The 129,003-nt window shown below is 36.2% G+C and overlaps 1 protein-coding gene and 1 pseudogene across 5 annotated transcripts; both read right to left on the bottom strand.

Annotated features, from left to right (window-relative positions):
• Positions 1-7,554: 7,554 nt before the first annotated feature.
• STAG2 (stromal antigen 2) lies at positions 7,555-123,954 on the bottom strand. 5 transcript variants are annotated; one of them, XM_029240288.1, is made up of 34 exons: positions 123,690-123,954; positions 82,835-82,978; positions 79,359-79,437; positions 76,004-76,168; positions 70,473-70,569; positions 66,116-66,192; positions 63,251-63,455; positions 61,138-61,289; positions 58,630-58,703; positions 57,375-57,498; positions 56,484-56,582; positions 56,308-56,387; positions 51,613-51,720; positions 50,540-50,651; positions 46,011-46,128; positions 45,476-45,579; positions 44,336-44,428; positions 44,100-44,189; positions 43,306-43,509; positions 41,696-41,766; positions 41,280-41,367; positions 41,107-41,187; positions 38,897-38,989; positions 35,448-35,622; positions 31,310-31,449; positions 29,748-29,849; positions 27,594-27,742; positions 25,845-25,973; positions 21,933-22,156; positions 18,793-18,982; positions 18,592-18,702; positions 15,001-15,127; positions 13,939-14,016; positions 7,555-9,482 (listed from the first exon to the last, which is right to left on the bottom strand). In XM_029240288.1, exons 2-34 carry the CDS (start codon positions 82,876-82,878, stop codon positions 9,459-9,461), a joined length of 3,807 nt encoding a protein of 1,268 aa, XP_029096121.1. In that variant the 5' UTR covers positions 82,879-82,978; positions 123,690-123,954; the 3' UTR covers positions 7,555-9,458. The 5 variants fall into 5 exon arrangements, with proteins under 5 accessions (XP_029096121.1, XP_029096123.1, XP_029096122.1 ...); XM_029240290.1 differs by lacking the exon at positions 123,690-123,954 and adding an exon at positions 123,126-123,683 and having other exon boundaries at positions 9,339-9,482; XM_029240289.1 differs by lacking the exon at positions 123,690-123,954 and adding an exon at positions 122,707-123,013 and having other exon boundaries at positions 9,339-9,482.
• LOC114906701 lies at positions 58,892-58,992 on the bottom strand (annotated as a pseudogene).
• Positions 123,955-129,003: the final 5,049 nt, after the last annotated feature.

The raw sequence follows: 129,003 nt of genomic DNA, 5'->3' as shown, positions 1-129,003 counted from the left end.
ATGGAGTGCGGGGCGAGCCTGAGGCGGCAGAGGCCGGTGCGACGCTGCACCAGCCTGAGGCGCGCCGTGCGCTCCCGCAGGGGAGTTGTCCCTGGATCCTGGGACCCTGGCAGTGGCGGGCTGCACAGGCTCCCCGGAAGGGGGCTGTGGATAGTGACCTGTGCTCGCACACAGGCCTCTCGGTGGCGGCAGCAGCAGCCCTAGCGTCTCATGCCCGTCTCTGGGGTCCGCGCTTTTAGCCGCGGCTCGCGCCCGTCTCTGGAGCTCCTTTAAGCAGTGCTCGTAATCCCCTCTCCTCGCGCACCAGGAAACAAAGAGGGAAGAAAAAGTCTCTTGCCTGTTCGGCAGCTCCAGACCTCTTCCCGGACTCCCTCCCGGCTAGCCGTGGCGCACTAACCCCCTGCAGGCTGTGTTCACGCCGCCAACCCCAGTCCTCTCCCTGCGCTCCGACCGAAGCCCGAGCCTCAGCTCCCAGCCCCCGCCCGCGCCGGCGGGTGAGCAGACAAGCCTCTCGGGCTGGTGAGTGCCGGTCGGCCCTGATCCTCTGTGCGGGAATCTCTCCGCTTTGCCCTCCGCACCCCTGTTGCTGTGCTCTCCTCCGCTGCTCCGAAGCTTCCCCCTCCGCCACCCACAGTCCCCGCCCTCGAAGGGGCTTCCTAGTGTGTGGGAACTTTTCCTCCTTCACAGCTCCCTCCCACTGGTGCAGGCCCCGTCCCTATCCTTTTGTCTCTGTTTATTCTTTTTTCTTTTGCCCTACCCAGGTACGTGGGGGGGTTTCTTGCCTTTTGGGCGGTCTGAGGTCTTCTGCCAGCGTTCAGTAGGTGTTCTGTAGGAGTTGTTCCACGTGTAGATGTATTTCTGGTATATCTGTAGGGAGGAAGGTGATCTCCCCGTCTTACTCTTCCGCCATCTTCCCGGAAGCCGTCAGGAGTTTTTTTTTTTTTAATATATCCTGGATATCAGTCCTCTTAAAGACATATGTTTTGTATTTTCTCCCACTCTATAGCTCGACTATATATTTTCTTAATGGTGTCATTTCAGTAGCACAATTTTTAAATTTTGATGCAGTCTATTTTATCAATTTTTTCTTTGGTAAATATTGTTATCTATGTCCTAAGAAACCTTTGCCTACCACCAAATAACAAAGATATTCCCCTCTGTTTTTATTTTTAAGATACTGATGATGTATTTTCTTTTCTTTAAAATAAATTTTATTTATTTATTTTTGGCTGCGGTGGGTCTTCGTTGCTGCGTGCAGGCTTTCTCTAGTTGTGGCAAGCGGCGGTTACTCTTTGTTGTGGTGAGTGGGCTTCTCACTGCGGTGGCTTCTCTTGTTGTGGAGCACGGACTCTAGGCACACAGGCTTCAGTAGCTGTGGCTCGCGGGCTCTAGAGCGCAAGCTCAGCAGTTGTGGTGCATGGGCTTATTTGCTCCACAGCATGTGGGATCTTCCCGGACCAGGGATTGAACCTGTGTCCCCTGCATTGGCAGGCGGATTCTTAACCACTGTGCCACGAGGGAAGTCCCTCCCCACTGTCTTCTTTTAGAAGCTTTAGATCTATATTCCATATCAGATTGATTTTGTGCATAGTGTGAGATGAGGGTTGAGGTTAACCAGTTATTCCAGCACCATTTTATCCAGTAAGATAGCAGAATATAAAATTAAGATACAGAAATGAATAGCCTTCATATACACAAGCAATAATAGGGGAGATAATGGTAGAGGAAAACCCCATTCAACTTGCAATAATGAAGATAAAATACTTAGAAATAAACTTAACAAGAAATGTGCAAAACCTATGTGAGGAAAACTTTAAAACGGTCCTGAAAGATACAAAGCAGACTTGAACAAATGGAAAGATACCGCTTGTTCTTGAATAGAACAGCTTAACACCATAAAGATATCAGTTTTCCTCGTGTTAATTTTTAAATTTAACGCAGTAAAATACTAAAAAGTAGTTGCAAAAAATGACAGAACTTCTCACTGTCAGCCTGGATAACCACATAGGAGTGACATCCTAACCTAGAACAGCTACCCTGGATTATAGAAGAGCAGAAAAAAACCCTCTTATGTAAGCCACTGTATGTAAGCCATCGTTGGAGCTTAACAGCAGGGTATCCTGCACCTAGTACAGATCAGGTACCTTAAAGCAGCATGCTGCCAAACAAAATAAAGTATTTGGCATTGCCCAGTTCAGAGGTGGCCATGGAGAATAAAGAACAAGGAAAAACTTCCAGAAGGAGGATAAGGAAGACAAAGGATAAGGAAATCCCATCCAGAGAGCAGAACGAGAATCTGACCAAAGGACTTCCTCCACTGCCATCCTTCTTTCTTCTGAATGTGGGTCATTGTGGTTATTCTGTCCATGCTGCACTATTCTATATTGGGTGTTAGAGGATATCAATCTGTATCTGGACCTGATGGAGAAGACTGAGCATAAGGCAGAGAAACTAAATTTTGAGTTGCATGTAGTAACTGGATAGGACTTTGGATTGTTTCCCTTGGGGAATGGGGCAAGCACTCCTAAGAATGGCAAGAGAGATATACACGGATGGCCAGAGGGGAAAGTCTGAGGCAGAGAATGTCAGTGGTCAGCCAAAATCCATTCCTCCCTTCTTCCTGGGCATATGGCTAGGCTACATTTTCCAGCCCCCTTGCAAGTTAGGTGTGGCCATATAACAAAGTTCTCTCCAATGAAATGTGAACAGAAGCGATGTGTGCGATTTTCAGGCGCACATCCATGATCTTTCCCCACCTCCTGTGGGCTATTCTGGCGATGACCAAACAACCTGGGAAACCATATATTAAAGATGTCAGAGTTGCCTGCCATGAGCCTGTGTCTTTCAACAACCACATAGAGAAAAGGCACCTGCCAATTTGGAAGAGCTGTCCTGAATTACTACCAGCGGGAGAAAATTTATGTATTAAACCACTGAATCGCTATTGAGTCTCTCCTTGCAACAGCTTAGCCTTCTGAAGTTAATACAGAGGCCACTGGGGCTCTCAGAGCAGACAATTCTTAACAAAAGGCTTTTGAAGGTGCTAAAATCCTAAGAAATGCCAGCTAAACCTTTAAATGCTATGGAAGGGCCAGTTAAATGTGTCTACACTTATACTGAAACTTGGTACAAAGGACACTGGTCCCGAGATTTAGAATCAGAAAATGAATCTGACCCAAACAGGTTTTGGCAGGCGTGAAATCGAGTGCCACGCTCTGCTCCAAGCTTAATCTTAACACCCCATCCAAACCTCTCTCAACTCACTACCAAAGCCATTTGCAAAGGAGGAGATGATGAAATTGGTTGCTTCACTAACAAGGAAATCACTGGCAAGTTTCCATGTGGCATAAGCCAGACCCTGACAGCTATGGAGGTTGGGGGCTTCATATAACAGTTAGAAGTTCAGGCTATGGGAAAGCCACATGGGAACACCCTTCTGTCGGTTCCCTGAGAGATGGCCGCCAAAGAAAGGCATCCTCAGAACTCCACCAAAAGGGTGCGATTCTCAACCTGCCATCAATGAGTTAGCTTGGGGTACAGAGCGAGAAACTGTGATTTGGAGGAGGAAACAAAGCTCTGTAGATAGGTTAGAGAGAATATTGGTAAGGAAATCCAGCAAAACGAAGGTCACTAGGACTGGCACATGGAAGAGTTTCATTGGAGTGGTAGGAAGGAAGGCCTGATTGGAGAGCTTTCAAGAGAGAATCGGAGAAGAGGAAGTTCAGACAGCAAAAGGAGAAAAACAGGGCAGTGGCTAAAGGGAGATGTTTAATCCAGGGAATGCTTTTTTCCCTAGTTTTGAAGATGGAAGGTTTGCATGTTGTTAGGAATGATCGAGTTGAGGGGAAAACTGATAATGCAGGGAGGGGAGAGAGGGAAATCCAGTGTCTTTGATACAGGGACAGTTTCTCCACTGTAACAAAAGGAAATGCAGTGTATACAAATAGAGGCAAGTAGCTGGGTACATTTAGTATCACAAAGATGAAGAGAGGTGGTTTAAGAGCATGCGTGCACCGTGGAGTCAGACGACGGGTTCAATCTAAATTCCATCACTTTTGAGTTACGTGCCCTTAGGCAAGTTGATTTAACCTGTGCATCATTTCCTTATCTGTAAAATGTGGATAATATCAACTAGAAATCTGAGGCAAGAATTAACTACCAGTGAAGCGCTTTGACTAGTTTGGCATACAGTAAACATCCAACAAATATTGGCTGTTATTTCCTCAAAATTAGTTATAATTTTGCTATAAGTACCGTAAAATTATTTAAAAGCTAACTTGCCAAAGATTCACTAAACTCCTCCCACCTATCCTGAACTTAAGATGGAAGAGGTAAAATAAAAAGCAAGTAAACTTACTGTAGCTGACCCTCCATTTTAAGTTTGCACGATCAGCCCCAAACTGACTTCTACTGAGGAACCTACTTCTCAGGAATTTAATACTACACAACTGAAACTGTAGGGAATGTATTATTTTTCTCAATGGTAGAATAAGGCCTAATGTGACTAATCCATCATATTAGTATACAAATCAATTTATTACAGCTCATTTAAAGGCACACTACTACTATTATCTTGGATACTTGCCAATTCTGAGAACACTGCATTTAACAATGAAGTGACCAAAGGTACAGCTGTGAATGCCCTTTTTCTTTTTTAAAGCTGTTGTGAGGTAGTGGGTGGCCAACTATCTTCCAGTTTTGCCCTACCCACCCCTAAGTGGCTACTAAATAGTTCTTACACCCATGATGGCCACTTTTTAAAAAATTGAAGTACAGGTGACTTACAGTGTTGTCCATGATGGTCATTTATGCTGTCCCCTTTGCCTGGAATTCTCGGCCTTGGTCACCCTGCCCCCATTTCACCTAGCCCACCTTTCAGCTTTTAAAATTCAACTCAAGTAGCAGCTTTATTCATAATAGTCAAAAAGTGGAAACAACCCAGATGTCCATTAGCTATTGAACAAATAAACTATTGATACACACAGTATGGATAAATCTCAAAAACAGGCTGAGTGAAAGAAACCTGGCACAAAAGGATATTGTATGATTCCATTCATATCTAGTTCTAGAACAGCCAAATTTTATCTATGGTGGAAAGATAAACAAGAGTTGTTGCAGAGGGGATGAAAGCAGAGATTGATTGGTAAGGAGTACAAACGAACTTTCTGGATTGATGGTAATGTTCAATATCTTTGATAGGGGTTTGGGTTAAACAGCTGTAAGCATTTGTTACAACTCAGCAAATATATACTTACAGTTTGTGTATTTCATCATATATGAGTTTTATACCAAAAGGAAAACATGGTAAATATTAAACTCCTAATGATAAATGCTGGAATATTTAGGGGATAGTGTACCCATGTTTGCAATTTACTTTTAAATTACATGAAAAAGACATATTGATAGATGGATATATGGTAAAGCAAGAATGTAAAATGTGTTCACTGTAAAATTCAGCGTTGCTGCGTGAAATTTTTCATAGTAAAACGCTGAGGGAAAAACTCAAGTGTCAGCCTTATAGGAAGCCTCCCAGAGCATACCCACCATAAGTGCCCCTCCTCTGGGCTCTCCTAACACCCAGTAAAAACACTGAACTTACCCCATTTTATTAGTTCTGCATCTGCACCCCAACGAACTGTAATTAACTTGAAAACAAAGTCTGTCTTGGTCTCAGCAGCTAGCACAAGGCCAGGCACACAGCAGACAGTAAGATTTGTTGACCTGAAGTGATGCTTAGTGAACTCATCTCCTAGTTTCCTTATAATCAAAGACCTTGGCTCATTTTCTTTTGCTGAATCATTACAGCTCCCAGAATAATCTATCTGACCGGGAATTAATCCATGTGAATCCTTATAAGTTCCCTTTTTGGCAAGATTTTGAAGACATCGCTTCTGGTTAATCCTACTCCTCTTCCCCAGTCTCTCAACTTTAAAAACTATTAACTAGTAACTATCAATGTGCTCAGGGCTCAGATTTAATTTATACTCTTTACAGAAGCCAGCTGGGTAGCATATCAAGGACTATGTTGATTCATACTACTCAATTCTATAGCCACCTGGACTCCTTAAAGATGTTCCATTTCCTCACCATGGCATAATGAATATGTGCCATTTTATCTTTATGCAATTATCTATGTAATCCTTATGTATCAAATAGTTTCAACACTGCCAGGACTTAATGCAGCCAGACTGTCTGGGCTTGAGTGCCAACCGCATCACCTACTAGCCATATAACCTTGCCCAAGGTGTTTTAACATTTTTGTGCTTCATTTTCCTCACGGCCTCCTGATTTAAAAAAAAAAAGTCGAGGGACAGGGGTGGTGTAGGGGAGGGGGGGGGATGATAATAACATGTTTCACCTGTTGTCATGAGCCTTATTAGTAAGTTACTGCATGTAAACCAAACAGTGCCCAGCTTTTAGCTGTCATTTATTATGTTCAGTTCCACATCACGAATGGCAGAAGACTGGGCTTATAATATCTACAAAGTAGCCTAAACGACCAGTGTGCCAGTGTTACATTGATATAAATCATTTTTTAAGAGTACAATGAAGGGTGGTGACTATAGTTAATAATACTGTATTGTATATGTGAATGTTGCTAAGAGAGTAGATCTTAAATGTTCTCACCATATACACAAAAAATGGTAATTATATGAGGTGGTAGATGTGTTAACTAATCTTTGTGGTAATAATTTCACAATATATGCATGTATCAAATATTCATGTTGTACACTTTAAACTTACACAATGTTATATGTTAATTACATTTCAATAAAGCTAGGGGAAAAAAAAGGGTACAATGCAGGGAACTCCTTGGCGGTCCAGTGGTTAGGACTCGGTGCTTTCACTGCCATGGCCTGGGTTCAATCCCTGGCCAGGGAACTAAGACCCCACAAGCTGCGTGGCACAGCCAAAAATTTTTTTAAAAATTAAAAAAATTAAAGAGTACAATGCAAATCTTAACACGTTGAAGACTAAGAGTTTTCAATAAGAATTCAGTTAGTAAATTCTTTTTCAATTATGGGCTTTCACTCACCTCCAAGCATCAGTCCCTTATCGAAGGGAGGTTTTACACACACACAAACTCTTTCTCTCTCTCACTCTCTAGCTCAGCACACCCTGCTGGTTTCCTTCCTAGCACTTATTACAAGTTTAATTATTTTATTTGATTCTTTCCTTATTTGTTTGCCACACTAGATCTACGAGGGAGGGACCCTGTCTATCTTGTTCACTGCTAGATCTCTAACACATGCCTTAGCACATAGCGGGCACTCAAATGTATCCTGGATGAACAATGCAGATATTTTCAAGAGCGTTTAACTCATACCAGATAAAAATTAAAGTAATAATGGTCACAGGTTTCTATTTTAAAGTAATAACCCAATTAGGGATTTAGTCTCATTTTAAAAAAGTATGATTTATTAAAAATATAAAATGGCAATGTTTTCTATAAATTATTCCCACCCAAACATGTTAAAAGATATAACAGGTACACTTTCTAAACCATTTATAGCCACCCTCCTCCTTCAATTACAAAAGATAAAACATACAACATACTGTAGGTTTATTTTTATTCAAAAAGTTACTGTCTCAAGACATAAATACAAATCAGAAAACAGTACAATTAGGACAATAGAATGTGGAGGACAACAGGTTAGAGTAATATATAAAACATTTTTAGCTGGTTGAAAACAAAGCTGTAAGAACTGCTTTCACAAAGAAGTACTCCTTTCAAGAGTGAGAAAAAAAATCAACTTAGGTTTAAAATCATATATACAGTCCTCTCAGCAGTTCTAGTAAATGCAGTGGTGTGAAAAACAACATAGGCAATACTTTTTTGCACATAACAATATTTGTTGATGGAAAATCTGTTAGACAAGTCTGACTTAATTTGTTATTAACCATGATTTAATAAAATAATTGAATTTTATCATGATCTTTAGCTAACCTATGGTTTTTGGCTACCACAGCCCAATGCTTGTTGATTTCTGACTCTAAGAACTGGAAGCCTTTTGGTATTCACCCATCTGAAGATATTCTTGTATTGCAAGCATATTAAGGCATGGAATGATTAAAATAATATACCTCAAGAACTGAGAGACGACTGACAAAAGATAGATACACATGTAATATAAGTTAATATTTTGTTTTAAACGATGTCTAGCTGCCTAAGCCTCGCAAAATGAGTTGATGTCAAAATGGCAAGTAGCCACTTTCTGTTTTAAACTAATTTGTGAAAGGACATAAAATGAAGTTTAAAGCTTAGCTTTCAAAGAATATTATGGGTTATGAATTCTATTATCCCATCTAATTTACATACAGAGGAAATGTACTGTAACCTGTTAGAAGTATCTTTAACCTGAAGACTGCTTGCAAAGACAGATAGATAAAACAATATAAAATACAAATTTAAAAATCATTTTAAAGCATGAACACTCATGCTTTTCTATTTTTAAACATTGTTAAACTTTCAATATATTTCTGAAACCTCATAATTTTAAGTTGGAATTTAAAAGTAAGAAAAAACTAAACAAACTGCGCAATTATAAAATCAGCACCAATTTATATATATATATAATTTTATTTAAAATTTAGATCCCTATTCCCACACTCTAATAAGCTGTATAATTTTTGTTTAGAATTTTTTCTGCAAACATACTACAATAAGCTTCTTTTATTTGGAGACAAAATACAGTGGCACTACTGGAAGGAATATCACAACATTACATTTTTATCTTAAAGGACAAGCAAACTTTCAGGGTTGATAATGGGATAAGCATGTTTGAGACTGGTTACCTTCTGGCAGTTCACTGCATCTGGGTATTTCTGAAAAGTATAGAGAAGCTCTTGGATTTTAAAAATATCTTAAAATACATTTTAGATGAAAAAATTGTAAAAGTTCTGCTTATAAGTTTACTTTTCTCCACAATTACAGTATTTTAAAAGAAAGCTTTGTTGATTGATGTTTCAAGCATTTAAATTTAGAATGCTAAAAACAATTCTATCCTATAATTTCAGGGTAGGGGAATAAATCCATCCTTAACTTTGTTTCTTGGATGTAAACAGAAATCCAGCAGAGGTCATCATTACTTAGTACACCCAGTAAATAAATGTGAGAGGATTCATGTCTGTACCAAATGCCTCTTCAGATTGTTATATTTTCTTTAAAAAAAAGCATGAAATAATTGATTCAAAAGCCAACTAACAGCGCATAAATAAAATATTTACTTTCTAAGAAAAACTGTAGCTTATCATCAAATTGTTTACTTGTCCTTTACTTTTTTTCAGGCAAACAAAACTGCCCCTCAAATGCACTTGATCTTGGTAAGTATAAGCACGTCATATTCTCCTTAGAGAAAAATCTGTACAGAATTTCACTGTATCTACCACACTTTATTTTAAAATTTCCTCTTCCACTTAGAAAATGACTTCACCACAGATTTAATTGTGTACTGGTATTAAAACATTGACACCCCAAGAACCTAATGAGAGAGAGGAAAAAAAATCTTGTTAAAATTGTCATTCATTTCTTTGTAAAATATATTACATTGATACTTGGTAATATTAAGTTTAATAACATGCTAAAAACCACTTTGAAAAATTCCCTTCTCAGATATATAATTCTAAAATTATAATTACCATTAACATATAATGAAATAACATCAGGCCTAATCACAATGCTACTTACCTCACAAATATAACTAAAAGCAAAGATCATGTCTCATTTATATGTTTATACACACCCCTAATGCCTAGATAATGCCCTGAACATAGGCACCCGACATTTGTTGAATGAACAAATGAATGTGCTTCTTGACATACACTTCTGGCACAAGATGTATGGCAAACTCGGTCATTTGCACTGTGAAGTGGGTATAGTTTTTAAAAAGGCATTTGAACATGCAGACCAAAAACATCCAAAAACAATATAAATATGTAGAAAATAGGAAGCTTTCTGGGTGAATGAACAGGACTACAAATTTTAAGAAATCAAATAAGTAAGGTAAAATCTGAGCAAACAAAGTTATATCGATGCTTTTCATTACATTTCAGTTGGGAAAAGAATGTTAAGTAAAATCTAATAATTACTTGTCACTAACTTAAAAAAGTAAAAGCAGGTAATAAATGGAGCAACTCCCTCTCGTTCATTAAATAAGAATAAGATATAACCTTCAGTTGTATATACTAAAAGTTAGGCTCTTCAATTAAAATTCCAGCACTTACTATGACAATTAAGTAATATTTTAAAATACTATAATAAACTAGTAAAAAACTGATATTAAAGTCAGAGGTAATGAGCTAAGACTGAGTTTACAAAGGGCTCTTGTAAATTATTAAACCTCACTTTAACAAAAGTCATAGAACTCACAAATTGTTCTGATCTGAATTGAAGGAATTGTGTATTTTCAGACCAGAAAACAAATATCTATCTCATTGCAGGCTCATTGTAGTAAATTATCAAGTAAAGTGTTTGGAATCCCCAGTAATGAAAGCAATAGAGAATTAATGTACCCCATTTCTTACCTGTCATCCACCAAAACCACCACCACTACTCACCCCTTGCCCGCCCCCACCCAAGTTTCAGGGTTCTCCTTTTTTGGTTAGAGTCAGAGTTTGGGTGATTAGAATGTTTCCACCAAAGAGGCCTAGGTGATACGTGATGTTTAAAGATCCCTTCTAGCCATAACACTCTGTGACTCTGGGTAAAGGAAGATCTAATGGTGAATGAAAGGATAAAATCTTAATTAGCAATTTTAGTGTAGAGTGTGGCATGAAGATGAACTCAAGTTCTTTCCAAACCAAGTGCCTACCTAGAAATGGCCTGAACAGGTTTTTTTTCTTTTCTCCTGTGTTTGTACAGTCTAGGTTATAAGTAGATTCTTCTATTAGAACAGTTAAATTAGCTCAATTATACCAAACCCTTCTTTTACCAATTTTATACTACAGATAATTCTAATAAGAGTCTCAACACAGAAGAATGATATTAGTGATACTTATTCTCTTTCTGTGCTAACATAAGCTACACCTGTTTCTGGTGTTAACATTAATAACCACTTAAGCATATACTTTAAAAGTACCAATAGCAAGCTTTGGTGTGTTGAGACAATACTGGCCCACTAGTAGCAGAAAGCAACCACTGGCACAATGGGATAAACCAATGTTGACACTGTTTCCAAATATGAAACTAAATAAATCATAAATCTAGAATGTTGTATATATGCAACCCAAAACTGATCTGCTCAGAGTTTTCCTATTACCACTTCTGAATTACATGGATAACATGTTACGAAAAACACATTTAGGATTTATTTAGTATCTATACTAGGATGCTAGTATCTATAGTAGGATGCTTTGGGTTACTTCACTTAAAATTAGAGAATCTTAGAACTGAGTATAAAAGGATTTAAAGTCCCAATTTTACTATTGTTTTGATGACTCATTTATCACAGGCTTGAATAAAAACAGATGTAAGCTATTGCAGAAAAGCAAATGCAGATTTTTACATTTAAAAATTTCTATTATTCCACTTCTTAAATTATTGTTGAGATAATGAGGTAAAGTTTAATGTATATTTTAAAACAAACTAGTATTAACTTAAATATATATACATGGTTAAAGATGTCTAAAGATACCTGAACTTTTAAAGATATTGAGCACTCAGTTATGTGACTGCTGCCATCATGTGGTAATACTATAAAACTACAGGTACAGACGCATGTGCTCATTTTCCCAATTTTAGAAGCAGCAGAACTATCCCCTTAGTTATAACATATTCAATAAACACAAGAATGCCAAAATTTTTCTATAAATAACAAATAATTATTAGGTCCCTATCTCTGGCCTCACTCAGATTATAGTTTTCCCTAAATGTTAAATGTCAAAAATATACACACATTTACATTGCTGTTCAACTACTGTAGTAACCTGAAGTGAAGGGCACCTTTTTGCAAATCTAGTAAGAGACTAAGGAAACAAATGCCTACAGTTTTCCTGACTTTAGATGAACACATGAAAAAATAAGGAGATCTTTGCCCACATCAATTTTGACTACAGTTAATCATTCCAATTTCTAAAATATTTTTCTTGGTATTTCTTCCACAGTAGAGGCAGCATGAGATTTTTAAATCAAAAGGAACTCAGGTCAAATTACTACTCTGACACTAAAGTTGTATAACTCTGAGCAAGTCACTGAACCACCTCTTCAGTCCAAGTTTGCTTGAGTGTAAAAGTGGGATCCCACCACCTTTCTTACAAGGTTGCTGATAGATCAAACTAAATCGTGCCTAGCATAGTGTCAGGCACACAAGTTTTCAAATACCAGCTTCCATCCCTTTTCACCTCAAAGTGATAGTATAGTTGGACTAGAATACAAACCCTTTGAGAGCAGGGGGAGCATCTTATTCATTTTAGTACCAATTTCCAACTTGATAAACTGCAGAATTAATGCATTTCATTATATCTGCTTGAAAAGATTCTCTTTTATTCCTCATCACAATCACTACCTAAATGTTTTATTTAACGAACTGGAAGATACATACTCCTAGATTATCAGGGAAACCACATACTTCAATAGGCACTTAAACTACAGACTTAAGGGTAGGCCTAGGTCACCTATGTTACTCAAATTACGGTCTTGTTAGAGATGCAGAATGTCAGGCCACACTTCGGACCTACTAAAGCAGAACCTACATTTTAGTAAGATCTCCAGATGATTCATATGCACCTGAGAGATTGAGAAACACTGGTTTAAAGGATCCCAAGGCTTGTCCAAAGATTTCTATACCCGCTGATCTATGAAATATTTGTCTTTTAGCTCAAGTAGCTGGCCTTATTAATATAAACATGTTAGCATGAGTTAGTTTGTCAAAATTCTTCCAAGAGCTATCTGAAAGCAGATTATGAGGCAAGAAGAGGGCAAGGAGAGAATGGCAGAGATAGGGGCACAGAAGGCAGGCCTCAGAGGATGATACAACAGTCACCTGAGGCAGGAGGTTTTAGAAAGAAGGAGCATAAATGGGTAGACACCTAAAAGTGAGATAGAAGGGCACTTAACCGATTTATTAATTTGACAAATAAAACTAAATACCTACTAAGCTAGGCAAAACTCAAAATGAATAAAATCATCACTGCCTGGAGTTCAGTCTATTGAGTGGAATGTAATATCTTATTTCACTACACCAATCTGGTAGTTATCAAAATAGAAGTATATACAAAGTGTTATGGGAACTGAGAATAAAGTATCTATCTAAAAAGGTTAGGAAAAACTCCACAGGTAATGTCCAAACTGACTACTGAAGAAAGAATTCAATACGAGGAAAAGGAAAGGGGCAATTCTGACAGAAAGAAAAGCTTTTACAAGGTCATGGAGTCATGAAAGAGCATGGTGTGTCTGAGAGAAACTATAAGATTTGAACCAAGGCATTCTCAGGGAGAACATGGTAACAGGGACTGATAGAAGAAACACAATTGACACTACCTAACAATAACCAATTATCTCAATCCCCTTATCTTTATTACCAAAGCCTCTGTTCAAGTTCTATTTTTCACCATGCCTTCATATTATGATTATGACTATTATGATTATTTTTCTTCTCTTTCATCCTATCCAAGGAAATCTTTCTGAAACACAATTCTGATCATGCCGCTCCCTCATTCAAAATCCTTCAATATGTAACTCAAGCGTACAGGAAAAGTCCAAATTCCTTAACATATCATGTCCCAGTTGGCCAGGGATTCAAAGGCACTCTGAATCTGTTACCACCACTGCATAACCCCTCCCCAACCCTACCCCAAAATCCCTCCTGCCTGCCTCTTTTCCTCCTGTCCAGTTGTTTTTATCCATTCTCAATGTATTGTCCCAGCTCTTCAACCTCAGGCTTAGGGACTGCCAATTACTTTTGATTTTATAATCTTGAGGCATATTTAAATTAAACCTACTGATTCATCCATAATTGAAGCTGGATCAAAGAAATCAGGCTTCAGTTCTGTTCTCTCTCGTCTGTTCTTTGATGGTGGCTAAGGGAGAAAAAAGGAAGTTAGTTGACAATTGTCATACCTATAATAAGCCAAATAGTAACTGAAAATATTGAAATTATCATTAAGTGTTCACATGGTCCATGTAATTGCAATTGTACCCTACAATATTTCAAATGCTATATATTCAAACTACAGACTGTTTAAACATGCAAAACCAACTCGTTCGTGGAAAATTATTCTTAAAGATGAAAACTGGAAAACCAATTTTTTTGTTTTACTTTAAAAATGTCTCTCTCAACTTTCCTTTCAAGATACCGAATTACGCTATTCTGAAGAGAAGCCATATTTAATTATTTCTTCCCTTTAAGGAGAATATACCAAGGTATACTGAGAAACAGAATCAGAAGACCTGGCTTATAATGAATCTCAGCTTTACTGCTTACTAGTTTTGTCTCCTTGGATAGGCTGTCTAAGCTTCAATATCCTCAAGCCTTTCAACCTACCTCACAAAGTTGAATAAGCTGTGTGGCAAAATGAAATACGTACAAGCATTTTGTATACAATAAAGCCCTAACTGTATATATGATATAATTATCAAAGAATATACCCTCATATATATTAAATTTCCAAGTTTAAGTATTTTACTTTATTATCTGATACGGCAGTTGATCTCAATAACAGGGTAAATCATGTTAACAATGTATTATTTTGATAATGGTAAAAAGATGGCAAATTATAAGGTGATATTATACTTAGTATACTATTAAGCAAAATAAATCCTTTAAATCTATATATTCCTAAATTAATCTGAAAGTTCATCATCTTAAATTAGGACCTAACACCCCCACCAACTTCACCCTCTTCCTCAATCCCTTCTCATGTATCTAAACTCCTGGCAACTATTTTATTTAAGAATTTTGCAAAACTTACTTTTCATAGCAAGTATTTCTCTCCTCTAGTAAATATCCAACTTAATTTCCAAAAAATCTAAATAGAAAATCCTACAGAATCATTGTATCTTACCAAGTCTATATCCATGGTGTCGAAATCCATCCCCTCATTAAGATCTTCAATCCTCCCTTCTGAGGACATCATAACATCTTCAACAATTGGCTCTTCATCATCTTCCATTAGGCTTGTACCACGCCGACTAGAGAAATACAAAACAAGGTCAAGATCTGAACCAAAGTTGTGACTATTAATATATTGGCAGCAACTATGTGGCTCTGTCTATTCAAGTGTAATGGAAAATGATGGAATTAAAGGTCAGGGAAAATGATTGATTAGGCATTGATCATGTCATCAATGATGTCAAAACCCCAATGTCTAAAAATGCTAAGGAGTTATGTTTATTCGATATTACTTCAATACATTTAGCTTGATAGTTCTGATATCCCATTTAGAAGTTCAATGAGAATTTCCCACATGGGACCAGACAAGATACCTCAAATCCTTTTTGAAAGTAGGCAGGGTATAAATTAATAAACAAGTATAAAACAGAGACCAAAGAAATGACATTTTCAGAATACATGTATTTTCATGAACATATAATATTAATTTTACCCATCACTCACTCAGTACCTAAAATGTACCAGGCACTCACTCACTCATTCATTCACACAGTGCCTACTATGTGACAGGCTTCTACTATGTCCTATGGATGCAAAATAAAAGATGAATAAGACATGGTTCCTGCCCTCAAGGAGCTCACAGTCTACTCTGGGAAACAGAGCTAATTAATTATGACAAAGTGTGATAAATATTTCAAGAGAAATATGCCTTTAGTGATATAAAGATATACTGAAAGAAGAGATTAATTCTCCTTCAGGAAGAAATGAGCAACATCTATGCTGAAACTTGCATTCTGTATCCTATAAAACTCAAAACTGAGACATATATAGAAAAGTAAAATAAAAATTAAGAACAAAAATTCTGTTATCACATTATTATAAGGAAAAAACTCAAATTTCAAGTTCACAAATTAGCCCAGATCAGCATAAAAGAGTCAACATAATAGTGAAATTGAGGGTGACTTCTTATTCCCCAGTTTGGCTAACATTTCCTTCTTTTCTCACTCATTTAAAGATTCCACCTCAAAAATCAATTATTTATTGAATGCTTGCTTACAATTTACACAATACCATGTTGAGTCTTAAAAGATAAAGATAGCAAGACGTGATGTCTAGTCCAGACTACCTGGACAAATATGCTGACAATGGTCCCTATTTCCCAAGAGTTCTGGATAGTAAATGACAATTTTACTATATTTGGTGGAGGCAACTGTGAAGGGGATATGTGTGCTCTGGGGACCATATATTATAGAAAAACAGAAATTCATTCTGCACTTCATTTGAAGTATAAGAAAGATATATGTGATACAAACTATGAGAGAGAGAGAGAGAGAGCGCGAGAGGGGAGAGAGAGAGAGAGAGAGAGAGAGAGAGAGAGAGGAGAATTTGGAAGTATTTTCAGTTATAGGGCAGATACCATTACAGAACCAGTGTTGTAAAACAAAAATATTTTAAAGTCTCAAGCAATAGAACACTTACGGTACAACACCCAAAAGGATCTTCTAGTAATAATTATTTAACTGGGATAATTTCTTAGTCACCTGAGGAAGTTTATCTCTAAGAAGAATTAAAACTAACTACAAACATTGTATCTATATGAGACGATGGATGTTCACTAAACTTGTAGTAATCATTTCAGGATGTATGTAAGTCACATCATTAAGCTGAACATCTTAAACTTATACAGTGCTGTATGTCAATTTTATCTCTATAAAACTTGAAGAAAAAAAGTTAATCAATCAATCTACAAACAAAAGAATAATGATAAATGGTACTGAGTAATGAGATGCTGTGGAAGATCTTGGGCACCGGTGGGAAAGTTTTCAGGGGAGACATTAAGGACCAAATGATTGCATAGCAGAATTCTGAAGTGTTTGGACTGGTGACTGGTCAGAAGCTAAGAAATCACTTGTTGAATTCAGCGTGAAATAAGAACATATATTAAAGGGAATGTGGCTATAGAAACAGAATAGGGGACAGAATCAAGAGATAGTATAGAGAATGAACATATTAGACATACTCAGATCAGAATCTATAGATGTGATAAAGTATACCTTGTCTGTAGAGGTTCTTAACAGCACTACAGATAACTAAAGTGAATTTAAGTAGACTACCACTCATGTGGTAAATGATCATTTCTTAAGAAATATAGGTAAAATTCTCATCATTCAAAAACCAATAAAATGAAACAAAATATAAATTTAAAAAAGGTAACAATTATTATCTACCAGCATTAAAACATATACCACATTATGTTACAAATACAAAGCTTTCAAACTAAAAAACTTAATCAGAATCATCAGATCTTCCCCCTTTGTACCAGTCATCTAAAGACTACTTATATGCCATTTCTTTTGGAGCCAAAGCTAATAAAGATTTATAAAACTCTCATACAGATTCCAGTAAAAACAAAGTATTTGAAAATTAAACTACAATTTTTTTTTAGCATTGGACATTTATTCATTAATGAACATTTACTTAGTACTTTTTTTTATACTTAGTACTTTTTAATGTGCTGAGCACTAACAGGAAATGAAAGTAGTCCCTATTAAATGGTACAAACTATTATGTATAAAATAAGCTACAAGGATATATTGTACAACACAGGGAAATGCCAATATTTTATAATAACTATAAATGGAGTATAACCTTAAAACCTGTGAATCACTAAATTGTACACCTGTAACTTATATAATATTGTACATCAAGTATACTTCAATTAAAAAAAGAGAAAGAAAGAAAGAGGTCCCTGCCCTTAAGGAGCTCACAGTCTAGAGAAAGGGACAAATTCATAAACAAATTACAATACAATGTGTAGGTGCTATAAGAAATAGGAGTATACACAGTGTTGTGGGAGCGTAGATGACATCACAGCTTCACATAAGGAGACACCTGAGCTTGTTCTTTTATGATGATTTTACCAGTTGCCAGGGAGTAGGATATGATACTAAAATGTAGGCAGGGGCCATATTTAGAAAGATCTTGCATGCCATGAGCTAAGGAGTTTGAACTGTATCTTGCAGGCAATGGGGATCCATGGAAAGGTTTTAAGGAAAAGAGTTACATTATCAGATTTTTATTCTAGAACAGCAATTCTTGATGGCAGTGTGAATGATGGAGTGGTGGTGAGGGGAGTGAGGGAAGGGGTTGGTGAGAGGATAAATGTGAGATTTGAGGGAAGAAAACGAGTTAGAAAGCTAATATAATAGTTCAGGTGAGAGATGAGGGCCTGAACTAAGGTAGGGATCAATTAAGATGTAACAAAACTGAATTTTTAGCTATAGTTCTGTGTACCAAAATAAACAAGGATTCATATTTAAACTTTTCCAACAGATCAACCTATGATCAGTCCTTTAGCTAACTAGTTAATATTTAACTTTAAGTTTTTATTTTCTGTTGGAAAGACCAATTTTTAGTTCCTTGATTATTTCAGCTTAGTTACTCTAGAGAGTTTGCTGAAATCTTTAGATAAGGCACACATTAAAATATGTTAAAATGAATTAGTGAACTTCCTGTACTCAGACAATAAGGCACTCTCACTTACATGGCATGCTGAAGATTAGTTCGCAGTTTAACATAGCTCATTGCTGCTCTCTCCTGCTGTTGCCTTGCTTCCTCTTGTTGTCTTTGAGCTAACATCCATGTTACCTGCGTGCTTCAAGGAGAATTTTATTCTTCTTTTAACTTAACTTTTTTCTATGTAATTAATAAAGTTATAGTACAGAAAATGATCAAATGTACTTACTTATAATCAAGAGGAGTTTGATGATGTTCAGTCTGCATTGGATAGACACTCATGAAACTGTCCTCAGGTCGTAATCTTTTAGGCTCTCTCATAATTGTTGAGGTGAGTTGTGGTGTCTGCATCATAACTGGGGTGTGCAGTGTTTGTTCTCTGCTTAGCCACATACTGTCACTACTACTGCTTTCTTCAGCTGAGAAAGAAAATTAACAGCAATGAAGTTCAGTCACTAATTTTGATTAACCAAGTGTCTGATACAATGTGTTCAGGTCAAAAATCATCTGTTTGCTCTCCACATGCTAGAGCTTGGAACAGAAGGATACAAAGGTATGTAAGGTGCAGTCCCTGCCATGCCCTTACAGCCTAGTTGTGGAAAAAGAAAACACAGGCAATTATAACACAGTGTGGTAAGTGCTAAAAGAGACAGAAGCACAGGTAGAATGAGAACAATGAGAGGGATCAGAGCCAGCTACTCAGAAGTTACTTCTGACTAGAGTAGATACTGTGTGGACTGTGAAGTCTCCCAGGCAGGGGGGAGGACATAAGCAAAAGCACCGAGGCATGAAACAATGACTGAACCATACTAATTTACTGATATTCAGCAATTTTTGACCTGCAAAAATAGTAATTTCATATGGTTCAAACTAAGAGTTTAGTACTCCTGGAGTAGACGGCAAAAGGTAAGGCTGAATAAAGAGGCAGGTATCAATTTATGCAAAGTCTTATAAGCTGTGCTAAGGTGACAGGGAAGCAATGTGGTAGTTACATGTTTTAGACAAAGTATGTAGTGGTAGTGTAGAGGGTGGACTTAAGAATATGAAGACTAGTCAGAATGGCCATCATCAAAAAATCTAGAAACAATAAATGCTGGAGAGGGTGTGGAGAAAAGGGAACACTCTTGCACTGCTGGTGGGAAAGTGAATTGGTTCAGCCACTATGGAGAACAGTATGGAGGTTCCTTAAAAAACTACAAATAGAACTACCATATGACCCAGCAATCCCACTACTGGGCATATACCCTGAGAAAACCAAAATTCAAAAAGAGTCATGTACCAAAATCTTCATTGCAGCTCTATTTACAATAGCCCGGAGATGGAAACAACCTAAGTGCCCATCATCGGATGAATGGATAAAGAAGATGTGGCACATATATACAATGGAATATTACTCAGCCATAAAAAGAAATGAAATTGAGCTATTTGTAATGAGGTGGATAGACCTAGAGTCTGTCATACAGAGTGAAGTAAGTCAGAAAGAGAAAGACAAATACCGTATGCTAACACATACATATGGAATTTAAGAAGAAAAAAAAATGTCATGAAGAACCTAGGGGTAAGACAGGAATAAAGACACAGACCTACTGGAGAACGGACTTGAGGATACGGGGAGGGGGAAGGATGAGCTGTGACAGGGCGAGAGAGAGTCATGGACATATACACACTAACAAACGTAAGGTAGATAGCTAGTGGGAAGCAGCCGCATGGCACAGGGATATCGGCTCGGTGCTTTGTGACCGCCTGGAGGGGTGGGATAGGGAGGGTGGGAGGGAGGGAGACGCAAGAGGGAAGAGATATGGGAACATATGTATATGTATAACTGATTCACTTTGTTATAAAGCAGAAACTAACACACCATTGTAAAGCAATTATACCCCAATAAAGATGTTAAAAAAAAAAAAGAATATGAAGACTAGTAAGCCAACAGGCCACTTAGGAGGTTAACGGTGTAGACCAGGTGAGTTAGAGGTTCAGAACGCTTTAAAATTTATAGTGGCATGCAGGGAATACATCTTTTAATTTGATAACTTTTCTATTTAAAAAAAGGAAATTTTATTTTAACTTGCTATCAAGCCCTAACTCTTTTAACTGGTCAGGGACACTGTAAGAGAGATTTCTCCACAGACTGGGATGTTGGGACTATATGACCAATCAAGTCCAAATCTAAGTTACAAGTTTAAGTTATGAGTTTATGCATTTATATTATTGGACAAAAAGTACTAAAACCATTAATCCATGTGGCAATTTAACAATATGGCCTCTAAAAATAAAATTAAATTAAAATATGGCCCCCAAATCTTTGACACTCCTCACATTAACAGGTGGGGGATGATGTCCCATTCCTTTGAACCTGTGCCCTGTGATTGCTTGGTCCATAGAATATGATGGAAATTATGCTATGCCAATTCCTGGCCTTAAGAAAATGGCAGCTTCCAGAGTTCTTGTCTCTTGAGACACTTGCTCTTGGAGCCCAGTCACATGCTGTGAGAAAGCCAAATAGCCACATGGAAAGGACATGTGTAAGGTGGTCCTGGCAGACAATCCCACTGAGGTCCTAGCTGACAGCCAGTATCAGATACATCTGTAAGTGAAGATGCCTCCGTATGATTCCAGTCACTAGCCTTTGAGTATTCCTAGCGGAAGCACCAGACATCATGTCCCTGCTATGTCGTAAGTTTTGGGGGTAGTTTATTACTCAGGAATAATAGCTGCAGCAAATTTTGGCAACTATGCTAATTTGTTTAAAGTTTCCTAAGGAGAGGAAAAAAGTCCCCAGACCCATTTTGAACCAACCCTGGAGTACTAAGAGTCCAAGAGATTCAAGTGTCATAATGTATTCTTAACCCTAAGATTATAGACAGCAACTTGTATTTCTATCAAGTTCTTTATGATTAATACTCTTCTTCATAGAAATTCAAAAGTTGGGACCTTTCTGAATCTGTTGTACCACTTAAACTAGATGATTTGATCTCTTAGGTAATGATTAGCTCTAAAATATTGAGTCCATATCCCTATACATAGAATATAGTGCAGTGATTTAAAAGCAGGTCCTCTAGAGTGAGACTGCCTGGCTCTGCTACTTAATATATTGGTGTGACCTTAGGTAAAAGTTACTTAACTTCTCTGTACCAGCTTTCACATTTGAAAAATGAGTATGTACCTAAAGAGTTGTAAGAACTGAATTTATGTATCTAAAATGCTTAGAACAGTACATTTACACATAATTGGAGGACACATTGTTCAAGATATTATTTAACAACACATACCTCAAATTTAAAAATAAGGTGACCCTTAATGACAATTCAGTCATTAAGGTTTACGGTAAACATAAAGGACAAATATAAAGAGAATAAACTATATTCTTACTGAGTGCGAGCTGCATGCCTTCAACCACTTTCCGTTTTCCCGTAGATGGCTTTGATTTTTTACTCCGCACGGTTGACCCCCGACTGCTGATTCCACTAATGACTGACATGGTGTCATCATCACCACCAGCTAGCAAAGAATTTCGGTATGACATCAGTGGAAGCCACACATCTTCTCTTCGGAGTGACATCTGAAAGGTCATGAACTTTTCCAAGTAAACATACCTTGAAAAGGAGTAGAAACCATTAGCTTTGATACATTAAATTGACATAGCTTTTTTTTTTTTTTTGCTTTTTGCTTATTCCTATAGGCTCACACACTATAACGGAACATACAATGATTTAATGAGTTAAATAAAAAGTAAATTAGAATGAAAATAGCGGTTGATGGGTCTACATTTCCTCAAAGCATACAGTAACAACCGAAGGATTACTAGCGTTCTTTCTCGAGAAGTCTCTGTTTTATCCTAACATTTACAAGTCCTCTGTTAGAAGAACAAACCTGAGTCATATTCCCGGAAAGAGGATCGGATTTAAAAATTACACAACTTGGGTTCTAGTCCCAGTTCTACCAACCCGTAGCTGTGTGAGCATACGCATATTACTTCACTACTCAATCTAAGCCTCATCAGTACACTAATGAACAATTTTGTCTCTATCAAGATTCTCACATTAAATGAAATAATTCATAGCATTTGTTGAGCATCTATGTCCCAGGCAATGGGGATAGATATTTGTTGAGCATCTATGTCCCAGGCAATTATTATTTGTTGAGCATCTATGTCCCAGGCAATGGGGATAGATACAAAGGTCAATCAGATATGGTCTCTACCTGCACAATATTTTCAGCCTGATGGAAGTCATACATCTACCCTTGGATTCAAGTATCACAAGGATTTTATGACATATATAATATAGCAATCAAAAATCAACTAACATCTGTGTGACTACTGTGTGCTACGCATTTTCCTCTTGGGGTCTTTAACTTTACTCTTACAGTCTTGTGAGGGAGACATTCTCCCCATTTGACAGATAAGGAGAGAAAGGATAAGAAAAGTTAAGTAATATAACCATGGTCATAAAAATGAGAAAGCAGTATAACCATGATTCAAATCCCAGGCTTCTGACACTAAGAGTTCAGTGTTTTATTGTGTAAATTATGCTTCACACAAGTTTCATCAACTAACTGTAAAGTGCAAACCAAATTTTGCTGTCATAATAATGGTTAATTTGAGTCAGTTCAGAACTACCAGTTTTGAACACCATAAGAGAAAGGGCAGGAGATGAGTTACAAACATACTGCTTAGTGTTAGTTGTATATACTGTAAATATATTTCAGCTACACACAGTAGTACAGTACTCATCAAAGTGTGGTCTGGAAGTTGGCTATTAGTCTGAGAACTTACCAGCCTGACACAAGATGTGCAGTCTGAGACACAATATACTCACTAGTTGAGAGATTTACAACTATGTATCTACCACAAAGCTTAACAGAACATTCCAGATAAGTAGCCCTCCCTGATGCTAGTTCCCTTTGTCCTCTTTCCAGCCACAGAGGTTGCCATTAACCTGAACTTGCTATTTTTTGTCCCCATTTGTAATGTTTTAATACCTATTTGTCTGTAAACATCATAGCACAATTTTGTACTTAGCTTTTTGCACTCAACATTATAATTTTAAAATCTAACCATTTTGGAAGAGTGACGTCAGCTAACACTATGGTGGCAATCATTTTCCAATAATGTAAGTGTATCAAATCAACATGTTGTACATCTCAAACTTACACAGTATTATATGTCAACTATATCTCAATGAAGTCAGAAAAAAAATTTTTTTAAGATGAACGAGATCTGAGGGTCTAATGTATAACATGGTGGCTACAGTTGATGATACTGTGTACTTAAATAATACCATATAATTGAAATTTGCTAAAAGAGTAGAGCTTAAGTGTTCTTATCAAAAAAATGGTAAATATGTGAGGTGATAAATACGTTAATTAACTTGATTATGGGAATCCTTCCACAATGTATATGAAATCATCATGTTGTACACTTTAAATATATTACAATTTTATGTGTCAATTATAGCTCAATAAACTTGAAAAAATTTAAGATTTTAAAAGCAGATCAATTGGATTGTGTGAATCTTATTTCAATCCCAGTTCAATCAAATAAAAGTCATTGATGACATCTGATACTAGAAATTTGAACAATTAAATGGGTTTTTAATAAAATTAAGGAATTGTGTTTACTTTTAAAAAATCTAACCATTTTGACCACTGTATAGTATTCCATTGTATATTAATCAATTGATACCATTTTCTAGCTGATAGATGTTTAGTCAGTTTTGAGTTTTTCCCTATTCAAACAATGCAACAGTCAAGTACTTTAATAGTTATCCTTCTACACATGTGTAAGAGTTCCCCTAGGGTATCTACCTATGAATAGAAATACTGGATCATGAGGTAGGGAGAATCTTAAACTTTACTAGACATTGCCAAATGTCTCCAAAGTGGTCTTGTACCAATTTACTCTGCCACCAGCAATATATAAAAGCCTCTATTGCTCTATTGGCAATACTTGGCGCTATCCAATGTCTTAAGTTTTGCTAATATGCTAAGTGAGAAATGTTTTTTTTATTGTTTTAATTTTTATTTCTCTAATTAATAGTGTCAATGCAATTTGGGGGGGGGGGGTGGGGGGGCGCACCACACAGCTTGTGGAACCTTAGTCCCCAGACCAGGGATTGAACCCGGACCCTTGGCACTGAAAGCGCGGCATCCTAACCACTGGACCACCAGGTAATTCCTCAATGCAATTTTGAACTGGGATAAATTTATATATAATAAAATGCACAGAAATTAACAGTAAAGTTGGATCAGTTTTGCAAACGAATGCAGCCATGTAACCCATACACCTATCAAGATATGGGACATTCCTATGACCCTACAGAGTACCCTGTATCCCTTTTCCCATTCAGTCTCCCCAACCCCAAGAAGTAACCACTATTGTGATTTCTATCACCGTTTTGTCTGCTTTAGAATTTCATATAATATCTATACAATGATGTTTTTTAAAGACTTTTTTGATGTGGACCATTTTTAAAGTCTTTATGGAACTTGTTACAATACTGCTTCTTTTTTATGTTTTGGTTTTTTGGCCGCGAGGCATGTGGGATCTTAGCTCCCCGACCAGGGACTGAACCCGCACCCCCAGCAGTGGAAGGTGAAGTCTTAACCACTGGACCACCAGGGAAGTCCCCAAGATCTATACAATCTTTAAAAGCAAAATACTGGTGGGCTTTCAGAAGACATTACCTATGAGTTATTCATATTCTTCTGTCTTTTTATACCTCAAAGCCCGGGGTTGGGGGGTGGGGGTGGAAGAGATGAAAGAAGATTTTGAGACTTTAATTCCATTTGTTAGCTCTCTTAGAACGTAAGTCACAATTTTAGAAGACCAAACCATAAAAGTATCCTGTTTAAATGGCCTGTTGAGAACAGGACTTGTAGTTAAAGTACAAAGATAAAAGAGGGGGACTTCTACTTTCCAGTGTAGTCACGGCTCAGGACACAGACTAAGGTGCTCCTGATGGATCAGCGATATCATTATCTGTTAAATGCTCCTTCATTAGTTAGGCTGAGCCAAGAACTCAAATAGGAATACACAAAGCATTCCAGTTACACCTCTAAAGCCACAACTACACTGTAAGGGGAACTCACAGAATTAAAATGGAGTATTATGCATAAAACAGTTATAATCCTTAAATTATAAAATTTCTGAAGTATAAAGTTTTTTGTGCATTAATGCAATCCTACAAATCTAATCTAATCTGAGAGGGAAACCAAGTATAACAATTAATCTTTAAGAATTCCAAAACAAAATTAAATAGAGTATTTCTAACAAATACATACACTGTTCTTTTGTCTTGTCGAAGTAGTTTAGAAGAAAATTCACTGAGAATATCAAGAAATGCCAAATTTAAAGGTGGATGGCTCTCTCCTTGTGGATTAGGCTCCTTAAAAGCAAATTCTATGCCATCTCTGCAACAAAAACAACAACAAAAAAAGACAAATATTTAAAGGACTACAATACAAAATTGAATAACTTAGGGAATTTCTCTATACTTCATCCCACTACTAAGATGTTTCCTTTGTCATGCATTTAAGCTGAGGAATAGAGAGAATAAGGAGGCTACAGTGCGAGAATGAGCAAATATATTTACATTTTATGCCACTTTTACTTTGTTTTGGTTTTTATTTTTATTTTTTGGCGGGGGGGGGGGGGGGGGGGGGGGGCGCCCATGCTGCGCCACGTAGCTTGCAGGATCTTAGTTCCCTGACCAGGGACTGAACCCTTGCCCCAGCAGTGAAAGCGCCAAGTCCTAACCACTGGACCGCCAGGGAACTCCCAACTGTTACTTTCTTTAAAACAAAACAGACACATACATACACACACCAGCTGGTCTTTATTTAAAATGTGGTTTGGTATATCTACATTCTCTCCTCAGTTCTCTTTTCCATAGAAAATAACCCAAATCCTTTCACATAATGATCAGTACATTTTCTGTATTTTTCAAGACACAAAGGAGATCAACTATAACACATAGGATCAACTTAAAAATAAATGATTCAAGACTATCTGTAATGACCCACTTAAGAGTAAAGTTTAAAAATTAAACTCCACTCAAGGCCCAGTTTATATTTATTTAACAATAAATACCTCTATTAATCAAGACAACTACCCAACATTATATATATATATATGAAGTAAATAATATATTACTTCTCAAAATAATTACATGTGTGGTCCTTAAATATTACCTAAAATTCTCATCCATAGTATTAAAAGGCATAAAAAGAAATTTGAGACTTTTAGAGCAAAGTGAAAAGGAGAGAGTAAATTAAAGTTGAGGAAGGTATAGGACTAACAAAGAGCAGAACAATTTCTGAAGGGAGACATTTAACACTTCATAATTAAGTAAGCAACAGGAATTTTAAAAAGACACAAAACAGAGAGCTTTCAATGAAACAGAGCCCAAGCCTCTTGATTTTTCCAAAGGCAAGGCTCTTTATCCACAATAAAGACATAAAGGATATTAATAACCACATGTTGGTTATGTTAGAGCTCTAAAATATACTTAAAAGTATAATTGATCACTAAATTACATGCCTAAAATAAAATCAGTTGATTTCCAATTTTGATAAGGCAAAGAAAACATGCAGACAAAATAAAGATTGTGGCTCAAAACAAGAGAAAAGGTCACTGCAAAATAGAGAACAGAACCAGAAACAAAAAAACTTGAAACAAAGAAATCAAATCTCAAAACATTATCTACCCAGCAAGAGAGATTATGACAAAAACTGTTAAAAGAGATTCTATAATACCTGATGAATATATGTTGCTTTTCTTCACGTAATTTATAAAGATTTTGTATGGTTTTAATTAAAGCAAAGACTTTTCTATAAAAGGTGTTTTAGTCCCAATTCATGTGTTAACAGAGATAGCACTGTAACTGGTTCTTAAGAAAGGAGACATGCCACAGATTTGTAAACAAGTAATAAAGCATCAATTGAACTTGGTTATTCTAAACAAAAGAGCAAGGTACAAAAAAACTTCATGATTAACAAACAGAAGAGCTGAATAAAATATTTGGAAATTACTTGTGTAGCATAGCAATGGCCTCTCTCGTTTTCAATTGATCGAGTCCAAAAGTTAAAGCAAAACGTCGAGCAAGTTCTTTTATGCCGCTGAATGTTGAGGATGACCTATCAAAATTATAGCCATTTTCCTGTATCATTTCATTAAAAAGCTGTTTGGAAAGAAAGAAAGCATGTTAAAGTTTTTTAATAACTATGGATTATTAACATCTAATTTTAAAATACTACATTTTATATTTAAAATATACTTGATGTTCTATAAATAAGGCATTGTACTTCATTCTATAACATGGATTTTTAAAAACATGATACAAATGACCAAAATTGTAGCACTTCATATATTCAGACTAGAGGTAGTTATTGACATTAGAAACTCCTTAGATTAGTTACGACAGAATTCTTTTCTGTCGGTATTAATTGGATATTAAAATAGCATATAAAAATATAAAGAAAAAGGAAACCAACTAACAACTATGTTCTTATTGACATTTAAATGATGGATCTTCACATCAAGAACTTTCATAATAAAGTTAGCAAAACAAAATACAATCTTTCAATTATCAAGCTGCCAAGATTTTAAACAGATAATGGCTGCTACTTAAGAATACAGTGCAATGGGCACTGATCTGCTGGGAACATAAACTGAGAAAACCTTTCTACAGAGCAATCTGGCAATGTGTAGTGAAAGCTTTAGAATTTTCATGCCCTTTGAGTAAGCAATTGTTATTATCAGACTTTATCCAAAAGGAATGATAACAGTAATATCTGTATACAATACATAAGTACAAAAATGTTTGTCTTAGTGCTATTTATAATGGCAAGAATTGTAAAAAACCTCAACATCAAACGAGAAGAGATCTTGGTTAAATTATAGTCCCTCTATAAAATGGAATACTACACAGTCATTAAAAATGCAGAGGAAAGTATTTAACGGCACGAAAGTGTTCAGGATTTATTAATATGAAAAATTCAGCATTTCAAGACAATGTGCAATATGATTTTTTATTTTTGTAAAATAAGATTTCACATAGGCATAAAAAAGATTAGGAAGTTAAAAATTAAAACACTGTTAAGTGAAAAAAATTAAAGATAAGTTGTATTTTTTCTAGTTTTCCTATAATATTTTCTAAACTTTCTACAGCAAACAGCTATTATTTTACACCAAAAGTTATTTAAATGCTGCCTTTAAAACCTTTTAAATTCTATTAATTTTAATAAAGAATATCAAAATATGCAAATGAAGAACTTTCATACCTAGATCTCTAAAAAGCAAGAAAGTTTATCAAAGTGAAATGGGTTGGGTTATGTTCTGCATGCATTTGGTCTCTACAGACAAAAGTATACTAAGCAAATGATTTTTGCCTAATTAAACCTGCCTTGACACTGCCAAAATGAAAATGACTGGTACATTTTGATTATACGGTTGATAAATGCTCATTAAAATACATGTACAAATGTACAAAGAATAAAGTAAAATTCACCTGGAACCTACCAAAGCAAGTTAACCACAGCTAACATTTTGGTGATTATTTTTTCCAAATAGGTACACAGAGATGTGCACAATTTTATAGAGATGCTATACTGCAATCTTTTTTTATTCTCAAACTATGTATTGTAGAGATCTTTACAAATTAATGAATACAGACCTACACCAATTTTAAGTGCTACACAGCCACTGCAGAGATATACTACACAATATATTCATCTAATATCCTATTGACAGGCATTTATATTTTCTAATTTCTTGCTATTATAAATAACTTTGCAATGTATAATCTTCTACACTCATTTTTGCAAAGTTATCCTATTACCACTGTGGACGAACTTCCAGAAGTAGAACTGCTGCCTCAAATGGCATACACATTATAAATTTTGACATATATTGCCAAACTACCTGCCAGGAAGGTTGAACCAATATACCTTGCTGTCAGAACCTGTTTCTCCCATACCTTAGGTGGCTATAGGTTTTGCCACTCTTGCCAGTCTCAAAGCAAAAAATGATCTCACTTGTACAATGTCTACTAGTGAGATTGAGTATTTTTCATTTCCACTTTTATGAACTATCTATTGCATCCTTTTCCCAGTTTTCAACTGTTAACTTGAAAACTATTAAGTGCTTATTTTGCTAGCCTAAACCTGGTACTCTTCATGTCTTACCTGTTGCAAACTGAGAATAAGGGTCTTTGCACACTGAATTTTGTCTATCTGCCTTGTTTTACTCATTGTTTCTTTGATGATATCGCCATAGTCATTATAATACTAGAAAAGAAATTTGTACAAATTAGGCCTTTGTCTCTTAAAACTATTGGACAATAAGACTAATTTTAGGTTAGTCACATAAGCATATCACAAGAATGTTATCTGGCTAGAATTATGCCTTCAAAGACACGAAAGAATGTTACTAAAACGTCATTATAATCTTTAAACACATAATCCCTAACATCAGTAAATTCAGAAATATCAGACAGTTAAGATCTAATCACATTAAGCTCCACAGTTGGTTTTAAGGAGGTATATTGTTTAACAATAATTAAGTTATACAGATTTTCAGAAATAAAACAAAGGACAGAAACAAAGTTCTGTGCTCTTTGTGACCTATTAAGACAATGAATGTAATCAGTTACTTTCATAACTTATTCATTGCTAATGGCATGTAGTTCATGAGCAGTTTCCAAATTTATTGATTTGGCTTATAGAAACTAACAGCCTGTTAACAACATTTAAAAGAAAACTTACTGTATGTGGCATTTACATTACACACTGCACAGGAATTTTTTTTCTAATTTAAGATCTTGTTTCAAAATGCATACATTAACTACCAGAGATAACAGGGTAACCATGCTCCTATATGACTAACAAAATTGACTTTAATTTAGAATATCTAAGGCTAAAAGTTTAAAATTTGCAAAATGACTTCAAAAACAACGTTAGTTAAAAAAAAAAATCTAACAAGTATCAGGCCAAATAACTTAAGTTCCAAAGTACTTTATTAATGGTTCTATCATATAGGAAAGTATTCTGAAGAGAATTAATTAGGTTTTGATAAATGTATTACATGTTTTATCCTGTAAAAGCAAAAGCTTAAAAAAAGTTTACATTTATAATTAGATTTTACTTGAAAAAGGATTACAGAAAAATCATCACACCGTATTTAGTCACATTCTGTTAGTACAATCAACAATATCCTTTCTACTACTACTTACAAGTTAAAGAATCTCACACGTATTTATGACAATTTGTGAATAACCCACTGTGACTCAAATCAGATTTTCAGAGCTTAAAGAACCTTAGCTATCACAGTGGAACAGATGAAGAAACGCAGGACACAAAAGGTACTGAATTACTCAAGGTCACAAGCTGCATAGTAACCAAGCCAAAACTGTATTATCTAGTTCTCTGACTCCTAAACACTTTTTTATGTTACATCAAGCAGGGGAGGGACACCATCCTGTTGTTTTAAACTAAATCACAAAAGCAATTTCTATTAGTGACAGTTAACCTAAGACAAGCTGTTTGCAATATTCCAAACACAAATGAACTCAATAAACCCAAAATGTCCATTAATGGAGGATCGGAGGTATGAGAAAATTTACTGAAAATGTTAAATATTTTAAGAGATTTCTTTTACACTAGAAAAGTAATTTACTATTAAAAAATTCAATGGCAACCAAACATAAAAGCGACATAAAAATATCTCGCTATCCATTTTTCAACTTTACCTTCATATACTGCTTAAAGATATCTGCAGCTGTATTCATCTCCACCACAGTATATACAATTAGCTTACAAAACGCTGCAAGTAAATTTCTCCTTTTGTGCAGAGCTTCAATTTTACTGGCTTCATCTTCCTGCTGACCATCTGGGGAAAAAGGTTTCCAACATTAAGCCAACTTCAGCCGTGCGTGTGTGTGTGTGCGTGCGCACGCGTGCATGTGTATGTGCATGCGTGTGTGTCTGTGTGTGTGTATCAAATTCAATATAAAACATCTTTATTTTGGAGAATTTGAAAAATAAGGGAAAAAACATTTAAATAAAATAAAAATTATAATCACTCAATATCTTCATGAATGACCAGCCCATTTATTCCAATACACAAAATTTTTGTGAAATCAAATCAGAAGGCTGTTTAGTGAACATGGAACAGGAACAAGTGGAGTGAGTGAAAGGAACTGATGTTTAGTGAAATCAGGCTAAGCTTGCCTAACACATTAATCTACTTCCCTAGCAGGACAGTTTGCCGATGAGACCTGCATATTCAGTATCTGTTGGGTAAGGCTCTTTCTTCCCTAGGGGCAGACAACCTCAGAAATTCTGTTATCCCTTCTAAAGATGACCCCACCCAACCTCAAACCCAACTTTTATTGACAGATACTTTCTTTATACATATTACAGATATTCAGTTAGACTGGCCTAGAAACCATTCTGTTTTTTTAAGGTAACTTCACATATATCTGCTCTGATCCATTATGTGAGATCTTGATATTCAGTTATCAAAGGGACAAAATTATTTCCAAATTCATAGCTGAGAAAGCCGGATTACAGCCTCCAAGTACTGCCAAAGGATTTTCAAATTATTTGATACTGTGCATAAAATTGTAACGAAGCCTTTCACATAAAAACCTATGCAAAGAATTTTCCTCTTGACAAATTTTACAAATGAAATTACTTACATAAAAAATACTGTGTATAAAATAAGAACTCTTTTAAAACAAGTATTTATTTTACCCTGTCTCTGATAATCCTTGATAACTGCTAGTAAATAAAAACCAAATTTTAAGAATAGGAGTTTGTTTAAGACAGACCATCCGAAAAGTTTCTGTTATCAAAAGTGCCTATTCCAGAATGCCAAAGTCATTTGCTTAGAAACCTAAAACGTACTGTTCATTCTTTTAAAAGAGTACACTGAACATACAAGCTAACTTTTTCTTAATGACTCTGTGATTATAATGGATTTCTATACAATATTGTTTCCAATCATTGTTTGGTACTGTTCTCAGGAACTAGAGGGGTACAGACTTATTCCCCCTACAGACTAAGTTACCCAGATATTAAGAGTTTTTTGAGCCCTGATTTTTAGGTTTCTTCACTTCTTACTTATCAAAAATTAGCCACCTTTTTCTCTTGTGGGGATTAAAGAATGTTAGAGAAGTGTCTAACACACTGAGCCTTTAATAAATGTCAGTTGCCACTATTATTATGTGTTGCCAGTGCCTCTAGAAGCATTCCCTATTTTATTCTCCCCTTCTAGTCTGATGTGGGCTAACAAATCAAATAACCATGGGTCTACAATACCAGGGGTTAGATGAGTATGAAAACCAATGGAAACTATCATATGTTGCTGGTGGGAGGATAAAAGAATAAAACGACTTTGGAGAATAATCTGGCAACTTGTGGTCAAGTTTAAGATGCACATAGACTACATAATCTAGCAATGCCACTCTTAGGTATACAGGCACACCTCGGAGATATTGCAGGTTTGATTAGACCACCGCAATAAAGGGAATACTACAATGAGTCACATGAATTTTTTGGTTTCCCAGTTCATATAAAAGTTATGTTTACACTATACTGTAGTCTTACTAAGTGTGCAATAGCATTATGTCTAAAAACATGTACATACGTTAATTAAACATTTCATTGCTAAAAAATGCTAATCATCTAAACTTTCATGCGAGTTGTAGTAGTAACATCAAAGATCACAGATCACCATGACAAATATTATAATAATGGAAAAGTTTGAAATGTTGCAAGAATTACCCAAAAAAAGACACAGAAACATGAAGAGAACAAATGCTGTTGGAAAAATGGCACCCATAGACATGTGTGATGAAGGGTTGTCACAAACCTTCAATTTATTAAAATACACAGTATCTATGAAGTGCAATAAAAGGAGGTATGCCTGTACAATAGAAAAGCATTTGCACATGTGCTCAAGGAGATAAGTATAAGAACATTTTTGTAACACTATTTATAATAGGAGAAAAGATGGAAACAACCTAAATGTTCGTCAATATGAAAATGGATAAAGTGTGGTTAATTCATATCACATAGTATTCAGCAGTCAGGATGAATAAGCTATAATCACATGTCAATACTGACAAATTTCACAAATAATGTTAACTCAAAAAAGCAAGATGAAAAATAAAATGTTCAACATGATACCATTTATGTGGAAGCTAGCAACAGAAAATAAACTATATATTGTTAAAAGATACATAAATTCCTAGTAAAATAAAATTAAAATGCAAAGGCATGATAAACAGCAAATTCAGGATAGCAGTTATCTCTAGGGAAAAAGAATAATGGGATGGGGAGGGATACAAACAAGGGCTTCTTTTGTATCTATTCCTTTAAAAAACAAATATGAAACAAACAGCAGAATTTGACAAATGCTGGTGTTTGGTATATACAAGTGTGTTACATTTTATTCTTTTCCATAGAACTGGAATACATTTCATTTTTAAAGTGGAAATAGAAAAACACGAAGTCCAAGGAGGTAAGACAAAGTGTAATTCCAGGAAGCTCCCAGAAAATTTAGGAGTATTGGCAAGCTTATTCTCATTCCTATTTCCTATGATCTAAATGAAGTTGAGGTAGTCCCCAACTAACAAAAGGGTTATAGACCAAAACCAATTTTGTATCAGTGTTGGGAATATAACTATGTTTTCCTATAGAAGTTTTAAAAACTCCTACTCATCTTTTAGGATCCATTTCTGATGTTAGCTTATTTCAGTGGTGTTCTGACTCCTACAGAACAGTTAGAACTTCCTCTACATGCCCACAACACTTTGTACCTACCTCTATTACTTGTCAAATTACATTATAATTACTTGTTTTTAGATATGTCTTTTCCACTTGAATTGAATTCTTAAAGGAAAAGACCATGTCTCATTTTTTTGATATTCATAGCATCTAGTATACTGCCTGCTGCCCAATAAATGTCAAATGAATGTTAAAAATAAAGTGTAACTAAACCAATAGCTGAAAGTGAATGGTGGAAAATTCTAAGTATATAAACTTTAGTACATGGATTTTGATATCTGTTTTGGCTACTTAGGTTTCTCAATTCTGTTCTGGTTAAGTTTTTAATACTTGAGAACAAAGCTCTCTATTGATAAAAAATAAGCTACAAGCCATGTCTAGAATTATATATAGTTAAAAGCTTTGCAGTGATGTGTCAGTTTATGTATGGACATACACATACTGATGTTATATATCCTTCAAGTTTAACTTCAAATTGGAAAAAAAAAAACCCAGAAGAAGTCATCAAATACTGTCTGTTTTTCCACGATTTCTTGTTCAAGTAAGGCATCTGTGTATGCAATTAGGGTGCGAAGAGTAACTTAACACTAGGCAACGTTGGTTTGATTATTTACCTGTAACATTCTGTACTGCCCCAGACCTTTACAGAAAAATTATGCTATGAAAGTATACAACAAAAAGGTCATTTAAAGAAACACTTTATTTTGCTCTAATTACTTGAATATTGGTATTACCAATGATTAAGGGGAAAGAGAAGTAAATTTTGTTGAGTACCTACCTACTACATGCCCAGGCACTATACTAGTCACTTTGCTCAATTTAATTAACTTGTACAGTTCTGTAAGGTAGCTACAAATTAGAAAAACAAGCTCACAACTAGTGAGAAACAAAGATTTGATTCCAAAGCCTATGCTCTGTGATACCACATTGTCTTTACAATGTTACAGGCAATGAACACAAATTGCACTGGAAAATGTACCTGTGTTTCATGTTTTAAGAATAAAATATCAAACAGTAGTGTAACACTTTACATTGCTGTTAAATTTGATTTATAGTAGATACACAGATTTAACAAAAAGATGGCAATAAAATTACCTGCACTGTTATTGTCATCATCCTGTTCAATGAAGACATGATCCAGAATAAAGCTGAGCAACTCAGACTGCAATGAAGAATCAGGGGTGTAAACTAATGGCTCTAACATGTCACGCCCTCCTGACATAATCTGATGGCTGAAGATCATCAAAATATCACATAGAATAGTGAAGGCCTAGTATAAAAAAAAAAAAAAAAAAAAAAAAGGGATAGCATGCCATAAACCAAAGTTTCTCACGAACTGCCACAAGTAACTTACATATTTAATGTGGAAATAAAATCCAACTTTCTATATTTGAAACTCATAAGAAAAAGCAATGTCTACTATTTTCCTAAGATTTTAAAAGTGAAGAGTGTAATTTTTTCAACAATAACTACTGATATTTGCATTGTGATTTACTAACTGCAAGATAATTTCACAAATATTCTTTTTAATTTTCAGCAATTTTCTTTTAATTTTTTAAGTGATTTGTACAATATGTTAACATCATCAAAACACGCAATCAAGACTCAATCTCAGGTTTTCTGACTCCAAACCCCACCCTTTACACTATATATACCACAATGTCTCATGGTATACATTCTCAAATATCAAATAATGTATAAACTTGGTACCATTCTTTTCTTCTATGGAAGAAAAACACTTATACCAAGAAGATGAATATCTCCTAGAAGATCTCTTAGAAGAGAGATCACAAAATCTATAGGACTTCTTAAGCACTCTCATTGTCAGTATATGTGATGATTAAGTAAAAAAAACATAACCAAGTGCGGGTCTGCTTACTAATCATCAGGCAAACCTGACAGTATAATAAACATAAGGTTGAAGTGGGACTTCCCTGGGGGTCCAGTGGCTAAGACTCCACGCTCCCAATGCAGGGGGTCTGGGTTCGATCCCTGGTCAGGGAACTAGATCCCACATGTCGCAACTAAGAGTTCATATGCCACAACTAAAGATCCCACATGCCACAACTAATACCTGGCACAGCTAAATAAATAAATAAATAAACAAATAAATAAAGCAATAAAGCTGAAGTGTTTTATATATATATATTTTTTGGATGAAGTTATATCTTGAGGAGCTTTATAAAAACTCTGCCATCCAAAAATGGGCAGAAGACCTAAATAGACATTTCTCCAAAGAAGATATAGACTGCCAACAAACACATGAAAGAATGCTCAACATCATTAATCATTAGAGAAATGCAAATCAAAACTACAATGAGATATCATCTCACACCAGTCAGAATGGCCATCATCAAAAAATCTAGAAACAATAAGTGCTGGAGAGGGTGTGGAGAAAAGGGAACACTCTTGCACTGCTGGTGGGAAAGTGAATTGGTTCAGCCACTATGGAGAACAGTATGGAGGTTCCTTAAAAAACTACAAATAGAACTACCATATGACCCAGCAATCCCACTACTGGGCATATACCCTGAGAAAACCAAAATTCAAAAAGAGTCATGTACCAAAATCTTCATTGCAGCTCTATTTACAATAGCCCGGAGATGGAAACAACCTAAGTGCCCATCATCGGATGAATGGATAAAGAAGATGTGGCACATATATACAATGGAATATTACTCAGCCATAAAAAGAAATGAAATTGAGCTATTTGTAATGAGGTGGATAGACCTGGAGTCTGTCATACAGAGTGAAGTAAGTCAGAAAGAGAAAGACAAGTACCGTATGCTAACACATATATATGGAATTTAAGAAGAAAAAAAAATGTCATGAAGAACCTAGGGGTAAGACAGGAATAAAGACACAGACCTACTGGAGAACGGACTTGAGGATACGGGGAGGGGGAAGGATGAGCTGTGACAGGGTGAGAGAGAGTCATGGACATATACACACTAACAAACGTAAGGTAGATAGCTAGTGGGAAGCAGCCGCATGGCACAGGGATATCGCCTCGGTGCTTTGTGACCGCCTGGAGGGGTGGGATAGGGAGGGTGGGAGGGAGGGAGACGCAAGAGGGAAGAGATATGGGAACATATGTATATGTATAACTGATTCACTTTGTTATAAAGCAGAAACTAACACACCATTGTAAAGCAATTATACCCCAATAAAGATGTTAAAAAAAAACTGTGCCAGGAGTTTTAAATAGAGTCAAACACTGGTAAAAGTAGTCAGAAGGTAACTGGAAAAAATTTAGTTATTTGTTGGGAAGGGATAAGGAAAATAAAATTTTGTGATCACAAAGTCAACAGAAAATTACATTTAATGGAAGACTACTACTAGAAGGACAGATTATAATATAGACCTCAAAGCAGATTTTAATAATAACTTTGCCTTTTTGGAACTAACCACATTTATATTTTTCTCTATGCTTTTACCTCTTCTTTTGGTCTCTTCCTCTCATTTTACTACTATAGTAATAATTTATACCTATCAAGATATTTGAGTTTACAAAAGCTTTTGCAACATACACAGTAAGGATACACAGTGATAAGCGTGGTGACATTTACTAATTAGGTGAACTGACAGGTCTTGTGAGCTAACCAGGACATATTCCTGGAAGCTGTTAGGAAGACTAGTACACAGGCTATTTAATGACCAAATAATTAATCTCCAAGGCCTGAACAACAGATTATATATAAAGGAGATTACACACAATAACCCATAAGGAATTACTTGCTAACACTGTAAGAAATACGGAATATTAAGCTGAGTATCTTGGTGGCCTATGAAAATATATCAAGTAATACTTCATGTATTAAGTTTGGATCAGTGTATACTTCACTGAAATCCTATTCTAAGACATTAACTATAAACTCATTTTACTACCTTCTGAAATTTTGTCCCTCTTATCTGAATTGTAGAGAAGAAAATGTCCCAAGTCCTTTATTGTTACAGTTCAAACTAAATAGGCTCTTGGTCCCAGGATCAGAAGTTATTTTACAGATGGGAAAACTACCCATGGCACCAAGTAACAATGTATTTCCAGACTGAGAAGCTTGGCAGCAATGGAATCAAGAGGGCATATGGGGTGGGAAGGTAACACTCTGAAGACGGAAGTGATTAAAATTTTTATTTCAAAGACCACATAAGAAAAAATAACTCACACAATCAGGAATGGGCAGGAATGCCAACATCTGATAATACTCTGAGATAACAAAACCAGATGGACCTTTCCTCCCTGAGGCATATCTGTTATACTTGTTGCTTTCAGGAATAATTTATGTAACTGCATACACCTACTTTGTATATATGGGTCTGTTTAACATGTGTGGCATAAAGAAACAATAACACAGAATAACTGCAATATGCAGGTAATCTATAATGCTCCACATGGAATTAATGTTAATCTATTTTTTGAGCATAGTATATATACAAGATATTTCTACTTTGCCCAATTTCAGTATTTCTTAAATTTTCTATATTAGTTCAGATATTTATTCAGGGTTGCTTACAAAAGACTGCTATCTATAGTAATTACTAACCTGTTCTTTAACGGTGGTATTCACGTTGGTCAGGTAATGTTGACATATCTGACAGAATACCCTCATCTGTTTCTTTAAACGCAGCAAGTCCTCCTTGAAAAAATTTAACATGAGCATTTTAAAATACTGTATTAAAAACTCATTCAATATTTAAGATATTTTATATTACATACAACATCACCATATATTTAACTATGTTAACTCTGCTTGTATATTAGATTTTAAATCTTTATTATTTATCAAAAAGGAAAACAAAAACCACTTTTAAAATCTCAACAAATTGCAGGCTTAAAAACACCAGGTATATTCATGATAATTAGATGACATCTAAAAATATTGTTTATATCATCTTTAACTCAGCCTTTTTCAATTTCCATTTCTCTGTTCATTCTGTAATACACTTAATTTACTATGTACTTAATATTGTAGGCCTAGTACTTAAAATCCTCAGACTATTAGTACATGCATATCATTAATGAATATATAAATACTGGTGGTGTAGTAAATATATGTTTTCACAAAGCTGAGTGTTAGAATATTCACTCAAAGCCAAATATCATCATATAGAAAAAGCATCTGTATATAAGAATAAAATTTTATCAAAAAAAATACCAGGTATATTAACGGATAATATCCTACGTGATCTGGGTCCTTTAGAATGAGAAAACTTATATGACTATATACGGCTATCCATATAAATCCACTACCTCAGAATGCTTAACAAGTAAAGATTTATGTTCCATCCTCACTTTGTAATTTGATGGGTGGCCGACTGATGAATGGAATAAAATAAATGATAAAAAAGGGACAGCATGTTTCATTTTTCATTTGTAGGATAGTGGTTGTGCTTTTTAAAAACAGAGAGGGACCAAAGAAAAATTAGTTTTGTGGTATTACTCCACTTAAGAAAAAAAAATTTTAACCTACACTAAAAGGATGAATCTTTTTTTTCTTTTTCTAAATATTTACATCAGTTAATTTAAAATAGAAAACTACTTTATAAAGATCAGCCACACTAATTTATTTAAGGCATAACCTCTGGCCTGTCTCCTGATACTGGATGCCAAACGATAGAGTATCAGTACATATTTGGTATATGTAATAGACAAGTTAAATAAAAACAGGTTTAACTTAGAGATTGATTTGGTGAAGAAAACTCAACCAAGCTTCAGTAGAAATAATTTTTGCATTTAATAACCTTCATTTTTACCCTGTTTCCTCTACTAAAAGTATTACCTTTTTCCCCATGTTAATTTGTAACTCAATGCTTTTGATTTAGGTGAGCAATCATATTTGCTAATACAGTCACTGTTCCTACTGCAAGCTTGATATTGAATTAAACTTTTTGGGTGTCTAACAAAAAGTACACTAGTTTAACAACAGTACTACATTGTCTTTTCAAGGTGGAAAATATCCATTTGTAGATATAATTGCATCTTGTGCTTAAAAACCTCAAAAAAATTCTAAAATTATTCTGTGAATTATGCAAAACAAACTGATTATCAAGAGGATTCCTTTTTGAGGAAAATAACTATGAACAGCTAATTCTATAGCTTACAGAAATTACTTAATATTTATAAAAATGTGCCCAAATAATATTTAAGGCAACATCTACTACTACAAGTACGAAGTTTAAGTTTCTAATTTACAAGTGAAAAAGGCAGTACTCTTTAGTTCAATTACTAAACACATCAAGGATTACCACTACGGATAAAAATTTGAAACTTCTATGACCTAGTAGCTGGCACATTACACTCAACCAGAAAGTGATTTATCATGAATTTGGGACATCAGTACAGAGATCCTGAGTATGAATAAGGAGATCCCAAAACAATACAAGGCATAAGATCTAGGGACAGGTGGTTTGTAATAATTAATTTATATAACCCAACAGCTGTATCTGTATGTTTCAAAGGCTCTTGGTCATGATTTACAAAATCTGTAGTTCTTTATGTACCCAGTACTTTTGAGAATGATATGGAAATCCATAAATTATGCCACATATAAATGTGATTTTTTTAAATTTAGTCATACCCTAAACATATTAATGTTCTTTCACTGAATATACAACTACAAATAACTGTTTTTAAAAGTAAACATGCCTAAATAGATTAGAAATAAGCAAGATTTTATTGATATGTCTTATGTTTAAGTTTGCTGAAAAGTTAATGCTATTTAATAAAAAAAGACGCCACTGAACCACCACAAACCTTTGTAGAGCTGCTTTCAGTTATCTTTGCAAGCTGCCAAAGGATTACATAGTGAGTGCATTGCAGTGCGTGAATAACAATCTATAAAAGAACAAAGAGAATACAGTTAAATTTTATAAGTCACAAGTTTTCTTTCTCAAAGTTAAATATGTAACTTGTAAATAAATAAAAACCTGTTCAGGCATGTCTCCATTTTCAATTCCGGTTTTCAATAGTTTGTAATTACAAGCAAACAAATCCCACTTTGAAAGATCATGGGCACTGTAAAAAAGAATTAAGTTATATTAAAAAGTTAAGCTTAATCACATTTGTTCTGGACTTGAGTGTTAACAGAATACTATTAAAGTAAAATGTAGTAAACTTTCTAACATGCGCCCACAAGAACAACAAAAAAAATGTGTATTTTTAAAAAGTATATTAGTTGATAATTTGTTGTTCCCCAATTCACAACATGACTCTATCAAGTACTTTTTTCCCAAAAAGCACAAGAAATCCAGCAAAAAATTTGACACTATAATCCCCAAACATGCAATTTGGTTCTGATTTTGCTACAGTTTTAAGAAATCAGAAACTTTAAGATTCAACTTACTTATGAAAAGCAGTGATTCTCTTCAATGTTGACAATACCTGATATGCATCATCTTCATCAGGTTCTTCGCCCTATGAATGTTAATTATATCATATTAAACATTAATAACCACAAAAGTGAAAAATCTTAGGCTATCACATTGGTGATTTCCACACCTTGAAAATAAAGAATAACCTAATTAAAAACCACAAAATAACTTTGTCATTCAATACTTAGACCTGGCCAAATTTAAAGCAATGTGGCCAGAATAATGGGTCAACATAGAGTTGTTATAACAGATACATTATACCCAAGAGAGAAAAACTGAATGACATTCTCCTTTTTTCCTTTAAGTGATCTTGACACAAAACAATGAAGACATCTACTCTTTCACAGTAATAAATGCATTGGGACAATAAAGAGAAATATATTAGAGGACAAGCAAGAGATCATAAAAGATAATACCTAAAGGACAAAATCTACTAAGTAAATGAAACATAGCGCTCAAGAAAGATATATCAGACCAATTAAAATTAATTTGGAAAAAATCCTCTGCATAAGGACTAGATATACTAATCCTTTTTCTGGGTATCAACTTTCCAATTTAGAGTAACTTAAGTTTTTGACAATTTTATGAGTCTCACTATAAGAAACTTACAAATTTTTAAAAATACTATCGAACTTACTGTATTAAACCCCAGGTCTCTCAAAAAAATGCTTGTTTTTCACCATCAATTTTTATACAAGGTAAGTAATTAAACTTAATTAACAAACCATAGTTTAATTTTAAATTAACTTGTCCTAATCAGAATCATATCCAGCCAATAGTAGAGCCATTACAATTTTTAAGAATGTGATCATTTGTACATCAACATATTTGCACAAACCTCCAATTAAGCAAAACATAGTAAGCATGAAATGTTATACACAGAAATAAGAAAGTTAAAGAAGTAACTGCTAAACAAAGTAACTGGAAATTACAAAAGTCCACATCATTTTTGCAGCATTAATGACAAAAGTGATGTGGAAAAGGCTAAATGCATTAATTTGAGAATCACAACTTTTTACTTTATGCAAATCAATTAAACTGTTAAGTGTACCTTTCCAGAAAAGATAAAAATCACAATAAAAATACAAGTGTATTTGAGCACCACACTTAAGCCTCTTTGGAAATACAACAGAACAACAAAACAACAAAATCGACAGTGGCTATAATTTATCAAGGCTTTATAATATCAAAGACCATAAAGAAACTTCTAAAATGTTAAGAAATACCCCAATTTTTGAGGTTACGTGGCCAGTCTAGCTCAACTTTTCTGTTCTGTTAACACCCTGTTCCCTAACAGCCTCTTGTTCAACTAAACCCTGGAAACTTCCCAGATCATTTCTTTAAATTAAAAAAAGGGGAAAGATGTTAGCTTTGCTTTCACCCTCTCTTAGTCGCAGATTCTTGCCACCTTCCTATTTTGGTGGATGAATAATAGTATCACGATGAATCATAGAATAAAAAGTCTGAATGACTTTTCAACATACTGCTAGGGATTATCACCAAGACTGGTGACTAATTTGGTTCTGGGGGGTGGGGGGGGTGCGCAATGGGGCACAGCTGACAAAATACTTGTAATATATACCTCTTGCAGAAAATCTTCAAGAAGCCGGTTAAATTTATCGGCCAACTCGTCTATCAGTTGACTTCTTGAAATATCTACTCTGTTGAAAATTGTGAACTCTTCATTACAGAGTGCGTGATAAGTTTTAGAACATGCTTCTAAAACATCTGTATCTGTGTGCTTCTCTACAATATTCCGGATCTGTCGTAATAAGGCATCCAAATGCTGCAAAATCAAAGTTTTCTTCATTAAAACTAAGGTATATATGATAGGCATAAAATGACTACACAACTGGGATGAAAAGCTTCAAACACAGTAACTTTACAACCAGTAGGGCATACTTTAAGTTCTTCTAGTCATAATAAATAAATGCACTGACCCACCCAAACTTATTTCCCCAACTTCAACAGGAATAATATTACCTATCTCACAGGGCCTTGGTGAGATGTTAATACATACAAATACATATGTTCCTGGAACACAGTAAATGTATTTAATGGATATTAGCTGCTTTCATTTTGCAATTGTTATTATCTAGTTACCCACCCCTAATCTCCATAAATGATCAGTGATACAGTCACATAATGGCTAGCAATGATGGTACGGATATGGGCATGAATCAAAGGGAAACCTCATTAGTGCCATTCTCTAATAAATCCACCTTATCTAAAATATGTATGGCATACAAGATACAGGTTTCCTTTTACATTAAAAGTTACAAAAACATATTTCAAAAAATATAAATAAACAATATGATGGGATGAACTAAGTTAACGATTTTTCTTCAAGGTTTTTTATACACAGAAACACCATACCTTTTCTAATCGTCCAGTGGTATATATTTCCAAATCAAAGTATTGTGGCAATTGCAACAAATTAGTCACCTTTTCAGCATCTACAGAGTACTTTGAAATAAAAAAAAAAGAAAATCATGTCAAAAACATCACAATAATGGTAAGTAAATATTATGATAAGTGCAAAATACTGTGTGGCACTTCCAAACAAAACTTGTAATTTCTTAGTAACACTCCTGATACTGACACAAACTTACTTTAGCTAATAACTGAGGAAGGGCCACAGCAAAGAGTTCAGTGATTTTTGTCCTGTCATCCAACTGGGTCTTCTTCTCCTTTGCTGTTAGCACCTAAGGTAACACAACAAAGTTTCTAAGTATTTATTAATAAGCCCACTGACACTGTTAGGTGCTCAACTTTAAGTTAAGATATCCAAAATAAGTAATGATGGATACAAGAATTTCTACTATAAAACTTGAAACCCAAAAGTAACAAAGAGAATAGCTTGCACATTATATTTTTTAAAAATAGCAACACTTTGAATAGGTCTAGAGGCAAAATCAATACCCAGTTAGATTAACTAACTCTACCTTTGGATGAAAGGAGAAGCAGTTAGGAAATGTAGTTCAGGAGTTTAGGAGTTTATATAATAATAGGACTGAGTAGGATTTCAGTCTACTATAAGTTGTGCCATGATCCATGAGTTATGAAATCAACATAAGTAACAACCAGCAATTAGAAAAACAAGAAAAAAAACACGAAAAGAAAACAAAGGAAAATAGAATGCATCACCTAAGTTGCAGTATTGTTTGATGAAATTCTGTTTCAGTTATACACAAACACATATAAATAGATGTGTACTAGGTCACAATATAAAAATGTATTTTTGTGCTTCACAAAGTTTGAAAGCCTGTGCAACTCTGGTCTACAATACAAATATATGTGAACTTTGAAATAATGCATTAAAATCAAATCCCAGGAAATAGGAATTTCCCCCATATTGATGAATGATTATCCTGTCTTTATTTCAAACTTTTATTAAAAGAAAAAGAAAGCAAATCTATAAATAAACCAAAACAGACAAATACACCATTCTAAAATGTTGCACAACATGCGGTCTTAAAGGCAGGGACTGTCAATCACTGTATCTCCTGTAGTTACTGTCAACCACTGCATCTCCTGTAGTTAACTCACAAAGTATCTTATGGAAGGAACGTGGATTTCGCAAATTGCTAATGCTTTAAAATTTACTTCTAGCACATATTTATAAGCAAAGATCGCCTGAAAAATAAAATTTAAGATTCAAAAATTTGATTATATGGTTACAAATAAGAACTTTAAAAAAGATACTGAAAAAGAGACATATAATTTAGAATACTGAAAATATGTTGGCCTACCCTTTTTCCTGTCCCTCTCCCCACAGGAGGATGACATTCAGCAGCTTGTCTAATGGTACAAAGCATTATTTCAATCAGAGCACTCTCTTGTCTGTCCGTTAGCGCTGAAAGAAAAAAAATCAGAAAGTTAACCTATTTCTTTTCTTTATATGCCATTTATAATATTACATAACAGTTCCTTCTGCCTGTGACAGAATCTGACCTAATGTACTAAAGAAAATCCCATTACTATATCACAAAAAGGTTCAGAACAAGTTAAACCCTCCTAAGCATTACAAATCTGTAAAACACTGCTCCACAATTTGAGAAATGAAAATATGAACAGATACAAAAAAATATATATAATAAAACAAAATAAAGAATATTGACAGCAATTACATCCTTCTACATAGCATAATATTCATGTGTATGAAAACAAAATTATTCAAAGACTTTGAATCATTATTTTAATGCTAAAAGATAAAGAAATGGAATAAGTAAACTCTATTTTCAAAATTATCTAGACAACAAAAATACCATAATTAAACATCCTTACCTTCCTCTCCACTAAGTGGCTCCTCCAGCAACAAGCTATTCATACATTCCCAGTCTTTCAGCAGCTCAGTAGCACAGTCCCACATGCTATCCACAAGGTACGCTGCGTGCTCATGTAACTAAAATTTAAGAAGAGCAATGTGCTCTTAGACAAATATCATACTAGCTTTAATCAAAAGAATGGAAGCTTTGCTGGCACCATGTGCAAACTCAAACAATTTGTTTTTTGAGGTCAAATGGAAGAAAGGACAGAGAAGAACTGCCTTAGCTTGCTATGTATAAGTAAACCCTGCTAGGTAGTAACATTTCTCACAATAATCATTAAATCATTCACATGAAAATTATTTTTGAAGAGACTATATGCATGCATATTTAGTACCTGACTCAATACAGTCATTCTTCTATATCTAAGGAGGATTGGTTCCAGGACCCCCCGTCAGATTTTCCAAGGATGCTCAAGTTCCTTATATAAAATGGTGTAGTATCTGCACATAACCTATGCTCATCCTTCCATATACTTTAAATCATCTCTAGATTACTTATAGTACCCAATACAATGTAAATACTATGTAAATAGTTGCCAGTATATGGCAAATTCAACTTTTGCTTCTTGGAACTTTCCGGAATTTTTCAAAAAATATTTTCAATCCACTATTGGTTGAATCCCCTGTTGGCTGAATCCACAGATGCAGAACCCACAGATATGGGGGGCCAACTGTATTACACGGGTGAACTACTCTCAGTTATAAAATATACTACAAATTTATTGTAACTTAATGGGAGTTGTAACGATTACTTAAAATGCAAAATACATGATTACTTATCAATTCAATATATAACTAAATCATTTCTCTTCATTCTGTGAAGCTTAAAAAGGCCCTACAGCTTCCCAACTCATTTTAGGGGACAAGCATATTACCATGATACCAAAACCCATCAAAGACGTTACAATTAAATATATATATATATATATATATATATACCAACACCCTGCATGAACATGAAGGGAATGTTCTCAAAAAATTTGCAAACTAAAACCAGCAATATATAAAAAGGATAACAGATCAAGACCAAGTAGGGGTTTATCCTAGGAATGCAAGGTTGATTCAACATTCAAAACAACAATCAACATAGTTTATCATATTAATGTAATGAAAGATAAAATAATCATCTCAAGGGATGAAGAAAAAAGCATTGCACAGAATTCAACATCCATTCATGATAAAATGTCTCAGCACCCACACACCTATGGATAATTAATCTTTGACAAAGGAGACAAGAATATACAATGGGGAAGAGGCAGTCTCTTCAGCAAGTGGTGCTGGGAAAGCTGGACAGCCACATGTAAATCAATGAAGCTAGAATACACCCTCACACCATACACAAAAATAAACTCAAAATGGCTTAAAGACTTAAATATAAGACAAGACACCATAAAACTCCTAGAAGAGAAAGACAGGCAAAACATTCTGACATAAATCGCACCAATGTTTCCTTAGGTCAGCCTGCTAAGGCAACAGGAATAAAAGTAAAAATAAACAATGGGACCTAATCAAACTTATAAGCTTTTGCAAGCAAAGGAACCCATAAACAAAACAAAAAGACATCCTACAGACTGGGAGAAAATATTTGCAAATAATGTGACTGAAAAGGGCTTCATTTCCAAAATATACGTAACAGTTCATACAACTCAATATCAAACAAACAACCCAATCAAAAAATGGGTGGAAGACCTAAATAGACATTTCTCCAAAGAAGACATACAGATGGCCAATAGGCACATGAAAAGATGCTCATTGGGCTTCCCTGGTGGCGCAGTGGTTGAGAGTCTGCCTGTCGATGCAGGGGACACCGGTTCGTGCCCCAGTCCAGGAAGATCCCACATGCTGCGGAGTGGCTGGGCCCGTGAGCCATGGCCGCTGAGCCTGCGCGTCCGGAGCCTGTGCTCCGCAACGGGAGAGGCCACAACCATGAGAGGCCCGTGTACGGCAAAAGAAAAAAAAAAAGATGCTTATCATCGCTAATTATTAGAGAAATGCAAATCAAAACTACAATGAGGTATCCCCTCACATCAGTAAGAATGGCCATCATTAAAAAGTCTACAAATAATAAATGCTGGAGAGGGTGGGGAGAAAAGGGATCCCACTTAACACTGTTGGTGGGAATGTAAACTGATGCAGCCACTACGGAAAACAGTATGGAGGTTCCTCAAAAGACTAAAAATAGAGTTGCCGTATGATCCAGCAATTCCACTCCTGGGCATATACCCAGACAAAGCTATAATTTGAAAAGATACATGCACCCCTATGTTCACAGCAGCACTATTTACAATAGCAAAGACATGGAAACAACCTAAATGTCCATTGACAGATGAATGGATAAAGAAGATGTGGTACTGAGAGATGAATGGATAAAGATGTGGCACATATATACAATGGAATATTACTCAGACATAAAAAGAAACGAAATTGAGTTATTTGTAGTGAGGTGGATGGACCTAGAGTCTGTCATACAGAGTGAAGTAAGTCAGAAAGAGAAAAACAAATACCGTATGCTAACACATATATACAGAATCTAAACAAAACAAAACAAAACAAAAAAAGGTCATGAAGAACCTAGGGGCAGGATGGGAATAAAGACACAGACCTACTAGAGAATGGACTTGAGGACACGAGGACGGTTAAGGGTAAGCTGGGACGAAGTGAGAGAGTGGCATGGACATATATACACTACCAAATGTAAAACCAATAGCTAGTGGGAAGCAGCCACATAGCACAGGGAGATCAGCTCGGTGCTTTGTGACCACGTAGAGGGGGTGTGATAGGGAGGGTGAGAGGGAGAGAGATGCAAGAGGGAAGAGATATGGGGATACATGTATAGCTGATTCACTTTGTTATAAAGCAGAAACTAACACACTATTGAAGCAATTATACTCCAATAAAGATGCTAAAAAAAAAAAAAAGACTCCATGCTTCCACTGCAGCGGGCATGGGTTCGATCCCTGGTCAGGAAACTAAGATCCTGCATGCCCTGCGGGGTGGCCCCCCGCCCCCAAAAAAGAAAGAAAGATATGTGTGTGTTTGTGTGTGTATATACACACACACATACATACAATGGAATATTACTCAGTCACAAAAAAGAATGACATAATGCCATTTGCAGCAACATGGTTGGACCTAGAAATTATCATCCTAAGTGAAGTAAGTCAGAGAAACAAATACCATATGATATCACTTATATGTGGAATCTAAAATATGACACAAATGAACATATCTATGAAACAAAAACAGACTTACAGATATAAAGAACAGGCTTGTGGTTACCAAGGGGGTGGAGAGGTGGGGGAGGGAAGGACTGGGAGTCTGGGATATTAGCAGGTGCAAACTATTATGTATAAAATGGATAAACAACAAGGTCCTACTACAGCAAGGGAACTATATTCAGTATCCTGTGATAAACCATAACAAAAAATATGAAAAAGAATATATATATGTATAACTGAGTCCCTTTGCTGCAGAGCAGAAATTAAACACAACACTGTAAATCAACTATATTTCAATAAAATTTAAAAAAACTTCTCAGCAAAAAAAGGTATAGGAGGAAACATCCTCAATATAATAAATAGCTACGCAACACCTATAACTAAAAACGTAATTAATGTTGAAATATTGGATGCTTTTCCCCTAAGATCAGGAACAATCCAAAGCTATCCACTCTCACCACTTCTATTCAACATTCTACTGGATGCCCTAGCCAGTACAATAAGGCTGGGGAAAAAAATGGCATAAATGTAGGAAAGGAAGAAGTAAAATCATCATTATTTGCAAATGACTTGATTGTATATTATAGAAAATACTAAGAATTTTATTAAAAACTTACTTTAAAAAGTGAATTTAGCAAAACTGCAGATAAGAGGTCAATATGCAAAAACCAACTGTATTTCTCTATATAGAAACAATTAGAAAATCTAATTAAAAGGCCCTAACACTGATTAAATAATACACATATACTAAAAATGTATGTTGGGCCCTCTCAAATTCTGGTGAACAGGTAGGTTTTCAACCTAAGGGAGACCTAAAAGAGCTGATGTTAAATGTAAATCTGTATCTGCAACAACAATAATAATCACAGGTACCAAATATTGAGAACTAACAAAATGCTAGGTCTGTGCTAATAGCTTTACATGGATTATCTCAGCGTTATCTAAGAAATTATTATCCACATTTTTACAAGGAAAATGGGCTTAGAAAGATTAAGTAACTGAATCAAGGTTATACAAATAATAAGTAGGGAAGCCCAATCGGTAATCAGGTCTTTCTGGTTCCAAAATTCATGCTCTTAGCACTACATATAAATATACTATTTGAGTATCTTACTAACACAGAAAAAAATTTTTTTTGGTGTGGAATTGGTAGAACTCTATTTTATCCAACACTCACTGTGATATTTGGAAGATTTTAAGATTTACATCATTTGAACCCCACCTCCAAATTGTTTTGAACGTAAGTATTAACATGAACATCAACTAACCTCACTTTCCAGAAAGAAAAAAACCAATGTCTTAACAAGGTTGGCATTTGGACCTTGTCGTCCCCTTCTTTTCATCATTCCATCCTCCTCTGGATCTCGACGACTGAAGAGCCTATGATAATATATACAAAATACTTACTTTTAAAATGAAAATTTCCTAATTTAAAAAAAACTGTCTGAATTCCATATTTAAGCATTTAACAAAGGAGTACATGGGAGCTGGGTAGGTACAGTATTTTCCAACTTTATACTAAGTAATTGCTATAAACCTTTTTCATTTCACACTTGGTGGTACTTCTAAATCCTTTTAAATTAACTTCTCAAGTTAGTTGCATTGTGAATTATTTCTTTTTAAAACCCTTACTGCATTTTAAGCAAGCATTTCTTTTTATAAAAGTATCACAATGACTAACCTATACCATTTATGCACATAAATCTATGATAAACATTCTTCTCTTTAAAAATGACATGTCTTTTCCTTCTATCCTGCTTGCACAATTTATCCCAAAGTCTGAACTTAGTGGCCTCTTTCTACGGGTATCATGATCACTCTTTCTTATAAACAACAAGTTATCACTGGATAACAATGAATAGAAAACTGTAGTGTAAATGTTTTACATCATGTACTCTTTCTAATAAATGCTTCACCCCAAATGAGCATTTTAATAAAATCTTTAAGATTTTACAATCTAAAATCTTACAATTTAGTCCAAGTGGTTCAAATTGTTCTCTTTAAAAGCCATTACATAACATTTGCTAAATATTTTCGGTGATTAGATATTCACACTGCTATCTATACTACCTAATCTGAGGCGTTAAACAGCAACATAAAAGAAAAGAGACTAAAGGATTCCTGTGGTTCTTATATCAAACCGTTATCAAAGTACTCGAAGTAAAACCTTTTATTATTTTGAAAAATATTTTTTTGTAACGCAAAAATAGGCTTAAGACCGGTACTGAATAATTTTTAATAAGTTATATATATATATATTTTTTAATATGAATGATAACACAATAAATTACTTCCATTAAAGTATACTTTAGACAAATGAACAACAGAAATACAGATTTACTTTTTGTAGAGAAATTCTCCAGCTGCTACTGCTACTGGCCGATGAGCTGAATAAACTAGATGATAGACATTTTCACAATCTTCTGCAGTAAGAACTTCTTCACTACTCCTAAGAAGAAATAAGCAATAGCAGTTTTCAAAGTAATGTTGTAATTTTAAGCATACTGATTACAAAAATTCATATTCACACATTACAAAATAGTACACTTCCACTTTTAAACTTGTGTTTAAAAAAAAAAAAACCTTCATTAAGAACTTCTGTTGAAAGAAGAAATCAACCTTATTTGATTATCGTCTATCAGTAAAAGCATCCCCTGACAAAACAGCTGAGTATTTTGTTAACACCTAAGATCAATGGGAGGTAAAATTAGAGTGAATACCGAGTATAATGAAACATATACTAAGAGAAATAACAATGTGACAAATATGCTAAAGGGAAATGAAGACAAAATAATATAAACTAACGTAGGAAAAAAAGTGGTGGTATGCTAAGAGCTTAGAGTTAATAATCACAAAGAACATTTTGCATGTATTTCATAGTAATATTAAGGCAAGAGACAATATTGCAACATTAAAATATACTAACACCCCAGTTATCTCACAATGAAGAATAATACTTCATTCACCATGTATTAAACACCATATAAGGCAATGCAAAAGCATTTTAGCAAATAATTAAAATTTAAGTGCCAAAGACCTTTACAATGTATCATTAAAAAAATCTTACTAAAATGCAGTGCTCATTTTACTGACCTTATTTTAAAAGAACAAAATAAACCTAACAAAATCTTGGTAAATCAAAGTCATTATTAGGCCCATCAACCACAGTACCCCAGGGTAAACCTTGTTGGGTGCTTCCATAGTGGGACTCTGCATTCTAAGTCCTGACCTCTGGCACCTCTTTCCCTCCTAATATGCTTTTAGTCTACTGTGAGATAAACAATCTAGGTTTTTACCATTATATGTAAATTAGGAATCATAGGACCACCATCAGAGAAAAAAGCCTAAGGATAGTAGATGGTTAGTTCAGGAGCTCAGATCCTTTTTGGTTTTCTGCTGTGCACAAGGTTTCCAGAAGTCTGATGTCTAAGGAAGTATTACTTCTTTTTGAGAAAAATGAAACCAAAATGTTAAAACTTTGAAAAGCACTTTAATTTAAATTAACTCGATGTGTAATACTGGATCATTTTTGGAAAAACCACTTGTGCCATCTTATAATAAAATATATACATATACATATATATTGAATCAAATCAGTGAAACTATAGTAAATGTGTAGTAGTTCATTCATTTTGACTAATAAGGAATGTTCCTGACAAGTTTCAGTTATTAGGTATATACATGGCTGAATCAACAAAAATGGCCATTACCCTTCATTAAAATACCAGAAACAACAAAAAAAGATGTCCACAGGGTATTATGGAGGAAAAGGGGAGAAGCTGTAGAATTATAAGTAGGATACTATTATTTTCTTATTTACTTCAGGATTCTTTCAATATTTTTATAACGTGCATATAATAATTTATAATTTTTAAATCCAATTAAAAATTAAAGAAAAATGCAATTGTTAAGACTGCTCAAAATTCCCCCAGTTAAGTGAATTCTCAGAAAATGTCAGTGTATCTAGAGCTGCCTTCTTTTTTTCTGATTTTTTTAAATTTAATTTTTATTTTATATTGGAGTACAGTAGATTTACTACGTTGTGTTAGTTTCAGGTGTACAGCAAAGCGATTTAGTTATACATATATCTATTCTTTTTCAGATTCTTTTCCCATATAGGTTGTTACAGAGTAGTGAGCAAAGTTCCCTGTGCTATACAGTATGTACTTGTTGATTATCTATTTTATATATAGTAGTGTGTATATATTAATCCCAACCACCTAATTTAAATTTTGAGGTAGAGCTGCCTTCTTTTTAATGACTGCAATGTAGTCCATTTCATATAAATGGCGTTAATAACCATGCTCCTCACACAGGACTGCTGCATTAAATGAGATAACCCCTATGAGGTGCTTCTATTAGTTATTATATATAAATTTAATTCTTCCTCTATTAATAATCATCTAGAATATTTCCAAAATTCTATTACAAATAGTACTGTTAGAGAATGTAAGCATTTTATATTTTGAATAGATACTGCCAAGCTTTGCTCCAAAGAGGTTATACCAATTCATAGTCCCATCAATAATGTATAAGGGTCTGTTTTTGCATAGCCTTACCAACGTAGTGTATTACCAAACACATTTTGTATCTTTGTCAAGCAATAGGTAAAAGATGGTCTCATTTTAATATACATATCTCTAAGTACGGCTAAACAACTTTTCATATGTTTAAATTTTTATTTTCTTTTCTGTCTATGATGTGGTTCCGAACTTTTGACTCTTTTCCTATTGGGTTTCTGTTCTTTTTATTGATTTATTGAAAGTGACTCCTATGATGCAAATATTTTGCCCAGTCTGTCATTTGTTTTCTGAGTTTGTTTATATTTTATGTCATATACACATTTCTACTTTTTTTTCTTCTAGTTTTTCATGTAGTTAAAATTCAGTATTTTTTAATGTCTAGGTTTTATGTCATGCTCAGAAAGACACTGCTCAGTTTACATATAAAATATAAATGTTTAATCTTCCCCTAAGTTTTCATCTAGCACTTTAATGGTCTCATTTATCTACATTTAAACATTTCATCCACCTGGAAATCATTTCTATATAAGGTCGAAATATGAATCCAATTTAATTTCCCCCCAAATAGAACCTAAGTGTCACAAAACCATTTATTTTCTGACAGGAAACAACCCTTACCCTACACTAGGTTCCTGGATGCATTTAAGTTTGTCTCTATTCTTTATTCTGTGCCACTGATTTGTCTATTCACATACTAGTGCCAAAATTTAAAAGTTACTATGGTAGGGGTAGGGAGGGATAAATTAGGAGTTTGGGATTAACATATACACACTGCTATGTATAAAATAGATAACCAGCAAGGACCTACTATATATATGTATAACCGAAACACTGTGCTGTACACCTGAAATTAACACAACACTGTAAATCAACTATACTTCAATTTTTTAAATTAATAATAATAAAAGTTACTGTGGTTTTACAATATAGCGACTTAAAATCATACCGGGTAGTCGTCTCTCATTAGTTTTTAATCAGAATTTTGCTGGCTACTCTTACATGATGACTTTCCCATACATATGAGTATCAGAATTAGCATGCTATGATTTTTTTTTGAAAAGGCCCTTTTGCAATTATTTGGATCATGTTAACAACCTAAACGTCCATTAATAGATGAATGAATAAATAAAATGTGTTATACATACAATGGAATATACTGAGTCTCAAAAAGGAATAAAATTCCGATACATAACCTAACATGGATAAACTCTGAAGACATTATGCTAAGTGAAATAAGCCTGCTACAAAAGGGCAAATATTGTATAATTCCACTTATATGAGGTACCTAAAATAATCAAATTCAGAGATAAAGAGTAGACAATATGACTTAAAATCACACTTGGCAGTCGTCTACAGAGTATCAGTATGGGAAGATAAAAAAGGTTCTGGAGATGGATAACGCTGATGGCTGCACAACAATATGAATGTACTTAATTCCACTGATCTGTACTCTTAAATATGTTTAAATGGTAAATCTTGTATATATCACCACACCTTTTTAAAAAGAAAAAAGTTAATTCTATCACTTTTACATTTTAACATAATAGAATACGTTTTAAATTCAGATTGTTTACAGATAAGTTTCAGTAAATACTAATTTCTGAAAGTGTGACAAGGGACTTCCCTGGTGGTCCAGTGGTAAAGAATCTGCCTTACAATGCAGGGGACACAGGTTTGCTCCCTGGTCAGGGAACTAAGATCCCACATGCCAAGGGGCAACGAGCACACCACAACTACTGAGCTCTCGCACCTCAACTAGAGCCCGCGTGCCGCAAACTACAGAACCCATGCACTCTGGAACCCGTGCGCCACACCTACAGAGCCCACGCACCCTGGAGCCTGCGCGCCACAACTAGAGAGAGAAAACCCGCAAGCCACAATTAAAGCCCACGCACTGAAACGAAAGATCCCAAATGCCTCAACAAAGATCCTGCATGCTGCAACTAAGACCCAACACAGCCAAAAATAAATAAGATAAATAAACAATAAATAAAATCTTAAAAAAATAATAGTGACAAAATATGATAGGCATATTTAACACATTCAAGTGTTTAACTTTATTTCAAGAGCATCTAGAGACAGTAAAATTGAAAGGAAACTAGTCAAGAGAATGAGAACACATGAATTCCTAGCTCAGAATTTTCTAGTCCAATGGTTCTCTCTTCCTGTTTTCTCAACTTTACATGAAAAAATTAAACTTCTTGCTGTAAAACCCCAAGTTATTAAAGTTTAGATCTAGATAAATTTAAACCAAGTATTCTAATGTATTATTTAGATAACTAGACATTAGCAATATGCAATAAATACATACTTACTGTTGGACTTCCCTGGTGGTCAGGCAGTTAAGACTCCGCACTCCCAATGCAGGGAGCCCGGGTTCGATCCCTGGTCAGGGAACTAGATGCTACATGCATGTTACAACTAAGAGCCTGCATGCCACAACTAAAAGATCCCACATGCCGCAACTAAGACCTAGGGCAGCCAAATAAATATTTTTTAAAAAACATACTTACTGTAAAACAAGAGTGAGTAATTTTATTGCTTGTACTGCAACATCATATTCTTTGTCAAGGGTCATAGACACAATTCTATCCTAAGGACAAAAATAATTAAAATATTCTTAAAGGGAAAGCCAGAAAAAATACTTGCAAATAACAGATAATTTTTAAATACTTAGAGTAATACTAACCTTGAACCGACTGGTAAATAGCTCCAGTTTGGAATTAAGCTCTTTGTTATAATAAAGCCCTTGTAGAGCCGTGAGACATTTGAGTCTTACCTCACCTTGCTGAATGAAACAAGAGGAGAAAATGCATTAAAACTCTGCATATTTTCAACCTGAACATTCAAGATACTTACAATATTTTCTACTTTAAATATGCTCTATACAATAGCATTTCTTCGGAAACTCTCATCTTTGATAATGCAAAAATAGGAATCAATACATAAACATTTAAAACTAAATACCTTTGGGGTTACTACTGCTGTGGGTCAAATGAAAATTTTTTCAGAGCAATACTATTGTGAAAGACGATAGTAGCATATTTCACAGTAAGTTTTCCTTTATAGAAATTAGTATTTGTAAGGAATATATACAAAGAACTTCAAGGCTTGTGAAGAGGCAGACTAAGAGAAAGGTAGATTAATTAAAAAAAAATAAAAAAGGTCAGAAGTCAAGTTGTAACTTATAATCTGGCTAAGATACATGTTTATCAAGAGAATCAAAATTAAAGAAATTTTAAAATGTATAGAGCACTTACATATTAACAGAGTAAGAATTCTTCTTACTGCTCTAAGAAATGTCTCACCACTACCACCATCGCCTACATGATCCAATTGTTTCAGTACAAAAATTGTTTCAAGATTGAAGGCTAAATCAGTCACCAAGATTCAAAAAACTAGGGGACTTTATGTGATAGAGACCATATTTTCATGGAGCGGACAGAAAAGAATAAAGGAGAGAGGCCTATAGGAATGTGCTCCCAGTTTTACCTATATGCAGATAAGTCACTATGAATGAGAGCAGCAGATAGCTATGCCTATGTGTAAAAAGAAAAGCAGTCTATAAGGCATATCTTACCTTATCATGCATAGTCCAACCAACATATTTTAAATAACTGTCATTAAGAAAGGCATCACTATACATTTTCATCCAAATGCCAATTTCTTCAATGCAAATAGCTCGGATTTCAGCTATTGCATCCCTGCACGGAGGAAGGAAAATTATGCATATTAGTGCCAGTATACCACAGGACTTGTGGTTTATTTAAGCAGCACCAAATACTCCATACCTACTATGAATATACCACTACCTTAAGTATTACTGGGGATTTAAATGTAGAATTGAAGCATGGCCCCCGAATGCCAAGAGCTTACAGTCTAGTTGTCAAAGCATAATTATCACCATATAAATATTTAAAGTTAAATAAACCTACAAACAGAATCCAATCCCCACCTTTTATACCATGCCATACCCCAGCCTTTGTTCACACCTCCTGGGCATGGTGTGTTCAGACAGCAGGAACACTAGTCTGGTTAGATAATGTTTTCCGGGTGAGAATTAGTTACACCTAATATTGAGGCCAAGCTCAATTTGGATTTGAACGTCAGACTAAATTATTTTGAATTCATCCTGTAGGTAATGGTAAGTCATTCAAGGCTTTTGAGCAGAAGAATGATGCAACAAAAGAACATTTTAAGACAACTGCAATTATCTCTAGGCATGAGAATGACGAGGGAACAGACTAAGGTAATGGTGACAACAGAAATAAAAAGGTAAGAATAGACAAAGGGATATTACAAAGGAAGTATTAACCTGATTCAATAACTGCCAAGTTAAGGAAATGACGGAGAAGTTAAATAAACATGCCACCAACATTTAAAGAATAGGTTACAGCAGAAATGGTGGTAAGATTACCTATTTCTTTCCTCTACTCATTCAAAATAAGGGAAACATCTCACTTAAATCTATCCAGCTTTTCCCACTAATATTCAAATGGAAGAGGAAAGAGTCAGGAATCAGAACGTACAGTCTCTACTAACATAGTACCTCCAAAATCAATTAAGTATTCTGTACCCTGACTCCTAATAACAGCAGTAGCTTCCATTTTCTGGGCATCTACAAGTCAAGCACAACATTACCCCATTTTCAGATAGAAAACAAAGTTGAGAGCAGTTAAGTAACTTGCATAGAGTGTCTCAATCAGTGGAAGAGCTTAGATTCTAACACTGATCTTACTCTAACATGATTTCCACTAAATTTATATTACCTAAACCACTAAATATCCAAACTTGAACAGGGTAAGAGTTACATTAAAAAAACTGCCCTGACTTACCGGTATCTATGTACAAACACTCCCTTAAATATTGCATTCATCATATTTTCTATTTCATCTTGATTTTCTTGAAGCTGAAAAGAACACATCATTTCTTTTCAATTGTAATGGAAGAGAACCAAAAGGACATCTAAAAGTTGTTACAAACACAAATGCAGGTTTCTCCGGTGTTTTGGTTATTACACCCAATTTCTTTTTTTTTTTAACATCTTTATTGGAGTATAATTGCTTTACAGTGGTGTGTCAGTTTCTGCTTTACAACAAAAATATGGAACACTTCACGAATTTGCGTGTCATCCTTGCGCAGGGGCCATGCTAATCTTCTCATTCCAACTTTAGTATATGTGCTGCCGAAGCGAGCACCCAATTCTTAATTCCACTAAACGAAAAGTGTCCACATACAAAAACTAACATCTGTTGTCTATCAGGTAGCCACAGTCCCTTGATACCTGGAATATTTGTACTTGGTTTTTAATTTTAGCTGGTAGACTAATTTTTTAAATGGTCACATATTTTCATTGTATAAATGTACATAAAGAAATCTGTTATGTAGTTTATTATAATACATATTATATAACATATAATCAAAAGAGCATAACAATGTTTCATTATCTTGGTCTGTAGCATCTGAAAAATAAGTCATGTTAACTAGTGCCTGCTCAAAGAACAAAAACGATTTGAGTAAAATAACTTGGCAAAAAATTTGTCTCCCTGCTAAATATTTTTGAGGGAAACAAGGCTCACTTGAAATAACCAACTAAACATTTCAAATCTGGGTTGACTTATTTACTCCCATATATTTTCAACTCAGAGCTTGAGAGTTAAGAGAAAATTGTTTCAGAGCTTGAGAAGTACAAGGAAAATCTTTCACACGCTAAGTATTAATTAGCTTTTAGATTATGTTCTATGTTTCTGTAAAATGTTTTTTTTTCTTTTCATGAATATAATCTCACATTTCCAAATAATGCTAACAAGGGCATGCACTTGTATTAATTAGCACAGTCAAAGGCACAGGTGGTCTTTCAACATGTTTAAAAACTAAACCCACGCTAGAAGTATTAATATCTTATATTTGTACAAGAATTTTAAACTCAAAACCCCTTTTTACCTATATACACTCATTCTATGTTCAGAATCTTAGAATCAGGCCATAATTTCATGCATTATGTTCATCTAATAAAGCATCCAATGCAATTTATTAACTAAGTTAAGGGGCAAAAAGGTCAATTCTTCATTTCAACTACAGTTGACCCGTGAACAACGCAGGGGCTAGGGACGCTGACCCTCCACACAGTTGAAAATCCAAATAAAACTTATAGTCGGCCCTCCGTATATGCAGTTTCTCTGTATCCACAGTTTCTCCACATACAAGGTTCCACAACCAAAGATTCAACCAACCGTGGATCACGTAAGTACTGTAATATTTACTACTGAAAAAAATCCAAGTATCAATGGATTTGCACAGTTCAAACCTGTATTGTTCAAGGGTCAACCGTACGTGAAAAAGATGAGTTTAGGCATGGTGGAAATGTGGGCAAGATTTTTCTGGCTTCTCTTGAGCAGGGGGCATTTAAAAAAGTTATTGGCTATCTCAGAAATAACCAACTTTTAAATTATAGTTACCACTACCCCCAAAAAAATGTCAAAATCAAGTAAGTAATTTATGGAATACCACGGCAAATATTTTAACTCAACTGCATTACTAGTATTTCTGAAACAGCAGACTTTGCCTATTAGAAATAAAAATAAACACCCCCAATATCAGATAGTAAAATATTACATCACCAATGAAGGAGGAATTTAAATCAAAAACACAACATCAAGGGAATTCCCTGGCGGTCCAGTGGTTAGGACTCGGCGCTTTCATTGCCAGGGCCTGGGTTCAATCCCTGGTCAGGAAACTAAGATCCCACAAGCCGCACGGCATGGGGGCAGGGGAGACAACAACAACAACGACCAAAATACACAACATCGAAAGATTTTATTTATTATTATTTAGCATAAAACTGAAAAAATATATTTTCCTCATTCAAAGTTGAATTTGGTGGTCATTAATGTTAACCAAGTGCCTCTTACACTATAAAAAAACCAAAAACACAGATTATGACAGCATAAATAGCTTATAAGTTATTTTTCAAAGTGACTTTACGTAAGTGAAATCTCATTTCATCCTGACAATAAGCTGACGGAGGCAGTTAGGAGAGATATTTTCACAGTAGAGATGAACAACACTAAAGCATTAAGCAGCTTGTCAGACTGGCCCAGGACTCCTTATGTGAAGCCTTGAACTCTTAATCCTAGTCCACATAGAAAGAATATATACACAGAAGGTACTGTTGGCATGAATAATCAACAAAAATAAGTTAGATGTATAAACAACCTGAAACATGTTGTTTAAATTTTTCAAAAAAATTTATCTGATGAACTAGCAAAGTTATATCATAATTAATGGTGACCAAGTTAGTTACAGATTAATAGCTTAAATATTCAGTGCAAAAGTGTACGTACCTCTTTCCGCTTCTGTAGCAGGAGTTCTAGCCTCTCATTGGCTCGCTTTCCAATCATTTTATTCCGTTCTGCCTCATATTGTCTTTGTGTATTATCCATATTAATGCTAAGATTTAGTGCCACATTCACCAAAGCTGTCATCAACTTCATAGCTATTTTTAAATGGAAAATGTTGAACTTAGTCTCACAGACACAAAAATTTACAAGTTAAGATCAATTTAAGAGAAATTAAAAACAAGATGGGCTGTTCCGCTTCTAACAGAAAAGAAAAATATAGCTGCTACAAATGACAACAACAATAGTAAAACAACAGCTAATGTGTATTGAATACTTACTGTATGTCAGTTACCTATGCTAAATACTTTTCATGGATTAACTCCTAATCCTTACAACAGCCCTCAAAGTTAAGTATTATCCTCATTTCATTCATGAAGAACCTGAAGCTCAGGGAGATTAAGAAATCTGCCTCAGACTACACAGTTCATATACATAGTTAAACCAAGATTCAAAACTAGGTAATCTGACTCTAGACTATGCTCAAATCCCACTATACTATGATATATATGTCTCCTACAATGACCTTTTCCAGAGACCATGATTCACCTTCTAAATAAATTTTGATTCATACAGCAGTCATTTAGCTATCCAGTAACCAAAGGGGGAGGGAACTTAAGTGCTTTTTATCAAAGTACAGTGTGTAGAAATGTTGAACAGTTTTATCAGTACTTGATTTCCTTTAATTTTACTCTATTACATATCATCATAAAGACAATGGTGCGATTATGAAGGACAGATCTAGATAAAAAGTCAAAAGTACAAAGAGTAAAATATCACTCAATAAAGTGCTTTTTATCAGAGTTCCTCCAGATCTCTACCTTCTGTTACTGAACTCTTGCTACTGAGACAAGACTCACTGCCTGTGATTTCAAACTTATTAGTTGAAATATCTGAACACTTTATGCTTAATATAGCTTAGTCCAGACTATGTCTCACACCTGGTTCACTGCGTGATAGAACACCACAAAACTAAACCTTAATTTGTGGCTATTGGCTCTCTTTAAAAGAGATTCCCAATCTTCTGAGCTATTCCACACCTTCAGCAAACCAGTTTGTCATTCTGATCTAAAATTACCCACCTTACCCCATTATATATGTTTTAATTTACTTTAACTGTTCCAAGTTCTTAACATCAAAGCTACCTAAATTCACAGAGCAAGATCACATTCATATTTTGTGACCTCAAATCTAAAAGCAAAACCTACAGGTTGACTGTATGCATTTTATTCTTTTTTAAATGGAGGGCTGAGCAGAAGTACATCTTTAATCATAGCTTTAATTCTCTGGGGAAATATTCTAAAGGAAAAAACATCCCCACACTTAGAGAAAGAAACATTTTTGTAGAAATCAAAATATTCTATCATTAAGGCTTAGAATACTATAGTAACAATTAATGCCTAGTTGATTTATTCAAACTCAAACCAAAAAGCACATATTCAATAATAGTACTTTCAGCACAAAAGAGAAACCAGAACATTTTATCAACATCAACACTAAAAACCACTGTCCTAGAATTAATCATGTGAGCCTTAAAAATGTAACTCATTTCATTAAAATTTAAAGAGCAAAGAATCTGACTCAGCCTAGAGTTACTCAGAAGCGTAAGAAAAATCAACTTTTTGTGGTGTGATTAAATAAGCATCATCCTATAGTGACCATCATACCAGGAGGGACTATGCTAGCAGAGACTATGCATAAAAGTCATTTAGAACTACATATCCAAAATGACTGTTCCCCAAATTTGCTGTCAATACCTTCCTTGATAAAACATATTTCAAGAACCCAATAGATCACTATGCCACAGAAAGGGAGAAGAGGTGGATAGGAAACAAGTAGGTTTACCACAAGAAAATTAATTATGCCTTCAGAAAATCAAAACTGAAGATATCACTCCATTCCCAGTAATTCGTGAGGGTTGAAGGAGAGGGGAGAGTGTCCTCTTAGGGGCTACTTAATAAATAAAATTAATTTGTCACCATTATTTCATTTCTTTTAATGAAAATCATTTTCATCTCTAACCTAAGAAAATGCACAGAAAATATTTCTAAATACTGACCTGCCAGGGTGCTTGTGTGTCGAAATGCTCTGACTTGTGAGTCAGACAATCCTGTAAGAAGTGAAATGACCGTATCCATCATGTACTCATCATATATGATACTATATTGACACTGCCGTACTAATACGCCAATGAATTCACAGAAACTGGATTTGAACTTCTTCCACTGAGGACCAGCCATGGTAAGTGGATAATCTCCACTATCCTAAAACAGAAATTTTAAACAGCAATTTCATTTAAAACACATGACTTAATAAACTTTTACTTTTTTTTTCAAATACCCTAGGCAGAAGCTGAAAAGACTCCTTTATCGGACCTCCCTGGTGGTGCAGTGGTTAAGAATCCGGCTGCCAATGCAGGGGACACAGGTTCGAGCCCTGGTCCGAGAAGATCTCACATGCCACGGAGCAACTAAGCCCGTGCGCCACAACTACTGAGCCTGTGCTCTGGAGCCCGCAAGCCACGACTACTGAGCCCACGTGCCACAACTACTTAAGTCCACACGCCTAGAGCCCATGCTCTGCAACAAGAGAAGCCACCGCAATGAGAAACCCGCACACCGCAACGAAGAGTAGCCCCCGCTTGCCGCAACTAGAGAAAGCCCGTGCGCAGCAATGAAGACCCAATGCGGCCGAAAATAAAATATAAATAAATAAACAAATTTATTTTTTAAAGAAAGACTCCTTTATCTCATCTTTCTTCTATAATAAATCCTCAAAGTAGGCAGGAGAATTAATATACAAAGGTAGAGGTACCTTTGGACACATCTCTTTTATTTAAGATCAAAATGGATGGGACTTCCCCAGTAGTCCAGTGGTAAAGAATCCGCCTTACAATATGCAGGGGACACAGGTTCGATCCCTAGACAGGGAACTGGGATACCATATGCCATGGGGTAAACTAAGCCCATGAGCCACAACTACTGAACTCGCGCCTCAACTAGAGAGCCCGCATGCCGCAAACTACAGAGCCCACGTACTCTGGAATCCACGCTCCACAACTAAAGAGAAGCCCGTGAGCCGCAAATTAAGATCCCACGTGCCTCAACAAAGATCCCGCATGCTGCAACTAAGACCCAATGCAGCCCTAAATAAATAAATACATAAATAATAAATCTTTTAAAAAAACAAAATGGATATTCTGAATTCACTCTAACCAATGAAAACATATACCAATTACATACCAAAATAAAAAGCCTCTCCCATCAAACAAAACATTATTCTGATAAGCAAAGATACGGTTACTAAATTTCTTTAAAACAAAACCAAACCAACATCAAACCAAAGTTATATGTTTTAATGGATTCAAAATGATGAAATCACATTCTCAGCCAGTCTAATGGATTGATGTATGAGTTATAAATAATCGAAGGATTACAATGTATGTTTTCATTAGCTTCAGGACATCAAATAGTCAGCAGATGTAAACAATGAGATATTTTTTTAAAAAATGGAAATGTAGCTAGAATGACCTGGAAAGACAGGTACTCAAGTACTCCTATATATAAGATGGGGCATTCACCAATGAAGATACACTGAGGTCCTCCATAAATCATTAAAAACAAGCAAGTCATAAAGATAAAAACAGAGATCAATACTACACAGAACCTCTAAAAGTAAGAGTTTCTGACAAGAATGTCCTAGAAACTTAAGGTCATTTTATCAGTATGATTTAGTAAAATTTTTAACAATTAAATTTTGTCGTTAGAGCCATACATTTTTTAAAATTTTAAGTCATGCCATAAACAAGTTGAACTATGTCTCATCTGAGAATAAGGTCCTAATACTCCACAAAAAGGTTTTCTTCCACATTTTCTGATTGGCTCATTTAGTGCTATATTGAAAAGTGTCATCTTAATTGCTGTTAGCAACTTGGTTTGCTGATATTTTCAAATCTTATTTCAGGATTCTTGTTTCAAATAGCTGTTTAGAAGAAAGAAAGTTCTCACTAAAACATTTAATATCAGAAAGTTAAAATAATACCATTCCTCATAATTATATCTCAATTAGAGACTGATTAATAGCACTTAGTGATCATCAAAGCCATTTTAACAACTCTTGTCTATCTTTTAGAATGATAGTTGAAAGCTCCTTCATCTGAGTAAGCAAAAAAAAAACAAAAAACATCAAATAAAACTCAAATGAGACAAGGCTTTCTACTTGAAAATTCATGGTGAAAAGCTTTAAAGAGTAAAACTACTGGTGCTGGAATACAGCTGTGAACAAAACAAACAAAAATCCCTGTCCTGAAGGAGTTTATATTATAGTAAATCTAAATATGTCTTTATTGGCAACAATACTTCAAAGACATCACCGTGATAAAGGATCAACTAAAGTCTAAGCTACTACTTATTATGGATTTGTATTGTTCTTACTACTCATATTTGAAACATAAATAAGACTTAAAACAATTTTATACATATATATGTATATATGTATTTTCCTTTGCCTAAGCTTGCACCTGGTTCCCCAAGTATTTATCAAATCTTCCTTCTACAACATTCTAAGGTATGTTTGTAGGCACTTAATTTTATTCTTACTTGAAATTTTAATTTTTTGACAAATAAAAACAGCTACCATTTATTAAGTTCTTACTATATGCCAGGCATTGTAAAATGCTAAGGAATTTTTCAAACATTACTGCATTCAATTTTCGTAACAGCCTTATAAGTATTTTTAGCTCCATTTTACAGATGATGAAACTGATGCTAAGACAACTTGCCCAAGGTCACATGGCCATCATTTGATTGGATTTCTACTGCCAAAGCTCTTACCCACAACACTAATATTCAGAATTTAATACTCTGAAGAGTAAATCAAGATCAAGATGCATAAAATTATCATAACATTTAGGGTAATAACTTACCTCATCAAACTCTTCAGTCATTTTTCGAATTATTTCAGAGTTCTGCATATGTCTAAACATTTCTGCTGTGACAACACCTGAAATTTGCAAGTGTAAGAAGTTAATGGTAAATTTAAAAAATAACTTCTAAGTCCATCTCTAACACTAAAATGTCTACAATCGCACAATAAGGTGTACTTCAATAGCACTTGATCTTTACCATGTTACTCAACCCTATAAAGCACAAATGCCATTATCAACATATACAAGAAAACAGCCCCACACTTCTGACAGGTATCTTTTTTTCCTAGAACAATCAGCCTTAGCCATTTCTACTTGACTTAACTTTACTCATGCATAGAATGACTAAGACCCTTTAATATAAAGCATATGTCATCAAGCATGAGGCAGCATCCAGGGTAACATTTAAAACCTTGAGGATGAACCTGAAGAAAATAAGGGAAAGAGTAATAGGAAGACTTCACTTTAGCCAGGTTTCTTTATTAAGTACAACAATATGTAAGGCAACTACATCCCATCATCCCCTCAAAGGGCTTCAAATAAACATAAGTAGTAAGCTGTAGTTCCTGCTCATCCAGAAGCCTGTAATCTAGTTGTAAGTTTAAACAAAGAATAACGGGGGGGGGGGGCAGGGAGCAGAGAGAAAGGGAAAAATAAAGTATTAAAGTTAGTACATAATAAATGCCCAAATGAGTTGAAAAGCCAAGAAAGGCTATAGCTCAGACAAAAAAAAAAAAAAAAGATCTGGATAAGCAGGTGTTTCTTATAAGGACATTTAGAGTTTTAAAGGAGTATGGAAGAGGCAAGGAGAAAGGATGCACATTACAAGTAGTATAACTGTACCACTTTGCTGTACACCTGAAATTAACACTGTAAATCAACTGTATTTCAAAAAAAAAAGGTAGTAAAAGTTAGCCAGGTATAGGTCAAATATCAAAAAAGGGGTTTCTAGGAAAAAGTTATGAGTAGGAGACAATGCAAGAAGAAGTCATACATGAATTTCCACTGATGGGGTGTCAGATATTTTTTAAAAAAAGAAAAAATGTAAAAAGTGAATTTCCTAAACCACATTTCTAATGCTAGATTATTTATTCTTTGCCAGTCTAATCACTATGAATACCATAAATATAGTAACATCTAAAAGAATGTCTTGGGGCTTCCCTGGCAGTCCAGTGGTTAAGACTCCACACGCTCAATGCAGAGGGCACAGGTTCGATCCCTGGTTGGGGAACTAAGATCCTACATGCAGCACGGTACAGCCAAACAAAAAAATTTTTTTAATTTAAAAATAAAAGAATGTCTTGGTACAGGAATATGAGATTTATTATAAAAGTTAGATATATTTCAATTGACCAAGCTCTATTTTATATATGCACACACATGTGTGTGTGCATATAAATTTAAAAACAACAATAGAACATCATACTCTCTTTCCAACCCCAAATCTGAAAAGAACAACTGCTATGTGAGCTCCCTTCTCTATGGGCATGCAATCTGAAGACCTTCCAGTAGCGTAACAAAACCAGCAGGAGTAGAATAGGAACTAACATCCATTGAGCCGCGTATGCACCAGCCTCTTCAGCCCTGGCAACAAGCCTATATAGGAGGTACTATAATCCTGGCTTTACAGATGAGGAAACCGATGCTAAGGCAAAAAGAAGTTAAATAATTTGTATGAGATTATTAGTCTACATCTTGCTGCCCAGCCCCAGATGAGATCAATTTCTACTGGTACTGTGAAAGAGCCCTTACTTACCACATTAAAAAATCAAATGATTGTTTAAAAATATTAACAAATTTGAAAGAAAGCATGATTTCCCTGACTAAAGAAGCACATTCTCAAAAACCTTTTGAGAGGTTTTTAATTTATATCTAGAGCCATGGATCTCCAGAACCTTTTCATACTTTATACCCAGGTACTGTAAATGTGGCAGTGCTAGAGAAGGACAAGTAACTCAATCCCTGAAATAATTTCTACGAAATAAGCATTTATATATAAATAAATCTCAAAGTAAACATATTGCATACATTTTGACAAACTTCTAAAGCTCCTCCTCTCATCTCATAGACCATATAACAGCCATAAACCCAAATATAAGCAGAAAACAAAATAGCTGTCACAAACTCCATGCATATAATAACTCCTGAGGCAGGTGTAAAGGAGCCATCAGGACATCAGGCCAGCTCCCACTGCCTTAAAAGTGTGGGGGACATGAAGCAAGACTGCTTTAAAAACTGGTAAACTGAAAAGTGACAGCTGACCAGGAAAGAAAGAAGGAAACAACTGGCCACAGAATCACCAACCACAGAGCAGTCTGGAGCCATTCAGTGTAGGGCCAAACATCTCTCCACATACCTCAATACTTCAGAAGGCATAACTACAGTAAAATAACTGATGCTCATAATAACAGTCCTAAATCCACAGGAAAAGGTACACTGTATATACTTAAGCATGTTTCTAATTCATTTATAAAAGAATTCTACCAAAATATTTTTGAGTATGTTTTGTAAGTACTTAATGACCTTAACTTTGATTACATGGTAAATTCCTCTTTATGGAGCTTCCTTGCTTCTAAAATAAATATTATAGCAGTGTTTAAATCTACCTAAGTTTTCAACACCTTCAATTTTTAAAAATTTTCACAACCTTGTTTGTGACAAGGTATGTCCAAATGTTTAATGGGCAAGCTCCTGATTTATAAATACAGTGATGCCAGAAAAGGAATGTATCTGATAAAGGGAAGTGCTCTGACTACGGCTTTGTTTTAAAACTGCAATTCAGAAGCCTAGTTAGGAAACTAAAACTGATCAAACTATGGTATAATAGGTAAGACTGAATATAAAAATTAGAATTTCAACTCATTAAATTATTTCTGGCACCTGTTCACTTGTTCTGCAATCAACCTTCCATTTTCAAAGAATCTAAAGAGAAAGGACATTGCCCTTGATTACATAACACCACAAACAGGTACTTGTACCCTTCTACTCCAGAAAGATGGAATGGACATAGACAAAAAAAAAATAATATCAACATATCTCATTTTCTAAGGAGTTAATCTGGTTCATCATACTGTCATTACTACAACACTTCCTCTGAGCAGATTCAGTAGAATTTTCTAATACTGATTTACAGCTACCTTTAGCTAAGAAGTAAACTAGGCAACTCTCTGCACTCTAAAGACATTAAAATTTCTAAAAAATGGCCATATTAATGGCATTATGAAGACCATAGACTCAATAAGTTAATAAATTTGTCTATCAGGCCTCACATATATAACATTTAATATGTAGACTGCACTGAAAGTTGTGATCGACCTCATAAAATGCATCAGTTCTTAAAATGTTACTTGTTTTCCAATTCCAATGACAGGATTTTTAAAGAAGTTTTGTAGAATTAAAGGAGTAGACATAAGTAAATTGTTTTCTGGGATCTCTTTTCAGATTTGTTTATTAAATCAGTCATTCTTTAGCACCTTAATTCTTTAGATCTACTTTTAGGCAATCTTCCCTCCTCCTAACTTCTAATGCCCATGTTTTTGGTGCCATTTTCATTAAAAAAATGTAATACCCTTGGAAAACTCTGTAACATTTATTAGCCTGTGCATCTTCTAGAATTTCAAGGATGGGCCAAGTATTAGGGAGACACAGAATAAATCAGAACCTGCCCATGATCTTGACTAACTCATTTACTGATCCAGATCAGGATGTATGACTCCCCAACTTACACAATTTTGTCTCCCTGGCCAAATGTGTGTGCTACATGTTTTTGTCTCAGGGAAGACATTTTATATTTTCCCTACTCTTACTTCAAAATCTTTTAAAATAAAGTATAAACACTTTAAAAAAGACCCCGCTCCCCACTCCAGTTTCTCTACCTTTTAGGGAAAAAAACCTGTAAATGTCACCAATTCCTTAGTTTACTTACTTACTTAGTTTTACTTACTTACCTACTTACTTACTTACTTACTGTTATTCAGGGCACTTTTTAACTCCCTACACTCTACAATTCCCTGCCACTTGAACCTGTATCTCTTCATTATCTTCCTCCTCCATTCTTAATCCATTTCTTTGCTCCTAAAACCAGATGCTGAAAGTGGGAAATATATCTAATAAAGTAACATAACAATTATAAAATTGCCAAGTTTTTAGTTAACTTTCACATATGAATATAACAGTCTCAACAGACTTTCTCTCTTTGTTCTTTGCTCTTTTTTCCTTACATACATTTTGTATGGTTATAATGCAAATAACTCAGTATCGTGGCATTAGTTTCCACATGAAGTGCTAATAATCTTTAGGTGAAACAAAAAAGAAGAGAACATTTGATAACATTCTGCTTCCAAAATAAATATCTTACCTTTACAGCCTGAACACTGAATAAAAAAGTTGATGAGGTCAAGAAGTGCTATATCTCGGTCATGCTTGTATGACTCTATCCAATCATCTACCACCGACTACAGCAGAGGGGGAAAAGAACCATTAGCTTTTTCTAACGTTCTAAGAGTTAATTAAGTCAGATTAAAGTAGTTAAGATTCAACATTAAGTGGTATCACATTATTTCAATAAATACATACACTTGTATACTAAAATTTAAAGTTAAATTTAAACAATAAAATGGAATCAAATTCAGTAAATTAATCACCTGATTGTACATAAATGATCCATCTTCCTCATTTTTGCATTAAAAGGAATCTAAAAACTAAATATGGGACCCAATTCTATAAACTGAAATTTCTTAGTGATATTATAGATATCTATATAGATATTATATATATCTTAGAAAATACTGATATTTGACTAAAATATTGTAGTGAGCACTAATAGTCCCATATTAATAAGAAATAAGCATCAAAAGAAAGTAGGATAGTTCATGGATCTGGAGACTTAATATTGTTAGATGACAGTACCCTCCAAACTGAGCTACAGACTCAATGCAACCCCTATCAAAATCCCAGCTGGTTTCTTAGCAGAAATCGAAAAGTTGATCCTAAAATTCTTAGGGTAATGCAAGGTATCCAGAATAGTCAACAGTCTTGAAAAAAGAACAAAGTTGAAGGACTCACACTTCATGATTTTAAAACCTACTACAAAGCTACAGTAATCAAGACAGTAGAGTACTGGCATAAGGACAGATACGTAGATTAATGGAATAAAACTGAGAGTCCAGTAATAAACCCTTAGATTGATGGTCATTTGATTTTTGACAACGATGCCAACCCAATTCAATAGTGAAAGACTAGTCTTTTCAACAAATGGTGCTGGGACAACTGGATATCTGTATGCAAAAGAATGAAGCTGGACCCTCTCTCACATCATACACAATCAAATACCTAAATGTAAGAATTAAACCTATGAAACACAGAAGTAAATCTTCATAACCATTGAGTTAGGCAAACCCTTCTTATATATTAGACCAAAAGCACAAGAGACAAAAGAAAAAATAAATTTGACTTATTCAAAATTAAAACTTTATTCTTGAAAGGACTCCATCAAGGAAGTGAAAAGACAACCCACAGAATGGGAGAAAATATTTGCAAATCATATATCTGATACGGAACTTGTGCCCAGAAAATATAAAGAACTACAATTCAAAAATTTTAAAAAGCCAAATAACCCAATTCAAAATATAGGCAAAGGATCGGGATAGACAGTTCTATACAGAAGATATACAAATGGCCCTTAGCACATGCAAAGATGCTCAGTGTAACTGGCCACAAAGGAAATGGAAATCAAAACCACAATAAGATACCACTTCACTCCCACTAAGATGGCTATAATAAAAAGTACAGACAATAATAAATGCTGGCAAGAATTTGGAGAAATGGAATGCTAAAACACTGCTCGTAAAAAAGTAAAATGGTGCTGCCACTTTGTAAAAACAGTTTGGCAGCTCCTCAAAAGGCTAAAGGATTAAATGACCCTGGAACTCAACTCCTAGGTATTTATTACCCAAGAGAAATGAAAACGTATGTCCAAACAAAAATTTGTACAATAATACTCATAACAGCATTATTCACAACAGCCAAAAAGAGGAAACAAACCACAGATACATCAAGGGATGAGTGGATAAATAAAGCACGACATATCCATACAATGGAATGTTATTTGGCAATAAAAAAGAATGAAGTTATAATACATGCCACACCATGGATGAACCTTAAAAACACGCTAAGTCAAAGAAGCCACTCAAAAATGACCATATATTTATATGACCTCGTTTATATGAAATGTCCAGAATAAGCAAATTTATACAAAGTAGATTCATGGTTGCCTAGACCTGGGGGCAGGTGAGGATTAAGTGACTGCTAATGGGCACGAGGTTTCTTTCTGGGGTATTGAAAAAATTCTAAAATTAGATTGTGGTGATGGCTGCACAACTCTGTGAATGTAGCAATACTAAAATTCATTGAATTTACACTTCAAAAGGGTGAATTTTATGGTTTGTGAAGTATATTTCAATATAGCAATTTTTTAAAAAACAGAACTAAAAAATAAAAGCAGCACTTTATTCCTTCATGGACAAAAGAGGAAACCACAAAACAGATTAAAAAATTTTTAAATAAACAAAATTTTAAAAATTAAGATGATAAATTACAGCTAATATAAAAAATGAAAAGTCAGGAGGGAAAATGTTTTAAGTTATATACCAATAAATACGGAATTTGGGTATGAACTGAATGAATAAAATATGTATAATTTGATGTACAAGAAAGATAATATGATCACATGAAAAAGAAAAGAAAAAGAAAATATTATTTAAGAATAACCTTGCTCATAGATATTTACTGGACATATTCTAAAATGTTGCTTAATTTCTAGATTTCAGTCCTTTTCTATATTTTATAGCAGCTTGTGTATGTTAACCAACTCAATTTATGAAAGAAATGTTCCTAAGATGATCCCCAAATATGATATGGGCAGTATCAAGAGACTATATTATGCGATATGGGAGTTTTAAAACATGGCCCCAAGTTGTTTGACATTGCTCCCCAAAAAGAAGTGAGGTCTATGTCCCCTTCTCCAGAACAGAGTGCAGCAGAAATGATGCTTCCAAGATTAGGTCATAGAAGGCTATTCAACTTCTGCATTGGGTTCTTGCAGCACTACAGAACTAGATACTTCCTCTCAGGATAGTCTCTCCAAACTCAGAAGCCATACTGTAAGAAGCCAAAGCCACGTGGAAGGACCATTTGTAGGTACTCCAGGTAACAGTTCCAGCTAAGCCCAGCCTTCAAATCACTACTGACTAGGTACCAAACATGAATAAAGAAGTCTCCAGATTATTATAGTCCATAACTGTTTTTGTCACCTCCAGGCATTCAAGCTATCTCAGCTAAGACCCCAGCCATCATGGATGAAAGCACAGAAGAGACATCCCTATTTACCTCTGTCTGAATTCTAGATCCACAGAATCACTAAGCATAATAAAATGGTTGTTCTTTTACATCACTGAGTTTGGGGTGGTTTGTTATGCAGCAATAGATAACTAGAACAAGGGCTATTCTCATCAATAAAGATACAAAAATATTTAATGAAATCTTACAAAAAAATCACATCACATCAAAAAGTTATTCTTGAAGATCAAGAAGAGTTTATACTAGAGTTTACATAAGGCTGCTGTAATAAATACAAATAAAATACAAATAGTAAAACTAATACAAGCTATCACAATGAAATATATTTAAAATTTTTAATCATCAAATAATATACTAAAAACTCATTCAATAAAATTCAACATCTATTATCTAATAGAACTAGGGGCACATGCATGATTTCTTCTTTCTTAAAATTTAAGAACTATTTTAAAACCAACAGTGAGTCTTGTACTTATTCACTCTCACTCATAATCACCGAAATAGGGATATCCTGGGGATACAAAAAAATGAGTAATACACAGTCCCCAATCAAGGAATTAACAATCTAGAAGCAAATACAGACACGTGCATAACTATAATACAATATACTAAGTGCTATACTGGAAAGAGAAGAATAAGAAATACATTCAAGGGGAGAAGGAGATAGAGTCCAAAAATGTTTCCCCAAAAAAGAGTGACATTTGAATTAGTCAATCCTGTGATATGGAAGGGAGAAAAATAAGACTATTCCAGGCAGTAAGAAAAACAAAAAGAAAGGTCTAGGGGTAGAGAACATATGGCGGCTAGAGAACAGCAAGTATGCCATAAGGAAATCTGGGCTGGAACTTTTAGATAAGGAAGAACTCTTAGAAGTTTGTAAACAGGAGACTTCCTTGATCAAATTTGGTGTTAGAAAGATAACACAAGTGGGAGTACACAAAACAAACTGGAGGTGGAGAGATGATTCAGGGAAATCAATGGAGAGATACTGTGGATATACTGCTTTTAAGCGGGAAATCACACTTAGAAAAACAAATGGCATAGAGGTACAATCTTAACATATGACAAACCATAAGCAACACAAAAATAAGAAAAATGTTCACTCTTTAAACACTGAGATACCATTAACAAAAAGAAATATAAAGCTAAGCCCTCACATTTTCTATTAAAAAATTCTGATGAGCCAAAAAGTTAAAAAAAATAAACCCTACAGACTAGACAAAAATAGAATAGCCTAATTAGCTGCGGATATAAGTTGAGATTTCTGATGTTAACAAAAATGATAAGATATTAGAAAAAAAATAATGCATTTAACCACTTAGAAATATTACAGAGAAAAGTATAATATAAATATAAAAAGGAAAGTAATGAAATGGTATACAATTTAACAGAGATAATTTATCCCTTCAATAAAATTAACCCAAAATGGGAACCAGAGAGGAGAATAATTTTTTAAATTAGGAAATGACTAAATAAACCATAGCACAGTAATATAATAAGACATTATTTCTTTCAAATGTGTACACAAAATAATCATTTAAAACATTAAACAAGAAATAAAATCCACATCCTAATCACAACCCTATGAAAGCTAACCATATATGGATAAGTGACAGTGAATTCAAATTTAAGAAAATACGTTGCACTATACAATTGGTGATAGTTCAAAAGCTAACAATTCTTTTTCATTTTACGTGTAAAAAATGTGCCTTATTAGTTCCAATTGATATTTTTAAATTTATTTACAAAACCATACATATTTAGATAAATGCATATTTATAATCAAGATTTACATTTCAGTTATTCATTAATAACAAAATTTAATGACTAGCCTTCCCTAAACCATCCATGTGCACCTTTTGTAGATGAAAGTTAATTCCATGAAGGAAAAAAACTATTCCCTATAGCTTTTATAAATTAAATAATAATTTCATTAAGCATGTATACTGAGTATAGTGTTGATTCAATTTTTAAAAACCATATGGGTTTAGCCTCCAGTGTAAAGCTGAAATGCTTCTACTGTCATAAAATTATGAAGAAACAAATTTAGGATGATTTAACATGAATATGACTCCAACTCTGTACTCCTCTGGTAAGAAACAGCACAAGTAATAAAATTTGTAATAGACAACAGTGATCAAAAGAATTCACTAAAGTGGACAGTGATTACATTAGGTCACTCAGCCAAGAATTCTGTATGTGCAAAGAACTTCACGTTCTAACAGCCACTATATAAACTCAAAGGAAATTGAAATGTCACAGTCAGGGTTTACATCAGCATATTTTTTGACATATTTTTTATTATATGCCATTAAAAGAAAATAATGCAGCAGAAAATGACTCAAGACACAGCTTAAAGGTCTTATGTCTGAATAGACAGATCCCTTGTTTTCTGACTAGTTTGTTGCTTTTTTCTAATACGCAGTATTAAAAATTTTTTAAACACAATTAGAAAAATCAGGGATATATTTTATATAACCCACTTAAGTTCAAAATGTACAAATGAACCAGGAAGAACACAATAAACATTACCTGCATAGCACTCTTGCCCATTTTAACAACTTCAAACAACATCATGTTTTCCACTCCATTCTGCTGGTGATGACCATTCATTCGGTTTGGACCAGAAGGAGGTTTTCCTCCTCCATTTCCACCTTTGCCCTTTTCTCCTGGGCCTTTTTTGCCTTTTTTACAAGTCTGCATAAAAATACAAGTTGCTTAAGTTATATCCTTATCCTTGAGAGTTCAAAATAAAGCTACAGCAGGAGCAGCTGATAGCGTGCATAATTATAAAACACTTAAACCTGACCTAAAGGGGAGTGCCATACACATGCGTCATAATAAAATGATATGGTTGTGACAGGCTCTTTGTGGTATCAATTTTTTTAACTTATACTACCATATACCTCATGTGACACTGCAGTTAGGAGCACAGTCTCTGTAGACTGACAGATTGCCTAAGTCCCAAATTTCTATTCCTATTAGCTGAGTGATCTTGGGCAAGTTACTTAACCACACTGTGCTTCAGAGAGATTTTCTAACTTGCAAAGTGAGGATAAAAGTAAAAAAAAAAAAAAAAGTGCCTACTTCATAAGATTGTGCTTTAGGGTGCAGACTGTAGTGGGCAGCAAGAATAACAAAACTCTATGAAATAAGTAATTTGTAATGAGTTCAACATTTTAACTTGATGTCTATTGTTAGTCTTATAAATCACTGCAGTGCATTGACAAAGGAATTCTAAACAGTATGAATAGGTATATCAACCTCTTTCTTGTTCTGGGCCTTCCCTCCAACACTTATTTATCATGAAAGTTCAATTAACGAACACTATGGAAATGAAGCCCCTTTATAAGAAAGTTAACATTGGGTGGAGGGACTTCATAAATCAGTGAATAGGCTGCCTACATGACTCAGATATAAAACACCTCCAACAGCATTTATACCTTATTATTAAAAAAAAGTCATTCCCCAACTCAGAGTCCTCATTTCTAAAATGCCAGAGTTGTATCAATATCTTTACAGGTTAGAATAGATGATTTCGAGGGTCTCTTTTAGATCTACCCATTTCTATGATCTAGAGCAACAGTCAGCAAACTTTCTGTGAAGTACCAGATAGTAAATATTTTAAGGCTCTGCAGGCCACATACTGTCTCTGTCACATATTCTTTATTTTCACTATCCTTTAAAACTGTAAATACCATTCTTAACTCGTGGGTAGTACAAAAACAGGCCATAGTTTGCAGATCCCTGATCTATAGCCAGATCTACAAATTTACTTCCACTGACAGTCTGTATGTTTCTATACTTTGTTCCATAAAGGGTCTTTTCTCCTTCTTCAAGAATCTAAAACCACCCTACTCTTACAAACTACTTCAGGGCTTCCCTGGTGGCTCAGTGGCTAAGAATCCGCCTGCCAATGCAGGGGACACGGGTTCAATCCCTGGTCCAGGAAGATCCCATATGCTGCGGAGCAACTAAGCCCGTGCACCACAACTACTGAGCCTGCACTCTAGAGCCCGCAAGCCACAACTACTGAGCCCAAGAGCCACAACTACTGAAGGCCACGTGCCTAGAGCCCGTGCTCTGCAACAAGAGAAACCACTGCGATGCCCGTGCACCACAACAAAGAGTAGCCCATGCTCGCCGCAACTGGAGAAAGTCCATGCACAGCAATGAAGACCCAACACAGCCATAAATAAATAAATAAAATTTATTTTAAAAAAAAGACTATGAGGTAGTATACTATAGTGCATTAAGAGTATACCACCTTTCAACAGATGTGGGCTCAAATCCTTAATGACTAAGCTTCTCTAGACCTCAGTTTCCTATCTATAAAAATTAAGTTTTCTAATCTACAGGGCTGTTCAAATATTAAATTAGATAACATGTAAAATTATTAGCACACTGCATGGAACATACATAGTATAGGGTCAAAACATTATTATTGTTATAATAAATCATTGATCTGATGCCTAATACCTCACTCACAACAGTGGCTACTCTATTCAGATGCCACTATAAGTCTTATCCCAGCTTGCAAATTAAAGCCAAAAGCAGAGTTTCGGTTTTGAAAGATGACTGCAGAACAAGGAAAAGTGGTTTTCTAATGAATAAGCATATACTACCCACTAGAATTATGGCTGTCTTTGGATAGTCATGAGTTAACATTTGTATTCATTCACATTCTCTCCCCTCCGCCAAACTACCACTTTTTAAGGGACTAAGAATGCATACGAAATTATGAAACACATGGATTATGTGCACTCTAAAAAGATATTCCAAGGACTAGTTAAATAAATTATGTTCCATACATAAAATGGGATCCTATGACACCATTAAAAATTACAGACAGGAAAAATTCACTGATAGGAAAGCTGCTGACAACATGTCATTAAGTTTTAAAAGCAAATGAAACAGTTTGCACAGTATGATTCCATTTAAGTAAAATTCTATGTGCATTTTTATATATAGGTGTATATATACATGTGTACGTTCATCAAAAATGTTTACATATTTAAAATGGGAAATTTTTACTTTGCTCATTGTACATTTCTGCATTATTTAGACTTTTTAAAAGTAAATGTGGATTGACATATATACACATATGTATAAAATAGATAACTAATAAGAACCTGCTGTATACACAGGGAACTCCACTTCGCTGTACAGTAGAAACTAACACAACATTGTAAAACAACTATACCCCAATAAAAATAAATAAGAGAATCATGAAAAAAAAAAGAGAGAAAAAAAAGTAAATGTGTCATGAGAAAATATAAATCCAAAATTCATTTTGGCAAAGAAAATGCTGAACAAAAGCAAGTCATCTTTTGCACAATGTATTTACACATGCACGGAGTCAAATGTACTTTCCAAAATAGCAAAATGATTTAACCATTCACTAAGTTACCCACACCTCTCAGGCTACCCACTCATACTCTAAACTTGCATTCTATTGACTCAGAACTTTGTTAGTTTTTATCCTTGACATTACTTATAAAGAGTCACTGTCAACAGTAACCCATTAGACTTAAACGCTTGTAGGTTACATTTTTAGGGTACTTTAGAATAAGAAATTTACCGATTTGCTTTACATTGGACTACTCATGTACAAATAAAAATAAAGCCAACAGAATACCACATTTTGCTTAGCATACCATGCTTTATAAAATAAACTACTAGAAACAATGACGTATTAATTTCAACTTTATAGTAGTAGAAGTGTTCAAAGGCTTGCCATACCAGTCAGGGGAAAAAAGCATTTTTAAAAGACAACAACATCTGAGACATAACTAAAACAACTATATATAGTATATAATTATATTTATTCATATATGTATATTTATGACCGTAAGAACCAAAATAAAGACACATATTCTATACATACTTTTCCTTTGCCTTGCTTTTGGTTTTTTCCTTCAATGTCTTCAAAATCTGTGTCAGAAGAAAAATGTGTTTCTGACTCCCTATGACAAAAAGATAAGCAATTATTTAAAATCTTCCTTAGAAATGTAGATGGAGTTTCTAAATTTTGCCATATTTTCTAAAAGAAAGGCTTGGTTAACTCATTACAAAACTATATTAGCATTAAATGTAATTAAGATGCTTTCCCAAAGCAACATATCGTAGCATATTACCAAACATTTAAAATTATATAACACAAAAACATTAATCTAAAACACAAATGTCTAAGCATGTTTTTATTTTGTTAATTTTTTTTTTTTTTTTTTTTTGCGGTACGCGGGCCTCTCACTGTTGTGGCCTGTCCCGTTGCGGAGCACAGGCTCCGGACGCACAGGCTCAGCGGCCATGGCTCACGGGCCCAGCCGCTCTGCGGCATGTGGGATCTTCCCGGACCGGGGCATGAACCCGTGTCCCCTAAATCAGCAGGCGGACTCTCAACCACTGCGCCACCAGGGAAGCCCTATTTTGTTAATTTTTAACCAAAGCATAAAAACAAAACCAGGGGCTCTCAAACTTTTAACTCTAGGAAACGTGGTGTTCTATTGGAATGGCTGGTTTCATTTTCTGATTCAAAGACCATGGTGTTCAGGTAAAACTGTATTTTAGCACTAGGTATGAGATAATCTTTATTAGGGAATTTTAGCAATATTAAGGATCTTATGACCTTTCCTATATAACACAAAAATATTCATAATCTAAGTGTAACTATACAAAACATGTATTTCTGAAAGAATATAGGTAAAACATTTTTACAAACTAAATCAACAGGGTAGGGAAGTGTGCTAATTGATCAAAATCCTTTATGAAGCAAAAAGCTGTTGAGCTATAGTCAAGAAAACCGGTTCTAGTTAATACGGTACTAGGAAACTGTGATCTTGGACAACTGACAACCACTCAATCTTCTCATCTACAAACAATGTTTATGCAGGAAAGAATGAAATCTCTGAAGTCTCTTTAATCTCTAAAATATAGATTTATAGTTCTAAGAAACTGTCCCTCATTTTGGAGTAGGAGGGGTGCTTTGTATAATCTGGATTTTCTAAGGCAAAATGGAAGTAAACCAATTTAAATACACATGTGTGATGCTTCCTATATATGTAAACATGGGTCTATCTATCTAAATAGTAGTAACAGACCCACACTTAAATGCTTAAGGCAAGGCATACTCAGTATCAATATTTGGGTCACAATGGATTTTAGAACTGAACAACACACATAAAAGATAAAGGTTTTACCATTTTTAATGTGTAAAACTATTGTCCGTTTTGTTTAAAATAAATAGAATCAAAGTGAAAGACTATCTTTCTAAAGCTAGTCTTCTCTAACTAGATTTCTTCTATTTCCATTTTTATTGCTATAATAACCATTTGTCCAGAGGCTGTGAGTTAGGAATACTTTATAAATCTAAAATAATGGTTAAGATGCTAGCAGGGGGAAAAAATTACTATTTATAGCACTTACCTACAAAGTTATTTAAACAATGTATTGAAGATAGTGGCAATCCTAACTATGTCCTATAATGTTGCGAGGAAAAGAGCCTGTAATAAACACCATTTCCCATAGTTAATGCACCCAAAACTGAATGACTACTTAATATTAACCTTGAAACTCATGCCTCTTACATCTTAAGAATACTGTTGTCACCAATAATCTTCCCACATGCCTATATGGCTTTGCAAAAAAATTTTTGAAAATGGTTTTAAACATCTTGGTGTGTAAGTAATCTTCTTTCTTCCCCAAGATATCTGTGGGACTAGCTCTCTTAGAGAGCTCAGTAAATGCTGTAAGTCTGCAATCACTAGTCTTTGCCAATATTCTGATGGCCAAAGAGTAATCAAAGGCTCAATTACATTCTTAATCCTCATCTCCAGGCTATCCCAACTAAAAGAATGAGCCACTAGAGGCTTAATTACTAACTGGAAAACCTTCTGAAGAAAACTGAAGTGAGTAAATGGGGTAATAAGAGTCTAAAATATCCCCAACCAGAGAAGAAATATTCTTGTGAGTCTGTCTTTCTCTAATGCTTCCTTCTGTTTTTAAGATCAAAAGAACAACAACAAAAACCTATCCTAGGTGAAATTACCATATGCTAATATGTTTATGGGGTATACTGGGTTCACCTTTTAGTGGCTGGAAACTTCATGAGCCATCCATCACACGACTGAATCTTCCACTCCTTTCTCTTTACCCTGCCCCCACCTCACATACCCAATCAAATACTGTCTATTCTACCTCCACAACATCGATTCCCTCTTATCCAATATCCTATTTCAGGCTCTAATTACTCGAGATATTCTAATGGTCAACAGTCTAGCTTATAACGCAAACCTTTTAAATTACCTCTACTGTATTAATGTATTTGAGAAATTTCATAATTTTATAGTAGTCAAACCAAAAATTAATTTTTTTCTCAGACTATCCCATATCCTCCCTCAAACAAAAACAAGAAATTTTCCTCAAGAATCTGAAAGTAGAGTCAATATAAACTGGGATTAAAATCACATTAAAAATCATACTTTGAAATATTGGCAATATCCCAACAGACCCTTAACACTCTGAAAATAATAAAATTATTTAAAAAATGAAAATCTATAAAACATCAAAAGCAGACACTGGCCACCATTATGTACAAGGATATCTGCTGTTTTCAAAATTTTTAGCAACCAGACTCTGTTTTTAAATCAAGTCTTATAAAGACCCCTAATATGTGGTATATGTGTGCGTAAAGTTAATGGGGGTCCACGAGCAGTTTAGGTACCTCATGAAACTGGAGCTTAGTATGAAAACCACTGCTGCATATAGCAGCTCAAATTCTTTCCTACATCAAAACACCAAAGAGTAATGAGAATAAAAGCTGAATAAGGAGTACAGTAGCTTTTAAGACAAGGGTAAAGAAAATAGCTATGTTGAAGTCACTTTATGGACCAATTAGCATATAATTTGTTTCTGGGGGGGTTAAAAAAAAAAAAGGAAAGCATGTCCTACCCTCCTACATTTGTTTTAGCCTGTCATTTGATTTTAAACAGAAATCTGACATTACATCCTAAATAGTATTGCATGGTATATATTCCTTACTAATGAGAACACTTAACATTTTAAGAATTTCATGACACTCCCTTCAAAACAGTTGCTATTGTAAAACCAAGTATGGACTCAAAGAACTGAACAGCAAAAATAATAAATTTTCCAGGATCTAAATTATAAAATATACTACAAAAAAAGGCATGGAATTACTGTTACAGAACCCAATAAGCATTGATATAAACTATTTCCAAGTATGCATGCTATTTTATACTGAAACATTATATCTTCTCAAGCAGAAGTAACTTTAACTGAAGTTAATACAGTTCCCATTTTGTGGAAAAAACGAGTATTTAGAGATTATCATAATATACTTACTGAAGTAGATTAAAATCAGTTGGTATTTCTGGAGCTGCTATCATTTCTTTATCATCTTCTGGGACGCCCCAATGTCAGAAATATATTCATATATTTATGTGGGTAAAATGATGGTTTGCTTCTTTCTTCTAAGACAGACAATTCCTTTAAAAGGGGCGGGGGGCGGGGAGAACGCCATATTTATTATAAACACACCAAAAATATTGGGAAGGATATCTACCCCAAAACTAAACTTCCAAGTGTCTGCTAATGTGTTTTAGTAAATAAGGATTTCTTTCCCTTGTATTTGACTGCTTTTTCTAGATACGGATTTGTTACAACTGTTGTAGCCCCACGACAGTAACAACAAATACAAAGAAAGAAGCTTCTATTACAATTATTTTTTAAAATTTGTTATGATTCTCCAGCCTTGCTTAAAAAGACAGATACCCTAACTAGGAACAGAATGTGACTTTTACTCATCCTAAAATCTATATGACAAGTTTAAACCATAATACAAGACGCCTGAAAATTCTATAGCTTTCTGCTTATGATGTACAGTATAGTTAAAAGGAGCTAATAAAAAAAACCCTAAGATATAATTTTAAAATACTTTAAAAACAGGTTCTTCTACCATAGAAGAAACATACGGTCCAAAAGCGTGGCTTATTAATAAATAACTACACTTCATGATAATACCATCTGCGTTGAACAGGAAAGGGGAAAAAATGTTAGCTCTGATCCATTCCCTCAAGGAACTTATAATCAATTTAAATACCAATAATGTCATATGGACAACAGATGAATGCCATTTGTGACCAAAGTAAGTTTGGCCATAGGAAGATGCAGTTCCTAAACAAGAGAGTGACCTAAAAGCAAATGACAAATCTATAACAAAAAAGAGAAAACAGACTGGGTTTGAAGCTCTGAATCTTATGTATAACTTTCTTTTAAAATTTTATGCTTTTATTTCTAAGCAAATCTCATACTTGGTGGCCACCTAAAGACTAAACATATCCAATTAATAATAAATATTCAAATATCACATAGTGATGAACTTCTAATGATCTCTTCCAGCAGAGTAAACTTTATACAAGAAACTGATCATTCAATTTTTCCATTAAGTTTAAATCTCGAAAAAACATCATAAATGGCTACTAATATATAATTTAAAAAAATTTTTTTAATATATAATTAACATACAAAACTTCAAAACACTACATTTCCTTGCTCACTCTAATTAAGCTACTATGAATAGCAAAATAATGAAGAGGAGAAACAAGAACCAATAATATACAAATTAAGCCCTAATCAAGGGTTGTCTATACCACCACTTTGAGTTTCTTTTTTTCTGAAGAATACTCATATTGTAAAATATTTATTTAGATATCACTGTTAGTATAGTCTTCTCACACTAAATCATGGTCTCAGGATTGTTCCCCTCCAAGACCACTAATTGTTAATTTGGTTTTATTTTTATTGTAACCTAAGGAATTATCTAAGTAGTATATCAGAGTTCTGAGACTTGCCATCATCACATGTAGGATACACTCTAGCCTCCTAAAAATCCCAACTAATTTAAAAAAGAAAACTGTTTTTTAAAAAGAGAACAATTTTGTTTTTTTAAGTGAGCTGGAGAGGTACAGAGATAATAAGTTCTAACCAACACATCAGGTCATCTAGATGGCAAGATGGAAATAAAGAGCTTGCTGTGTCTGTCTGCCTACCTGTCCCCTCCCCTCTCTCTCTAAGCATTTTATAAAACCAAACTTGATGCATTCCTTAAATATACAGTTTTTAAGCAGACTTTAAAGATAGTTCATAAATGTATTCTACTAAAGGACATAAAGAATGAATCAGCTCTGAAAAGCAGAGAGCACTAAATAAAACAGGTACTGTATGATATACTACATTCCTCTAAATAGCACAGAATTTCTAGTGTACAAGAAGTCTTGCCAGTTCAACTTATTTTTCTCAAAGTACGGCTATACTAACATGTACTTGGTAATTAGAAACCAAAGAAAACACAAAAGAAAAACAGAATTTATAAAGATGTGAGTCTCCCAGACAAGGTGTCTGTATTTTAAAAAGAAATATCATGCCAGGGTCTGATAGGTTTAGAAATAATTATTAAACTAGCCAACTCCCTATCCCAGTGAAACACCTGTTTTTAAAAGTTTCTAAATATTAAAAATCCATCCAACCAAGTAAAAGTATCTACCATGTGCCAAATGCAGCAGTGGGCACTGGGCATACAGTAGTGAACAGGAGAGCAATGATCCTTGCCCTTATGGAACTACCTGTAACAGTAAATGTGAAAATATATTTCTAGGAAAAGGCACCTTCCTCTAATGCAACCTATTATTAAACATAATATTAAACTCCATGTATCTTGAGTTTTTACTACTGTAATCATGCTCTAAATAACCAATTTGCCACCAAAACAGTTCTTCATAGCTCAAAAAAATTATATATATTAAAGTTGTTGTGTAATTTAAAGGGGTAGGGGGAACGATGGATATGTTAGCATTGGTCTGCGGTTTTTTTTCTTCAAGAATATAAACTTTATCTGCAGGAAGAACTTCGAATTTTTCCCTTTTTATTTTAAATGTCTACAGCTATACAGAAATACAATTTGCTTCCCCCAAAGATTTTCATTAAAAAATTCAAAAACAAGGTCTTTAAATGTACTTAATGTCATTTGACCTAAGTTGGGAATCCCCAAACTGTAAGAATACATAATGCTCAAATAAAAGTATAAGTTTAATAATCAAACTCACCACACCATTTCTGGCCTACTGTATGTAGGTTATTAATTTTTAAGAAATATGCTCAAAGATCACAAGGTGGAGCTCTCACCTAATGTCAAAGAAAAGCTCTGAGATTTTTAGCATTTGTACCAATTCTCTATAACTACTATAAGAGAGTTAACATTCCAACAGCTTTGGAGGATAAAGCACAGAAATAAAATTTGCTTTAACTCTCAATCACTTTCCCTTTTGGGAAAAAATACATCCAATAACAACTAGCTTCTGCTTCTCCTTACCGAAAACTAAGCAAACACATTTATCGATAGGTTGAATAACATACTTTAAAGTAAAACCACTTCCTTAGGCTCAAGTGTGTAATACACTGCCATTAAAGATTTATTAAAATTAAAAATAGGTGATTATATATATTTTAATTCTATACCTTAAATTCAAGTAAACGCTCTCAGCAGTAATGCTTTTGATATGAACAGAGATCTAAAAGCTGAAATTTGATCACCATACTTTTCAAGTTATCTATAATGAATCTATGTTTAGGGCCTGTTACTCAGTTTAGATCCCGAGTTAACTAATTCAATAACAAAAAACCTTTCTTCTTCCACTTCTGAAAACCTGTTGGATACCTACTACTCTAGCACATAAACACAAATATATACTAAATATATATAATTATGCTTGCATCCTTAACTCCAAAAAATGACTTAATTGATTAAAATTATCCACCCACCGCCAAAAAAGTAAAAATACACAAAAAACAACCCGTTTTTCTTTGATATTGTTTTAAAAACTTAAGGTAATTCTGATTTCTTTTCATAGAAGAATGATTGTTTCAAAGTTCCTTTAATTCAATCCCAAGTGGTTTCAAGATAGAAAATAAAAAACTACAAAACTAACAAGGTCCCTCAGAACTCACATGTTATTGGGGAGTGGGGGAAGCACTTAAAGTAGCTGGTGTATTAATTCTTTCCCTAAAAATGCAGAAATATTCAACTGCTAAAAGCTAGCAAATTCAGCACATATACCACATGTCACACCCTTATCTTAACGCTAGCCCAAAAGGGTTACGTTCTTCTATCTATAAGGATCACATCTTGGAAACGTATATACCCTTCTGAAATGCCACCATCATTATAATGCAAACACTTAAAAATAGGAACTACTTAAATGCCCAGCCATGGATTAACTTACGGTACAAAAATGTAATTCATATTCATACACTGAAACTACATATGATGACTGTGTAGCAACATGGGTAAAGTTTGACAAGTTAAAAGCCTTATATTAGGATACAATATTAACCAAAAAGAAAACAAAGGAAAACAGTTAACATATCAGAGTGGTGAAAATGTGGTTGATTTTTAAATTTTTAATTACGATGTTATCGTTAGTAAGAAAAAAAGTAAATTATGAGGGTGGATATTTATTTTTCAATGTCTTCTCTTAAAATCTGAACTGAGAGGAACTACAAAACTATCTCTGCTGCTAAAACCTGATCTATTCATATTTCAGATACATAATGTCAAAAAGTTACACATCTACAAAAAGAAACTGAGTTCTATCATAAAATATCTTTATTATGTTCACCTACTCAAGATTAGCAGGGAACAGAAACTTTCATATGAACTCCTGACAAGACCCAAAGGTATGTTCCTTTTATTGGCTTATCTACTTTCTTAGGAGATAGCAGACAGAAGTCTGTCATTTAGGATGAGACTGTGAAAGAAAAGGGAGACTAGTTCCTGGAGTTATTTACTCAAAACAGGAAAGTCACTATCATTCCTTATGTCAAATGATACATGGCAACTTTGAGTACATAGGTAGGGCAAGAAATGAAAAAAGCCTTTAAAAAAAGATTTCTCCTTGCTCAAAAAGATATTTTTCCTCCCTCTGATTATCTCCCTAATTTCTGCTAATAGTCTTCTAAGTAAACAACAGGGTGAAAAGAATGACAAATCAAACAATGATCATGTATATTCAGGCCAGCAACACAATTTTAACCTAAGTGTTTCTTGATAGCATACTCACATTACACCTACCACATAAATCATTTGCAAATGTATTTTCCTTTCCACAAACTAGGAAGGAGTCCTAAAGAATTTCTAATGGGAGCACCTGCTCTAGTGCAGGAATAGGTAATCTGGAGAAGGTAGGACTAGAAGAAATCTAAATACGTAAAAGAATTAATAATCCTGTCTACATTTCCTAACTAACCGTAGGGGAGGTCAAATATCTGCCCTTACAAACTTAAAAAATAATATACAGAAGAAAGGGAAGGCCAAAAGTAAAAAAAAACTTTCTAAAATAACTAAGTAGACAAAGTGAACACACCTAATGCCACAACACTTCAAAAACAACCTTTACTTGCAGGAAGAGGGGAAGGAGCAAGCTGGGGCACAGTCTACACACATCTGGCATCACTATACACTGCCAGAAACTAAGCCAGATAGAACTGGAAACATCCACCTGTTCCCCTCCTATTTTTAAATGTATGATAGTATATGCTCAGCAATCTTCCTTATTTTCTTGTCTACCCACATTCCCCAATACTTTCCAAATGTGACTCAAGTACTAACCACAGTTAGGATCACCTGGCCCAACCTACGCAGCTTGCCCCAGTTCTCGACCATCAATTCTGATTTCTGTAGAAAATCTAGCACTCCATCGTTAACTTCACATGCACAAAGTGCTACCATTTTGAGGAGAGGGGAGAAGGGGGGAGATAAGAAAAGGCTTCTGCCTTATTCCTGCAGACCCACTACTCTATCACTCTGTACTCAGTCGTACCCTGTGCCTTAGTCATCCAAGGATCAACACTCTGCCTTGTTCTTGCTGTAATGTATCTACCAGCTCCATCCCAGGAACTGGAATCCTGCCCCTAAACCTGCCCTAAAAAGTCTCCCTGTGTCTCTCCAGTTGCCCTAATCCAAATGCCACAATACTGTCCTCTCATCTGTCTACCATACTGACACTGACTGCTGCTAGACACTGGATACCATATCATACCTGATACAGTGGACATATAAACTATCTAATTCCAAGTCTGCTACTTCCCCAGTTTGCCTAATCAGCTGCTGTTGACTAGACATTATCTGGCCCTATCGCAAAATAAATACCAAAACAGGTGAATATTTGTTTTATCATATACTATCAAATATCATACCTCAGGACTTCCCTGGTGGTGCAGTGGCTAAGAATCTGCCTGCCAATGCAGGGGACACGGGTTTGAGCCCTGGTCCAGGAAGATCCCACATGACATGGAGCAACTAAGCCCGTGCGCCACAACTACTGAGCCCTTGAGCCACAACTACTGAAGCCCACGCACCTAGAGCCCACGCTCCGCAACAAGAGAAGCCACCGCAATGAGAAGCCCACACACCGCAATGAAGAGTAGCCCCCGCTCGCCGCAACTAGAGAAAGCCCACGCGCAGCAACAAAGACCCAACGCAGCCAAAAATAAATAAATACATAATCATACCTCAGTCTGCAAGGTCAACAGCTAAATCATGAATCATTTTTTGAAGTACTGTCAATGTTCACTCTTCATCTCACTTATACTTGAATATCATACTCTGAAGTTAGCCTTCTGCAATAATTTAAAGTATGTATGTGCCCCACTGACATAACTTTCTGTATGTTAAGACATGAGTAAACAGCAGCAATTACTACTGGGTGTAGTGGCATTCGACATTTCAGAGGTGAGACAAAATTAGCTGGTATAAATGCATGTCTAGATCTGAAAATCAAATTTACAACGAGCTAATTTCATGTGTTAACACTTGTAAATGGTATACAGCATGATATAAGCACAGTGCATCATTACCATCAAATCCACTTCGCACTGGGCACCACTGGCTCACTGGCAGATTTCAATCAATAGCGGTTATCAAGGCAGATTTCATAACAAAGTTGATGAAGACAGGATAATCCCGCCCAGATTTTGAGGGAAATCCAAATTTTTATTTCATATACTCTCAGACTGATTACACCAAAAACACTTTCACATTTATTCAAGGCACTAAAAAGTATCTAAATGAAATCTTGAGTGTTTATTAATAACTCACATGAAGATGGAGACACAACTGTAACTTAGATACAATTCGGTTAATAAAGTGTAAAATAAATCACTTTATAGAGGACAGTGGGAAATTTTAATCTAAAATTTAGAACTGCAGTTACTACTACCAAGCACAGTATTTTTTATTCATTTTATTATGGCAGCAAACATAACATACATGCTACATATTTAATACCTTTTTTTTTTTTTTTTTTTTTGGCTGCACCACGTGGCATGTGGCTCTTAGTTCCCCAGCCAGGGATTGCACAACCCCTGCAGTGGAAGCGTGGAGTCTTAACCACTGGACCACCAGGGAAGTCCTATATTTAATATTTCTTGTCCCTTCCACGTCTGATTAGGTAACACTTTATTAAAATACCTAGCATTCGCATCCACTTGATATAAACCACTAATCTTCCTACTAACATCCACAGTACACAATTCACAGGCTTGAATTATATTCATATTAAAGTTCAGAAATCATGTTTTCACAATAAAGTTTATGGACACAGTATAGGCACTTCCAAGTTCTCATTTCAAATCTAAAAGGCTGGTAATTCCACACAATGACAATGACAGGAGAGTCACATATATGTTGTACTCCAAAATTATTTTAATTCTCTCTAAACTTAAGCTTTCCTAAATAAAGATTAAAACATGCAAATTACTTTTTAAAAACTAAACTTAAGCCAGATAAAGACACTACAAAAAACGACAGACCAATATCCCTGATGAACACCGATACAAATATCCTCAACAAAATATTAGCAAACCAAATTCAATAGCATATTAAAAGTTATTATACACCATGACCAAAGTAGGATTTATTCCCCAAATGGAAGGCGGGTTCAGCACATGAAAATCAATTACTGTAATGTACATATTAACAGAATGAAAGGCAAAAACCCCTCATGATCACCTCAACTGATACAGAGAAAGCATTTGATAAGATTCAACACCTTGGGACTTCCCTGGTGGCACAGTGGTTAAGAATCCGCCTGCCAATGCAGGGGACACAGGTCCACGCCCTGGTCCAGGAAGATCCCACATGCCGCAGAGCAACTAAATGCATGTGCCACAACTACCGAGCCTGTGTGCCACAACTACTGAAGCCCACACACCTAGAGCTCGTGCTCCTCAACAAGAGAAGCCACCACAATGAGAAGCCCGCGCACCGCAAGGAAGAGTAGCCCCCGCTCACCACAACTAGAGAAAGCCCACGCACAGCAACAAAGACCCAACGCAGCCATAAATAAATAAATAAATAAAGATTCAACACTTTTTCATGATAAAAACACTCAACAAACTAGACAATGAAGGAAATACCTCAACATAATAAAGAACACTTATGAAAAGCCCGCAGCTAATATCGTACCTAATGGTAAAAGACTAAAAGCTTTCCCTCTAAGATCAGGAACAAGGCAATGATGCCCTCTCTCTCCACTGCTATTCAACATGGTACTGGAAGTCCTATCCAAAATAATTAGGCAAGAAAAAGAAATAAAAGCCACCCATATCAGAAAAAAAGAAGCAAAATTATCTCTGTTCACGGATGATATAGTCTTATACGTAGAACACTCTAAAGATTTCACCCCCACCACCAAAAAAACTGTTACAATAAACAAATTCAGCAAAGTTGCAGGATATAAAGTCAACACACAAAAGTCAGTTGTGCTTCTATACACTAAAAACGAACAATCCAAAAAGGAAACCATTCCATTTACAATAGCACCAAAAAGAATATTTAGGAACAAACCTAACCAAACAGGTGGAAGACTCAAACACTGAAATTTATAAAACACTGCTGAATGAAATTAAAGAAGTCACAAATAAATGGAAAAATTCCTCATAAAATTCAACGGACTCCAAATAACCAAAACAGTTTAGGAAAAAAGGAACAAAGTTGGAGGAAACACACTTTCTGACTTCAAAACATACCACAAAGGTGCAATACTAGCATAAAGACAGACATACAAGGCTTCCCTGGTGGCACAGTGGTTAAGAATCTGCCTGCCAATGCAGGGGACACGGGTTTGATCCCTGGCCTGGGAAGACCCCACATGCCGCGGAGCAACGAAGCCAGTGAGCCACAACTACTGAGCCTGCGCTCTAGAGCCCACAAGCCACAACTACGGAGTCAGTGTGCCACAACTACTGAAGCCTACACGCCTAGAGCCCGTGCTCCACAACAAGAGAAGCCACCACAATGAGAAGCCCGCACACTGCAATGAAGAGTAGCCCCCGCTCGCCGCAACTAAAGAAAGCCCACATGCAGCAACAAAAGATCCAACACAGCCAAAAATAAAATTAATTAATTAAAAAATAAAAAGAGACATACAGACCAATGAAATAGAATGGAGAGGCCAGAAATAAACCCTTGAATACACATTCAAATGATTTTTGACAAAGGTGCCAAGACCACTCCATGGGGTTTCTCTTCAAAAAAATGCTGCTGCGAAAACTGGATATCCACAAGCAAAAGAATGAAGTCGGATCATTCATTATCTCATACCATATACAAAAATTAATTCAAAATGGATTAAAGATCTAAATGTAAGACCTAAAACTATAAAACTCATAGAATAAAACTTAGGGGAAGAGCTTCATAACACTGGACGTGGCAATGATTTCTTGGATATGACACCAAAAGCACAAATAGACAAACGGGACTACATCAAAACTTTTACACAACAAAGGACACAACCACCAGAGTGAAAGGCAACCTACAGAATGGGAGAAAAGATTTGCAAATCATACCTGATTAGAGGTTAATATCCAGAATATACAAAGAATTCCTACAACTCAACAACAAAAAAATCAAATAACACAAATTTAAAAGGGACAAAGCACTTGAATTGAAACCAAATCAAAACTACAATGAAATACCACTTCACACCCTCTGGGATGGCTAGAATAAAAAGGACATAACAACAAGTGCCTGCAAGGATGTGGAAAAAATTGAACACTTGTGCACTGTTGGTAGGATTGTAAAATTGTGCGACTGCAATGGAAAACAGTATGGAGGTACCTCAAAAATTTTTAAATAGAACTGCCGTATAATCCAGCAAATCTCCACTTCCAGGTATATATCCCAAACATTTGAAAGCTGGGTCTCTAAGAGATATCTGCACATCCATATTCATAGCAGCAAATTCACAGTAGCCAAGAGGTGGAAGCAACCCACATGTCCATTAACAGCTGAATGGATGAACAAAATATGGCATATACATACATTAGAATATTATTCATCCTTAACAAAAGAGGAAGTCCTGTCACACGCTACAACATGGATGAACCTTCAAGACATTATTGTAAATGAAATAAGCCAGTTAGTCACAAAAAACAAATACTGTGCAATCCCACTTACATGAGCTAGCTAAAGTATCAAATTCATAGAAACAGAAAGCAGAATGGTAGTTACCACATTTTGGTGGGGGGGCAGGAAAGGGGAGTACAGAGTTTCAGAATTGCAAGCTGAAAAAGTTCTGGAGATCAGTTTCACAGCAATGTCAATTTACTTAACACTGCTGAGCTGTCCACCTAAAAATGGTTAAGATGGTAAACTTTACGGTTTTTTTTACCACGATAAAAAAATTTAAATTTAAACCCTTTTATCAAGCGTCTCTTGTATCAAACATTAACAAGATTTTATCAATCACTTGAGAACACCTTTCTAGTGAACAAGCATACTACACAACATAACTATTGGTATCTTTTAAAATGTAATTTTATAAATTAAGACACTGACAATTGACATCTACACTCAGAATACTGTATTTGTCTCCTATTTACACAGTAAATAGAAAACAAAGCTTGTATCTTTATGGCAAAACAGTCAAAGAAATATCTAGCTTTAAAAAAAAATCAACTCTACTTAATGCAGTGTGGTGACCTAAATGGGAAGGAAATCCAAAAGAGGGGATATATGTATATGTACAGCTGATTCACTTTGCTGTACAGTAGAAACTAACATAACATTGTAAAGCAACTACACTCCAATAAAAATTAATTTTTAAAAACTTGAAGTATTTGGTTGAACAATGTAAGGTAGTCTCAGCTATATCTTTACTCTGGTAAAGAGTTTAGCAGTTTCTTCTAAAAACCATACAGCTCACCACAAAAAAAAGAAATGATAATTATGTAACGGAACAGAAGTGTCAGTTAAAGCTACTATGGTAATCATATTTGCAATATATATATAAATGTATCAAATCAGCACATTGTATACCTTAAACTTATTCAACGTTATATATAGATTATTTTGATTAAAAAATTTTTAAAATTAAAGCCATACACACATTTGCCATAAAAACCAGCAATCTTACTTGTGAGCATTTATCCCAGAAAACTGAAAATCTATGTCCACACAAAAATGTGTACATGGGGCTTCCCTGGTGGCGCAGTGGTTGAGAGTCGGCCTGCCGATGCAGGGGACACAGGTTCGTGCCCCGGTCCGGGAGGATCCCACATACCGCAGAGCGGCTGGGTCCGTGAGCCATGGCCGCTGAGCCTGCGCGTCCGGAGCCTGTGCTCCACAACAGGAGAGGCCACAACAGTGCGAGGCCCGTGTACCACACACACACACAAAAAAATGTGTACATGAATGTTCAGAGCAGCTTTATTTGTAATAGCAAAATATTGGAAACAACTCTGTTATAGGTTGAATTGTGTCCCCCCCGCCAAGCTCCTATTTTGAAGTCCTAACCCCCAGTACCTTGAAATATGACCTTATTTGAAGTTAGGTTCTTTACAAAAGTTATCAAGTTAAAATGAGGTCATCAGGATGGGCCGTAATCCAGTATGACTGGTATTCTTATAAAAGGGGGAGCTTGCAGACAGACACACACAGTGAGAATGTCATGTGAAGATGAAGGTGGAGACCTGGGTGATGCTTCTATAAACCAAGAAACCCCAAGGATTTCCAGCAAACCACCAGAAGCTAGGGAAGAGGTATGGAATGGATTCTCTCTCATTGCCCTCAGGAGGAACCAACTTGGCTGACACCTTGATCTTGGATTTCTAGCCTCCAGAACCGTTAAACAATAAATTTGTTGAAACCACCTAGTTTGTGGTGCTTTGTAATGGCAGCCCAAGCAAACTAATACAAACCCAAATATCCTTCAACGGGTGAATGGTTAAACAAACCATAGTACATGGAATATGAGTCATCAATAGAAAGGAATTAACTGTTGGGATGCAACAACTTGCATGAATCTCAAGGGAATTATTTTGAGTGAAAAAAAGTCAATCTCTACAGCATATACTGTATGATTTCCACTTATGGAACAGCCTCCAAAATGACAAAATTATGGAGAACAGATTAGTGGTTGCCAGGAATTAGGAACAGAATAGAAGAAGGTGAGAGAGGGGAATGAGTGTAACAATAAAGGAGTAGTATGAGGGATCTTTGTGATGATGGAACAGATCTGTATCTTGATGGTGGTGGTGGTTACGTCTATCTATACATGTGTTAAATTGCACAAAATTAAAAGCACACAAAGACAGTCACACAAAAAAGCACACATATAACTGTAAAATCTGAATACACTGTGGATTGCACCAATGTCAATTTCCTGGTCTTTATATTGTACTAGTTATGCAAGACGTTTCCATTGGTAGGAACTAACTGAAGGATACATGGGACCTCTCTCCTGTTTTTGCAACTTCCTATGAATCTAGTATTAATTATACCAAAATCAAACTTTAAAATGTCTAATCAAAATCCTAGAAGTTTTTTTCCCCCAAAAAATCAACAAACTGATACTTAGATGAAAAAGGAATCAGAAAAGCCAAAACAATTTTGAAAAAGAACAAATTTGGAGAACGTACACTATACACTGTATCAAGGCTTACTATAAAGCTACAGTAATCAAGACGTTATAAATGGTGATTATGACAGATCAATGGAATAGAGACCTGAAATAGATCCACACACATATGGTCACTCACTTTTTGACAGAGGCACCAAGGCATTTCAATGAAGAAAGACTGTCTTTTCAAACGACTATATATCCATTTGCCAAAAAAGTTCCTTAATCCATACCTTGTACCATATGCAAAAATTAACTCAAAATGAATCCTAGACTCAAATGTAAAAACCTTCAACTATAAAACTGGGTGGCTTTTTTTTTTTTTTTGCGGTACGCGGGCCTCTCACTGTTGTGGCCTCTCCCGTTGCAGAGCGCAGACTCCGGACGCGCAGGCTCAGCGGCCATGGCTCACGGGCCCAGCCGCTCCGCGGCATGTGGGATCCTCCCGGAGCGGGGCACGATCCCGTGTCCCCTGCATTGGCAGGCAGACTCTCAACCACTGCGCCACCAGGGAAGCCCAGGTGGCTTTTTTTAAAATAGCTTTTTAATATGATTTTTAAATTTTATTTATTTATTTTTGGCTGCGTTGGGTCTTCATTGCTGCACGCGGGCTTTCTCTAGTTGTGGCGAGCGGGGGCTACTCTTCATTGCGGTGCACAGGCTTCTCGTTGCGGTGGCTTCTCTTGTTGCGGAGCATGGGCTCCAGGCGCACGGGTTTCAGTAGTTGTGGCACGTGGGCTCATTAGTTGTGGCTCGTGGGCTCTAGAGCGCAGGCTCAGTAGTTGTGGTGCACGGGCTTAGTTGCTCCACGGCATGTGGGATCTTCCTGGACCAGGGCTTGAACCCATGTCCCCTGCATTGGCAGGCGGATTCTTAACCACTGCGCCACCAGGGAAGCCCTAAAATTGGGTGGCTTTATTTGTAATCACCAAAAGGTGGAAAGCAACCCAAATGTCTTCAACTGGTGAATGGATAAGCAAATTATGTTATATCCATACAATGGAATACTACTCAACAGTAAAAAAGGAACAAACTTCAGATATATCGAGTCAGCCGAATCTCAAATGTATTCTGCTAAGTGAAAGCTGCCACACTCAACAGGCTGCTTATTGTATGATTCCAATTATATGACAGTCTGGAAAAGGCAAAAAACCTATGGATGGAAAATAGATCAGTGGTTGCCAGGGGCTCAGATTGGAAAAAAAAGAGCAAAACACACCAAGGAGTTTTGGAGGGATTCGGGGGTAGAGATATTGGAACTGTAATATATGTTGCTGTGATAATGGTGATACAACTATATAATACATTTGCCCAAACTCACAGAACTGTACACTAAAAAGAGTAACTTGGACTTTATGTAAATGATATCTTAATAAAAAATTTTTAAATCTGTGTCCATCAGTGCTGTTCCCCCCACCACCACCCAAATGCTTTCTTCCAATTAATTTCTTCAACATCTATACTAGAACACCAAAACTATCTGTTCTAACCACTTGAACAATATTTAATTCCATGTTGCTCTGGTCATTTTAGTCAATTAACACATAAGCTGTCCCTCATACCAACTGGTACATGATTGCAGATTATGGCCAAAAGCCATATGCATTTGTAATATTAACAAATAATATTAAAATTGGCCTCCATACACAAAGGTTATACCAATTTGTACTTCCACCAGCAACCAACCTATGTATGGGTGTGTTTCTGTACAGCTAAGCACACTGTTAAGACTTCCAAATTTTTGCCAATCTGCTAAAATGAAAAGTGATAATTCAGGTTATAGGTGAATCTCCCTACATAAAATTTTACTTGACAAACTCAGAAACCAAACATACATTTTCAATAAATCCCTTGTTATTCAAAACTTGTAAACCAGAAGATTTGGATAATGCAGTATTTGCCCACTAATAAAAATCAGGAACCAAATAGGTCTGGCTAAGAAGCGATACTTGTAGTTTTAAATTGCACTTCTCCAATTTCCTTATACTTAAGAGCCATTCTTACTGTCTTTTCCATAAACTCTCCCTGCTCATGTCATTTGCCCACATTCCTAACAGGCTGATGACCTCTTTCTTGCTGACTTCAAAAAGCAAAACATTCTCTCCAGTGCTTCCAAGGAGACAGATCACTTCCTGCTATAATGGCGTCTTTGCGCAATAGTTATTACATACTGCCCTACCATCTCTCCTAATCTGACCTTGTCCACAAGGGCTTTATCTTCCAGCCCGCTCACCTCCTTATCTACTCCCATTGCCACATACAAAGGATGTTATTATCTTTTGCACTTGAGATTTCTCAGATCAGCCATCCCTGGGCTAACTAGCTCACTACTCTCCATGCTTCTTTGATGCACTACCCACCCCCACCCTTACACATTTTTTGTGATTTGCACGTTTTATGTCTCCAAGTATGTAAAAAAGAATGAAAGGAATTTAGTTACAGAGGGCTTTTTTCTGTTCTCCTTGTTATTTCTATAATAGACGCAAGAAGAAAAACACCCTCACGCCACCATGTTAAGACCAGAAGCCTTACCAAAATACTTAAGTAATGAAATGGTTTCCATAACACATCATTGACTTCCCCTAAACACTCATAAGATTATTTTCTAAAAGATTAAAAGTCTTGCCTAATGTCACACAGCTAGTAAGAGATAAAACTCTGGGCTTGAACCTGCCTTCTGCATATTTGCTTCACAAATAGATGGGTGCCCTGTTAGGATAATCCACATATCAGCTCTTCAGAACAAATGAGATTATGCTCTTAAAGTCCTGTGAATCAGTCAATTTCAAATATAAGAGAGGTGTTAGTTTCCTTCCTCTATGCTTACGTAAATGTCTAAAACTATCACATAGGAAACCCCTGAAATATCTTACACACCTTGTTCAATACATGCAATAAAAACAATATTTTTTCCTTACACTTGTGTACACAAAATGATCTCTAGCAAAATCTTGAGCAGCAGAAAATCCCCAACAGCTACACTTTACCATCAATCTTATAAAGCAAATAAGCACTTATTGTTTGTAATCGTATGTCCCCAAAGGGGAACAGCAGCTCCACCACCATACTTATAGGTGATCACGTAATAAATAATGGAAAATTCTATCTATAAGAGAGTGCTTCTCTTAAATTCCAGTGGGCATAAGAATCATATAAACGCTTGTTTAAATGCAGGGTCACAGGACCCACAACTAGGGACTCATTCAGTAGACCTGTATACAAGTGTCAGGCATCTTGTATTATTCACAAATCCCCTATGTAGGTGGGTCCAATCCCACTTTAAGAAAAGCTGCTGTTAAGTCATGGAATAAGCAACTTCTGATATACAGAATGACCCGGTTTTAGAGACAGCGAAGGCATGAGTAGTTAGGGAAGAAAAGCAAACACACTTCCCCCTTCCTGCTTGGGCCACTTAATCATCTGAACCTTATTCACACAAATGCCAGAAACCCACAGCTCAATGATGCATTTCCCCCAGAACGTCCTTAAGAAGCTTCCCAAAGTCTAAGCCACCAGTGGTCACCATACCACTCTTCTTTCCACAAGAAAGAAATGTGTCTTTCCTAAAAGATACTGCCCAAGTTTAAGCTAACTATGATTGAAATATCCACGAAGTTTATTCCATATAGACTTCAATTTGCCACTGGGATCTTCTTTCCAATTTCTATCTTCTACAGAAACACCAGGAGCTGCCAGTTTCTAGAAATTCTGAATAACCCAAGACAAAAGTTTACTCAAATGGAAAAAAGCATTAAAGAGTATATTTTTAGGGGCTTCCCTGGTGGCGCAGGGGTTAAGAATCTGCCTGCCAATGCAGGGGACACAGGTTCGAGCTCTGGTCCCGGGAAGATCCCACATGCCACGGAGCAACTAAGCCCGTGTGCCACAACTACTGAGCCTGCGCTTTAGAGCCCACAAGCCAAAACTACTGAAGCCCACGCACCTAGAACCTGTGCTCTGAAGCAAGAGAAGCCACCGCAGTGAGAAGCCCGCGCACCACGACAAAGAGTAGCCCCCACTCGCCGCAACTAGAGAAAGCCTGCATGCAGCAACGAAGACCCAATGCAGCCAAAAAATAAATAAATTAAAAAATTTATTTAAAAAAAATAATAAAGTACACTGGCATGGGGAATTCCCTGGCAGTTCTGTGGTTAGGACTCCACACTTTCACTGCCAAGGACCCAGGTTCAATCCCTGGTTGGGGAACTAAGATCCCACAAGCCATGTGGCGTGGCCAAAAAAATAAAATAAAATTTAAATTAAAAAAAGAAAGTACACTGGCATAAATATGCACAGGAAGCCCCAGGGAAGTGGCTCTTAACTGGGTAAGGGGAGCTCGGACATGGTTTCCAGGTGACCCCAATCTAAATCTAGAATGATATGCACAGTATGCTGGAAAGTGGATGCAGGAGCATTCCATGCATTAGAAACAGCTCAAGCAAAGAAACATGGAGGCATCAAAACTCGTGGTATGTTAAGGCAACTAAGAGCAGTTGGATACTCTACTGCAATGTATGGGGTGGGGGGTTGGTTTGGAATGCCCTGGTCATGCTTCTGAACCTCAATCACTACCCTCTGTAAGGCTCATTCCCTGAAGTCTCCCAAATAATCACTACCTCTTTCTGTTCCTAATGATCCTGTATTCTTAATGTTTTTCTTTCCTTAATTACCTTCTGTATTGACTGCTGACTCTTTGAGGACAAAAACTGCATCTTATATACAATTCACTCTGAAAAGATACAGCTGACCCTTGAACAACACAGGTTTGAACTATGCGGGTCCATTTATATGCAGATTTTTTTTTCAGTAAATACTACAGTACTACATGATCCAGAGTTGGCTGAATCTGCGGGAGCGGAACCACCACAGATACAGAAGTCTGACCACGGTAACTTGAGCATCCGCAGATTTTGGTATCCACAGCAGGTCCTGGAACCAACTCCCCACAGAAACCAAGGGACAACTGTATAGTAAAGTCTATTCTTTTGACATAAAATATGCCCTCAATCACATCCCCATGAACTTCCCAATACGACAACAACAAAAAATGTCTAAGCTAACTTATTATAGAGAAATAATTACAATACCATTTTTTTCTGGAATAAAAAACACTAAATTATATGTATGTCCTATGCCCAGAAAAATTCTGCATTTTTAAAAGGCACAGGGACTTCCCTGGTGGCGCAGTGGTTAAGAACCTGCCTGCCAATGCAGGGGACATGGGTTCGATCCCTGGTCCGTGAAGATCCCACATGCCATGGAGCAACTGAGCCCGTGAGCCACAACTACTGAGCCTGAACTCTAGAGCGCGTGCGCCACAACTACTGAAGCCTGCGCGCTCTACAGCCCTCGTGTTGCAACTACTGAGCCCACCTGCTGCAACCACTGAAGCCCGCGCACCTAGAGCCCGCGCTCTGCAACAAGAGAAGCCACTGCAATGAGAAGCCCGTGCACCGCAACGAAGAGCAGCCCCCGCTGGCCACAACTAGAGAAAGCCCGCGCACAGCAACAAAGACCCAATGCAGCCTAAATAAATAAAGTAATTGTTGTAATAAATAAATAAATAAATGAATGAATAAAATACGTAAGAAAGACAGACAGACACACATAGAATCAACCCTTAACTGGAAACAACTGAAAAAGCAGCAGGCAAATTCTTTCTAACAAGCTTGTTTTAAAATCAGAATATAAATGAGAAATGCAAGAATCAATGGTGCACTGTGTCTTGTAGTACTCACAGATAAATGGAAAAACAGAAGGAATCAAACTAACACCTAAACCAGTCTTTTTTATGGAAGCAATGAAACAGAAAAGAACACACATACCATAAAATATATCAACCATAAAGTATATGAAGTAATTCGGAAGGCAGAGAGCAGTAAAGTATTTGCTTTGCTGATTGACAAGAAAAAGTAATGGGCAAAAAAGATTACAATGGATGGTTCCCCTCATAATATTGCAGTGGGACATATATCTGGGGTTTAAAGCCCAAGAACTTGAAGATTCTCAAATAAATCCACTAAGGTACAAAAGTAGTTATATAATATGTAGGTCTACTTGTGGTGGCTATCACGTTCACGAACAAAGAGAAGAAGAAAAAAACTAAAATTCCATTGCAAAATGCAATGGGTTGAATGATAATGTGTGCTGAGAGTTTACTAAAAGAATAAAAAGCCAGGGCTTCCCTGGTGGCGCAGTGGTTGGGAGTCTGCCTGCCGATGCAGGGGACACGGGTTCATGCCCCGGTCTGAGAAGATCCCACATGCCGCGGAGCGGCTTGGCCCGTGAGCCATGGCTGCTGAGCCTGCGCGTCCGGAGCCTGTGCTCTGCAGCGGGAGATGCCACAGCAGTGAGAGGCCCGCGTGCCGGAAAGAAGAAAAAAAAAAAAAAAAAAGAATAAAAAGCCAATAGTTGAGATTACTTAAAGTGTCCACAAAGTATAAGAAACAGTATACTGGACCCTGTCATCTAGGTTAAACCCGCTGAATGTTTTAAGGGCAATCAATGTCCTTCATTGCACACTACACAGGAAGCATATGACCTTGGTTCCCACAAAATGACACACGAAATTACCTTTAAAACGCTTAGAATAATCATATAGCATCCATTACACTAATAAATCACTTTTTCTCATTTTTCTTTCCAGGCTTTGTCCATATGTGCATGCCTGAATGTCTAGGTGTAAATTTTTCAAAACTATAACCACAGAATGGATGTAACTGTGCATAATTTTTCATCTCTATATGCATTTCTACCATTTCTGTAATATTCGTAATAACTACTACTAATAGTTTCATGAAATTCCACCACACGTGATGCACTATAACCTACTTATTTATTGTTAGACATTAAGATTGACCACAGTATTTCATTACAATAACTAATGCCGCTTCCTGTGTACATACTTTATGTTTAATTATTCCCTATCTTATCATTATTAGATCCAAGTAGATCAACATTTATTTTAGGGCTCTTGGTTAGAGATAAGGTGCATGCCTACAATTTTTTGCTATTTGTAAAGTGAGGAGATTTGCACCTGTACTTTGCGTGGTTCCTGCTTAAGGATTTTAAATGACAGATTTGGGCTTCCCTGGTGGCACAGTGGTTAAGAATCCGCCTGCCAGTGCAGGGGACACGGGTTCGAGCCCTGGTCTGAGAAGATCCCATATGCCATGGAGCAACTAAGCCCATGCACCACAACTACTGAGCCTGCACTCTAGAGCCCGCAAGGCACAACTACTAAGCCTGTGTGCCACAACTACTGAAACGCGCGTGCCTAGAGCCCGTGCTCTGCAACGAGAAGCCACCGCAATGAGAAGCCCGCGCACTGCAACGAAGAGTAGCCCCCGCTCGCTGCAGCTAGAGAAAGCCCGCGTACAGCAACGAAGACCCAACGCAGCCAAAAATAAATAAAAATAAATGTATTTTAAAATATATTTAAAAAATAAATAAAATAAAATGACAGATTTATCAAGCACTTAGCTTAGTGCCTAGCACCCAATAAAAATCAACAGGTAATAGTAATAATATTGAAAACTTCATATCTACTAACATTTAAGATCATTAACAGCTGTTCGTATCAATTTGTATGAATGCTAAATAAAACAATGGTAACATTATCGAGCATATTCCATGTGTCAGGAACTTAACATACTATACTATCTTTGATTATTTCAAGGTAGGTAATATCCTGCCCATTTTATAGATGAGGAAACAAAGAAGTTAGGAAATTTCCACAATGTCACAGTTAATGAGGAAAGAAGTCATAGGATTCCAACTTAAATCTGCTAGGCTCTAAGGCTTATGTTCTTTCCACTATCTCAAGCTGCCTCAAAATACATTTAAATGTTTTTGGAAGCTATTCACCATTACAAACATAGATGTGAATCAGAAAAATATTAAGAAACCCAACTACCTTTGTTATCAGACAGCCAGTTCATCCAGTAGCATACACATCTCCAAAATCAAAGACAGAGAAGACTAGAAACAATACAGATTCGATATGAGGAGAAGACCTGGGTTAGAATCCTGGCACATCAGCTTTGTAATGTTAAATTCATGTGTGTGTGTGTGTGTGTATACATATATATACACACACACATATATATGTGTATATATATGTATGTATATATATAGTTTAGAATCTTTAAGGCTTCTTCCTGATCTAAAATTCTATGGTTCTAAAGAACACAGAACCAGAACACATAAGATGTATGTTCTAGTGTTTAATTTACTAATTCTAGTTGTGTGACCTTAGGCCGTGTTGTTTGGCTCCTCCAAAAGGGTAATTCCTCATTTGTAAAATAGCATGAATACCACAAGACCTCCCTCCCTAAAGGATTATTATGAGAACAAAGTGGAAGTGCTACGTAAACTCTACAATGCACTAAAACTACGATGGAATCATCACTAGTATTACATTTGACTAACACACGTAATGACCAGCACACTCAGAATTTGGTATTAGGTAATAGGTTCAACACAGGAGAACACAGTGAAAGCAAACATACCTCCCCCTCCATCAATCCCCCTACAAGGTGGTGGCAAAACGGCAATATAGTTTTCCAACTACTCTTTCCTCACCTGCTTCAGATTTCTTAACTTTTGCAACTTGTAAAAGAAACTTGTCTAAGTTTGAAAATACACCAAATGAGATGCTTAAGAGTAAAAGCTTGTCTTAACTTGTGAAGATAAAACTGATAAGAAAATATGCTAATAGTCATAGCTCACATAATGAGTTCAGACATAGTTACACACAGCAAAAAATCTACTTAATGATCTTTGGAGACTGGTGCCTTTTTAGCCTTACCTCTAATTTCTTGTATTCTATAGTAACACTGACAAGCCTCTCGGATCTTTTTCCCACTTCTCAAACTGCTTTAAAAAATAAAAAAACAAAAAGCTCTGAGACACTCTTAAGTTCAGAAGTTTAGTTACATTCACAAGTAGGACTGAATTTATTTCTGAATATTTCAATCATATCCAGCTATGTTAGTGAATAATTCATTCATTCAACAAGTATTTCTTAAGGACCTACTATATACCGGGCATTGTTAGAAAACAGCATTAAACAGTAAAGCCCCTGTTCCCATGGTGCTTAAATTCCAGTAGGGCGAAGACCACAAAGAAATAAGAAAATAGCAAGCAGTGGTAAAGCTACCATGAAAATAAAACAAGGTGATTGTGTTGAGAGGGGAGCAGGGATCCATTCACTACATTTAAACGTAATATAACACGCATGATCATTTTAACTAAAGCTATAAGTAATACATTTTATGTTCCTAACTAAATTCAGTCCTAATCCCCCAAAAAATGCTTGCAAATTATTCTATATTTCCACTTGCCCTGAACTTCTCTCCCAGGACCTGAACATTTTTTCACTACAAAGCTGCTAATGTATCTTTAATCACTCTAAAGTTAGATAGTCCAGAACATTCTCAGATATCTAAAGAAGAGTATCTTTTATCATTGGTTTCACAATGCCTTGACACTGACAAATTCTCAATAGGGGAAGTCTATGAACTTACTATCTGGAAGTAATCTATGAACTGACTACTACATGGCACAACCATTAATGCCATCATGTAATTATTTTTTTTCAAAGAACAATGTCGAACAGCCAATTTCACTTTATCTACCCTGCTCATGACTAAGAATAATCATTACTATCAAGAAACAGGCTGAGGGCTTCCCTGGTGGCACAGTGGTTAAGAATCCACCTGCCAATGCAGGGGACACAGGTTCGAGCCCTGGCCCGGGAAGACCCCACCTGCCATGGAGCAACTAAGCCCGTGCGTCACAACTACTGAGCCTGCGCTCTAGAGCCCACGAGCCACAACTACTGAAGCCTGTGCACCTAGAGCCTGTGCTCCGCAACGAGAAGCCACCGCAATGAGAAGCCCGCGCACCGCAACAAATAGTAGCCCCAGCTCGCCACAACTAGAGAAAGCCCGCGTGCAGCAACAAAGACTCAACGCAGCCAAAAATAAATAAACTAATTAATTTTTTTAAAAAAGAAAGAAAAACAGGCTGAACTACTAATAAAAATTTAATTTCACTGTCGGCTTCATTGCTAAGAAGATTACACTGCAGTGAGAAAAAAAATCTGGGCTTTTCCCACTGGTTCTCTCATATTCTGTTTACAAAACACTTGAGCACAGCTCATCCACAAACAGTCCACTGAATGCAACTTAACACTACTGGGCTAGACAAGTGGATGGATAGATTATTGCAGGTTTCCTAAGCAACTGCTGTTCGTAAACTGAAATGAACTAACACCATGAATGAGGTGAACAGACATTACAAAACAATACACAAATCCAAATAAAATTAGATACTTCTATTGAGACTTAATACTAAAAACCATCACTACCAGTAATTAACCAGAAAACTACTGTATACTCATAATTAAAAGGCCCTCAGGTTAAACTTAAGTGTTGGCTGTCACATTCAAAATACCTTGCTCAAAAATAAGGGGAAGGGCTTCCCTGGTGGCGCAGTGGTTGACAGTCCGCCTGCCAATGCAGGGGACACGGGTTCGTGCCCCGGTCCGGGAAGATCCCACAGGCCGCGGAGCAGCTGGGCCCGTGAGCCATGGCCACTGAGCCTGCGTGTCCGGAGCCTGTGCTCCGCAAGGGGAGAGGCCACACAGCGAGAGGCCCGCGTACCGCAAAAAAATAATACCACTAGCAAAACTGCTTAAAATAACATCTCCAGGACTTCCCTGGTGGCGCAGTGGTTGAGAGTCCGCCTGCCGATGCAGGGGACACAGGTTCGTGCCCCGGTCTGGGAAGATCCCACATGCCGCGAAGCGGCTGGGCCCGTGAGCCATGGCCGCTGAGCCTGCGCGTCCAGAGCCTGTGCTCCGCAAGGGGAGAAGCCATACAGTGAGAGGCCCGCGTACCGCAAAAAAAAAAAAAATAATAACATCTCCAAAGCAGGGATAATGTGGTTACCATACACGACAGCAACGGTGGGACTGTAAGGTAGGTACGACCCTACTGAAAAACAACACACCTTCAGTTACAAGGAGCTTCAAAAAGTTCATACTCAATGACAGCATGATCCCACTGCTAGACATAACTAGATAAGGAGAAAAGACAAAGTTACTCATAGAAGCTGTGCCTTCTCAAACAGAGGAGGAAAGAGACAAATGTAAAGCAAGGAAAATAATTAGGTAGTTGATGGTATGGCACACACACAAAAAGACAAAAATGTGTAGAGCTAAACTGGTTCTGAGACCAAATTCCAATGTTGTGTTGCGGGCAGGGGTGAGGGGGTGGGGATATCTCATACAGCACCAAGTAATTCTCCAGACATCAGCTGGGAGTTCTACAATTCACCTCAGTTCTGACACTGTCTACCCAGAGACTGCATCAGATTCCACAGGTTTAAGGGTTCAGTCCTACAGGACTGCCCCAGCCCAACCCCACTTCAGAGGGCAGTCACAAGTCCAGGTTGTTACCGGTACTTCTGACCAACTGGCTATAAATTAGAGGTTCTTAATGCGAATGAAAAACGTTGCATGCCATATCAGCAAACAAAGGATGCTATCTATGGCCATCAAGCCATCAGCCACTACCTGCTGCCCCGATGGTAAGCCCTGAGAGAAGTCAGGATGGAGACAAAGGGGCTTCCCCCTGCCAAACCCTTAGCCACAGCAGCCACCCTGCAACGGTGCACCCTGAGGGGACTGAGGACAGGAAAGAACAGGATACTGGCCCTAGATAGTTAAGGTGCCTATCAAAGGAAGGACTTCAATGAGCCCAGACTCTTGCATCTTCCCATACAAGTGCTAAATTCATTAACTTGAAATGTCTGGTTTTCTTTAACAGTAATCTTTTGATGTTCTAACTACCTGTTTTCTGTTGCAAAACTCCTATTTATCCTGGCCCCTCCCTTACCTCTTTGGAGCAGTCCCTCAGAGCTATCTCAGAGGCTGTCTTGCGGGTTGAAGTCCTCAGAAATTCCTCCAAATAAAACATAATTCTCAACTTTTAGGTTGTGCATTTTTTTTGACACTAAGAACCCCTCCTTGGGTTCAATTAATTTGCTGTAGTGGCTCACAAAACTCAGAAACATTTTATTTAGTAGATCACCAGTTTATTGTAAAAGGAACTCAGGAACAGCCAGATGAAAGAGATACAGGGCAAGGTACCGGGAAAAGGCGAGAAAGCTTCCAAGCCCTCTTGGAGCTCGCCATTCTCCCCAAATTTCCATAAGTTCACCAAACCAGAAGCTCTCTGAACCCTTTCCTGTAGGGTTTTTATGGAGGCTTCGGGATTGATTAAATCATTGGCCACTGGTGATTGCATTCCATGACCCCAGAAGTGGGGATGGGGTGGGGACTGAAAGTTCTAACCCTCTAACCACAGCTGGCTTCACTAGCAACCAACCAGTCCCCACCCTAAGGTGCTTTCTAAAAGTCACCTTATTGATATAACAAAAGATACCTCTATCACTCTGAACACTGAGGAAATTCGAAGGGTTTGGGGAGCTCTGTGCCAGAAATAGAGAAGACCAAATATATACTGCTTATAAACCACAACAGCACAATAGCCCTACGTCGCATCAGAGTCAAAAATATATTCCAGATGCATTAAATTTTTAAATGTGTGGGGGGGGGGGGACAAAAAAGTTTCCATGTGGTGGTAGGTTGGCGAGTGAGGTGCTGCAGGGGATATCAGAATATGAAAAAGCATTTGATGTTTTGTATTCTTTTTACTTTAACAATATATACATTATTACGACCATATAAAATATACACATGGCACTCTGTACTTGCCCTTTTGTAACACTTACCATACTTAATTGTAACTGCTTATTTAATATCTTTTTTCCCTACTAGACTGTAAATTCTGAGGACAGGAACCAGGCCTGCCTTGTTCACTGATATCCCCAGTGCTTAGCACAGTGCCTGCCACTTATAGACACTCAAAATATTTGTGGAGCAATTCTACTTCTCGGTATACACACAGAAGAACTGAAACGAGAGACTCAAACAGATATTTGTATACCATGTCCATGGCAGCATTATTCACAACAGCCAAAAGGTGGAAGCAATCCAAGTGTCCATCACGGATGAATGAACAAAATGTGGTATATACAGAAATGGAATATTATATATCCTTAAAAGGGAAGAAAATTCTGACACATGCTACAACAAGGATGAACCTTGAAAATGTGCTAAGTAAAATAAGCCAGTCACAAAAGGATAAATATCTCTATGCTTCCTCCTACCTGAGGTACCTAGTCAAATACATAGGAACACGAAGCAGAACGCTGGTTACCAGGAACTGTTTGAGGGCAGAGGGGAGATAGGGAACTGTTTATTGGGTAGAGAGTTTTATTATGGAATGATGAAAAAGTTCTGGAGATAGATGGTGGTGATGTTTGGACCACTATGTGAATGTAACTAATGCCATTAAACTGTATACTTAAAACGGTAAAATTTTATATTTTACCAAAATTTTTAAAAATAAATAGTTTTGAAAAAAAAATAGTTTTGGATTGAAGCAAGTAGAATTATAAGTAGTTTTTTAGACTGATAACAATAATTTCCCTTTGAAATATTATCCCAAGAAGCAGAAAAGTGAGAAAATTTTGTAAGATAGTCACGTCTGGCATTATTTCTACCCAAGATAGTTTTTCCACAAAATTTGAAGAAAAGTGAAGTGGTTGCCTACACACTTATCTCATATAAAAGAACAGAGGAAAAAAAGAAAAGGTTTTCCTTTTCAAAATAGACTCCAGCAAATCCAACCATAATTTTCACAGCTATTTTGAAGAGGACATCAAATTGCAGTATATTATCTAATACCACTCATATTTAAGTACAATCAATTCTTTGATTATCCACAGCTCCATACAAAGTAATTCCAGTAAAATTTTCATTGACTTTTCAGAATGCAATAAGCCAGATATGCCCTCCCTTCTTGTCCCAGACCACTTCCCAGCTTAGTCTGGTAACCTGGGACCCAGGGTGGAAGAAGAACCCAACTCCCAAGAGATGCCACAAAGAAAACAATCTACATAAGGATAACCATTGATTATATCAGCTTTAAAGATGATTTCATCTTGACATAATTGAAACAACAGTTTTTATACTGTATACAATTTAAAATCATCTCACAGATGGGAGAACATGCCATCTGGATTCTTTTCAAATTTTAGATGCTTATGGATTTTATGCTACATTTTCCTAGATTTTCTCCTATATCCCTGACCAGTCTATCAATGTTCCTACTTCTTCCTCCTACCCAGTTAATAATAAGGTTTTCACTCCTGGCCTTCTACTCCTCCTTATTTATAACTTCTCCCCTCTAAAGACCAATGCACAGTATGCACAGGGATCCCTAAGGTCTATCTCCTACTCTTAGATCTGCTGAACTCCAGTTGCGCTAATATCAGCTTAAGATTGAAATATCTAAAAATACAATTTTGTCTTTCTCTCAAAAATCAGCTACCATTTAAGTGCAAGAGCATGGTTCAGTATTATCACTACCATGTTCCAACTACATACATTATTGCAACAAATTTTATGAGAAGCAGAAAGAAAGAGGTATGAATTCCAAGACATGAGAAAATAATGATTTTATGTGCTATCAAAATATTAAAACTAAAACAATTATTTAAAGTTTCAGTACATGGCAGTTTTCTTTTTTTTTTACCATACATACATGTTTATGTACATATCATGGCAAAGCTAGGAATCTTCCTGTATGAAGCCAACTCCCTGCTTCACAGCTCCACACTGCACACATCACAAATACACTATAAATGGTCAATGAACAAATCTTTAGGCAAAATGAGGGGTTGAAAGTTAAGACAGTAAGAAGCTGGAAAGCAGACCTCTACTAAGAGATAAAAGGCTTCACAGAACCTAGAAGCTGACCTGAGGGCACATACTCCTCCCGGAATTCAAGGCAATTCATGAGAACAGACTTCTAAAAACTACAACATGAGACTGCACTGCCTCCCCACTCCCACCCCAAAACAGCCCCAAGCACAATCCTCATCACAACTCTGTTTCGGAAAATACCCATCTTGGTCCATTAAGATTAAATCAGTCTAATTCAGGATCAGCTTGCAAGTAAGCCTAGTGAGTCTCGGGATGCCACATAATGCATCCACTCAACAAATATTATACAACCTACTATGTCCCAACCACTGTTCTAGGTGCTGGGGTTAAGGCAATGAACAAGACAAATATTCTTGCCCTCAATGAGTTTACATTCTAAGGTGGGGAAAGAGATAACCCACATAAAACTATGTTTGTTAATGAAAAGAGCCATGCAGAGAAATACAGTAAGGAGAAAAGGAAGTGTTGGGGGCAAAAGGTATTTTACATGATATGGCCAAGGAATACTTCACTGAAAGGCTAATTACTTGAGTGAGCAAAATGTCCTGAAGAAATGAGCAACCGCACCAGACAGAGGGAACAGTAAACACAACTGCCGAGAGGTGAGAACATATTTGGGCAAATTACTAAATTTCTTTAGGCCTCAGTTTTCTGTAAAATGAGTACAATATCCCCTATACAATGTAAGATGTAAAAGTAGTATATCAAGTATCTGACATACAGAATGTACTCAATAAATGAAAATATTACAGTTATCTGGGGGTCTATCATGCCAGCAAAACCCTAGGCATATTGTCTGGCATACAGAAAACACTCAGAAAAGTATTGTTATCTAATCCCCATAATAACATAAGGCATGCAGGATTACCCATTTTATAGCTAGGAAACCTGAGGATCAGAAAATTTCCCAATCCTCTGCTGACCTCTAAAATTCCTATTAGGATGAGCAAACATACTTCACGATTAAAGAGAAGACTTAAAATAAATACACTGCCAAGATGAGGAAACCATTCATATTAATGTCAACAATCAGCAGTATGGTACTGTAGTGCTAAGAACATGGGACACTAATCAGATTGCCTGGGTTCACATCAAGTCTCCACCGCTTTCCTAGGTATGTGTCCTTGTGCAATTTTACCTTTTTGTTTTGCACCTGTTTCCTCACCCGTAAACAGAAAACAATAGCAGTACCTACCTCAGAGTTGCTGGGAGGATAAAATGGGTTTATTTTTGAAATCACTTCTATTTCAGTGCCTAGCATATGGAGTTATATAGTATTATTAGTAAAAGTATAAAAGTAAAAAAAAGGAAATCATCATCAAAACAGTTCTACTTTCCATGGAGAATTTCAGAAATTGTACAGATAGTGGAGATGGAAAAGCAACAGAAAAGGGTGCTGGAGAAAAATGAAAATCAAAACAGAACAGAAGAACATAAAAGTAGCATCATGATGTTATCTGGATTTAGACCAATTTACCTGATCAGATTTTGCTCCCATTAGTATTACTGTCCTTTAGTAGGAACACTACTAGTGAGACATATGCCAACAATGCTTTGGATAACATTTTGTTTCATAGTTTATTTTATAAGAAGTTTAATTCCTTAAAATTAATTCAGATGTCACTTTACTAGGGATTAAAACAAATTCAATGTAATAAACTTTATCATCTTCCCCCACCCAACCCTCTTCTAGGTGTTATTTGATGCTTATTATAAAATACGAAACATATCACATCTAACTTCAGACTGAGAATAATTTATTCCCTATCAGCTCTTGGTAGAAAATAAGCCTTTCCCCTACCTAATTTCCAAAAGTTTTCTACTTTGAGAAGTCTAACTTCCTCAGTCTCATCAAGTTAGGATGCTTGCCCCCTCTTACTCTTCCCCCCCCCCCACCAAAAGTTATCACTACACAAGTCTATAAATATCCCACTGGAAGGCAATGTATCACTGTGTAAAGAAGTGTGCTGGAATTAGGCAGAACTGGATTCAAAAGTAGGCTCTGCCACTAACTAGCTGAGTGAACTTGAGCAAGTCACTTAACTATTTTGAACCTCAGTAAATGAAAATACCACCAATTACCTCACATGGTTGTTTTAAGAAATAAAAATTAAATGTTAGGGAGCCTTGCTGTGTAGTAGATCCTATAAATGATATCCTGTAGATACACAAAGTTTATCATTAATGCAAAGCCAACTAGAGGAAACTAATTGACTACTTCTCTTCCAACATACAGGTCTTGAAGATGAGATATTAATAATGTAATTATAATGTAGGGTTACTTTCCTAGAAAACCTAAGGTTTTAATTACCATTTCAGAATCTGCATGATACATATTACACAATGAGACAAGAATTCAAAATCAGATAAAAACGTAATCCCTTGTCTGAAAAAGGTAAACTAGTTATAAGACATAAGTTTGGATATTCACCAATATTGTACATATAAACATTACATATTTATACACACAAATAATTATCTCTCATGTTAGGTTTGCTATTTTTCTGCAGCAACCTGGATAACTGTTTCAGTCTAACTTCAAAGGTTTAGGAACTAATTCCCTACTAAACGATCTTTTCTAATATAATCCTGTATTGTCCAGATAATCCCTCTGAAATTTTTCAAGTATATTTAGAACACCCAAATATGAATGCAACCACTGAATATTCCTCAATGAATAGTAGCACTTTATGCATTGACATGTAACCAAAACTCAAAAAAGTACATATACTCAAACTGGAAAAATCCATTTGTCATTGACAAATTTGCTTTTCAAAAACATACCTTCAAGCTTCTACTTCCCTGCCAGCCATGGCTACCACCACTTCCTCAATTCTCCTGCCAGGAATAAAGTCTGAGGAATGTCTTTTGGCCTCAATGAGTGGTGGAAACAGGGAGGGACATAACCCAAAGGAAAAATATTATGGCTTTGCTAATATTTCCTACATTTTCTCTACTTCTTTAGCATAGAAGGGAAATTCTCAAAGGTTCATGTTCCCAACTATCTTTAATACTATTTCTTTAAATCACAAAAAGGCCTTTTTTAGTAAGAGAATATTAAATGTGTTCTTTGTAGTAACATTCTAACCACCATAAAGTTTGCAAATTAGTTACAAGGCAGGAGATACATTGGTAAGTGTGGAAAAATTCTTGCTTTTGAAAAGAGAAAAACGTTAGAAACCCAAGAAAAGAGAGTATCATACATCCCAATCCTGAAATGGAAATACTACTTTAAATATACCAAACCTACATCATCATATATATGTAGAGAATGAATTTAATGAATATCATATACTGCTACAAAGACATTTCAAGCTAACACTCCAACAAAGAATCCAAAGTCAAAAAGCAAAACACAAGCATGGATAAATTTAAGTTCCTATTTAAACGCAAGCATTTACAACTTGAGGTAGAGAAAGACACACAAGAGTCCCATATAACAGAGTGATTGTTGATTGCCTCTTTTTCTTTTACACAGAAGCACAATATCACTTAGAAGGTCTCAACCTTTGGATAACAGTAACTGGTTACAGGGAATGATCATGGGCTTCTTTAACTTAGTTTATTAACAACCACCGAAGACTGAACTGAAGCATTGCAACGCTACATCAACAGTCCTTAATTGTTATTTTTCCCCAAAGCTTTTCAGAGTACTCCTTATTTTTAAATACTTGTCACTAATCTTAAATTAAGGACACTATCAAAACTGCATTGGGCTTCCCTGGTGGCGCAGTGGTTGAGAGTCCGCCTGCTGATGCAGGGGACGCAGGTTCGTGCCCCGGTCCGGGAAGATCCCGCGTGCCGCGGAGCGGCTGGGCCCGTGAGCCATGGTCGCTGAGCCTGCGCGTCCAGAGCCTGTGCTCTGCAACGGGAGAGGCCACAACAGTGAGAGGCCCGCGTACCGCAAAAAAAAATAAAAAATAATAAAAAAACTGCATTGATGGCTATTGGTTTTAGCTTAGTATTCTTTAATATACAGTAATCCCAGTACATAATGTTTCCAAAATGGGTTAGTTTTAACCCTTTTGGGGTGATAAAACTCAACTGACAACATTGACTGAGGGCAGAGACTATGTAGTTTACCACTGTATATCCCATCCCTGAAGGCACTTTAAGTACCAGCAGAAAAAACGAATGAACTCTTTTGAAAACTTGAATAAATGCAGTTATACATTTTGTACATTAATTTCACAGGGTTCTCACACCTCCACCCTATCCATGGGCCCCATATTAAAACCCAGCAATAGATTTTTAAAAAAACCAACTGCATTAATTTCTATAATAAATCAAATCCACAAAATAACCTTTTGTTTGCCAGTCATTATGCGGCCCACAAATTCCTTCCTCTGGTCAGATATGCAGTCCCCACCTTCCAACTTCACGATGGCTTTAATGAACTAAACAAATGACTTTAAGAATTGAATAGACCTACTTAATAGCCTCTCAGTTGTTTATAAGATAATGATGCCAACAAAACTTATAAAAGTGAACTAGCTAGCGGAAAAAAAAAACAAATTCCTCAATGAAATATTAGAATAGCTAAGTATGAAGTCCTCTTAAGATCAGCTCTCTACTACTCACCCTCACTAAAAGAAAAAAGAGGGGAAAAAATCTTATTTTACAAAATAGTAAAATCTGTGATTATGCTGAAATCATTTCACCAAATGTTTGAATCATTTGGGGGGGTGTGTGTACCACAAACAAACAGGCTGGGAATACAAAGCAGTTGCAAAAGTCACCAAAAATAAAAGACAACTATTAATTTTATGAAATGACACATCAATCTCCAAAAGACTTAATTTTCAAATTATGGTACAGAATCAGTTTAACTTCAAATAAGTCTCTAAACTAGACCTTTTTCTTTCTTTTCTAATACTACTTCTCCTTAGTCACAAAACTGTGTCTCTTTCAGCTTTCTTCTCAGAAGAAATTTTCCATCTAAGAGCCCCCATGAAATATCATACAATTCACATTTCCTCCTAAGAAACCCATAAAGGGAGTCTAAACAATGTAAGGAAAACAAATACAGATGTAAACAGTAAAAGTAGTTATCATGGAGTTTTCTGTTTTTATTTAGGAAGACCTCACTCAGAGAAGTTGCTTTTCAACATTAAGACATCATCACTTAAGTCTTAAGAGTCACTTGAAAAAAGCCAACTGGAAATTCTACTGGGTTTTTAAAAACACTGTATCTTGTCTTTTACTGTCGACCCCATACCAATAAAAACTCCTCCAAAGAGTAAAAACAAACTCTAAGAATATGGCAGTGTAAAGTAATTTAAATCACGTTCATGCCCAAAGAAATCTCCACAGGGGTTTCGAATCTCTTCCTACCACTTACTAACTGGTCAAGTTACTTGGCCTCCTATGCTTTGGTTTTCTCTTCTAAAAAAGGGGTGGGGGTTGTTAATTAGGGTCATCATACATCCTAGTTACTCTGGGACAGTCCTAGTTTATACTATTATCCTAGCATGCCATCCACTTAGTGCCCCCTTTCACTCTCAACAGTATCCTGGTTTGAACAAAAAATCATATGGTCATCCTACTTCAGAGGGTTATGAAGACTAAGTGAGCTAATACACATAAAGCATTTGTAATAGTGTCCGGCACACAGTAAGAGTACAGTTAGTGTTACCTATTGTTAATGTTAGTCACTGTCAAAGGCTTCTTATAAAAGGCTTTGAATAATATAATGAACAGAGCTCCTACAATATTCTTTTTTACAAATGAAATTATGCATTTAACTTCCCACATTCAATATTCAATTATTTAAAACAACTAAGTAGCACTAACTGCTTGAAATCAACACTGACCAATTTATCCCACAGAAATGGCAGTATCAGCAACTGCATTCACTTTTTATCAAACGTAAGTTTTAAGTAGAGGCTATATTAGGGTTACTGACAGGAAAGAAACCATGAAAAGTAAAACTTTGTTTGACATCAAACCAAGCCCCTTAATATTCTAGCAACCTTTCTCAACCAGGGTTCCTCATGTTATTAACCACAGAACTCAGAAAATGATTTGAGTGACAATTTCCTGAATTCTCCCAAGAACAGTACATAGCTAGTATCTTTCTAGATGCACTGGAGAGAAACTAGTTTATTATATACAATGGATGCCTTGGGGCATAATTCTGTGGTAGGACACCAGTGGTATTCTTGGACTACAAAGGGGAAAATATGGATGAAAAGACTCAATATTGACTCTGGGTAGAAGACAGTATCACCTGGAAAAAATATTTCCTACAGAATAAAGCTTAAGGAAATGATTAACATAAAATATATAAATTTGACTCATGGCTGTGAAAAGCACTAATATTTTTGGTTTTACCCCATTTCCACTAATTTATCTTAGGCCAGCTACACGATATCTAGCATTCCTTCAGATTAGAAAAGTTCTAGTTATAGTTTATGAAAAGCAGGAAGGAGAAAGAGGAAAAGCAAAGAAAGCTGAGACCAAGATTCTGATCACTAATGAACCAAATAATCCAGGGCAGCAATATTAACTATTACCTGATAAAAAATAAGAACAAGAAATTTTAATTAAGTGAAAAGATGAACTAGAATAGAAAGTAGAAACAGATAAGGTACTAACACTTAGAAGAAAATATTTTTAAGGTACCATTAAATAACAAAAAAACCCCTACAGAACCAATCAGAGCAGTGAATTATAAGAGTCACCTAAATTCTCTTTTCAAATCACTCGATAAACATGCTGAATGATTGGGGAACTATTCTCAGACACATTTAGCTCCATTCTATATAGAGCTTAAATGACAAAAGAAAAAAAAATCAGTGAAACCACTCTATCTACCATAGTATGACCCCCCAAAAATTAAGAATACAATTCAACATATTATCCCATCTAAAACAAAAAAATATATATATTATTCCACAAACTTTTGTATAATGAGCATACTCAAACCTAAAGCTCAGATTTATTTCAACTATTTCAACTATTAGTATAAAACACAATTAGACCGTTCATCAGGCAGCAACTCATCTAACCCTACATTAAAAATCTGCATTAACCCTGTACTATACGTGAAAAAAATCTTCATTTTGTAACACTGAAAAGATACATGCTTTCAGTGATAGATAACCCAAGACCTAACACAGTTAAGAGAAACTACTGAGTTTAACAAAAAAGTACAAAGGTTTTGAGGCCAGACTAATATGGGTGTGAACTCAGACTGTCAATTATTATCATGTGACAAGTCATTTATTCTCTGAGAGCCTCAATTTCCCCATCTGTAAAATGACAACCATCTATCTTGTAAGGTAGCAGAGAAGTTTAAACAATACATGTTAAAACACACAGTGTACAGTTATTGGCATTTAAAAGTCACTCAAATGGCAACTAAATTAAGAGTTTCTTAGAATATCTCAGGATTCAACAAGTTATAGGTCAAATCCCATTACAACAAATGTTATTCATGCAAAAGTGTAAATAGGACCTGCTTTTTCCCCCCTAACAACATTCAACAGAATTTAAACAATATATATATATATTTATTGCGATCACAAGCTGTTTATATTTACCAGTGTTTGGGTGTTCCTGAAGAATTTAAAGGGATACAGTAGGGAGCCAATCGCAAAGATTGAACAATATATTTTTATAAAGGAATTTTACCTTTGAGGTGTACATTAGATTATCCAGAGTTTACAGAAATCACTCTAGTTTGTCTCATCAAGCCTAGTCGTGTATTTTCCAATTAAAATAAAAAAGAACAGATCATCAACATTATTCACCCTCCCCTCATCTGGAGGAGGGGATGGGGCTTAAAACAATTTCAATAATCTCTAGACTAGACCAACCATATGTAAAGATTTGTTTTCTTCTGGCTAGTAGCAAAGATAGAACTATAGCAAGCATACATTAAAAATACAGTTCAGAAAAAAAAATACAGTTCAGGTAGCAGATTACCATAGCTGCTAAAGAGATGTAGTTTTTTTTTTAAATGCACATATACAAAAATTAAGACTCCACCAAGCAACACCACTCACACTGACAAAATATAAAATTTGGTTAAATTAAATACAAAGCAGGCAACTCAGGAGACTGAAAAATATCAAGCTGACAATTTTGTTTTCTCATGTATCTTTGGCAAAGAGAACACGCAATAACCACCACTCATGATATCCAGAGATATTAGAAAATTATTATACAGGAGCAGTACTGAACCACAAATTAAAAGTCCTAAATATGTATCAAATATAGAAATTACACAAATAAAATACATGTAAAGAACTCTTAAAATAATCTGTATCTTTAAAGTTTCTTCTTTACTCTCTGATAATTAACGGTGTTTCAATATATACTGACACCCATAGATAACTGGGACTATCCCTTGCCTTTGCTATGCTCCCCAACTCCCAAAATAGGTATAGGATAGTGCTCCACTACACAGTAAACTGTTGTGTTCAAGTCTTCGAATAATCTAATAGCGAAGTCAAAGTACTAACACAAGACCAGTGTTTTTTTAACATGTGAGACAAAAAAGTCACATTAAAGATATGAACCTTATCCCATTGAGGTGTAATAGATCATTGTGTCCATCTAATGTAAATTTTAAGCTCGAAAGTTAACTTGCAGCATCAAAAACTGAAGTCTTCCATCTATTATAAAGAACCCAAAGAAGAATATGCCATTCACTGTTTACTCCCTTCCCACACATAATTGTGGGTGGCATCAGTTAAACATGCAGAGTATTAAGCATTACTCAACTGTCCAAGGTGTATATTCACATCTAACCCTATATTCCCAAAGGGTAGTTTGAGCCTGAGCCTGTCCCCCACCCCAACCCACCCATTTTAATTCACAGGTTCTCAGGAGACCACCAACGTCATTAAGGTTCAAAAAGAAAACAATGAAAAAATAATGTATAATTTAATTTCATTAAAATCTTGAGTACTTGGGCTTTAAAAAAAAAAAACCTAACTAAATAGACTTCAAAGTTACCAAACTCATAGTTTGTTGCTTTAGTAGTTTAGCTCTTGCCTCACAATAAAATAAATCTGAAGTCACAATCCTCAACATTTAAGATTATTCGCATTTAAGAGTTCAAAATACATAATCTGTCTTCTCTTAACATCCTTCTAAAGCTAAAGTGATGAATACGAAATATACAGACTAATATTAACAATTACGAAATGTCTGTCCCCAGCCTAGGGTGGAATTTTTGCTTTAATAATGATTAGGGATCACACTTCGCCAAATACATAAGTTAAATATCCATTATTTTCTGTTCCCTTTAAAACTTTGACGTATGTTCAAAAATACATCTTATAGGGTGAAAAAACCTGCCACTGAACAACACAAAATTGCAGAAAATAAGGCACTTAACTTCAAATGATCTACAAATTCTTTGTAGGAGCAATTTACAAATACACTAATTAAGGAGACTGAAGGTTTTAATGGCAACGCATTTTTACTTTACTGTTGATGGGTAATGGTCAGATGTTCTTAATATAAAACATTAAAATATTTTACATATCAACCTTTAACTATTTATGGCATCAGATGGTTAAAAGTGGGGGGAGGGGAGCTTTAACTCATTTTGTATGTAAACATTCATTTTCAGATCAATTTTTTAAAAAACCACCCCACCCCTTAGGATGCTATAGTTATTTCAGTGGGAAAGAACAGGTAAGAAGTAGATTTCTTTTCCAATCCTCTTCTCTACCCATTCATTAAACACCAAATACTGAAACTGAATTCGACTTCTACCTCGATCTTCTTACCAGGAATGCTCCCTAGGGCACCCGAATCCCTTCCACTGTCATTTATTCCAACTGCCAAAGCCCCTCCTATTAATAGTAAATCCCTTTCATACTGACTCACTGGAACTCCAACTTAATGAAATAGACACCAAGCAGAATTTACAAAATTTGCTAATGGAATTTTCCTATTTTCAAAGGATTAAAAAAGAAACTAAAAGTAGAGCACGTTCAGACTAAGTTACAAACATTTAAAGTTCAACCAATTTATAACCATTTATCTTGCTTATTCTATACTGGTTCAATTTAAATATTTTTTGAGTTTGTAAGTCAGACATTGTGTAATTACTTATACACAAGGCCAAGTTTCCCAGGCAAATAATATGTAAATACAAACTTAAGTCATTACACCAAAATTGCAAGACAATCTGAATTTTTTTCTTCCAAATTTTTTCTGTTTAAGTATGGAAACATTCAAGTACACGCTAAAGTAGAGAGAATAGTACAATGAGCTCTCCTGTACTCATCACCCAGCTACAATCATCAACTCAAGGCCACTTTTGTTTCATCTCTACCTCCCACCTCTCCCCCAATTATCTTCAGAAAAGAATTAAAAGGAAGACACTGTGCTCAGTATGTACAGAGAAAAATCCAAAGATAAAAAAGTATCAAAGACTAGCAAGAAGTCAAGAATCTAACAATGTAACTGTGCGGCCACCCTATACAATTACTTGTTAGGTGGTAAATTTTTTTTAAGAATTCGGATTTTTTTTAAAAAAGGGAAATACCCATCTTTAAGAATCTGATAAGGCCAATAAGATCCCAAGGACATATTTAAAGTTACGTCTAAAAGGGTAAATAAGAATGTGATGAAAATGAACTTAAACATTTACAATTAGCTTGCATTCACGTAGCACCTTGGCTCAAAACTAAAAAAAAAAGACTATTTAACATAATGTGTCATAAAATTACAGTTCAAGCACTTGAAAGACCGCTGAACACTTATGCCTTAACTGGTCCTTCTGATTCCTAATTATAGATTGATATCAATGTAGGAAAAAAAACAGGCATCTTAACGTATGTGGTTTAAAATGTTCAAAATTACCCCACCGTTCACTGGGAAATATATGAAATCAAGTCTAAACTACCTGAATTGTATGTCATTAAAGAGAAATGTATCCACTTTCCAGGCCGATTTTTTTTAATAAGTTCACATATACCCTTAAACGCAACGCGCTAGGCTACAGATAGAATTAGGAGACCGCCTCCTGCTTTTGCTCCTAACCAATACGCAGAGAGAGAAGGTTGGCAGGAAAGTGCTGCGAGGACAGTAACAAACACCAGCAGCTCCCGAGCAGGCCCTGCTAGAGCCAGGAATGACGCACTTCGGTAACCCGACTCTTTCTCCCCTCCACCCCCGCCCCCAGCAGCGGTGCTGACACCGCCAACAGCCCGGAGTAGGAAAAAAGACAACAGAAAAAAGGCAGAGGTTGGACCGCACCAGGTTTCATCAAGAAACCTCGATTATTCCTCTTTCGACACTAACCACTAGGACTAAACAGGAAAAGAAGCTTCGTGCTTAAGCAAGTCCCATCATGGTGGTTTAAGAGTCACTAAATTAAGCTGATAATGAGCCCAATCCACAGAGACAAATACAGGGTGTGGCTGCCGTGAAATACGGCGGTCCGTGGGAGAAAAGGGGTATGGAATTTACACTCCAGTGTGAGGGGAAGATGAGGCTCTACGGTGGGGGGGGAGGGCGGCCCGCGCATTTTAAGGAACCATTTCAAACCAACACGAGCTCTTCGTTTACTTAAATCTAATCCTACACATCAAAAGTTTCTAATAGATATATCACGTAAACTGTAAATAACCATTTAATCAAATACCATGACCCTCAATTAACAAACTACATCCAAGAGAAAGGGGGGGCGGTAGGCAACAACATATAAAACATTTCTAGGCCACGGAAGAGAAAGTCTCACAAACCAGATGAAACTACTAATGCAATATTAAAAATTAAAGCTGAACACTGCAGCACGAAAAATCACACGATAAAACCCATTACACTTCATGATTAAAAATAAAATGGCATATACACCAAGGGGGAGCGGAAACTAAATGTCGAAAGTACAGCGGTTTATAAAAAAAACTAAAGGCAAAACAAGACATTCTCGCGACGGGGGAAAAAAAGGGCAGAAATCAACAATACGTTTACGAATGTAGGCCAGAAGAAAATGAGAACGGGGCTCAAAGTTTTGCGGAACTACTTGATGCTGTTTCCCACACCTTCTCTCTCCCATGGCCCATCCGACCCTTTCCGTCCTAAAATCGCCGTCCACAGATCACCGGGTACGTGAGAGAAGAAAAAAGAAAGTCGACCCCAAGCAAGAATAAAAGTGTGGAGGGAAAAAGCAGAAGCTGCCTACCTGGGGCAAGGATCAGCTCAGTTCGTGCCTTGAGAAAGACAGTGCGGGTGGGGGTGGGAACGAAAAGCAGCACTAAAACTAAAACAAAAGTGGCGCCAAAACCCCCCAACAAACAGCCTTCCACTCCCGCCCTTCCCCCCTCCTCCCATGCCAGGCAGGCAGGGCCCCCTTCGGGGCAAGGTCTGCACGCGGGGGCCAACACCGCCAGACCCCAACCAATTCGGAAAATTGTTGCCCGAAGAAAACTGACCGAAGTCGGGCCTCAGAAGGGATGGAGAGATCGATGCCAATCGCTTTCCCCGGCAGTTCCCCCACCACGCGCTGGAGATGATGGGGCGGGGGAGAAGCAGAGGGGCCCGTCACATGAATGTTGTTCCCTCTCTAGGAAGGGAGGAAGAGAGGGAGGGAGAGGAGGGAGGGAGGAAAGGAAGGAGGAGAAGGGAGAAGGGAGGGGGCACGAGGGAGGGGTGTGATCAGAGTAGATTTTCCCTCGCCTCCCTCGGTCCGAGGCCCAAATATACACAAGCGAGCCTCCTCGCCTCCCCTCCCCCCTAGGTTCCCAGCACCACCATTTTGCTCTCTTCCTTCCCCTCGCCGCGATGCCGCGCTCTCCCCCACCCCAACCGCGGCCGCCCGGCCTTCCCCACTACGGCTCGCACCCCACCCCACCTCCAGTTCGGGCTCTCCCAGGCTTAAGAGCCTGCCGGAGAAAAGGCACCTAAATCTAACACTACACCGAGAAGCAGAGCCTCCATCTTGCGCTGCTCCGCGTTCTCCATTTTGGGCCACCCATGGGGGGGGGTCTCCGTAGAGGCCCCGAGGGAGAGTGGGGCGAGGGAAGGAAGAGAAAACCTTCAGCGAGGGTAGTCGAAAAGAAGAGTCCTGCGGTAGAAAGCCACTCTAGGAGTAGGAGGTAGGGAGGAAGGGGGGCTGGAAGTTCTTGGTAGTGCTGAGGGAGCCACTTGGGGGAAGAGGGGAGAAAGAAGGGCTGGGGGTTACGCGGGGACGAGGAGGCTTCTCCCCGCCTTCACTTGACCGCCCGCTCCACGGCGGGCCCCGCTGGAGGCAAAGGAAGAAGAGAGGAAATTAAACGGCAAGAGTGCCCAGTGTCTTTCCCTCCCAACTCCTCTCTCGCGCCCTGTTTCAACCACACGCGCCTCACGGTGGGCCCCGCGCCCTCCGGGTGCCCCTCCAAACTTCTAGAAGCTTCGCCTCCGCCATTTTATAACTTACCTCCCCCCTCAGCGTATACAGAGGCAGCAACGAGACTGTTCGCCTCCCCCACTCCTCCTTCCTTCTTTCTCAGGCCGGGGGCTTCTTCACCCCTGGGCTGGTACAAGATATTTTTCCCTTCCTCTTCTTTACACCCTCGAATTCTACTCAGGGACGGAAGCTCCCGCGGTTCTAGAGCGGTGGGGGGTTTTGAAAGTGGCGGTCGGATCCGGCGGGTTTTTTTTTTTTTCTCTCTCTCTCTCTCTCTTTTTTTTTTTTTTTTTTTTTTTTTGGTGGCGCTTCGGGATTGTTTGGGGTGTTCGCTCTTCGGCGACTTGGAGGCGAATGGAACGCGCAGGCGCCATCTGTCGGCCGCGAACCCGCGTCCGGCTCCTGTTGGGAGGGAGCGTCATCTAGCGGCAAAGAGTCGCCACTGCAACGCCTGGCTCCCTGCCCTCCCACCCAGCATCCTCCTCCCAATCTCCAGCCAATCGGGGCCGACTGCCTCCCGGGTTCAGCGTCTCCGACGCCGCCTCCCAACGAGGCGCCCGCAGGGGCGCGCCGCCGAGTGGGGTAAACAAGGTGGCGTGCCCGCGCCTGACTTACTCATTCGTTTAGCAGCGCTTCCGCCGCGCAGCCGGGCGCGCCGCGTTTCCTCTTTCTTTATTGGGGGGGGTCGAGGGGAGGGCGGTAGGAATGTCCGGAGGAGCCCCCGTGCTGTGGGAAATCGGAAACTGGGCTCGCTGGGGACTCGTGCTCCGGGCCTCTCCGCCCCCCGCGCAGCCCGAGGTGGCAGCCTAGTCGGGCATCACCCTCCGACGTCCACTTCTGTGACAGGCCCCAGCGAGAGGGCCTTCGGCCCTAGATCCCGGACCCTCGCTTCACCGCACTGCCTACTCCTTCCCACCGAAAGAACTCAACTTGCGTGACTCCGGCACCTGATCCTAAGTGATTTAGGGGGGTTGTTTTTTGAGTTGTTTTGTTTTGTTTTGTTTTGCTTGTTTTTTGCTTCGGGTGTGGAGAGAAAGCGAGCTGATTCTCTACCGGGAAGACCTGGCGCTGGAGAAAAAAAAATTTTTTTTCTTTATAACACTAGTCCCGTCTCCCAGAAAACGTGGTCTGTCTCTCTCCAGGGTCTAGGAGACTTAGGGAACTGGGCTACTAGGCTAGGCCGGGCGCTGGAACAGTTTATTCTCCACTCTTGGGGCGGAGGGGAGGAACAGGACGGAGCGAAGTGGAGGGAAATCGAAAATCGGGCAGAAGGAGTCGAGGAGCACCTACCCGGTGTTCCCCGCCTCCCCCGCTTATCCACAGTCTTCCTGGAAGCGTGGGTGGAGGCGGCCTCGCGACTTAGTTAAGAATTTTGGTTCCTTCTTATCCTGCCTCCTCACCCCTCCCTCAAGATGTTTGAAATGCGAAAGGATACCCTATCGCTCCTTAGACCCCAAACTCTTAAGTCTTTATCCTTTTTATTTTTTTGTTTGTTTCGAATCCAGCGTCCCGGACCTTTGACCGCCGAAAGCTCTCTACGGGGGGGGGGGGGCCGGGGGGCGGGGGGGGGAAAGGATCAACTCGGGGACGGCTTGTCCTCCGAAGCGCCGCTTTTCCTAGGACGGGGAGAAGTGACCTATTACAGTGTTTCCCTTGCTGTTACAAATTTATACAATAGTGTTTAGTTAATAAGAGCTGTTTGTTTCTTTTTCTTTAATTTTTGGTTAAGCTATTCTTTTAATATTAAATTAGATTTCAATTAGAAGGAAAAAATGTATTTAATAACAAGACAAATTTTCCAAATGAGAAATAATGCAAGCCCCGTGTAAATCGTGGAGAATTCACCCGATATCGCTTCTAAAACATTCCTAATGCAATATAATGATTATTTTCAATCCTTAAATTATTTCCTTATCACGCCTGTGTCTTAGGAGAGAAACTCTGTTCACTGGTTTTTAAATTTTTTTCTGCAACTTTAAAAAAGAGTTATGGTATATTTACTCAACTGAACAATAAAAGTTAAACAGAATCATCTAAATATCAATAACAAGAAATAAAATCTGAGACATTTTTACTTACCTCAAAAACTTTGGAGAGTGGAATACTGTTCAAAATAAATTTCCGTTTCTTTTATAGACCATCTTTGGTAGAATGTTACTCAGTTTTTAACAGATTCAAGTCACAGAATGATGCAGCTAGAACATTAAATAGGGAGTAGTGGAAATTTTACAGTTATATAAGTTAATGCAAAATTCCACTTAAAGTAATAGAAAAATTGGGCTCTGTACCAAATCATTTTACATTAATTTAGTTCAATTGTGCCAATTTAATATCAATTGATATTAAATGATTTCCTTTTTAGTATTAGCTGAAAATTACTGATTTTCTGGTCCAAACGTCACATTGAAAGTACATGGTACAAATAGTTTTTTATTTTATAAATTAACATTCTCAGCTGATTGTCTATGTAGCAACTGAGACTTCTTTAAACAATTTTATACTTTGAACAAAATTGAAAACGTCCTCTGTTTAGTAAACTTACTTTCATTTTGTAAAAAATACCACTGAAGAAAATAAGTGTTAACTGGTGTAACATCAGAAATTTTATAGCAAATATATACCAATATTTGAGAATGTTTCACAGTAGCTCCTCTTTCTTTCTAGAGTTCATTCAAAAAATATTTTTTAAACCTTCAATATGTTCAGACCAGAGTGCTGTGTGCCCCAGTCCTATCTGAGAAGTGGAATTTATTTCCTAGGGTACTGAAAGACCAAGAGTACACCCTTAGAATTTGAGGACAAAGTGAGAAAATGTCATCAAATGAAATATGTAAGTGATGTAAAATAAGCTTTAATCTTAATTATTTGTAGCATGTCCTTCATGAGATAATATTGTAATGGCAGAAGCTTTTGGTGCCTGATAAATACTGAGAAAGTAAAGTTGAATAGTTAGAATATTTGATACTGTGTAAGGGGCAAGACAGTATTTGATGCAGAAATATTTTGTTCTTTAGAAATGCGTACCTCACTGTGTAGCAGAGATGATCCTCCAGTCTTATCACAGTCAGAATAAAGCATACCACAATTCTCTTTGCTCCGACTCCATGTAAATGGAGCAAGCTTCTGATTATAATTAGGTTTTCCAGATAGTCTCTTACTTTACACAGCATACATATCTATTTTTTATTTTCTAACACCATTCTATATGTTACCTAAAATCCAGAAGCCTAAAGATGAATATGTTTGAGTCCACAGAAATTTAAAATTATGTGTATCAAAATACCATAAACAAAGTCAAAAGATAAACTATAAGTTGTGAGGAAATATTTGCTACATGAATGAAAGAGGCTCATTTCCTTATATACAAAGAACTCTCACAAATCAATAAGATAAAAATACTCCAGTAGAAAACTGAACAAAGGATATAAACTGTCAACTTATTGGACAAGAAATGCACATGGCTAGTAAATATATAAAATAGTGCTCAACTTCATTCACCACTAAGACATGCAAATTAAATACCACTTTTACCATATTGGCAAGAGATTTTAATTTTTTTTCTTTAATTTATCTATTTATTTATTTATTTTTGGCTGTGTTGGGTCTTCATTGCTGCACGCGGGCTTTCTCTAGTTGTGATCAGGGGCCACTGTTTGTTGCGGTGTGCAAGCTTCTCATTGCAGTGGCTTCTCTTGTTGCGAAGCACGGGCTGTAGGCGCGCAGACGTCAGTAGTTGTGGCACACGGGCTTCAGTAGTTGTGGGTGCACGGGCTCTAGAACGCAGGCTCAGTAATTGTGGTGCACGGGCTTAGTTGCTCCACGGCATGTGGGATCTTCTTGGACCAGGACTCGAACCCGTGTCCCCTGCATTAGCAGGCAGATTCTTAACCACTGCACCACCAGGGAAGCCCTTAAATTCTGATAATACTCAATGTTGGTGAAGAACTAAGAATTCTTATATACCATTGGTGGGAGTGTAAATTGTTTAAAAAATGAAGTATGTCATAACATGAAAAATTGACCTAGCATTTCCATTTCTAGGAATCTATCATACAGAGATGCTCATGCAATTATACAGAGATTATATAGAAGATTTTCATTATAGCTTTGTAATAAAGAGAAACTGACAATGATAGAAATGGCGTCATTAGGGGACTGGTTAAGGAAATTGTGATACATCCATACAATAGGGTTTTATGTCCACCATTAAGGCAATTAAGTATGTATTTATCTACTGATACACAAATATGTCTAGGATGGGTTAAGTGAAAAAAAAATCAAGTTGGAAATAGCTTGTATAGTATGATCCCATTTGTGAATATGTATATTTACAAACATATATATGTGCTTGTATAGGCATAAAACATTCCTGAAGAACATACAGGAAACCTAACAGGTTAGCAATACCTCGCAGGAAATAGGTGGTACAGGGTTCCAGGGCTTGTAAGTTAACTTTTCACTTTATACATTGTTATGTTAATTTTTTTTTTTTTTTTTTAAGTGAGCATGTATTACTTAGGTAATTTTTACGATCTTGTACTCGTTACTCCAGAAAACAGTTTGGCAGTTTCTTATAAAGTGAAACATACAGGGCTTCCCTGGTGGCTCAGTGGTTAAGAATCCGCCTGCCAATGCAGGGGACATGGGTTCGAGCCCTGGTCCAGGAAGATCCCGCATGCCGCCGAGCAAACTTAAGCCCGTGCACCACAGCTGCGGAGGCTGCTCTCTAGAGCCCGAGGGCCACAACTACTGAAGCCCTCACACCTAAGAGCCCATGCTCCACAACAAGAGAAGCCACTGTAATGAGAAGCCTGCGCACCGCAACGAAGAGTAGCCCCCGCTCGCTGCAACTAGAGAAAGCCTGTGCGCAGCAACAAAGACCCAACTCAGCCATAAATAAATTAATTACTTAATTAAAAAAAAATAAACATACACTTACCTTATGACCAGCAATCTTACTCCTGACCATTTATCCCAGAGAAATGAAAACTTACGTTTACACAAAAACCTGTACATAAATGCTCATGGCAAATGTACTTTAAATGGCCAAAATCAAGAAATAACCCAAATGTCTATAAACTGGTAAATGGCTAAACAAACTATGGTACATTATACCATGGAATACTACTCAACAATGAAAAGGAGCTATTGATACATGCAACAACTGGGATGAACCTCAAGGGCATTATGCTTAGTGGAAAAAGCCAATCTCAAAGAGCCACACAATATGATTCCACTATATAAATTCTCAGAATGATAAAATGATAGTGATGGAGAACAGATTAATGGTTTCCAATGGTTAGGGTTGGGGAAAGGGTGTAACTATTAAGGAGTAATGGGAGAG

This window comes from Monodon monoceros, unplaced genomic scaffold (assembly GCF_005190385.1).
Source record: "Monodon monoceros isolate NGI ecotype Baffin Bay Population unplaced genomic scaffold, NGI_Narwhal_1 Super_Scaffold_22, whole genome shotgun sequence".
Taxonomy (NCBI): Eukaryota; Metazoa; Chordata; class Mammalia; order Artiodactyla; family Monodontidae; genus Monodon; species Monodon monoceros.
This window is presented reverse-complemented; position numbering and strand designations above follow the sequence as displayed.

Coding starts and splice junctions, on each gene's coding strand:
- STAG2 (XM_029240288.1), bottom strand. CDS start 82,878: ATGATAGCAGCTCCAGAAATACCAACTGATTTTAATCTACTTCA. Junction 79,438..82,834: donor ACTGATTTTAATCTACTTCA/GTAAGTATATTA, acceptor TTTTTGTCATAG/GGAGTCAGAAACACATTTTT. Junction 61,290..63,250: donor ACACACAAGCACCCTGGCAG/GTCAGTATTTAG, acceptor ATTTAAAAATAG/CTATGAAGTTGATGACAGCT.